The following is a 144,179-nucleotide window of genomic DNA, read 5'->3' on the forward strand; positions in this document are numbered from 1 at the left end:
CATAAAAGGGTTTCCTAAATTTTGCTCAATTCGTATACCACCACATATTTCGTAAATAAATTTATGGTTAATACTTACAATCCATCCTAAGTAGTAAATTACTGTGTAGCTTCTGAAATAACATTTTTCATACTTCAATCTTTAAGTACCATAGTGGTTGTCACCCAAAATAGTCAGTCCTGATTGATTGAGTAAACAAGCAAAATCTGTACAAAATCCTGAGTGCATTAGCAACCACACAGCTTCTATGTCAAACTGTTTCATAAAAAGTCTGGACTCTGAATCTACCACTTAACATCTGGATTTGTATAGAGTTTGGTTCATCAGTTGTTTCTTTCAAAGATTTATTTTATTGAAAACATAATCACGAGCAAAGTTATTTTCATTATGCTACCACTGTGAAAAGCCTTTATTGTGTTTATTGATTATTGTGCCACTTTACTGAGATTGTGTTACTAATTTTATGTCAGGAGGCAGTAGTGCAAAGTCTCTATCTGTATAAAATATGTGAATGTTAAACCATACCTAGCCTTCACATTGTTTACAATACTAACAAATGTGGAAACAGCCACCTAACTGTAATAGCAGCGTTGCACATGTCATCTACCTGGTCATGGAAAACAGTTTCCATCTATTTCACCAAGACATTGAACTATGAGACTCCAAGAACTTAAAAGAATATGCAGATATGGAACCTTCATAAGATGTATTCTGAAATTCTGAAGGTAAGCTAATTATGCATAATCCTATACTTACATTTTGCACTGTTCTTCGCGAGAAAAGAAGTACTGCTAATTTCAGTGTGCATTGATGAGTATAATATGTAGCGTGAAACATTTGTCGTATACCAACATGTTTTACAACTAATATCAGATACAATAATTCTTACATGTCACTATTGTTGTGAGTTGAGTTTCCCCTCAAAATGAAAATGTGCGGAATAAACTAGTTTTTTCATTCTTCAATCACATCAGTAGTCCTGCATATTGCAAATGTAATTGAACTTATATGCTCCATTAATTAATGTCTGTCTGTAGGCCAAAACTTAACTACTTACTGTATTTCATTATTTGATAAGACTATTTTTATAGCTTGTGGATTGAATGTGTGTGTAGTGTCTGATGATACTTTCGCCTTGGAACATCTACTGATGTTCTGATCTATTTCACTTTCAATAAGAGAACTGGTATTACTGTTTATTATTACATCTGTATCATTACAAAAGGATATTGTTGACATCTAATGACAATGCAACTGAAAGATAATTAATACATAGTAGAAACAATGGAGGACCCAAAACAGAACCCTTTGATACACTATGTCCAATAGCTCATAATGTGCGAGGAACATATAACTTTTACACTCTGCATTCTGTCATGCAGATGAGATGAAAACTGTGATTCTGTTTGTCTACCATTTGACAATATGTCAACCCTTTCATGGGCGCTTTTTTTTTTTTTTTTTTAGTAACTCCTCAAAGATAATTTTTTTGCTATCCTATTAGAATTATTTTTTGATAATTTTATTTTTTGATTTAGGACCAAAAACTATGGTAGTACATTATCACCATGGCAACTTTGTGAGGTATTAAATGTATAACGGTAAATGGAGTTTCCACTTCCATGTTGTGAGCTATTATGTGTTGCTATTACACGTAAAAAATAATGAACAGTGTTTTCTGGTTTTCTTTTGTTTTCTTTTAGCCTATTTAAAAATAATTGTTACCAATATTTAAGCTTGCTTACCAAAATGTGAAACCAACCCTTGAAACTTTATCATGCAGTATAGGTATGAGCTAGTATAGGTCACAATAATGTATATTGCAGAAGTGAAGGAATGTGTTCCAACAACAGTAGTGACCCCACCATAAACAAAAACTGGTTGTTGTAGCATTTTTCATACACATGATGCAGTGTACTACCACAAGATGTCATGCATAGACAGAGGTGGTTAGACGTATTCCCAAAAGCTTTGTGATACCCCTAAGTTGGTGGTAAGAATGCTTCTCAAGGGCCACAAATGACAGATTAATTTTGTGGTAAGTATACATCCCAAGTCCATTCCAGAAACTACTTTGGTGGTAATCATACTTCCCTACAACCATTACAACTCTTTCATTTGGTGGGATATATACTTCCCACAGTCCTGAAAGCTATTTTTCACAACGAACAGAGACTACAGCTTGTGCAGCGGACTGCCACTAGATGCCAGAAGTATACGGAAGTGGTAACACATATCACCTTAAACGCTGTAAAGAAATACATTTAGTGGGAAGTACATCCCCGACGTCCTATGACAGGCTTAATTTTTGTATCAGAACTCCATGGTTTACAAATCTGAAGCTTTACTTAGTAATGTCGCAACATATTCCCACCAGTAATAATTTCTTTGAATCTAGTATATCATCTTTCAAGAAAAGCATAGATTGTTCACTTGCTTAGTTAGTACGTATTTATTTACGAAATTTGAAGTTTTTGGTACTGAGAATATTTGCTACACTAATTGTTTGTAAATTTTATTGCACGACGTTTTCTTGGAATGTTTTGAACACTGGCAATAATGGTATTAGTTGGTAATCATCACTGTTGTTGTATCTTCTTTTGGATGAAGTGAATTGACAGGAGCATATTTAAGTCTGTCTAGGATAATACCTTTATGAAAAGATTCATTATGTAATAAATTAATATATAAGTTACTAATATTTAAGTTCAGCTGTACAAAATTTGATTAATTTACTATTGACTTAATCATAAATATCTGAATACTTATTTTTTACAGCATTGATACCATTGATAACTTGGTATAGGTAAGTAGGATGATGTTTCATTTGGTTAACATTGTTTCTGAACACACTTCTTAGAAACCATAGACCATCCATTAAGAAAATGTTTTGACCTAAATTACCTGCTAACGCTGACAAAATGAGAGATTAAAAAGTCTGTTGCTTTGAGGCTGTTTTTAACCCTTAAGAAGTTTCCTCATTTTCCTGGTTCATTTTTCAAGCCTAATTCCTTTATTGCTTTCATATACAGGAGTGGCTAATTGTCTACTTCAATTACATGCCCTCCGACACACTAGTTAGAATTTTACTATACCATTTGTTACGATTCTTTTCTTGATTTCACATGATATTCTGGTTCTGTTTGTAACTCAGGATTTAGGAATGTATAAGCCACTTCTACAGGTTAATTTTGTAGGACTGCAGTTTAAAAATGATTATGACTGTTACAGAGTAGCATCTGATTCCCACAACTTTTGTTACAAATTGAGAGGAGCTGCGTTATATGAAATGACAGAGGACGAAACTATAGCTCCCAAATACGTATACCGTGCTCTAAAATACTGAAATTAAATATGACAAGTGACAGAGGACAAAGGATGCTCTCTAAAAGATTTAAATTTTAATCCCTACTTAGTAATACACCCTGATTATTCTGTTTAATAACAAATCAAGTTGTTTCACAAATAGCTCTAAATGTGAATAGTTCTAAATTACCATGCCATCTGGGTTCATGCACACTGTGACTATTATTTTTAACTTTCCATGAATTATTTCTTCTAAGACATATGTTTAAATACAAATATTAAATCTGTAGATTTTTAAGCTGCTGGTCATCTGAACAATTCAAAAGTTCACTGATTTCATTTTAACACTCTTACAGTTTGCCACAATAAGTTGGCTTTAAACTGCTTTTATCTTCATACATTTCAGGCTCAAAATGTTCAGTTAAATTTACTTCTTTCAAAATAAACTCACATAATGGTAAAACTTTGTCAACTGAATGCATCAAACAGTAACTGACAGACTGGCTGACTGATTGATTCTTTCATTCATATACTGTTCTCTTTCCAGGACATGGAACTCGCCAAGTTAAGCATTGATTCAGTGAGTAACTGTGTAGAGGCACAAAACTAGGCAAGAAAATATCGTTGAATGGTGTGCATTATGCACATTCTGAATGTTATTCGGCAAGCCACTTTTGCTCCAAGCTGCACTCAAATCTTTCAATGACAAAATTTCCCCCAAGTTGAAATAGTCTGATCTCCTTACATAGCTGATTTAGAAATCTCTCCTTTAATGAATTTATTGCCCAGTAACTGGTATATAAAATCTCTAAAAGTTTTGCCACTTTTGGTTCATAGTTTTTGAGATAGTTAATTGTGAGGTTACCTAATAACAAATTTGCAGCCAAAGTAAATGATCTTCATGCCCTTGTATCCCAGAAGGGATGCATGATACATAACTGCATTATTAATCCTCATTTGAGTAGGCATCTTTTCTAAATAAAATATCATATTTCTATGAATGCCTTTTTCCTTAAAGGTCAACAGGTGTCATGTAAAGTGTCTCGTGCAAATCAGTATTTTGAAATGACAGAAAACAAAGGATTTCTTAAAGTAGTAGTCATTCGCAATATAAATAAAACTTTTGTTGGCGGGCGATGGGTTCTGCTACTACCCGTTAGTAAGTAGCTGGTATCCCCAACATCAGTGGGCCATGCCTTGTAGCTAAGGAAGATTGGCCTTGGGTGTAGGATTTTTTCCAGGCTCCCAAGTCTGCAACTGGGTTACTTTGTAAAGGTGTCCTAACCTTCTGTGGGTTTCTTAAAACATATCCCCAAACCGCTGATGAATTTAAGAGAATTTCCAAAATCTCATGTTTGGGCATCTTCATTGCTTTCTCAAAGAGCCACAAGAATAAACGAAATTTACAAGAGCATCTTTCTCGAGAGATATCAGAAACATTCTCAATCTACCTGCTCTTGTCATACATGCATTCAATATTCTTCCCTGATTGCAGTGTTGAAACTGTAAATTTTGTTCTATCATCAGTTGCTCCCGATATTTTGGATTTTGGCAACAAATGACACGAATTCCCATGCCAATGTTTTCACGTGTGTTATTTTCCAAACAGTTGTGATGAACTGCTAATTTTCTCTTGTTCCAGCAACTCTTGTAGTCAAAGGAAACCTTTATTTCTAAGAAGCTCTGGTTGATTAAATTGGGATCTTCTCAACTGATATGAAGTCAATTTTGTTCAAGTTTTGCTTACAGAATGTGGGTAAACCAAAAGGTGTGAGGATCAGTTTGTCCTTTGGGTGCTGTGGATTAGCTCATGTAGTTAATCATATTACATTGCTTACAATTCCATCAAGTGCAGACTTTCTATGACTTGCTCCAAAACAGTTCCACTAAGCATTTACACAAGCATCTTTGAGATTGTACCACTAATTGGTGAAATTCATGTACTTTATTATAGACCTATCACAAAGTGTATGGTTTTCTGCAGATCTGTCACTTTTAGTTTCAGTTAACCCACAAGTTTTGCCAAAAAGAGATGAATAACAACTGTATTATCTTAGGCTGCTAATAATTTTGGAGAAGTATCTGCCTTGTATTAGCTTAATTTTGATACAGTACATGATGAGAGACAAGGTACTTGATTCTTTCCCCAGGAAAACTCTGGACAGTGTTCTTGATGACAAAGGAGTAATCGTCTGCAAATTCAAGCAGTACAATTACTTCAACAGGCTTAAGGTTTTGCTTCACAGTTTTGGGATACCGTGTTTGATTTTTTGAAATAAAACGGTAAATTTTGTAGTCAGAGATTTTTGATGCCATTTTTGTGACAAAATCAGCTACTGGCAGTTGCTTAGCTCCTAGTGATGCACATCCTGTTGGAATCCACTGCTTGTACCCAACAGGTGAAGGCCATAAGTGATAACCATGTCATCATTCAGTGAGGGTTTTGCAGCAGTGGGTTGAGAAGAATGTAAGATTTATTTTGTTGTCAGGCATTGAATTTGGCTTTTTTCAGCCCCTTAAAGACAACGTGGCAGAAATGTTTAGCCCTATGAAAAGTGAAATATAAATGCAGGTCAGAAAAGATCAGTTTTCCAACTGAAAACGATCATGGATGATCTGGACTTGTTTCACTGAATAACAATAAGGTTGTGATGGTTCAACTCGTGCGCCAATGGCCACCACTTTGAATTCCCACTAAGTGGTACCTCTGGTGACCAGAATGACTGAGAAGGTGCTCCAGGATCAGTCATGTCCGTGCTGCTGGCAGAACCTTTTGGAGGGAGGCAACAAAAACGTCTTGTTGTGACAGAGAGAGCTGATGAAGAGTGGCTGCTGTCTTTGTCCTGGCGATCCGTTGGACTGGTCAGGGCACATGGTTGGTCGACCGAATATTCCAGACCGTTGTTGGATCAAGTGAGCATGAAGAATTTTATGAATGGGCCTGCTGGAACTGCTGCATAACACAATCTGCTGAGCTGTGGACTCGGAGCAACATAAAACAGCCATATAAAGAGAAAGGTGATGTCGGTCGAGATGGTCGATTGCAACTGTTACCACACGTGGATTCGTGTGGCCATTACAGCTTGTAAAGCCACGTTTATTGCTCACTTGACTTAATGACTTGGTTGGTTGCAGTGAAGTACATTACTGTTGGGTATTGTGGTTATTGTATTGAGTCCACATGGTTTTGGATGCACATGCTCATCTTGACAAGAAGCACATTTATTACACTATGTTTAATCCTCTTATTCATTTGATTATTATTGAAAAAGGTGTCATTCACATTTTGGAAGGGGGCTGTATTTGGATAATGTTAAGGCATGAGCTATCAAGTTAATGTAGTAATGTGCTTGTCTATAGCGAAAGGATTACCTGTTGTCATCTTAATATTATTTATTCTGAAATACAGGACAGTGAACTCAGTGCGTAAATTCAAATCTTTCTTATTAATTGCTACTGAGATCTGAGTGATTTGGTGTGCCATGTTAGTTAACAGGATTTGTTACCTACATAAAGATTATCTGTGGGTGCTTTACAATGGATTATTCTAAATGCAGGAAGGTGAACCTGTAACACAACAACACAGTGGCTACATAGAAAATTTTTCCTGCTTTATTAACTATGAACATTTAAATGAAGTGTATAAATATGTTGTGTATATTATTGTGATGTATATATGTTTTCAAAAGTGACCAATGAAAGAGAATGTAAAGAATAGTAGTAGATGCACTGGCCAAGTCAGTGAATATCGTTACGTAAAGTGAAGAGCTTATTGACACTGTCGTACTGTCACTGGGCACAGGAGTGTGGCGCAGTCAGGCAATGTCTGTCAGGTGGTAGTGGAAAGTCGGTTAGAAGCAAATGAGTGGGTTGAACACAAAGGAGGGATTCTACTGTGAGAGGAAGCAAGACTTGTTTCACAGCAAGATCCCACATATGGTATCCCCAGGCATAATGTGGATAGGCATAATGTGGATAGGCAGTTGGGCTCAGTGCAAAGCATCGAGGTTAATCAGTGTTTAAGAAGGGCACTGTGGGTTGGTTGGTTGTTTCGGGGGAGGAGACCAAACAGTGAGCTCATCAGTCTCATCAGATTAGGGAAGGATGGGGAAGGACGTTGGCTGTGCCCTTTCAAAGGAACTATCCCAGGATTTGCCTGGAGCAATTTACGGAAATCACAGAAAACTTAAATCAGGATGGCACTGTGGGCCCAAAGTTTACTGTGGTGAAGAGCCTGTGGCCATACTTTGTTGTGGTATAATGGACCTCGCAACACCAACCGCACTGCTATGAAGTAGTAACTGACCAGTTTATCATTTTGAATTGTAAAAGGCCTGCCAGTGTAGGTTGTAAACCATTCAATTACAAATATTTCAGCAACTTATTGTGTTAAGGCGTGTAATCCTCAGTAATAGCTATGTGACAGGATTCTCTCCGTATCCATAACTAACCGAGTGTGTCATTAATGAACTGAAAGTAAGTGAAAAGATGAGTGAAGTTTATTGAACTGATTAATAGTTTAAAATGAAAGTGAAGCAAAAGAGTTAGTTTTTTGGACTAGCTGATTAAGTGGTGATTAATGACAAATAATTTAACAAAGCAGTATATTTAACAATACTTCACATTCTGATAATTTTGTTTCAGAAGTAATTTACGTAATAATAAGTCAAAGTAGTGAACTCTGTTACCATTTAAAAAACCAGTTATTATTGTGGAACAGACAGTTAAAATACTAAAATTATTGTTTTCAAAAACTGTATCTTTTGCAAGACAGCTTAAGAACACAAACAATCCTGTTGGAGGAACATCCGCAGCTGAGTATTATACCAGAGGTTGAAAATACCACTTCAGTTATAAAGTTCTTTTATTATCACACAAGCAGTTTCAGGCTCTTATAAGCCCATCCTCAGGTATCGTACTGGAAATAGCAATAGATGGGAGATAATTTTTATACATAGCAAGCAGCAATATACATAAAAACCAAAAAAATTTCATAAAAAAGTTTTTAAATCATTTCAAAACTGCTGGTCAGGCTAGGTGCTGTGAAACCTATGTCAATGTGAAAGTGACACTAGACAGTACTCCAGATGAATGCCTGGGTAGGGAAATAAACAAACAATACCAGGACACTTACACTTGGTGCTGTGGACTCCGAGTGCCACGGTTGACATGTACTAGGCATGGTGTGTAACTTATAAGTGCAGAACAGGGAGTAGTAGATGTGAAAGAGGAGGCAAATTGGTAAACCAGAGTGGCAAAAGTGCTGCCATATTTTGATGGGGAGAATAACGTGGGGCCATAAACCTGGCCATTCACAATTTGATTTTGTGTTTTACATTTAAAATGAAGAAAAAACAAAAAATTATGTAAAAAATACACAAAATAAGTTAAAAGTGCATTATACGTAGTAAAGGAGCATATAGAATAGATCAGTACAGAACTGTGGTAAAACTGAGTGGAAGTTGCAATATTAAATTTATATACAAACCATAAAGCACAATGAAACTTTCCTTTTACACAAGTGGCAAACAAGTTTTTAATTTAGTGGAGATATATAAGTGGCAACGTGAAACAATGTGCCATAGTCATCAGTTACAAGAACATACACACGTGCCACTCCCTATTTACAAGCTCCCGTTACTGACCAAAAGGAAAGTAGTGAAACCTTACAGTCCTCACTGTCAGAAAGTAATATGCCAATTAATAGCTAGCAGCAATAGCACTAAAAGGACACATTAAAGTGGGGTCAATTTAAAACCTGCTAACCAACAGTCGACAACTAATTGAGGATTACACGAGACTCATTTTACATCATGAAAGACAGGTAAATTTACAATTAGTGAGGGCACAGATGATGACATAGTACTATAATGCATCACAGTCATAATGAAATGAAAATTATGTTAACTTATATTAAGGGAGGACAATTTTACAGCTATGTAAAATGAACTGGGTGGACCTTGCGGACCTCACTATGGGAAACAGGCATATGCTGTACATTTGTTAAGCTATTGAAGGCCACAAAAATTATGGCAAAAAACACTGACCCAATTAAGGAATATACATGTATCGTGTACAGTAATCAGGAACCAGAAAGAGACAGAAATGAGACTGGACACAGCTTCAAAAAAGAAAAGTTATTCAGCAGGACTGGGTGATTAAGTGCAGTTTGCTCATCCATAATGCCAGACAGATCACAGCAAATGCTGCAAATTATTCCTATTTCTTCTAAACTCTTTAAAACCAGGCCCTCACATTGAATGTGTAGAATGCTGCAGTTTGTGTTTATATATGAAATGGAATGGTTATGATCCTTCAAGTGATTAGCGGGAGTGGATTTGGAACTGCTAAGATCCTGAAGCTCTCTGAACCGTATGTTAAAGGAGCAGCCAGTGTGGCCTATGTATGCAGAAGGGCACACTCTACACTGTATGCGATAGATGCCCGATTGTGCATAGTGATTGTATTCTATGGTTTCATGGTGCATAAATAGGTGCCCAACCTAATGTGGGGTGTAGAAGGTGGGTATAACCCCTTCTTTTCTAAGCCATTTGCCAATCCTGTCAGATATACCAGCTACATATGGGATCCTGCAAAACTTTTTTAGAGGTATCATTATTAGTAGATGACAGGGTAATCCCATACAGATAATTGGAAATGGCTTTCGATTCCATTTGCTGATTAAGAAAATCAAAATCATTTGGCTGGTAGCCATTAGCATGTGCTATGAATTTAATGGTGTCCAACTCATGCTGGTAATTTTCTTTTGAGAGAGGAGCTCTGGCCGCTTGGTAAAGCATAGCTTGAAGAGCTGCCATTTTTTGCTGCTATGGATGAACTGAAGAGCAATGAATAACTGAACTAGTTGTAGTTGGTTTTCTAAATATGTTAATGTAAACATTATTGTCTTCTAATGAAATTTCCAGATCTAAAAATGAGAGTGTAAAGCCAGAGTTGTATTCTATCATACACTGAATCTTAGAGTGCATTTTGTTTAAGTCATGTTGAAAAAGTTGCAGCTGGGCATCGGTCCTTAATAAGGTATGATGTCATCAATGTATCTTTTGTAGCGTACTACTCCTTGAAGGTGGTGTGGGTGGGTTGAAAAAAACTGATGTTCAATGTGGTTGATGTAAATATTAGCTATTATACTGGCAATTGGGGATCTCAAGGCTAACCTGTAAGTTTGTCCATATATGGCGTCTTTGAAGAAAAAGTAATTATGGTCCAGGACAATTATGGGCAAATGAAGGTATACTTTAATTTTTTGTGAAACTAGACAAGAGAACATCCCTAATTTGATTCAATAATAGAAATTACCTCTTTAATAGGGATATTCGTGTACATGCTTACGATGTCGAGACTTACTAGATTCATACCACTTATTACAGTTACATGTTTGAGGTGTGTAATTAACTCCTCTCTGTTCTTGATGGTATGATCATCATGGAAAAAGTAATGCTCACTGACGAAACTTTGCAATTCCTTAGCCAGTAAGTAGTCTGGGGCATTACTATCGTCGATAATTGGCCTTAAAGGAGCATGTGGCTAATGAAGTTTCACGACGCCCATGAAAGTGGGTGTTCTCGGATTCATCGGTACTAAAGTGTTTTTAAGAAATGGGGTGAATAACAATGTTTCTTTAAGTGCCTTGTTAATTTCCACGACGAAATTAGCTGTGGGGTTAAATGAGTATGTTTTAAACATGGGGCTGGAGAGGAAGTCCTGTGCTTTCCGTACATAGTCGGCCTCATATAAAACTACTGATGTATGGCCTCTGTCCGCTGACACAATTATGGCTTGGTTCTCCTGAAGCTTCCTGTTAATGTCACGCAAAATGGATTGGTCCCACGCATGGACATACTTCTTGTGGGGATTCCAGCTTTTCTGATTTTTCTGATTTGCTGTGCTAAGTTCTAGCGCAATGGTTTTATTCAGTTTTTGACAGATGGAGTTTTTTGGGGGGTTATCTGATTTAGCCTGCTCCAGCACAACGATAGTGTGGGCCACCAAGGAAGAGGCAGTATTTGGATTAAATAGGGATCCAAGACTATAGGCTAGCCCTTTATTTAGAAAACACATTTACTTGTGATTAAAAACGATTATAGTTTGGTTCTCAACCATGTGGTAAAAACTAAAATTACTTCTAAAGCAGAGTCAATCCTCACACCTAATCTTTCCAGATTCCTGACATGAGAACTAGGAATACAGGGCTATTACAAATGATTGAAGCGATTTCATAAATTCACTGTAGCTCCATTCATTGACATATGGTCATGACACACTACATATACGTAGAAAAACTCATAAAGTTTTGTTCAGCTTAAGCCGCACTTCAGGTTTCTGCCGCCAGAGCGCTCGAGAGCGCAGTGAGACAAAATGGCGACAGGAGCCGAGAAAGCGTATGCCGTGCTCGAAATGCACTCACATCAGTCAGTCATAACAGTGCAACGACACTTCAGGACGATGTTCAACAAAGATCCACCAACTGCTAACTCCATTCGGCGATGGTATGCGCAGTTTAAAGCTTTTGGATGCCTCTGTAAGGGGAAATCAACGGGTCGGCCTGCAGTGAGTGGAGAAACGGTTGAACGCGTGCGGGCAAGTTTCACGCGTAGCCCACGGAAGTCGACAAATAAAGCAAGCAGGGAGCTATTTTCATCTTTCAACAGGATGGTGCTCCACCGCACTTCCATCATGATGTTCCGCATTTCTTAAACAGGAGATTGCAAAACCGATGGATCGGTCGTGGTGGAGATCATGATCAGCAATTCATGTCATGGCCTCCACGCTCTCCCGACTTAACCCCATGCGATTTCTTTCTGTGGGGTTATGTGAAAGATTCAGTGTTTAAACCTCCTCTACCAAGAAACGTGCCAGAACTGCGAGCTCGCATCAACGATGCTTTCGAACTCATTGATGGGGACATGCTGCGCCGAGTGTGGGAGGAACTTGATTATCGGCTTGATGTCTGCCGAATCACTAAAGGGGCACATATCGAACATTTGTGAATGCCTAAAAAAACTTTTTGAGTTTTTGTATGTGTGTGCAAAGCATTGTGAAAATATCTCAAATAATAAAGTTATTGTAGAGCTGTGAAATCGCTTCAATCATTTGTAATAACCCTGTATTATCCTTCAGACAATCAATGAGATATATAATACGTGCATATGCTTCGTCAAAAATAAAATGGGTCAGTTCCTTAAAAAATTTATGGTGTGTTACACAGGCTTTTTTAAGACTTTTTTTAAAAATATAAACGTCTAATTTCTTTAATAATAGCAGTTTTCATGAACTGCTGAATGTAACATGGTGACCTACCAGTAATGCTATTGAACAGTCTTCTCATAATTTATGGATCGCGTTATATGCTACACATGTTTTACTAAAATTAATAGCAGCTGATGTCAGAAAGAGCCTCTTGCATAAATTCGGAAATTGGCAATATGCTGCAATTGCCCTGTGTGGCATTTTACTACAAACAGTTCTATTGGAGGAACATCCACAGCTGAGCATTATACCAGAGGTTGAAAATACTGTTTTAGTTGTATAGTACTTTTATTATCACACGACCGGTTACAGGCTCTTATAAGCCCATCTTCAGGTGTTGTACTGGAAATAGCAAGAGATGGGAGATAATTTTTATACGCAGCAATACAGCTAAAAAGCTAATTCATAAAAAAGTTTTAAAAACATTTCAAAACTGCTGGTCGGGCTAGGTGCTGTGAATCCTATGTCAATGTGAAAGTGACGCCAGACAGTACTCCGGACCATTGCCTGGGTAGGGAAATATACAAATAATACCAGGACACTTACACTTTGTGCGGTAGCCCCCGAGTGCCACGGTGGACATGTACTAGGCATGGTGTGCTACTTATGAGTGCAGAACAGGCAGTAGCAGATGTGAAAGAGGCGGCAAACTGGTAAACCAGAGTGGCAAAACTGCTACCATCTTTTGACGGGAAGAAGAATGCGGGGCCATTAACCCAGCACTTCACAACCTGATTTTGTGTTCTACATTTAAGATGAAGAAAAAACAAAAAACTTTATGTAAAAAATACACACAATAAGTTAAAAGTGCATTACGCGTAGTAAAGGAGCATACAGAACAGGTCAACACAGAACTGTGGTAAAACTGAGTGGAAGTTGCAATATAAAATTTATGTATAAATTGTAAAGTGCAATGAAACTTTCCTTTTACATGAGTGGCAAATAAGTTTTTAACATAGTGGGGATATATAAGTGGCAACGTGAAACAATGCGCCACAGTCACCAGTTAAAAGAACATACACACATGCCACTCCTATTTACAAGTTCTCCTTACTGACCAAAAGGGAAAGTAGCGAAACCTTAGAGTCCACACTGTCAGAAAGTAATATGCCAATTAATAGCTAGCAGCAATAGCCACTTGTTGACAAACTGCCTATTGGCTTCTGTCTGGTTCTTCGGCCGATGTTCATCTAATGATTTTACTGACGTTTCGCCAGCACTAGTGGCTGGCATTGTCGAAGCTTCAACCTCCAATGCCGGTGGTGAACTGGAGTCGAGCTTGTGGCCGCAAACTATGATGATACTTTCATGGTGTGGAGCCATGGCGAAGAACAGCTCAGTGACTTCCTAAGACACTTGAACAGCCTCCATGCCAACATAACATTTTCCATGGGAGTAGAAAAGGACAAGAAACTGCCATTTCTAGATGTGCTGGTCACAAGGGACAGCAAAAACCTGGGACACAGTGTGTATCGAAAACCAAACACACGGACTGATACCTGCACAAACTATCAAAGCACCACCCGAGCCAGAAAAGTGGCATGATTAATACGCTCATAATGAGAGCAGGAAGAATATGTGAGCTGCAGCACCTCAGATGAGAAATGCAACACCTGGAAAATGTTCTGAGGAGCAATGGGTACTCCACAAACTATATTAGAAGTGTAAAAGAGCCAAACACTTGGTGAAGTAAGGAATTAGAAAAAGAAATGTTGGGTACGGCCTTTCTGTCATACATTCCCAGAGTGATGGAAAGAATTGGCTGTATATTGCGCAAACATGGTGTAAAGACGATTTTCAAACTGACAAAGAAGATCAAAGAGTGTCTTAGATTGGTGAAGGAGAAAAGGGACCCACTGGCAATGTTGGGAATATACCATATACCATGCACATGCGGAAAAGTTTATGTCGGAATGACTAGACAACCTATTAGCACCAGGATCAAAAAGTATAAGCAACATTACAGGTTGGGGCAGGTGGAGAAATTGGCCGTAGCACAGCACACACTGAGTGAGACCGACCACGTAATAAAATTCGCTGACACGGAAGTTCTGGCTGTAGAGAAGTACTACCACATGTGCTTGTTCAGAGAAGCTGTAGAAATACAAAAACACACGAACAGTTTCAACAAGAAAGAGGAAAGCCTTAAGGTAAATGGATCCTGGCTTCCTGTACTGCAGTGAATGACCGTCGCAGGTAGCAAGAGGAGAACCACACCGGAAATGACCGCGGAGAAGCCCTCAGACGTTGGTGCGCCAGGTACATATAGTCTGCGGCCACAAGCTCGACTCCAGTTCACCACCGGCATTGGAGGTTGAAGCTTTGACAATGCCAGCCACTCGTGCTGGCGAAATGTTAGTAAAATCATTAGATGAACATCGGCCAAAGCACCCAGGACAGGGGCCAATAGGCAGTTTAACTAAAAGGACACATCAAAAGTGGCATCAATTTAAAACCGGCTAACCAACAGTTGACAAGTAATCAAGGCTAACATGAGATAAGACCTGAGACTCATTTTACATCATGAAAGACAGGTAAATTTTCAAATAGTGAGGGCACAGATAATGACACACTACAATAATGTGCCATAGTCATAGGATAAAATGAAAAACCTGAAAACTTCTATTAAAAGAGGACAATTTTACAGCTATGTAAAATGAACTGGGTGGATCTTGCAGACCCCACTATAGGAAACTGGCATATGCTGTATGGGCATTAAGCCTACTGAAAACCACAAAAATAATGGCAAAAAATACTGACCCTAAAAACACTGTCCTGCACTCATAGGTAGCACACCATGCCTAGTACACATCCACTGCGGTGCTTGGGGGCCACAGCACCAAGTGTAAGTGTCCTGGTGTTATTTGTATATTTCCCTAACCAAGCAGTTGTCCAGAGTACTGCCTGGTATTACTTTCGCATCGACATAGGTTTCACAGCACCTTGCCCGACCAGCGCTTTTGAAATATTTTTAAAACGTTTTTTGAATGTTTTTTGTTTTGTTTTTCATGTGTAGTGCTGCATATAAAAACTATCTCCCATCTCTTGCTATTTCCAGTACGACGCCTGAAGATGGGCTTATAAGAGCCCGAAACCGGTCTTGTGACAATAAAAGAACTTTATAACTGAAGCGGTATTTTCAACCTCTGTTAGCACTATAGTGAGAAACGTAGTTTAGTTGTCACGTAACTGGTAGGGTAAAGAACTAGAAATTAATTTCATGAGATAGCTCCAGGTTTGCTTTCGTCCATCACTGAAATTTTTCTGAGGGATCACTGCGTTTTGATAATGAACACAAGTCAGTACCTTTGCAACTGTCGATGTCTGCCAACATGTTTGAATAGTAATGTGATTTAATTTCAAAGTCAAGAGTTTTAATTGATTTTGCTCACACTAAGAGAGCTGGCAACGATTCACTTACAGTAATTTCCAAATGGAGTTAAAATTATTTCACTTTTTCAGACTAAAATTTCACAGGCTAGTTTCTGTATTATTTTGCACATTTTTATTTTTGCTGATCGTTATTGCACAAAGTAAACTGCACAATAACAACTGCAAGAGGTTGATGATTCCTATCAGGAGAATTTGCGAGACATGTACACTAATGGTGAAAATTATGTACAGAAGACTGAAACAAAAGTGGAACCATAATTAAATCAGGCATGTGGTTTGAATTCGGACAACTGGAGTAAGTTATTTCAAATGATGGGTTCAATGAAAGCTGATATGGGTTCAACGAACAATAGGATGAGTTTGATGAAGTGTGGATTAAGAACTGGTATGGGTTTGTTAAAAGACGAAATATCTTCTTCGATACACAAAGATTTGGGTGATAAAGTAACAGAGGAGGTTCATGAGTTAGGTGACAAGCTTGATGATAAAATGGAGGCTTTAAAGAAATCTCTAAGCACAGAGATAAAAAAGCAAAAGAAGGATTTGTACAATGCAGTGAGTAGCAAACTAACCGAAAATGTCAATTTGATCCGTAGGGATTTAAAGACTAAAGTAAACCAGGAAATTAAAACAGTGATTGATGACCGAACGAATATCTGTAGTGAACTAGACTGATCTGTAAATACTTTGAAGGGACAGATAGGGATGGCTCAAAGTGAAACATAAACGAAATTAAAAGAAACAGTATAGGCGATTACAAATGATGTTCAGGACAAAACTCATTTGCTAGAAGCCGACGTAAGTCACAAACCTCTTGAGTTCAAAAGCAATTATGTATACAGTGCTACACCCAAAACTAATAAAATCAAAGAGCAGGTAAAAAATCTAGAAAGTGTAAAGAATTTGGCTACTACGTTCATGTTACAAGGGGCATATCCCAGTCAAGCTAGTTTTGAAATTGAACAGTTTGGTCCAAAAGGAGGGATCCATCAAGTCATTTTCATCAACACATGCAGAAATATAATCCCTTCAGCACTGCCTGAAGAGCATAGAATCATAATAACGAAGATGAAGTTAGAAGGGGATACACATAGCTGGGTAGTGCAGTCCACTGACGACTGCCCTGGTCTGTTAATAAACAGGATGAGGTTTTGAGGGAACTTATGCAAACTTCTCCATACCGACCAAGTAAAAAGACAAATTAGAAATTGTATTGTTCTTGTTGTGGTCTTCAGCCCTGAGACTGGTTTGATCCAGCTCTCCATGCTACTCTATCCTGTGCAAGCTCCTTCATCTCCCAGTACCTACTGCAACCTACATCTTTCTGAATCTGCTTAGTGTATTCATCTCTTGGTCTCCCTCTACAATTTTTACCCTACACACTGCCCTCCAATACTAAATTGGTGATCCCTTGATGCCTCAGAACATGTCCTACCAACCAATCCCTTCTTCTAGTGAAGTTGTGCCACAACCTCCTCTTCTCCCTAATTCTATTCAATACCTCTTCATTAGTTATGTGATCTACCCATCTAATCTTCAGCATTCTTCTGTAGCACCACATTTCGAAAGCTTATTTTCTCTTCTTGTCCAAACTATTTATCGTCCATGTTTCACTTCCATACATGGCTACACTCCATACGAAATAAAAACTTTGAGGTTCGCCAATGATATTGTAATTCTGTCAGAGACAGAAAAGGACTTGGAAGAGCAGTTGAACGGAATGGACAGAGTCTGGAAAGGAATGGATTTCAGAAACGACTTCCTGACATTTAAATCTATACTTGACGTTAACAAATTTCTCTTCTTCAGAAATGCTTTCCTTGCCATTGACTGTCGACATTTTATATCCTCTCTAGTTTGACCATCATCAGTTATTTTGCTCCCCAAATAACAAAACTCCTTTACTACTTTAAGTGTCTCGTTTCCTAATCTAATTCCCTCAGCATCACCTGACTTAATTCGACTACATTCCTTTATCCTCATTTTAGTTTTGTTGATGTTCATCTTATATCCTTCTTTCAAGACACTGTCCATTCCGTTCAACTGCTCTTCCATGTCCTTTGCTGTCTCTGACAGAATTACAATATCATTGGCGAACCTCAAAGTTCTTATTTTGTCTCCATGGATTTTAATACCTACTCTGAATTTTTCTTTTGTTTCCTTTACTGCTTGCTCAATATACAGATTGAATAACATTGGGGCTAGGCTACAACCCTGTCTCACTCCCTTCCCAACCACTGCTTCCCTTTCATGTCCCTCGACTCTCATAACTGCCATCTGGTTTCTGTACAAATTGTAAATAGCCTTTCGCTTCCTGTATTTTAGTCCTGCCACCTTCAGAATTTGAAATAGAGTATTATAGTCAACATTCTTGAAAGCTTTCTCTAAATCTACAAATGCTAGAAATGTAGGTTTGCCTTTTCTTAATCTAGCTTCTAAGATAAGTCGTAGGGTCAGTATTGCCTCACTTGTTCAAAAATTTCTGCAGAATCCAAACTGATCTTCCCCGAGGTTGGCTTCTACCAGTTTTTCCATACGTCTTTAAAAAATTTGCATTAGTATTTTGCAGCCGTGACTTATTAAACTGATAGTACGATAATTTTCACATCTGTCAGCACCTGCTTTCTTTGGGATTGGAATTATTATATTCTTCTTGAAGTATGAGGGAATTTCGCCTGTCTCATACATTTTGCTCACCAGATGGTAGAGTTTTGTCAGGACTGGCTCTCCCAAGGCCGTCAGTAGTTCTAATGGAATGTTGTCTCCTCCCGGGGCCTTGTTTTGACTTAGGTCTTTCAGTGCCCTGTCAAACTCTTCACGCAGTATCATATCTCCCATTTCATCTTCATCTACATCTTCTACCATTTCCATAATATTATCCTCAAGTACATCATCCTTGTATAGACCCTCTATTTGCTCCTTCCACATTTCTGCTTTCCCTTCTTTGCTTAGAACTGGGTTTCCATATGAGCTCTTGATATTTGTAGAAGTGGTTCTCTTTTCTCGAAAGGTCTCTTTAATTTTCATATAGGTAGTATCTATCTTACCCACAGTGAGATAAGCCTCTACACCCTTACATTTGTCCTCTAGCCATTGCTGCTTAGCCATTTTGTACTTCCTGTCTATCTCATTTTTGAGACGTTTGTATTCCTTTTTGTCTGCTTCATTTATTGCATTTTTATATTTTCTCCTTTCATCAATTAAATTCAATATTTCTTCTGTTACCCAAGGATTTCCTCCTGTATTTCTTTCCCCCATCCTTGTCAATTGTTCCCTTACGTTCTCCCTGAAACACTGTACAAGCTCTGGTTTAGTCAGTTTCTCCAGGTCCCATCTCCTCAAATTCCCACCTTTTTGCAGTTTTGTCAGTTTTAATCTACAGTTCATAACCAATAGATTGTGGTCAGAGTCCACATCTGCCCTCGGAAATGTCTTACAATTTTTATACCTGGTTCCTAAATCTCTGTCTTATCATTATGTAATCTATCTGAAACCTGTCAGTATCTCCAGGATTCTTCCATGTATATATCCTTCTTTTATGATTCTTGAACCAAGTGTTAGCTATGATTAAGTTGCGCTCTGTGCAAAATTCTACCAGGTGGCTTCCTCTTTCATTTCTTACCCCCAATCCACATTCTCTTCCTTTTCCCACTATCGAATTCCAGTCACCAATGACTATTAAATTTTCATCTCCCTTCACTATTTGAATAATTTCTTTTATTTCATCGTACATTTCTTCAATCTCTTCGTCATCTGTGGAGTTAGTTGGCATATAAACTTGTACTACTGTAGTAGGTGTGTGCTTCATGTCTATCTTGGCCACAATAAGACTGTTCATAGTAGCTTACCCACACTCCTACTATTTTATTATTCATTATTAAACCTACTCCTGCATTACCCCTATCTGATTTTGTATTTATAACCCTGTATTCATCTGACCAAAAGTCTTGTTGCTCCTGCCACTGAACTTCACTAATTCCTACTATATCTAACTTTAACCTATCCATTTCCCTTTATAAATTTTCTAACCTACCTACCCGATAAAGGGATCTGACATTCCATGCTCCGATCCGTAGAATGCCAGTTTTCTTTCTCCTGATAACAACATCCTCTTGAGTAGTCCCCGCCCGGAGATCGGAATGGGGAACTGTTTTACCTCTGGAATATTTTACCCAAGAGGATGCCATCATCATTTAACCATACAGTAAAGCTGCATGCTCTCAGGAAAAATTACGGCTGTAGTTTCCACTTGCTTTCAGCCAGTCGCAGTACCAGCACAGCAAAGCCGTTTTGGTTAGTGTTACAAGGCCAGATCAGTCAATCATCCAGACTGTTGCCCCTGCAACTACTGAAAAGGCTGCTGCCCCTCTTCAGGAACCACATGTTTGTCTGGCCTCTCAACAGACACCCCTCCATTTTGATTGCACCTACGGTACAGCAATCTGTATCGCTGATTGCTGAGGCACACAAGCCTCCCCAACGGCAAGGTCCATGGTTCATGAGGGCGGGGGGGTGGGGGGAGAAGAAATTGTACTATGAGGAGCGAAGCTATTTAAAAAAGTGGAATATGTGAAGAGTCAGATGTCAAAAAAAGTATGTTAACAGTGCTTCACGGAAAATTATCGTGGACTGTCCAAGGCTGTCTTATGGGTGAAAAGAATAAAACATCTTTTCTGAAGAAAGTAGGTGGCATTGATGTGTGGTACCACAACAGTAACAAACGGTACCACAGTGGAAACAATAATAACCGGAACAGACACAATTTCAACAATAACCAAAACAATAACTATCCCAATGATTATGACATGAGATGCACTCATGTACGCAGTGGGAGAGGAGGAAGAGCTAACAGTTGTGTAAGAAATAGTCTTAATGGTCGAGTTTGCAGAATTTACTACTCGGAAAATGTGAGTCCACAATAGTAAAGGGGCAAACTGGTGTGGGTGGTTGTACATGGCCCCATCAAAGGAGACAATATAACAGTGGTGGCGGCAACAAAGCAAGTGAACACAACCAGACTCACATAAGAAATCAGGTGTTTAGGAAACAATGCTAGGGCAATGAACCTCCATGTACAGAACAAACCAGAAACGATAGCAAATGAAATTGTTTGTGATGTCGAAGTTACAGCGGGTATGGTGCATACAAGTGGTACAGCGGTGCCAATAAAAGAGCAATGTTCTGTCATGGAAATGTATGTTATTGTAGTTAATCAAGTTGGAACAATAGGCAATGATAAGGAATGGCTCAGGCAATCAGGCAAAATGTATGATGGGGTATGGGAGTGGAAAATAAATAGGAAATTAAGTGTTGGTGGGAAAAGGAGTCAGAGTGTGGAGGATGATATTAATTATGAAGTGGATATGAGTAATGTTGATGAAATTAATGAATATAGTGGAGACAACGGGGGGAGGAGGGGGGGGGCAGCACCTCATGAGGTGCAGATGATTAGATGTTTGGTAGATGCCATTCCCTATTCAGCCAAATTTGGGGTATCTGGTCGAGTAATCAGAGACTGTGATGTGCAGCCTATTAAGTAGCTTGCAACAGCCAAATAAAATTAATGGGTGAAACATATCGTTGCAACGTATACAAAGTCAAAGCAGATGTGATTCATTAAGGCAATGATGATGATGATGATGATGATGATGATGAAAGTGAACCTGTCGATCAATTGAGTGAGGATGAATTAAGGTATGTTTTATGTCATTAGGAAGAAGGGAACAGGAGAAGGTATAAGCAACCCCCGAATAAGTTACGTAAATGGAATGATGCCTTGTGGAGTGATTCGGAAGTGGAATAAGACCAGTTATGGGAAGAAAAGTGTAATGAATCAAAGCGATGTAATCAAATTATGATACCTATTAGCTTATAGAGAATGGAAACTCAGGTATTAATTGATAGTGGAAGTCAGATTAGTGTTGCATCACAGTCATTTTACGAGCGAATTATAACAATAACGGATATGGTCGGAATGCCTGTTATGGGAGACACACTAGTAGTTGCTACTGGTGCCTGTCATAAACAAATTAAGAGGCAAATATTGATGCAGTTTTATGTTAGGGATGTTGTATTTGAACATGATTTTTAGTGGTGTCTCAGTTGAGCACAGAAATAATTATAGGCAGGGTTGGATGATAAGAAATAAAGTAATAATTGATTGTGACAAAAGAATGATGATATGTGCTGAAGAAGGAAACAAATTAAAGGTGGGTCTTGATGACATCAATCAAGGAGTCAGTTATCATGACACCAGACTGAATATAATTACGTTACCTATGAACAAAGGAATGAGTGAAGGGTCTGAGTGTTATCATGTTAGGAACATAAATATATCTCCTTCCGATGATGAGTTTGCGATAATAGTGGAGAATGAGTTGGGCAAAGCTTCTGATCAAAATGAGGAGCTGTATGATATTTTCATTAATAACAAGGAGGTATTTTTAGATAAACCTGGTTGTGTACATGAATTTGAGTATAAAATTGAGACCATACCCCATGAACTATTTTTTGGGCCAGTTTAACAAGTACCAATGGCTAAGAGAGAAGCAGTACAAGCAGAAATAAACCACATGGAGGAGTGGGGCATCATAGAATGTTCTAGAAGTCAATATAATAACCCACTTATTTTGGTGAGCAAAAAAATTAACAGTATTAGGATTGTGATAGATGCACGCAATCTTGACAAGGTTGTGAAGCATGAGATGGATTGTCCTGAGTGTTTAGATGGTGTCTTGCAAAAGTTGCACAATGTGTGGTGTATGAAAAGCCTCGATTTGACTGTTAGCTATTGGCAGATAGTCATCAAAGAAGAATCTCGAAAACTGAAAACATTCCTGTTTGCTGGGAAATACTATCAGTATAAAGTTATCCCTTTTGGATTGAACAAGCCAGTGTCTATTCATCCAAGTGCCTGATAGTGTATTTGGGAAAGAACTTGGTGACGGAATTATGATCTATGTTGATGATTTGTTAATAGCAATGGCATCACAGGAAGGGCAATGTGAACTATTAACAGAAGTTTTTCAAGCACTGAGATATGGGGGAATGACACCTAAGTTACAGGATTTGTCAATTTGTGAAAAAGAAAGTAGAATTTCTAGGCCATATCATAACGACTTCAGGAACAACTAAACACCCGTGAAAATTAGAGGTGATAAGAAACTGTCCACCATCAAGAACCAAGAAACAGTAGCAGGCTTTCGTTGGTCTTTTTAATTTTTATTGTAAATATGCAAAGGGACAAGTTTTAATGACCCAGATTTGTGTGATTTGATAAAGAAAAACAGTGTGTTTATTTGGACAGAGAAATGTCAAATAGCATTCAATAAACTAATGGATGAACTTACAAAGGACATAGTATTACATCACCCAGAATTGACAGTGCAATTTCACATGGGAACCAACTTGTGCTATTATGGTATTGCAGCACACACATTTCAAGAAACAGAACAAGGGGAAAACAAAGAGGGTCGGTCCATTGCTTTTGCTAGCAGAACTCTGACGAAATATGAGAGAAATTACACAGTCTCAGAAAAAGAAGCTACAACCCAGTATGGGGATTAAAAAAATTATAGGTTTCTTATGGGGGCACAAAGTCATAGTGCATACCAACCACAAGGCATTGATGTTTTTGAAGAGTTGTTAGTTATTGCACGACACTGCAAAAAGATTTGATTTTGAGATACGTCATATGAGGAGTGTGTAGCTGACACATTGTCTATACCCAGGCCACTGAAACGTGTCACTTCAAGGTCACTCCACAAGTGCCATAGAGTTGGTAGTATAACTAATGAGCAAGTGAGGAACAGGTGGCAACGTGTATTCTGAACCAATAACAACACAGAACAAAAGCCGGTTCTGGCATCAATGCTACCAAGTTGCCGACATCCATGTAAACATTGTATTTTAGTGCACGAACACCTACTATTGTGTTGTGTTGCCGCCTTGACAACAGGTTTTGTTTGTTAAACAATGTCATGAAAACGATGTCATTCACCAAGCAACAATCCATTGCATCATGGAGAGCCATTAAATAGTAAGGCTTTGGAACTGCTATGGCGGACGTGCGAGTTTCATGAGCAAGAAAAAGAATTTGTTTCTGTTCATGGGCATGCGTCGATTCCTGCCGATAAAGTTTTAGAGCATACCTCAAAAACTCTAGGAGTCAGTGAAAGAACTGTTACAAGGAAAGGGGTGCTACTTCAAGACTTACAAGACAGTGAAGTAAACAGTGTGGTAGAAAGCCCCCGTGGAAGAAACTGTGTTTTTAAGTACTCCGGGCAAGAAAAAAAAGCAGCCTCATCCTGTTACAGATCTTGATTCTTTCCAATCTGATGCAATTCGTCAGCACATATATGGATACTATAAAAGGAAAGAATACCCCACAATAGCGAAGTTGCTAATTTCTTTAAAAGAAAGTGAACTTTTCTCAGGGGGGAAAACGTCACTTAAGATGATGCTAAAAAGTATGGACTTCCATTTTAAAAAGTTAGATGGACAAAAACTGTTACTAGAAGAAGCTCATGTCATTGCAGCTCATACCATTTTCTTACACCAAATTGTAGGAAAGGACATAAACTCAGTCATATGGTTAGACGAAACTTGGGTCAACGCTGGAGAATCAGTTGAGAAATGCTGGACAGATGATACTCCAAATAGCAGCGGTCATTAGCCAACAGGAAGAGGATCCCAATTAATTGTGGCCCGTGCAGGATCTTTGAATGGCTTTGTGCCTGAAGGACTTCTAGTTTCTCGATCAAAACAACCGATGGCCATCATGAGGATATGGACCACCCACGGTTTCTACAGTGGTTTAAAAATTTGTTGCTCCAGTTTAGTGTTCCGACAGTTTTTGTGATGGACAATGCACCATATCATTCTCTGGTTTTAGATAAAACTCCCACCACTAGTGATCATAAAGAAACTATGGTGCAGTGGTTGCAGTCGAGAGACATTGCTGCGGACATGAGCAAGACAAAGCTGCTGTTATACTCACTCGCAAAACAAAATAATCCTGTGACGCCTAAATACATTGTAGATAAAATTGCAAGTGAACAGGGTCACTTGGTAATTAGGCTACCGCCTTATCACTGTCATTTTAATCCAATTGAATTGGTTTGAAGTGAAGTCAAGGTGTACATCAGAAGTAACAACAAGACTTTTACTATAACAGAAGTGGAAAGACTGCTACGTGAAGGTCTTGCTACTGTAGACGCTACGTCATGGAGGAAAAAAGTAGACCATGTTGCTAAACTAATAAGAAAAAATGGCATTATAAATGGAAACGAACAATTAATGATTTCTCTTAATGGTGGTGATGACGAAGGCAACGGTTTTGGCACTGATTCCGATAGAAGTGAAGGAGAACTGGAAGGAATTGCACCATTGACATCATAAATTGGTGAGTGTAAATGTATACAGAATTAATTCTTTTTCTCTGTGCAATCAGGTAGGCTATGCATGTTTTGCTTTATTTCTTTCTATGAGTGTGGATAGCGTGTTATTTGGTATTCTTAGATTGCTTTATTATACGACGTTTTACATGCTGCCATTACTTGAACAATTTAGAACATCTTTTCGTAGATATTGTCATTAACTTTGGATGTTTTTATTTACCGGTTTAATATACTATCAAACACTTAGTCTCTGTCATCATTCTCTCCATTGTTAGAAAAACGTACTTTATTGCATTTACATATAAACGTTGATTGTAGCTTACATTTACAAAATATACTTTGGAGTTGTGGGCGTGTTCAGTGGCAGCTATTGCAACCTCGCAATCGCAGTGTAGCCAACCACACGCGAGCTGTCAAGTGACATGTTTCACCAGCCCAGGCAAAGACAACCTTATGATCCTGGTGGAGTAATGAACAAGGAGGATGCAGAGGGTATGTTTAAAATAATGTACTTCAAGGATATTGATGGGAAAAGGGAAATAGAAAACATGTAAAAACCTGCATCGTTACCAGAACAGTACGAATGCTTGAGGTTTGTTAAGACTGAGTTTGATGCGAAGAATGAGAGGGGTGAGAAATTATGCAAGTATTATAAAATCTATGGTGGTATTCTACAGTCACAAATGAATACAGATAAAGAAGCGTGGAATGTGAAGTGAGGAAACTATGTCTTAGAGTTGACCAATTATTTTCATCTATCTTCTGGTCACTGTGGAGCAAAAAAAAATGTGTGGATAAGACACCTGAATCTGTGAGTTTTGACAATAAGAATAAGAAGGTGGTGGAAAGAATTTGAATATGTGTTAGGTGTCCAAAAGTTGAGGTGACAACCTAAGGATAATTTAGAAATTCTGGCAATGGATTTTTATGGTCCATTACCTTAAACGACTGGTGATTTTGCATACATTCTGGTTTTATTGGATACATTTTCATAGTTTGTAAAGCTATATATTTTGCAGAAGGCCACAGCTAAAACAGTGTTTAGCAAATCTGCGGACAATTACTTCATGAAAGTAGGAAAACAAAGGCAGTATTACCCAACAACGGGCTGCAATTTACATCCCAAGTATGGAATGAAGGCATGAAACAAAGAAGAGATCATTCATACCCCAACTTACCGTCCATTGAGCAACCCTTGAGATTGCTACATGGGTGAATTGGGTAGATATTTCAGAACATATTGCCATAACAACCATAGGGCATGGGACACAAATGCAGCTGATATTGAAAAGATCATGAACTCATTGTCTCACGAGAATACAGGCTTCACACTGAAGGAAATCATGCTTTGTGTTAAGTTAAAAAGCATAGTAGAGGAGATAATCAGTTCCCCACAGTGACAAAATTTACACATGTTGCGGGAAAAATATGAGAAAACTTGCTGAAGCATGAATTAAAAGGTAGGATGCCAATTTAAAACCAGTAATATCCATGGTAGGGGGCAGTGTCTTCATCAAAACATATAAGAAATCCAGTGAAACAGGTAAAGAAATTTCCAAGGTCAAGTTTATTTATAATGGACCATTCAAATTGAAAGTGTTCTCATCCTAATGCTTACTGTCTGATTTACCCTCAACCAGATAAAATATTGGGTGTACAAAATGTAACAGACTTAAAGCAGAGACAAATGACGTTATTCCACCTGCAAATGATTGCAATTAATTGAGGACTAAAAAAAACTACTTTTTTAATTAATGATTACACAATGTGGATGTCATATTGAAATAATGATAATGCTTTTGTTTAATTAAATGAGTGTTTAATTTGTTAAGTAACTTGTAATCAGAATATTAATTTTATTGTGATTAGTTTTAGGAGATGTATAGTGTGTGTAACTGGTGGCTTCAGACGAACTCAGACTTGTCATTTAAGTTGCAGGTACAAATGTTGTAAAATGGATACTAATTAATACACAGGAAACTATATTATTACCTGACAAAAGTAAAAAATATTATGTAAGAGGTGCCTATGAACATGGAATACATGCAGGCACCTACACAAAAATGAAAGCTGATGAGGATGCGCACAAGGCAGTACACCAGTAATCTTATTCTGCTTCCCAGGAGGAGGTGGTTTATACAAGAAATGCTTAATAGCAGGCAGTGCATATGTGAATATAGAGGGGCAAAAAATGTAAACAGAAATTCAAAAGTTTCTTATGTGGACACAGGTAATGTAAATGCTGTCTGAAGAATAATTTTTGGATCATTTTTGAATAATAAATACTTGTGATGTTTAGTTTATGAAAGTTGTAAATTTAATGTGGGCACAGATGTTAAAATTTCTTAATCATTTTTAATTAGTGAGTGCTCATGTTGTTTAATTGATATCAATTGTTAATAGGTTAGTGAACAAATGTTTTCTTTTTTATTGTGTGCTTTACAGCACGTTGCTGGACTAAAAAAAAAAAAAATCCTATATGATTGAATGTTTTTGTGTACATAACTGTTTTGTAAAAAATTATTTTCTGATGTGCAATAATAATATAGTATTAGTGAACAGATTTCAAATGAGTTAGGAATAGCATGTTGTGGACAGTGGCAAATAATTAATTAAATTTTAACTCCATTGTACTAAAAATTGGTTGGTTTAGGAACTGGTTGTTGCATTCTGAATGTTTTGTTGAGTCTATATTTGGCAATACAAATTAATGAAATGTGTGGCATGACTAACACAACAACACAGTGCCTACACATAAATTTTTTCCTGCTTTATTAACAATGAACATTTAAATGAAGTATATAAATATGTTGTGTATATTATTGTGATGTATATATGTTTAATATTTTCCTGTGTGCAAAGTAACCAATGAAAGAAAATGTAAAGAAAAGATTTGTAGTAGGTGCACTGCCCAAGTCAGTGAATATCGTTATGTAAAGTGAAGAACTTATTTACATTGTCGTACTGTCGCTGGGTGCAGGAGTGTGGTTCAGACAGGCAGTGTTTGTCAGGTGGCAGTGGAGAGTCGGTTAGAAGCAAGTGAGTGGGTCGGATGCAAAGGAGGAATTCTGCTGCAAGAGGAAGAAAGACTTGTTTCACAGCAAGATCCCATGCCCAGTCATAATGTAGACAGGCAATTGGGCTCAGTGCAAAGCATCAAGGTTAATCAGTCTTTAAGAAGGGTGCTGTGGGTCCAAAATTTATTGTGGTGAAGAACCTGTGGCTGTACTTTGTTGTGGTATAATGGACCTCGCCCCACCAACTACACTGCTATGAAGTAGGACCTGACCAGTTTATCATTTAGAATTGTAAAAGACTTGCCAGTGTAGGTTGCGAACCATTCAATAACAAATACTTTAGCAACTTATGTGTGTTAAAGTGGGTGATCCTCAGTAACAACTACCTGACAGGATCCTGTGAAGTTAATCAAACTGATTAATATACCAAAAAAGTTGTTTTTTTTTTGGACTTGCTAATTAAGTGCTGATTATTGACAAATAATTTGACAAAGCAGTATAGTTAACAATACTCCATGTTCCGAGAATTTTGTGTGGAAGATAATTTATGTAACAAAAAGTCAACATAGCACACTCTGTTATTTCAAAAACTAGTTATTATTGTAGAACAGTCAAATTAAATACCAAAATTATTCTTTTTGAAAAGTTTACATTTTGGAAAACAGTTTAATAGGAGTTAGCATTACGGTGAGAAATGCAGTTCAGTTGTTACATAACTGGTAGTGTAAAGAACTAGTGATTAATTTCATGAAGTAGTTGAAAGTTTGCTTTTGTCCATAACAAATTTTTCTGAGTGATCATTGAGTTTGGTAATGAGTGCGAGTCAGTGCCTGTCAACATGATACAATAGTAGTGTGATTTAATTTCAAAGTCATGAGTTTTAATAGATTTCACTCACACGAAGTGACCTGGCGACTGTTCATTTACAGTAATTTCCAAACCAAGTCAAAATTAATTCACCATTTCAGACAAAAATTTCGCAAGATAGTATCCATATTATTTTGTACATTTTTTATTTCTGCTGATGGTTATTGTGCCTTGTAAATAGCACAATAACAATCATGTTATTACAGCACCTGACTTCTTCCAGGTAATACTTTCACTTCAGATTCAATGCTTCATCCCAAATTAACATCAGACCATTAGCAACATGGTAGTTCTTTAATTAGTCTACCACCCAGAGAGGAAGGGGGATGTGACAATACTGTTTTATTGATTCTTTTGTAAGTTAACTGTGGGTTCACATCTTGAGTTCCCTGTTTAAATACTTCTGTGTAATAAAATCATGAAACTTTGTTCATTGGGATGTCATTACATAATGTATGCCTGTAAACCCCAGCACTACCACTCCATTGCTACATCACATCTTTGGTTGCAGAGAGTGGTTCTGCTGGATTGTGGGTGGCGTGCATAACTGCATTTTGTAGGGTTAAAAAAACTGTATTGCTCAATTTTGGGCTGATATTTTGCTGGTGGAATTCTCTTGGCTTTTCAGACACTACTGTTGCTATTGTATTTCAGCATGCCTGCAAGGGAGGTGGCCGGTGGCGCCGAAATGTAGAAAGATGAGCTTGCCTACGAGCTGTCTATCAGGGGTGGTGATGCTGTCAGGAGTGCAGGTGAGTTAGTGCAGTGGCTGAGGGAGGTATTCAATTGCCCTGTCACACCATCGAATTTGATGCTGCCTCAGGTGAGTGATGCCGTCACCAGCATTCAGTGTCTGTTACCAGAGCTTACCTTGCTGGTGTCCTTTTTTGAAACTGGGGAGCCTTCATGCTTGCAGATTAGTAGAATTAGAGCATGTGTGGTGCACTTGCTAATAGAGTACAGGATTTGCATGGTGTCACGCCCGCGGACATGCGCTGTGAACAGTTGCAGAAGTCAGTTGAGGAAATAGCTGTGAGAAAACAGGGCTAAGTAGTTGTGATAGTGATGCTGAGACAGTTAGTATATTGTACCCACAGAGCCACAGGGAAGTAACCACATTACCAAGGAATCCTGTGCTCCATTTCCTCAATGCCTTACTAAACTACTCAACCTGCTAGAAGGAACGTTGTAACAAGGGGAAGTATTGTCAGTAGTATGTAGTGAGGATGTTGACCAATGCCTGTACTTTTTGTTAGAATTGCAGGTTGGTTTAAGTGACATGCAACTATATCAGATACTGTGTACTATGGTTAAGGGCTGTTTTGAGCAAACCTTGAAGGATGAGATATGCAGTGCCTTGCCATTCTCAGAGTTTAGAGGAAAAATCTGTATAGACTATTTGTCTCCACATGCCAATCACCAGTTTATACAGAAAAATTATCATGGAGTGCAGGGTCATGAAAAGTTATTGGAAAGGTATGTGAAAAGTGTGGTATCGATAGTTCCAGTGCCATAGCATAGATTGGCACTATGAGAGCAGATGATCTTTGCCGACCACAGCACCATCTAGTTGACACTGTGCAGCTCTACGAGCGCCGCTCTACTTTCACTCAGTTCATGAAGAGCAGACGGCTGAGAACCATCGCTGTAGCTTAGCTTGATATTGAGACTTTCTTATCTGGACTTTGGCTGCACACCCACATGCTCATCACCTAAAGTTACGTAATATGTTTGCATATGTTTATACTATAGTAAAACCACTTTTACTTTACTTGCAGTACCAACGTGCTTTACTTCACCTGCTCCTACTCGCTTCCTTTAATTCGGCCTCTTTGTCAGGAGCAGACCCACGCACCACCTTCCAGGTGGGATACAAAAATATTGGTGATGAGAAGGGACTAAATTTTTTTTTTCCTTTGTCCATTTCCCTGTGTGAATCAGTGTATGAGTGCTTCCACCCTTCACTATAAGACTTTCATTTGTGTAAAGGATGGCTTTGCCACAGGAACAGGCTCTGCTGTCTGATATTGAACAGTTTAGGGCTCAGCAAATGACACAGCTGCTTGCTGCTGCAAATGGACTGGTCACACTACAAACTGCAGCTACTAAGGTTCCTCCATAACCTCTGCCTGTACCAACACTGCCATTTCATGCCTTCAATCCTGATGTTGAATGCTGGCCAGAATACATCGCCCAGCTCAAGGCACACTTCGCAGCATACAACATACCAGATACAGAGCAGCTTGCCTTTTTCATTGCCAACGTGGGTGTTGTGTTATACTGTGTGCTTGTAAAATTGTTTCCCACCACCCGTCCAGAAACTAAAACTTACAACTAAGTGATTGATACATTGAACTCCCACTTCTATGACAGTGTAAATGTGGTAGCTGCACGCTACAAATTCTTTCGTCTCCAGCATGGTCCTACTCAGTCCAATAAATCTTGGTTAGAAGACCTTCAGGGACTAACATCTGATTGTGACTTTAATTGCTCATGTGGACGTTCATATGCCAATATCATGATTAGAGATGCTATTGTGCAGAATGTGGCGGACCACAGCATCCGCGAGCAAATCTTACGATTTAAAAACCCATCTTTTGCAGGAAGTAGTGGACTTGCTCGACAGACAAGATACATTAGGTATGGCATTTGACATGAACCCAGGTGTGTGTACTGTTAGTAAGGCACAATACATGCCCTCTCGCCCTGCCCCAGCATAGCAAGCCACACCACTCGCACACAAGTAAACAAGTTTCAAGCCAGGCACCCACTAAGAAACTGAAATCATGTCTGAACTGTATTCGTATCCACCCATGGGACAGTTGCCCATTCTGTCAAGCACAGTGTTATTTTTGTAATAAGAAAGGACATGTGCAAGCTCTGTGTAGTAAGAGAAACTCAAATTCACAACATGTCTCCCATTCGCGTGACTTGTGTGGGCGTCACCGCAATGGAAACCGCCATGATCATGATTCACATCAGCCTCTGGACATTAATGCCATTTATTCAAAGCCTTCTGTTTCATGTGCTTCTCCAGCTTGTCGTGTGAATAAACAAGTTTTGCCAGACACTTCCTCTTGCATTCAGCGTGATGTGAAGAAATTTTTTGTGACTTCGAACATTTGTGGATGTTCTGTTCACATGCGGCTGGACACTGGTGCGTCAGTTTCTTTACTGAACAGATCAACATATGACTTGCATGGTTCACCCCTGCTTCATCGTTCACATTCTACACTGACTACATTTACTGGACAGGAAATCTACGTGCTTGGTGTGTATAGTTTGCAAGCCACGTATGGTGCAACGACACGTACAGTGTCTTTCCATGTGCTCCACTCTAGTGATGCTACGAACATTTTTGGCATGGATGCATTCGAATTTTTTGGCCTCTCCATGCAGGACAATGTACTTTGCATCAACACTAGTGACCATGCAGACAGTGTTGCTGCACTATGTGATGATTTTGCTGAGCTCTTTTCGGATGGCCTTGGTTGTGCCGCAGATTTTGCAACACATATTGTAGTTAAAGACAATGCCATGCCTATTTTCTGGCGTGCACGCCCGGTACCGCACACGCTGTGCAACACCGTAACTGCTGAAATTAAGCATTTGCAAGACAGTGGTGTCACTGAACCTGCTTTTGCTTCGCAATGGGCTTCGCCTATTGTGTGTGTGAAAAAACCAAACGGTCGTCTCTGTATTTGTGCTGACTTTAAGTCTACAGTAAATCTCCAGACAGTGGTCTCTATGTTTCCCTTACTGTGTCCTGCAGACATTTTTGATAAGCTTGGTGTGGGTAAATTCTTTTCCAAGATTGACTTGCAAGACACATACTTTCAAATTCTACTCGACGAACAGTCACAGCGCTATTTTGTGACCAACACCCACCTTATATTGTTCAAGTTTCGCTGCCTTCTGTTCGGTTGTGCTTCGGCTCCTGCTAGTTTTCAGTCTTACTTGCAGCAGTTGTGTGCCACTGTCCCTGGTTGTTCCAATTATTTGGATGATACTGTCATATCAGGTCAAACCCCTGATGAACATCTGCAGGATTTGTGCACCTTATTTACTGTACTTTTACAGGCAGGACTCAAGTGTAACAGATCAAGTGCAAATTTTTTCAAACTGAGATTCTGTATTTAGGACATATGATTAACGGACAGGGTTTCCACCCCTCACTGTCATATCTCAGTGTGATTAGAGACTTGCCAGTCTGTGTTGGGCAAAATTACATATTATGTTTGGTTTATCACAATTCCAGCTCAGATTGCAGTGCCTTTGAATCGCCTTAGGCATACGAACATTCCTTTTGTTTTGTCTTCGGAATGTGACACTGCTTTCCACAAGCTCAAATCTGCTTTGTTGAATGATCGCTGTTTGATTCCTTTCGATCCCTCCAAACCAGTTGTTTTGGCTGTCGGCATCGGAGCGGTTCTTTCGCACCGTGTTAATTCTGTGGATCGCCCGATCGCTTTTGCATCTAAGTTGCTCAATTCTGCCCAGCAAAACTATTCTCAAATCGAGAAAGAAGCTTTAGCTATTGTATATGGAGTGGCAAAGTTTCATGATTTTTTGTATGGTCGCAAGTTATATTTGGTCATCGACCATAAGCCTTTGACGTTGTTGGTTCACCCGTCAAAGCCAGTTCCAGCCCATACTGCAAAAAAGTTGCAATATTGGTCTTTGTTTCTGTTTAATTACAATTAAAAAATTCTTTTCGGCCTACAGCCCAACCTGGCAATGCCAATGATTTGTCTTGTCTACCTATCAGCCCTGACGACGAGTTTGATTCTTCTGAATTATCTCACATGTTTATTGATTTGCAGGATATGGAATTAGCTGATTTTCCAGTGGATTTTCATTGCATTGCTTCCACGACACCCGCTGACTGACTGATCACTTGGGTGTAGCAAAAGGATGGGAATACAAGATTGAGCTTACTGATAACATACTGGTATGGCACCCACCATATCATCTCTCTCCATCTCATATTAAGCAGCTCAAGCTGTGCGTGGACAAAATGTTGAGGGGGGGGGGGTTTATTAGGATGTCTAGGTCAGCCGATGCATCCTTTGTATTTGTGATACCTAAAGGAGAGGACGAATATACCCAATAGTGGATTATAGAGCCTTGAATAAGAAGGTAATTCTGAAATCAATACCATTACCTGATCTGCATAACTGCTTTAAGAATGCCAAGATATTTACACCAGGTGTACTAACAGGTTGCATTAGCTGAAGAATCAAAACATGTGACAGCTTTCATTACCAACTGAAATCATTATGAGTACAGCAGAGTGCCATTTGGGCTTTCTGAAGGTGTTGCAGTCTTGTCTAGAATTTCAGATGATGATTTTCTTGCGTTAAAATTTAGATATATTTATCATTAGCTTGATGACCTAGTGATCTTAAGTGAGAATTTCGAACAACAACATCTTGAGCACATTAGAGAGGCTTCAGAGTGTCTTAGGAGGGCTAGGTTCACTGTTAATTCAGCCAAAGTGATGTTTGCTCAGCCTGAAATTTCCTTTTTAGGATATCTAGTTTCCAGCCAGGGGGTCAAGGTAGATCAAAACCGTGCAGCGGGCATCCACTCGTTTCTCTCTCCAAAGAATATGATGGAGATGGTGCAATATATTGGGATGCTACATTTTTTAGCAAATTCATACCTAACTTTGCCCACTTAGAGGCTCCCTTAAATTGTCTTTGGAGGAAAGGGAGAAAATTTGAGTGGGGCCCATTCCAAGAAGCCACATTTGAGGCACTGAAAGCCATTTTGGTGAGCAGTCTGGTGTTAGCCATGCCTCACTTCAACAAGGAGTTCATAGTGCACACTGATGCCTTGATGTCAGGTGTCGCAGTCGCAGCTGTCTTTTTGCATGAGGAGGATTGGGGGGGGGGGGGGGGGGGGGGGTGGCACACTATTGAGTATGCTGCACACACTCTCTCCCTGCTAGAGTGAGATGGGGTGATGCGAAAACTATTACCCAGATATGTGGGCCCTATCCAGATCCTTCGCTTTGTAGCACCAGTCACCTTGCTCATTTAAAATCTACAGACCAGGCAAATTTTTAGGGGTCCATGTTTCTCAAACTAAACCTTTCAACCCCCCCCCCCCCCCCCGGAAAAAGCTAGTTTGTTTAATGTCATATTCACTGTGAAGTTGTTTTAATAAACTGTTTCATCTTACATCCTTGTTTTTGAAATGACTTTGAAGTGTCTTGGTAGTACAGTGCTGCAGTGCCGTGAAAATGTGAGTAATGCTAGTGTACAAGCTTCAAGCTTCAGTGATCTGCAACCCCTGGACATGTGGTCTAAGGGGCTGGGGGGTAGTATGTGACAGTTCAATTCTGGCGTCAGACACCACTACTTTGAATTCTGGCCGAGTGTCAGCTCCAGCTGCTGCAATGACTGAGATGGGTCTCTGGGATCGGTCACATCCATGCTGCTGGCAGCATGCAACCAGGACGTTTTGGAGGGGGATGACAAGAACTTCTCGCATTGACAAAGACGGCTGATGAAGAGTGGTTGCAGTCTTCACCCTGGTGATCCATTGGACTGGTCAGGACAAATGGTCAGTCAACTGGAGGTTCCAAGCCACTGCTGGATTGAGTGGGCATGAATAATTTTATGAAGGGACCCACTGGAAATGATGCATACTGCCATTAGCTTAGTTGTGAACTCTGAGTGATATTAAAAAGCCACATAAAAGAAAGGTGACATTGGTTGAGATGCATCTGTTAGCCTATGCGGATTCATGCAGCCATTACATCTTGTAAAGCCACATTTACTACTCTCATGACTGGATGACTTGGTTGTAGTGAAGTATGTTATTCATGTATGTCATGGTTATTGTATTGAGTCCAAGTGGTTTTGGATGCATGTGGTTGTCTTGACAAGAATCATATTAATTACATTATGCTGTTATTCACATGATTGTTGAAAAGGATGTCATTCAAATTTTGGGAGGAGGACTGTACTTGGCTACCAGTTTAATGAGGAATGGAATTGCCTATTGTGTAAGGATTATATGTGGTCATTTTAATATTATTTATTCTGAAATGAAAGACAGTGAACTCAGTGCATAAATTTAAATCTTTCTTGTTAATTGCTAGTGAGATCTGTGTGATTTTTGTCTGCCATTTTAGTTAATGACATTTGTTCCATGAGAAAAGATTATCTGGGGGAACATTAAAATTGTTTATTCTAAATGCAGGAATTGAACCCAGTACATAATTTGAAACTTGTTTTTGTTGATTCCAAGTACGTTTATGTCATGCTGGTTCAGTAGCAGCTGCCTTAATATTAGTTGTTTCTTAAAGGTCAAAGTGGAATGAAAGTTTCAATTCAAATTTTTCCTGCTTACTGATATTACAAGTTGTATTAAAAAAGATGTGTGATAAAACTGCTTTATTGATTCTCTTGTAAGTATAACTGGGGGTTCACCTCTTGAGTTTCCTGTTTAAATATTTGTGTGTGATAAAAGCATGAAGCTTTGTTCATTGGAATGTTATTTTATGTGCCAGTAAACCCCCAGCACCACCACTACAATTTGGAAGCTAAAAATTTGTAATTGTTCTATATATCATTCAGTAAATTTCATACAAATTTGAACAAAATCTGAGATAACTGAGTAGGAAGCCACAGACATAGAATCACCTCTTATAATTAACTGCACACAAATGAAATTCTGTACGAGGAGCTGTTTTCAGCTGTGTCCTGAACCGTTCCTAAGAAATCTTTTGGACTGTATTTTTACCGCTGATCATAAATAAGTGCAATTACAAAGTCATTAAGTTGGATTTAATGTGGTGGTTGATCTTTATTCACAATCATGGATCCATCAAAGTTCTGCTGTTCTTCACCAAGCAACACCAAAGCATCATCTTCATGATCTGATGAACTGTCATGGAGAGACACTATGTCAAGCCCACCTTCATGTGTGCTGTCATCATACACAGCCTCCTCCTTTGCTTTTACTTTCTTTCTGTTTTGTTTTCCTAGGGGTTTCAGTTTCATCATAGCAGGATTTTATTTATTCTTCACCAGTATTATATTTCTTATGTCATCTTACTGTTTCTGGGCACATTCATTTTAAATATTTATTTGTTCTTGAAGTATATAATCTTCAGTCAGACTCTTGCCAGAAGTTACCTTTGTCCTCTTTGGATTAATCTTAGTTTCTTTTCCTGAGTATCCTTCAGGAATTTTTCACAACAATTGTTGAAGAGAAATTGTCTTTTTTATTTTTTTGAATTTGTGGAAGGCAATTCAATTCCATTCTAGTAGGAATACTTTATACATACTTGCATCAACCACCATTTTAAAGAGCATCTTTTTCTCAATAAAATATCAAATTTTCTCAAATATGAAGGTTTACAATTGTCCAGTCAAGTTTTTCATGCAAATGACTACCGTATTTACTCGAATCTAAGCCGCACTTGATTCTAAGCCACACCTGAAAAAAAAAAGAGAGACTCGAAATCAAGGAAAAAAATTTTCCCGAATCTAAACTGCACCTGAAATTTGAGACTCGAAATTCAAGGGGAAAGAAAAGTTTTAGGCCGCACCTCCAAATCGAAACAAAGTTGGTCCATTGTAATATGAGACACAATTTAGGTCGAATGAATTACGATACAGCTACAGTAGTTTGGTTGGAGTCGTAAGCTTAGCAGTTAAGCTTTACCAGGTAGCTATTGCTATGTGTCAGGCGCTCCGTCCGTATTTATACGGGTACCCTTCCTTTTCCACGTGCTTCGTCTGGTTTGAATTGATTGCTTAATTTTCTTTGATCTGATAAGTGCCGTTCTCCTTGTTATAGGTGTTTATGTCCTCTAAGCTGGAGATGCATTACTGTACTGTGTCACGCATTGTTTGTCACATTCTGATAATGAGTGTTTACGGCCAGTCGCCGCTCGCGGCACGGCTTGCTTTTGTGTGTGCTACCGCCGCTTTTTTAATTAAAAAAAAAATAAATAAAATAAAATAAAATAAAAAAAAGGAGAGAGGTATCACCTCATTAGCGAAACAATTGCAAGAGACTGCTATTTGTTGTTACTTACACTGCTGCTTTCTTCGATAATGATCAACAAGAACCAAATAATAGACTGCGTATGATTGAAAATGTTCTGAACGAGAGTTTGACAAAAATTTTTCTCCGTTTGAAAATCTTTGCAGACGCCTCTTTAGTACATTACATTCTGCACAGAAATTAGAGTCATCTTAGATTTAAAAATCTAGTCAATTGCCGTGCTTCATTTCTGACTGTATCACTATTACGCATAAGAATAATACGAATATAAACATGACATGATATGTATATTCTTCCGAGTTTGCTGTTGTCTCACTCTAGAGTCTAGTTTCGTAGTTTATTAGGCAGACAGAATTTAAATGAGATAGCAGCAAACACAAAAGAATACATGGCAAAATGTTTATATTTGTATTATTCTTATGGTGAAGAGAATACTGCATGTGATTCACAAGTCATAAAAGTTCCACTTAGCAACGATCTCTTCTCACAGGTGGGAAAAAATTCAGAACATAGAGTTGGTCATATTGACAAACATCCCTAACAGTCTTGCCAGTCGGATTTTCGTAGTACATTGAAACGATGCAACATTCAAAGATGAACAATATGGAATTTGTATTTACTTCGATGGATAATGCATGAAAATGCAGTGGTCAGAACTCGGGGCGGAGGAAAAAAAGCTCATCTTCCATCTTTTTTTAAAAGAAATTATTTACTGATGCAGAGGTTTTGGCGCCAGTATTTATCTTTGTGCCTGCAAAGCATGCCTGTGTAGCGCTACATATATTCGATGGCAGAAGTTAGTTGTGGTGGCACCTACCAACATTTTTCAGAACTTCCGCTTACTTTGCACTCGATTCAAAGCCACAGGCAGTTTTTTGCATTACAAAAACCAGAAAAAAAAGTGCGACTTAGATTTGAGTAAATACGGTATTGGGTCATTCCTCGGCACAAAGATGAAAAATTGAGTTTCTCACAAATCATATCTTTGCCAATGTTCTACAGTTTATTACTTTGCTATCAGTTTCATCCAGGAACAAGAATTTTTGGGAATATAGCTTGATGAAAATGAGCTACAGACTTCACATGGAACTGTTTGCATGTTGATAAATTTTCCAGGTCCCTTGTTTTTGAGGCAGGAGGAGTTGTAACAGTCATTAACTACAAAGTATTACAACAAGACATGAAGCATTAATTGTTTTCTCTGGTTGATTATTGTATTTTTCAGTGCATTTGTCTCATATAGAACATCAAGACTTTGAATATTTACGAACATTATATTTATGAAACGTTACCCTCATTCTGTAGTTATTAAATTTTTAGGACAATATTACACATGATAAAAGAAATTAACTTCAAAAATTTATAAAATAGTTACGGCTTTTGTGGCCTGTTGTCTTCTGTCTCAGGTTTTTCATGACATTTGTTTGATGATTTTTCTGACATCTTGCTAGCATGAGTGGCTGAAATTGTCAAAGCTTCACCCTTCATTGCTTATGGTGGATTTAATAAAACTTTATTTTGCTAGGTGACATGATACTGCTGGTTTGAACATCTAATATATTTAGTAAGTGAAGATCTATGAGTGAGGTTTTTTTTGGTCATTTGAATGCTTTAAATTATCATTTTCCTGCATACAATTCCAGCAAAAGGCTGAGATGTTGGAGATTTTCTCTTGAACACAAGAAATTGTTGTCGAATCTTCCTGGTTCATGGTTCAGTGATGACTGCACAGTTATCTTCATTTTAAAGCCATTTTGCTCACAAAATTTGAATCTTTAGATAGATTGTGCTCTTCAAACAAGCATTGTCACAATTACAAAAATTTGAGATGGGTTCCTGTAGTTAAACTCTGGCAAATCATGTGAAAAGTAAGGTATAACTGGAAAAAAGTCGTATTTTATTTCTCACATGGAACTCCAAAACCAATTGGTTACTGTTACAGCTTCAGCTCCATCTGATGAAGATGTGGAGACAGGAATGTGGGATAAGCTTAATAGCAGTCTGAGTTATCTTGGAGGTTCCCCTCTTAAAATTCATAAGATCAGTAAACGTGATTTAAAGGGCTACATCAAGATGAAAGTTTATCAGGCACAAAGCTTAATAAGTAGTCGAGTGGCATCTGATGGTGGCTTCCAATCTGGTAAGATATCAGAAACAAAAATGACTGCTGCTAAGCTATTTCAAAAGAACTGTTCATTGCTCTATGAAGTATATATGAACAAAAATTGGTATTTTTAAATTCTGTGAATTCAAGCCAAAATGGTGTGTCACTTTTGGTTCCTCAGGTGTACACTCGGCGTGTGTGTGTGTGTGTGTGTGTGTGTGTGTGTGTGTGTGTGTGTGTGTGTGTGTGTGTGTATGTGTGTGTGTGTGTGTTTTATTATTATTGTTTCTAATGAACAATACAATTACATGTATGTAAAGATAGCGTAAACAATGTCAAGATATAAATAAACACAAAAATTAGCAGTTTAAATTATTATAAAATTATAAATAGGTAATTTCAAATTTATGGTTACAGAACTCCTCCAGGGTAAAATTAAAATAATTCACCATAATGTGAAACTGTTAACATCACTGATAAGAACCATAAAAATTTTAATAGGTGTGACAATCTGCAGCACTGAATGAAAAGCTTGCACGGTGGATCAGTGCAATAGTTGTCCTGGAAGAAATGCACTTGAGTCACACTTTACTGATCTGAGCAATGACACTGGTTGTGAAGGAACGGTGGAGTACAAACAGTGGATTCCAATGGAATGTGCATCACTGGAAACCAAGCAACTGCCACTAGCTGATTTCGTCAAAAATGGCACGAAAAATCTCCAACGTCATCATTTACTTCTTTATTTCAAAAAATCGAACACAATGTCCCAAAACTCTGAAGTAAAACCTTAAGCATGTTGAAGTAATTATACTGCTTGAATTTGCAGACAATTACCCCTTTGTTGTCAAGAACACTGTCCAAAGTTATTCTGGGGAAAGAGTCGCGTTATCTAGTCTCTCATTGTTGTCTGATGTATCAAAATTGTGCAAATACAAGGCACATGATTTTCCAAAATTATTAACAGCCTGAGATAATACAGTTCCTGTTCATGTCTTTTTGGTAAAACTTGTGGGTTAACTGAAACTAGAAGTGACAGATCAGCAGAAAACCATACACTTTGTGATAGGTCTATAGCAAAGTACAAAAATTTCAAGAATTTCATCAATTAGTGGTACACCATCTCAAAGATCCTCGTGTAAATGCTGAGTGGAACTGTTTTGTGACAAGTCATAGACAGTCTGCACTTGATGGAATTGGAAGCAATATAATATGATTAACTACATGAACTAATCAACAGCACCCAAAGGACAAACTGATCCTCACACCTTTTGGTTTGCGCACATTCTGTAAGCAAAACTTCAATAAAATTGAATTCATATTAGTTTAGAAGGTCCAAACTGAATCAACCAGAGCTTATTAAAGGTTTCCTTTGACTACAAGAGTTGCTGGAACAAGACAAAACTACCTATTTATTTCAACTGATTTGAAAATAATTCAGGTGAAACCTTTGGCAAGGGAGTTCTTGTCATTTGTTGCCAAAATTACAAAACATCAGAAGCAAATGAAGGAACAGAATTTATGGTTTCAACACTACAACCTGGGTAGTACGTTCCAGATCAGAACATTATCACAAGTCTACTGGTTCCACCTACAGCAAAACTGCATCAGCAATACAGTTTCCCAGAACCTGTCATTGCTAAAGTCGAGGACAAATTTAAATCACCATAGCACTAATGCTGTTTTTTCCTTTTTTTTTTTTCATGATGTCAGTATGTCAGCTTGGAAGCAATGAAGATGCCCAAACATGAGATTTGGGAAATTCTGTTAAATTCAACAGAAGCTTGGGAATATGTTTAAGAAACCTACAAAAGGCTAACACCTTTACTAAGTCACCCACTTGCAGACTTGGGAGCCTGGAAAAAGTCCTACACCCAAGGCCAGTCTTCCTTGGCTGGCTACAAGGTACGGCCCACTGGTGTTGGGGATGCCAGCGATTTACTAACGGGTACTAGCAGAATCCATCACCCACCAACACAAGTTTTATTTATATTGCAACTGACTACTACTTTAAGAAATCCTTTGTTTTCTGTCATTTCATAATATTGACTTGCATGAGATACTTTCCATGATACCTGTTGACCTTTAAGGAAAAAGACATTCACAGAAATACGATATTTTATTTAGAAAAGGTGCCTACTCAAATGATGATTAATAATGCAGTTATGTATCATGCATCCCTTCTGGGATACAAGGGCTTGAAAATCATTTACTTTGGCAGCAAATTTGTTTTTAGGTAACCTCATAATTATCTATCTCAAAAACTATGAACCAAAAGTGGCAAAACTTTTAGGTTTTATAAACAAGTTCATTAAAGGAGAGATTTCTAAATCAGCTACATAAGGAGATCAGGCTATTTCACATTGGGAGAAATTTTGGCACAGAAAGATTTGAGTGCTCCTTGGAGCAAAAGTGGCTTGCCAAATAACATTCAGAATGTGCAAAATGCTCACCGCTCAATGATATTTTCTTGCCAAGTTTTGTGAATTACCCATTGAATCAAAGCATTACTTGGCAAGTTCCACATCCTGGAAGGAGAACAGTATGTGAAGGAAAGAATCAATCAATCAGCCAGCCAGTCCGTCAGTTACTGTTTGAAGTGGTGAGAGTTGATGAAGTTGAAACATTATATAGGTTCATTTTGAAAAAAGTAAATATAACTGAACATTTTGAGCCTAAAATGTATGAAGATAAAAGCAGCTTAAAGCCAACTTATTGTGGCAAACTGTAAGAGTGTTAAAAAGAAATCAGTGAACTTTTGTATTGTTCAGATGACCTGTAGCCTAAAAAACTACAGATTTAATATTTGTATTTAAACATCATTTTATCACTGAAATAGAGATGTTACTTAGCATCAAAGTTACAGTAGATCTTACATGCAGAAAACAGGAGCTGACACTTATAGGAGCACTTCTGAATTTTGTGATGATCAGCATTTAAAAGCATATGTCATAGAAGAAATAATTCATGGAAAGTTAAAAATAATAGTCACAGTGTGCATGAACCCAGATGGCATGGTAATTTAGAACTATTCAGATTTAGAGCTATTTGTGAAACAACTTGATTTGTTACTAAACAGAATAATCAGGACGTATTACTAAGTAGGGATTAAAATTTAAATCGTTTAGAGAGCATCCTTTGTCCTCTGCCACTTGTCATACATAATTTCAGTATTTTAGAGCACAGTATATGTATTTGGGAGCTATAGTTTAGTCCTCTGTCATTTCACATAACACATCTCCTCTCAATTTGTAACAAAAGTTGTGGGAATCAGATACTAATAACATTTTTATAGATGCACTGAGACTGGCTAAGTCATAACATAAACATAACAGTTAAAGGTCTCTCTGATCATGATGCTGAAATTTAATGTCAGGATGCTAGGGGGAAAAATTGGTTACTAAATGAAAAAGGAATTGAAGAATTCAAAAAATATTTGTGAAATACCAATTGGAATGATGTACACAGCACAATTGGTATTAATGATATGTATAAGCTACTCTGTAACAGTCATAATAATTTTTAAACTGCAGTCCTACAAAATTAACCTGTAGTAGTGGGTTATACACTCCTAAATCCTGAGTTACAAACAGAACCAGAATATCATGTGAAATCAAGAAAAGAATCTATTTAGATTGCAGGAAATGCACAATTGCATTAATTGACGTAACAAATGGTATAGTAAAATTCTAACTAGTGTGTCTGAGGGTATGTAATTGTATGTAATTGAAGTAGACAATTAGCCACTCCTGTATATGAAAGCAATAAAAGAATTATACTTGAAAAATGAACCAGGAAAGTGAGGAAACTTCTTAAAGGTTAAAAATAGCTTCAAAGCAACAGACTTTTTAATCTCTCTTTTTGCCAGCAGTAGCAGGTAATTTATGTCAAAACATTTTCTTAATGGATGGTCTATGGTTTCTAAAAAGTGTTCAGAAACAATGTTAACCAGATTCAACAACATCCTACTTATCTATACCAAGTTATCAATGGTATCAATGCTGTAAAAAATAAGTATTCAGATATTTATGATTAAGTCAATAGTAAATTAATCAAATTTTGTACAGTAACTTATATATTAATTTATTATATAATGAATCTTTTCATGAAAGTATTATCCTAGACAGACTTAAATATGCTCCTGCTAATTCACTTTATCCAAAAGAAGATACAACAACAGTGAGGATTACCAACTAATACCATTATTGCCAGTGTTCAAAACATTCCAAGAAAACGTCGTGCAATAAAATTTACAAACAATTAGTGTAGCAAATATTCTCAGTACCAAAAACTTCAAATTTCGTAAAGAAATACGTACTAACTAAGCAAGTGTACAATCGATGCTTTTCTTGAAAGATGATATACTAGAATCAAAGAAATTATTACTGGTGGGAATATGTTGCGACATTACTAAGTAAAGCTTCTGATTTATAAACCATGAAGTTCTGATACAAAAATTAACCCTGTCATAGGACGTTGGGGATGTACTTCCCACGAAATGTATTTCTTTACAGCGTTTAAGGTAATATGTGTTACCACTTCCGTATACTCCTGGCATCTAGTGGCAGTCCGCTGCACAAGCTGTAGTCTCTGTTCATTGCGAAATATAGCTTTCAGGACTGTAGGAAGTATATATCCCACCAAACAGTAGTGTTGTAATGGTTGTAGGGAAGTATGATTACCACCGTAGTTTCTGGAATGGACTTGGGATGTATACTCACCACAAAATTAATCTGTAACATGTGGCCCTTGAGAAGCATACTTACCACCATATTAGGGGTATCACACAGCTTTTGGGAATACCTTTCACCACCTCTGTCTATGCATGACATCTTGTGGTAAATATTAAGAGTGTTAAAATGAAATCAGTGAATGTTTGAATTGTTTAGATTGTTCAGATGACCTGGAGCCGAAAAATTTACAGATTTAATATTTGTATTTAAACATCATTTTATCACTGAAATAGAGATGCTGAATATAGATGGATGTTACTTAGCATCAAAGTTACAGTAGATCTTACATGCAGAAAACAGGAGCTGACACTTATAGGAGCACTTCTGAATTTTGTGATGATCAGCATTTAAAAGCATGTGTCATAGAAGAAATAATTCATGGAAAGCTAACAACAATAGTCACAGTGTGCATGAACCCAGATGGCATGGTAATTTAGAACTCTTCATGTTTAGAACTATTTGTGAAACAACTTGATTTGTTACTAAACAGAATAATCAGAATGAGGTATTATGAAGTAGGGATTAAAACTTAAATCTTTTAGAAAGCATCCTTTCTCCCCTGTCCTTTATCATATATAATTTCAGTATTATAGAGCACAGTATACCTATTTGGGAGCTGTAGTTTAGTCCTCTGTCATTTCATATAAAGCAGCTCCTCTCAATTTGTAACAAAAGTTGTGGGAATCAGATACTGATAACATTTTTATAGGTGCACTGAGACTGGCTAAGTCATAACATAAATATAATAGTTAAAGGTCTCTCAGATCACGATGTTAGAATGCTGAAATTTAATCTCATGGTGCTGGGAAAAATAAATAAATAAATAAATAAATTGGTTACTAATTGAAAAAGGAATTGAATTATTCAAAAAGGATTTGTGAAATACTGATTGGAATGATGTACACAGCACAATTGGTATTAATGAAATGTATAAGCTGCTCTACAACAGAGTGAATCATTTTTAAACTGTATTCCTACAAAATTAAACTGTAGAAGTGGGTTATCCACTCCTAAATCCTTAGTTACAAACAGAACCAGAATATCATGTGAAATCAAACAATCTATTTAAATTCCAGGAAATGCACAATGGTGTTAACCAAGTAACAGATGGTATAGTAAAATTCTAAACTGAGTTGTCAGAGTGTCTGAGGGCATGTAATTCCAATAAGCCGCCCCCAACCCCCAGTATGTGAAAGTAGTAGAAAATTAGACATAAAAAATGAACCAGAAAAATGAATAAACTTCTTAAAGGCTAAAAATAGCCTCAAAGATACAGGCTTTTTAATATCTCTTTTTGCCAGCAGTAGTAGGTAATTTAGGGGTTTAAAAAGAGTGTTCAGAAACAAGTTTAATCAAATTTAACAACACCCTTCTTATCTATTTCAAGTTATCAATGGTATCAATGCTGTAAAAAAAATAAGTATTCAAATATTTATGATTAAATAAATAGTAAATTAATTTAAATTTTGTAGAGATGAACTTATATATCAGTAACTTACATATTAATTTGTAATATAATGAATCTTTTCATAAGGGTAAGGTTAAATTCACCTCATCAAAAAGGAGATACAACAACAGTAATGCCTTACCAACTAAGATCATTACTGCCAGTGTTTTTGAAACATTACAAGAATATGACGTGCAATAAAATTTAACTAAGATCATTACTTCCAGTGTTTTCGAAACATTACAAGAATATGATGTGCAATAAAATTTACAAACATTTAGTGTAGCAAACATTCTCAGAGCCAAAAACTTCAGATTTTAAAAAGAAATACGTACTAACTAACGAAGTGAACAATCTCAGGGTGAATACGTGGACAAGGAAAAAAAATTCCCGGATTTTTCCCGGTTGAAAATACACTTTTTCCGTGTTAAATGACAGTATACTTTTCCTCGGCACTGTAAAACTTAACAATCCTTAGAATGTTTATGGTTTTCTAAACAGACGTAGAATTTACCGGCACTTTAGAAAACAAAACCCAGGGGAGAAAAAACACGTTTTGGAAAGATCTTTGATGTGCAGCAACATGTACGCTGCATTTCTTCGTTTTACGGAGGTATAAATTCGAATTCCACCAAACACTGCCTGTTACTTTCCGAAGCAATGAAATCGAGATTGCGACGCGCTTTTGTAAGGCAGTCATAGCTCATGTCACGTGATCTCGACAGCTGATGACAGTACAACACACGTAGTGTAGACAACCAATAGCAAGATCACTCTCAAGTAGCGCGAACACACAAAAAGAAAAGTTAATGGTTTAAATTAGTACACATAGTTTTGATAAAACAAAAACAAAGCTTTCACAAATAATATTGGTCTCTAAGATTAATAAGCTGCAAGAGAAGCTAAGCTTCCACATATAATGCTGCTCATTTTGCGCGTGTTACACTTTAAGATACACGACACAAATGTGCCAGTAAACTTTTTAGTAACGACATAAATGTCTGATCTTCTGGGCTCTAAATTATTCAAATGGCTCTGAGCACTATGGGACTCAACTGCTGTGGTCATCAGTCCCCTAGAACCTAGAACTACTTAAACCTAACTAACCTAAGGACATCACACACATCCATGCCCGAGGCAGGATTCGAACCTGCGACCGTAGCAGTCGCGTGGTTCCGGACTGCGCACCTAGAACCGCTAGACCACCACGGCCGGCTCTAAATTATTCTAGATGGTCGTCCTCAAGGAGTTTATTTTTACATGAGAGTCAAACGCTCTGTGGTTTAAGAAATTCATCGTACATTCTCGCACATAGTTCATCTTGCGTAAAAGGAAATTTACTTTGAAAGTAACACTTTTCAAACCATCATTTGCAATATTTTCCCATGACCTGTTAGAAACTGGTTCGCTTCAGCAGTTGCCAGAGAGCACCAGATAACAGGTGTCACCGCGCCAGCGCAGCTACGATGACACAGGAAGCCCATATGTTCGTACGTGCGATCTTGCATTATGTCATAAAAGAAACAAGACATCAAAGGATACTTCAGGAGCATCGTAATTTCGTGAACCATACTAAAATGCGTAATTTGGCTTAAAGTGCACAATCGTATGTCCAGATTCGGATGTAAATTTTCTAGAGTACCAGTACTGTATTATCTCATGTTTGGTTCTTTATTATGGCATAATGTCATACGAGCTAGAAGATGGAAAACGTGGACTTGAAATGCAGCGAATAGTTGAAACTAGCCAACAGCATGAGATTAAACACTTCGTTTAAAATAAATTGACTTCCTGAGCGCAAAATATTAATAAAAGCCCAATCTCTTTAGCAAACCGAGAAAAATAACTTCATTGTTCTGCAAGGTGATTAATGCTTGATTGTCAGAAAGGTGGAAATAAAACCTGGAACTAACAACATATTTTAGCCTTCCGTAATTATGCAAACGTATTTTAATTAATTTGGTAGCTCCCGGCCACAGAAATCCGTTTTGTTTTCATTTAATGCGAGAGCAATAAACGAAGAGGAAACAGCAAAATCACTAAACGTAAACACAGGTCACGTGGAGACTACCCACCTCCCCACTACAACTCAGACTGCTCTGTGCATCAGCCCTGGATCTACGATATTTCTGAACCGGAGCAATTTAGATAGTTCCAGAATGAGATTTTCACTCTGCAGCGGAGTGTGCGCTAATATGAAACTTCCTGGCAGATTAAAACTGTGTGCCCTACCGAGACTCGAACTCGGGACCTTTGCCTTTCACGGGCAAGTGCTCTACCAACTGAGCTACCGAAGCACGACTCACGCCCGGTACTCACAGCTTTACTTCTGCCAGTACCTCGTCTCCTACCTTCCAAACTTTACAGAAGCTCTCCTGCGAACCTTGAAGAACTAGCACTCCTGAAAGAAAGGATATTGCGGAGGCATGGCTTAGCCACAGCCTGGGGGATGTTTCCAGAATGAGATTTTCACTCTGCAGCGGAGTGTGCGTTGATATGAAACTTCCTGGCAGATTAAAACTGTGTGCCCGACCGAGACTCGAACTCGGGACCTTTGCCTTTCGCGGGCAAGTGCTCTACCATCTGAGCTACCGAAGCACGACTCACGTCCGGTCCTCACAGCTTTACTTCTGCCAGTATCTCGTCTCCTACGTTCCAAACTTTACCATTATGTCATTTCGGCCTATATTCGTTTTCTTGGTTGTTTCAACAAATGTCTGTGAAACTTCCTGGCAGAAGTAAAGCTGATTTTTTTTAGAAAAAGTAATTGTGGGGAAAAGAAAGATATGTCGATATATATTTTTTGATCAGTTTTCTACAAAACTGCCATTCCATTCAATGCATGTGGTAAGCTGTGACACAAGCTTCTTTATGCCCTCCTTGAAGAGCTGTTATGGCAGGTTCTTCCACACTTCATAACCTTTGTTTACCTGTGCTCAGTGGTTGAAAAGTTGAATTACACTTGTGTACATTCAGGGAGGCGAAAAGACATTAATCTGCAGGCACCTAGTCAGGGGAATGTGGAGGGCCTGGGGGTGGGTGTTCAAAATATCTCAACAAGATGTTTCCGAGAGTTCCTTGTTGACTAGGGTAGTGTGAGGACAGGTATTTTAATGCAAAAAGAACAATCCTCTCATCAGCATTCCTGTCCTTTTATTGTGAATGATTCACACAATATCACTGTGCATTGATGGTCTACCCTTGTGGCAGATATTCAACCAAAATGATGCCTTTTTGCTCACAAAACAATGAGGAATTCATGTGCCACTGTGATAACTGTCTTTATGTCTCAGGCGTGTAATGAGTAACCCATGTTTTATCTCCAACCACAATAGAGCTCAGAAAATCATCATGTTCCAATTCAAATCATTCAAGAAACTCACAGGCACTAGTGACCTGATTTTTCTTGTGCTCCTCAGTCAGTTGGTTTGGTTGGTTGGTTGGGGTTGAAGGGACCAAACAGCAAGGTCATCAATCCCTTGTTTCAAATGTGGTCCATTCCGATAGTGTGACGTCTCAGAAAAGTCAGAATGATAAAAGGGAAAAGGCTAAAAAATGTAAAAGGGCAGTCACGTTGTCAATGATAAAAACAAAATGAGGTAAGTCAGCAAGAGAGCAAACCCAACGCTATGCTAGAGGCTGGAAATATCCCACGTCTGAAGCAGCAGAGGCAATACCACCTGAGACTTAAAAGGTGCAACCGCTAGAATTTAAAAGTGTGTATGGGAAAAGGAGACTAAGCAATCCTAAAAAAATGATAAAAACAGAGTAAAAGGGGAAGAAAAGAGGATCTCGGCCAGGGAGGGGCGTCGGTCATCTCCAAACACGGCTTACAGTGGGAGATACCCCAACACTCACTGCCCTGCCCCAACACCAGATAGAGATTAAAAACCTTAAAACTGAGAAGAAAAACCACTTTCCTGGAGGAAACCAAGAACCAGATGGACCATCCGGGAATCATCAGCCAACATCAAAGGTAAAGTGGGGGGGAGTCTGTACTTAGCACGCAGAGCCAAAAGAAGGGGGCATTCAACCAAAGTGTGGACTACTGACTGGAAGGCTCCACAACCACAAAGTGGGGGTGGCTCATCACGCAAAAGAAAACCATGGGTTAACCTGGTATGGCCAATGCGGAGACGACACTGTGTGGTCGAGCCCTTTCGGGAGAGGCGAAAGTAAGAACGCCACAGGCCTGGTGTCACCTTCATCACACTTAGCCTCCAAGAGTTGGCCCATGATTGTGCGAAGTGGGATTTGATGTGAAGCCGTAAATCCACTGCAGGAGGGATTACAGAAAACGGGAGGTAAGTGACTCCTCCCCCAGCCAAACAATCAGCGAGCTCATTACCCAGGACACCCACACGGCCAAAGGAAGTCAACGGAACAAGCAGCACGGCGAATATCAGCAAGATAGTCATGGATGGCAGAGACCAAGGGATGGCGCGAAAAACACTGGTCAATAGCCAGAAGGCCACGCATTGAGTCCGTACATAACAAAACGTGGTTGTGTTAGGACTGTTTAATAAAGGTAAGGGCCTGGGAAATTGCCATCAATTCCACAGTGAACACGCCACATGTAGGTGGCAGCAGATGATTTTCCGTCCCAACAGAGTACGTGAAGGCATATTCCACATGATCAGCAAATTTAGAGTCATCAGTGTAAAAAACAACAGCATCCCCAAACTCGTGTAAAATTCGGCGGAAAAAGGAATGGAACACCATCGGGGGGATGGAATCTTTCGGTCCTCGGCGGAGATCCATCCGAATTCGAGGCCGAGGAGCTAACCAAGGGGGGGTTGGGGGGGGGGGGGGGGGTGGGGGGTGGATGGGAGGGAGCGACGAACACAGGACAAAGAGGGGAGCTGAAAATCATGGCAAAGAGACGCAAGGCGGAGCCCAACTGGTAAACCCGCCCGAGGGCGGAAATCAGTTGGGCGACTTCCATGTCTTGGAACATGATAGAATAGGATGGATGAGTGGGAGAGAAATGGACAGCGAGTGCGTAAGACACCAGAAGCTGGGACCGGTGAACAGAGAGGGAGAGGGGTGGGGGGGGGGGGGGGAGGGGGTCCCAGCTTCAACCAGGAGACAGATACCACGATGGTGGACTGGATCCAGCACATGCAGTGTGGAAGGAGCAGCCGAACCATAATAGTCCAAGCGAGACAGAACTAAACCACGATAAAGACGGAGAAGGAGGGAGTGGTCTGCACCCCAAGAAGAGTTGGCAAGGAAGCAAAGGACATTGAGTTTATGGAAACATCCTACCTTCAGAAGTCTGATATGGGGCAGCCAAGTGAGCTTGTTGTCGAAAAGAAGACCCAGGAAACGAAACTGTGGGACCACAGGCAATCGTTGTGCATCGAGATAGAGCTCTGGATCAGGGTGGATCGTAGTACGGCAACAGAAGTGAACCACCCGTGATTTTAAAGGAGAGAATTGAAACCCATGTGAGAGGGTCCATGCAGAGGCATGCCATATAGCCCCCTGGAGCTGCTGCTCTGCAGAGGCCATCAAAGAGGAACTAACCCAAATGCAGAAATCATCGACACACAGGGCAGGGGCCACAAGTCCATCGATAGCAACGAGGAAAAGAAGTACACTCAAGACAGAACCCTGTGGGATGCCCGTCTCCTGGGTCCATGGAGAACTAAAAACAGTACCAACCCGAACCCTGAATGACCGACGGAACAGGAACTGGCAGATAAAAATCGGGAGAGGGCCCCGAAGACCCCACTGATGAAGTGTAAGTAAGATGTGATGGCGCCAGGCTGCATCATAGGCCTTGTGAAGGTCAAAAAATACTGCAACCAAATGGCAGTGCTGGGAAAAAGCCTGCCGAACTGCAGATTCCAAGCAAAGTAAATGATAGATCTGAGACCGTCCCTCTCGGAAGCCACACTGGTAAGGAGACAACAGATCCTGAGGACCCAATTGAGCCAAGGGGCTACCATCCATTCGAGTAACTTGCAGACAACATTGGTCAGACTAATTGGCTGATAGCTGTCAACAAATAGGGGGTTCTTACCAGGCTTAAGGACAGGAACCACGATGCTATCCCTCCACTGAGAAGGGAAGTCACCCCGGAGCCAGATACAGTTAAACACACGGAGAAGATATTGCTATTGTCGAGCACTGAGATGTTGAAGCAGTTGGTTATGAATGGAGTCTGGGCCAGGGGCCGTATCATGAGAAGAAGAAAGTGCGGAAAGAAATTCCCATTCAGTAAAAGGTTCGTTGTAAGATTCTGACTGACAAGGGGTAAAACATAAGGTGGAAGCTTTGGCCCGCTGTTTCCGGTGAAGGAAAGCAGCCAGATAGTAGGCTGATGCTGATGCCATGGCAAAATGGGTCGCAAGATGTTCCGCAAGAATCAACGGGTCTGTACAAAGGCCATCTGGTAAGGCCTGGGAGGGTGGACTGCCGATGGCAACCTTGGAGAGAGCGAAGTGTAGCCCACACCCATGAAATAGGGACAGTAGAACCGAGGGAAGAAACAAATTGTTCCCAACATATCCATTTGCTCTGTTTGATTAAATAACGGGCTTTAGTGCGAAGGTGTTTAAAGATAATAAGGCTGGAAATGGATGGGTGCCTCTTAATGTGTTGCAAAGCTCGATGGCGATCACGGATGGCAATGGCAAAGGCCGTACTCCACCACGGGACTTGCCAGCGACGAAATGGTCCAGATGAGTGCAGTACAGCAAGGCTAGCAGTGCGAACAATCGCGTCAGACACGTCACGTAGGATGTCACCAATACAACCCGACAAAGAGGGAGAAAACACGACCTGTGCAGTGTATAGAGGCCAATCGGTGCATTGGAAAGACCAACAAGGTAACCTATCCATCGGGGAGTGGGAAGGGAGAGAGAGAATCAACAGGAAATGGTCACTATCACAAAGGTTGTCGTGTGGCAACCAGTGTAATGAAGGGAGGAGAGAGGGAGAAGAAAGAGAAAGATCAATAGCAGAAACGGTACCATGACCGGCACTGAAATGAGTAGGGGAGCCATCATTAAGAAGGCACAAGTCGTGGTCTGTAATAAACTGGTCTACGAGAAGACCTCGTCTAGATGGAAATGCACTGCCCCACACGGGATGATGAGCATTAAAATCGCCAAGAAGGAGGAAGGGAGGAGGAAGTTGCCAAAGAAGGGCAGTTAAGGCAGCAGGTGTGAGAGTTCTGTCAGGAGGGAGATAAAGATTGCAAACCGTGACCTCAGAGTCCAGGTGGACCCTAACAGCAACCGCTTCCAATGTAGTTTGAAGAGGAATCCACGTGCTAGCAATGTCTGTACGGACCAATGTACAAACGCCACCAGAAGCCTGCAGGGGTCCGACCTGATTTCGACAGAAAACACGAACCCACAGAGGGTCGGTGAGTGATCATCAGTAAAATGACATTCCTGCAGAACTACACAAGCTGCAGAGTAAGACGAAATAAGGGATTTCAATTCCGGAAGGTGATGGTAGTATCCACTACAATTCCATTGGATAACCACAGAACGATGATTTAAATGGGGGTTGAACAGGCTAAAGCTAGTCATATTGCTGGGTCACAACCTGTCACCGACAAGGAGGGGGCGACATCCATGAACGACAGCTCAGAATCTGGTTGTGAAGCCGGGGATGGGACCTGTGGTGACACCAGAGGCTCTTTGTCCCGGGAATTAGGTTTCTTCTTCTTTTCTGTTTGAGATCGAGGAGGGCTGTGTGGCATAAAGGAGCCAGCTGCAGTAAGATCGGGAACAGAAAGAGATCGGGCGATCTGGGCGCCGACAGACTGCGGTTCTCGCAGTTGTCGTGTGGCAGCAGACCTTTGGCCTGGAAGGTGCCGGGAAAGATCATCCCGGGAGGGGCACCCTTGACTGGCAGACGCTGAAGGAGTGGGACACTTTTCCGGCTGGGGAGGGGGAGCAACGCCCAGAGGAGGTGTGGGAGCCGCAGGGGAGGGGGGGGAGGAGAGGGATCCGGGACTGGGGTAAGGAAGGGGGAGGAAGGGGTGAAGATGAAACTAAAGCATAACTAGACGTCATGGACACAGGGTGAAGATATGTATACTTCTTACGACCCTCTGTGTAAGTTAAACAATCAAGGGACTTCTACTCCTGTATCTTCTTTTCCTTCTTATATACTGGGCAATCTGGTGAACGTGGAGAATGATTGCCATGACAATTAACACACACAAGAGGGGGAACACAGGTACTCCCCTCATGGAGTGGATGTCCACAATCACCACAGAGAGGGGCTTGCGAACAGCCGGAAGACGTGTCCAAAACGCAAGCACTTAAAACACCTCATAGGAGGTGGGATGAACGGCTTCACATCACATCGATGAACCATAATCTTTGCTTTCTCAGGGTATCCCCTTCAAAGGCCAGGATAAAGGCACCGGCATCAATGTGATTGTCCTTAGGACCCTTCTGAACACGCCAAACAAAGTGAACACCCCGCCGTCCGAGATTGTCCCGAAGTTCCTCATCAGTTTGAAGGATGAGGTCCCTGTGAAAAATCACACCTTGAACCATATTTGGAGACTGGTGGGGGGAAATGGACACAGGAATTTTGCCAAGATGGGTACAGGCACGAAGGGCTGCAGACTGGGCAACTGAAGCAGTTTTGATCAGCAACAAACCCGACTGCATCTTGCTCAGGGAGTCAACTTCGCCAAACTTGTCTTCAATGTGTTCCACAAAGAATAAAGGTTTGGTATTGGTGAAAGTATCCCCATCAGTCCTGGTGCAAACCAGATAGCAGGGGAAAGGCTTTGCCCCTAGCCAACAGGCCTGACCCTCTTCCCAGGGTGTAGCCATGGAAGGGAAGACCAAAGGGGCAGGAGAAGCAGTAATAGAAGAACCAGTTCTATGCAGGGAGACGGCCGCAGAAGAACGGCCAGAGTTCTGGACCCGTATGCATTTCATTTGCATAGTGTCTGCCCTGATACCACCCACTCCAATCAGGGGCTCTCCTCATGGGCGCCACCCAGCCACAGAAAGGGCCGTCTGGCACAGCAGCCATTGCCGGGAGTTCCGATGCTGCATGATGACGAGCAACCACTCCAAAGCTTGCATGAGGAGGTCACAGCTCAGGTATCAGAAGTGTGATCCCTGTGTGTTCAGGGGACTCAACCAAAAGGGTACATAGCAACCCCACCACACGTGCTGGCTACCGTGCTGGCTATGCACCCTAGCATCAGACAACGACGTGAAAGAAAAGGTGGAATTAACTAGGAGGGCACACATCGGAGACACTAGGTAAGGTGCTGTTCCCCAAGTGGCTCACACTACAGAAGAGAAATTTAGTCATGGAGGTCAAACCCCAGCGGGGGACCAGGGAGTGCCAAAAAGAGGTGGTGATTACGCAACAAAGCTAAATTGCAAAACCAACATAACCAGGAGGATAGTGGGGGCCAACATAAGCAAGGACACCAAGAGAGGGAGAGGAGAGGGCGAGGGGGAAGGAGCAAGGAGAGGAAAGGAGGGGAAGGGGAAGGAAATGCAGCCCTGGTAAGAAGGCAGGCTGCAATAGCTCGGGGCCCCGTGGTCGCCACGCATGTATCCCCAAAAAGAGTTGTGGACCCCTGGGGGGCAGCTGGTTTGGAAGCCATCTTGTGCACAGTTCCAGTGTCCCATCATTTCTGTGGTGTTTTGTATAAGACAGTTCTAGAGAGCTGTGGCAACATCACAGAAATTTCATCCAATGTCAAATAGCAGTCTTCACAAACTGTTTTCTCAATTTTTTGCACCAATTTATCAGTCAAAACAAAAGGTATTCCACTCCTCTGTTCATCATGATCATTTGTTCTGCCTCCACTAAACTCTCTGCACCATTTAAACACACTCATTCTGTTCATAAAAACTTTGCCGTAAACTGTTTTAATTCATGAAATAATTTCTGTACATGTTATTCCTTCAATGAGTAGAAAGCATGTGGCTGACACTTGGTAAGATTTCTTACTAACATCTTTCATGCAGATCAGTTCATGTACTACCACATTCCTGCAATGCTCACTCTGGTCAGGGGCTCCCCCACCCTTTACCACTCAGTGTTACCAACACTTAAAAAAAAAGGACCATTATGGGCACAGTGCACTTAGTTTCTGAACAGACCCCATCTGCCGTTCTTGCTGGTTGCAGGGTGTATTATTTTAATTTTATGACTGAACTGTATGAGCATCTTTTCCACCTTACACTCATGGTACACCTTGTACACACTCCACATACTTTCGTAGGCACATCTGGTCACAGACTCCAGTTGAGGCAGTTAGTCCATTTAAGCCACTCCTGAAAATGTTCACGGCTATAATCATGCTCAGCAACCAATTGCATGGAAAGAATATACAAAATATCCTACATTAGCAAAGCAAATTATGCAGTGGTGTATGGTTCACATGATGTCAAAACATTAATATTTCATTCAAATTTAGTTTAAAGTGCCATAAATTACGCTTATTGTACCAAATGGTGCCACAACTAACAGAGATTTTTTTATAATAAAATCATTTTTACCTTAACACAGTTAGACCTTCATTATTTGTTCCTGTCTGTGTTTTCACTAAATACTTCACCTACCAGAACTTCTCATCTGTAGCAGTGCATTAAAAAAAACAAACTAATACCAAGACAGGTTCCCTAGCCATAAGCTTCTTCACACCACACCTCTGATGTTCCTTAGTATTATTTCAATGTAAATTAAATAATCACAAATTATTTAGGAATAAAGGAGGCAACTCACTGATTGCCAGAAGCGCTGCATCATAAAATGTACAGAAATAAAAGGTGCAGAGATCAGTTAGCTTTCGGAATGCACTTCCTTTTTCAAGCTCGTTGGAAAAACATGGGCACACACATGCACGTGCATGCTCTCCCTTCATTGTGCTCAGTCAATTGCCAGCTCTTTCCTGGCCCACGGTGTGTGTACTGGGGTGAGTTGGGGGTGCAGCATATGGTGGTGTGAGGGTTGGAGAGTGGTGGGAGGCAGGAATGGGGGTTAGGGGAAAGACACACACACACACACACACACACACACACACACACACAAATAAAACAACCTGAGTGTGTGTGAGGGGGGAGGGGGGGGGGTGGCACTGAGTTACCTTAGGTTTAGGTCAGGAAGGAAAATGGAGTGAAACATGTGCTGTAAGGATAGGTGCCATCTGTGCAGTAAGGAAAAGTTGCTAGTGGTGGGGAGGATCCATATGGCATGGGTTGTGAAGCAGCCAATGAAATCTAGCATGTTTGGCCACTGGCTGGCCCACCCAGTGGCACAACATGCAACAGAGATATAAATTGTCTGACACACTGCAAAGCTAAATCCGTAAACAAACTGTAAAAATTTCTCCTTGACAACCCATTCTACCCTGTAGGAGAATTTCATTTATTGTAATGTCCAAACCGTGGTGGATAGGAATAGCTAACCCACATCTGTACATCTGAAATAGAGGGAGCCACCAATAAATAATCATCATTTATTTACACAATAAATTGTGATGTGAATATGAAGCAACTTGATCTAAATAATTATGATTTATTGTGTAAATGATCCTTGGACCATGTAACTATCTAACTACCTACTGTCATCAACATTGTTCATTTTATCCCAACACTGTTTACTTCAGCCTGGAGGGCACAGCAATAATCATCTTCAGAAGCAACAGGACAGCTTACACCACTGACACTAGCAACAAATCAACTAAACCACCTGAAGCAGTAAAAACCACCTGCCAGTCAAGCAAAAGAGTAGTATCACCACCAGGCTACTACAAGGATTTTTTTTACTGAAGACAAGCAGCAACCAAACATTGAGGTGAGCAGTGTTACAGTTCCAAAGAACAATAAATTACTAGTACTTTTTTACCAGAATGTTCACAGTATAATTGGTAAATCAGCTGAATTTTAAGTATTTCTGCTTGATCAGCTAAAGGACATTTCAGTTATATGTGTGAGTGTACATGGTTAAAGGAAAACCAAGCTTGTATTGCTAGAATGACAGGGTTTGAAATTGTTAGCAGCTTTTGTAGAGAGATTTTTATAGCTGGAGGAACATGCATATATGTTAACCATAGGACTGAATGCAACAAAATTAAATTCAGTAACATAAATAAACATTGAAAAAGTGTTTGAATATTGTTTCTTCAGACTCAAGGAAACCATAATAATCATTGTATGCATATGCTGTTCCCATCAGTCAACTAAATGGTAGCAATGTAGAAAGATTCTTTAGTGAATTAAGTAATTTTAAAGAAAACATTACTGTAGCTGGAGATTTCAAAGTAAACTTTATAACCTGTCAAAATCTATCTAAAGTGTATAAATTGTTATATTCACATAATTTATCAGCATCTGTCACTGACTACTCTAGACTTGGAAAGACCTCTAAAACTACAACTGATCAAATATTTTTTGATTCACACACACTTGATCAGAATGTCAAAGTGATTGATTCTGAATTCTCAGATCATGAAGCAATAAAATGTAGTGTAAATAATGTACTCAGCACATTTGCTATGAAAAGTGAGAACTACTACTACACAAGATGAACAAATGAGGACCATATTAAGATTTTTAATTCTTTGTTAAAAAATTCAAAGTAAGTATTGGATAAGTATGCAATGGAGGTACGAAGTTGTTACAAACATAACTAAGAAATTGCATTCCCTTTTAAGAAATTTAAAGTAAAAAAACCAGAACTAACAATTGGATAACATAGGCAATAAGAAAATCTTCAAAGTAACTCACAAAGTTAATTAAATCAGTTAGGCAAAATCCAGTTCTGAAACAGTACATTAACTGTTACAGAAAAATGTATGAGAAACTAATTACAGCAGCAAAACATTAAGCAATGATTCACATATCAACACAAACCAGGATAACAAAAAAATATCAGTTTGGATTGTGATAAATAAAAACTTGGGTGGAAGCAAAGCAAAAGGCATGAACACTGTTATAACAGCAAGGGCAAAACTATAAATGATCCTTTACATATTGCTACTATATTCATTAGTCACTCTACAAGTACAGTAAGAAACCTTATAAAAACAAAGTGAAATAAAGGCTAATCACATCATCTCTGTAAATCCCAAAACTATGTTTCTGTACCCTGTAACAGTACAAGCAGTTGAGAATGCAATCAGGAGATTGAAAAAATAAATTGTCCTGTGATACAGATGGCATTCCAGGTAAAGTAATTAAACACAGCAAATATGTAGTTCCTCTGCTTGCTGATTTAATTAATGCTTCTTTCAGCTCTGGTACTTTCCATAGAGAACTTAAGCTACCAATAATAAAAAAATATATAAAAACAGTGATCCTTATGATGTAAAAAAAGTACAGATCATTATGAAAGTTGAGTTGCTTCTCAAATATTTTTGAAAGAATAATCTAGGACAAACTCACTGCTTTTTTTTAACGAAAGTGGAACACTTTCCAATAAAAAAAAATATTTTAGAAAAAAATAGATTGACTAATATTTTCCTAAAACTGTTTCTAAATTCCACTGATAATAAAAAAGTAAACTGTGGATTGTTTTTTGGTTTATGTAATGCATTTGATGTTACTGATCATAAAATATTGCTTGATAAACTATAGTGCTACAGAGTATGTGGCACAGCTCATGTGTGGTTTAAATCATACTTATCTGGTAATTCCAGAAAGTAGGAATAGTTCATGAAGGTAAATCCTAATCTTCTGGATATGAGAAAGTTACTTGTGAGGTACGCCAATGGTCAGTGTTGGGATCACTGTTGTCCTTCATATTCATAAATGAATTACCAAGTTATTTAACACAAGCTGATGCTATACTGTTTGCTGATGATTCTAATCTCTTTCTTAAAGCTCAGAATGTGACTGATTTACACAAAAAATAGAAATAACAACTGAACAAACAGTTAAACAGTTTAAAGATAACAATCTATTTTTTAATGAAAACAAAATGTTACAGCTAAATTTCAGGAATATGTTAAATAAAGTAAACCATAATATAATGGTGAAGTTAGGTGAACAGAAAATACTACGAACTTCAAACACAAAATTTTTAGGAATTTTGTTACATGAACATCTCCAATGGGGCTAACATATAGAATGGCTCAGTAGAAATTTAAGTAAATACCTGTTACATATCTAAAATGCTCAAAATTCCCTTCGGTGAAGAAACAGTGATGAGTACCTATCATGCATTCATTCAAAGTCTACTGCGATATTGTGTCTTATTTTGGGGTATTTTAACTCTAGTGGAACACCCTTTTACTATTCAAAAAGGATCAATAAGAATTATAAAAGGGATTGCACCTAGGGAGACGTGTAGGGAGATTTTCAAAGAACTGTAAGTTATGACTCTTCAATTGGTATATATCTACAAAAGTATATGCCATTTGAGATCCCATTCCCAGTTCTTTTCTTTGAACAGGGATCACTATGACTATGAAACTAGAGAAGAACTGGCTTTCACAGAGAAGTACATAAGAAAACATAATATCATAAAAGTGAAATATGAGGGTGGTTTAAAAAGTTCTCGGAATCATCAGGAGAGGCCAGCGCTAGTGCAATGAGTCGTTCATGTGATATTCATTGGACTGTTTCCTGTAAACAATTGCCAAGTCAGTGCTCTTGGGAGAGGGCTGTGGCAGTGATTTGGTGCTGCTGCTGTTGTTTTTGCATAGTGATTTGTGAAGATGGAAAAAATTGAGATTCGAGCAGTGATTAAGTACTTCGTAAAGAAAGGTATCGAAGCAAAGGACATTCATGTTGGTTTCCAGAATACACTGGGGAACTCTGCTCCTTCATATTCAGTTGTTGCCAAGTGGACAAATGAATTTAAATTTCGCTGCGAGAGCATAGACGATGATCCACAAAGTGGTCGGCCAAGATGTCACTACTCCAGAGATCGATGCAAAAGTCTAAAAAATGGTCATGGAGGATCACCAACTGAAAGTGCGTGAAATTGCTGACACTTTTCAGATGTCATCTGAAAGGGTATATCAGATATTAACAGAAGAATTTGAAATGAAAAAAATTATCTGCAAGATGAGTGCTACGGCTCCTGACACTGGATCAAAAACACATGAGAATGGACATATTGGAACAATGTTTGACCTGTTTTAGGAGAAACGAACAAGATTTTCACACCAGTATGTGACCACAGATGAAACTTGGATGCACTACTATACCCCAGAGAAAAAAAAAAAAAAAAAAAAAAAAAAAAAAAAAAAAAAAAAAAAAAAAAAAAAAAAAAAAAAACAGTCAAAGCAATGGAAACATGCCGATTCTCCGGAAAAAAAAACAACAACAACAACAAAAGAAATGGCAATTCCGTCAGTGTGAAAGGTCATGGAGTCAGTGTTCTGGGATGCGAAGGGGATTCTGTTTGTAGATTATCTCCCCACTGGGCAAACAATTACTGGAGAATACTATACTAACCTCGTGGACAAATTGCAATAAAAGATATGCAAAAAAAGGTCAGGTTTAGCAAGGAAGAAAGTCACCTCTCATTAAGACAATGTGTGGCCACACACTTGCCATTGCCATGGCAAAACTTCATGAACTAAGGTATGAATCATTGCCACACCTGCCTTATTCACCTGATATGGCTCTGTCAGACTTCCATCTCTTCCCAAAAACTGAAAATTTCTCTTGGTGGATGAAAATTCAGTTCAAATGAAGAATTGATAGCCGGAGTTGACAGCTATTTTGCAGGCCTGGAGGAAACTCATTTTTGAGATGGGATCAAGGCACTGGAACAATGTTGGAACAAGTGCATTACTTTACAATAAACTACATTGAAAAATAAAAAAAGTTTCAGTCGTGTAAGTACTAATTTTCTATTCTGAGAACTTTTCAAACCGCCCTTGTGTATCATCACAAAATTCTTTTTCGTGCCCTTCCCTTAAGAACTTAAAAGGTATCAAAGCTGCACATTTTTAAAATTGAGCTTAAGAGGAGGTTTATAAGTGAAAGTTTTTACAGTGTTGACGAGTAAGTGAATTTTATGAATTTGAGGACATCCATAACTTAATTTAAATGTAGCCATGTGTTACTGCATATACTGGAAATAATGTGTGCCAGGCACTTAAGTGTGATTTGCAGAGTATCCATGTAGATTAGTTGTAGGTGTACCCATAGCTATGTATTTGGTTATCTGCATGATTTGTATCTGTATCTGAATGATTTGTTTCTGTTCATGTATTTAATTACCTGTATGATTTGTATACAGACACTTTTATTTAAGTCTTTTTTTTTTACAAAATATATGACAACTCCTCTGCCACTGAAAATGATAAAATAGATGATCAATTAAAAAAAATGGCACATAGCTATGAACACATTATGTTAACAAACTGATTCATTTCAATTTTGAACTGAGCAAAGTGATGGCAGGCTCATTCCTACCACTTCTACAGTACTGACTGATTAGTCTCAAATTTATACACTAAGCTGAAAGAGGTTTGCAACTAATTACATCAATTTGTCAACATTGTTAAATCCAAACATAACTAAGACATTTGACAAAAGTGTAGCTGGCATGGTATTTAATCATCATATACTTCCATCCTCTGGTTTACTGCAAGTACTTGTTGATACACAAAAAAAGGAGAAAAAAGCCTAAAATTTCATTGAAATAGTAAACTTTTACATAAATGAGAATTGAGCAAGAAAGATGATGATTACATTTCTTTATACTCTATGGTCAAGGAGAGATATGTGAAATGAAGTGTTGTATTGCCCAGCTGGAGAGGCATTAGTTGCCGCATAATTTTTTTTATTTAATAAAATTGCAGCCAAATAGCCATATACAGTTACTTTGCTTAACATTTTACATTTTTGCATATTCATTTATCGATTTCACTCTTTTACTGCACAGTTCTATGTGATATCGTTCACAGGCTTCGTTACACAATTCACATACACATGTTGCGGTTGGGTCATGATAATTTTTGTTTTTGCAGATTAGATGATGAAAGCCGTGAATAGAAAGTCTAGTTACGACATGTCGCTGTTCAAATTTTGGTGCTCTCCATGAGTGGTTCGTCATCGCTTCTGTGCCATAAAACTCCGGCCATATTTTTTCTTGTTTGTCCTCCATGATCTTCAGTTGCTTTCTGGAAGCCCTGATGTGTGGCATCATATATCTAAGTCTGATGTCTTCAATTAGGAATGTCTCTCTTGCTAGCAGGTACACTAGTCTAGATCTTGTTGTCTTTGAGAGACCTAGTGCTCTTTTTAGATAGGTCGATTTTACCTTTTCTAGTGTTTCTAGATTTTTTTCTGTCAGGTGGTCCCATATAACCTCCATCCCATAGGCCAGGATTGGCAAGATTTTTGTGCTGAATAATTTCATGGCTGTTTCTAGACTGAGTAAGCGGATGTTTTTGATGTCCTGTATTGCTATTATTGCTTGGGCTGCACGTTCTGTTGTATGTTTTGTGAAGCATTTGGCTGTTGGTTGCAATGTCACTCCTAGGTATTTGAAGTCTGATGAGATTTTTATTTTTTGTCCTCTGATACTGATTTCCGCATTCTTAGGTGTTTTGCCTCTTTTTCTGAAAACTACCATTTCTGTCTTTATTATGTTTATGTGTAGTTTGTGCTCACTGCACCATCTGTCTATTTTCTCAATGATTCTCTGCAGCTTCTGTATATCTGTTGAACCTACGGCTATGTCGTCAGCGTATGCATATGCATATACATACACATCTTCTTCATTTTCTCCAATTCGGAGTAGTTCTTCAGTGGCAAGAATGTACAGCAAAGGGCTCATTGGGTCGCCCTGTAAGACTCCGTTTGATTATAGAATGGGGTTTGAAAAAGAGAGGTTGTCTGATATTGTAATTAAATTGTATTCAAGGATTGACTTGATTATTCTTGCCCATATGCTATCTTCTCCCACTGTGTTTTCCAGTTTTCGGACTATGAGCTCTCTTTCCAATAGGTCAAAGGCTTTGGTAAAGTCTATGAACACTGTGTAGAACATTTATTTCTTTTGTAGCTCATCATCAATGTTGTTTAGAAGAAGCCTGACTGCCGTAAGTGTTGATCTTCCAGATCTGAAACCCATTTGTCGTTCTGGGAGATGACTGTCCACAGAGGCTTGGATTTGTTGTGTTATTATCTTTGAAAACATCTTGAATTGACTATTTTCCAGGGCTATGCCTCTGTACTTGTTTGGGTCCATTGGGTCTCCTCTACCTTTGTAGAGAACTTTTATTGTCAAGTGTCTCCATTGTGTCGGAATTCTTCCAAGTTCCAGGCATTTGTTAAACAGTTTGGTCCATATGTGTTGGAGGGCCTCTTTTGCATCTTTTATATGTTCATTATATATATTATCAGGTCCTGCTGCTTTCTTGTTCTTCAGTGCTTTTATTACTTCTTTCACGTCATCTTCATTTAGGGGTTCCCATGTATTGTCTTTTTCCTTAGTTTGATGTTGTTTCACTTTCTTTGGGGGTGTTTTGAGTCCTCGTTTGTTCAGTATCTTACTGAAGTGGTCTTCCCATTCCTTCAGGTCTATATTTGGTGTATGAGCCATTTTTCTTGGTCTTGCTGCTATGTATGGGTCTTTCTCTGCTTCATCCGCTTCTCTTTCTATGTATTCTTTTTTCTTCTCTTCTATTAGTTTTTTGTAGATTCTCCTCTTCTGCGTACAGTTTGTATGTTTCCTCGTCATGCTGGTTTCTTAGTCTGTGGAGGGTTCATAGAACAGTGTTCCTTTTGCTGTAGCATTCAGCATCGAACCATCTTTTGGCCGTCCTTGTTTTGGGGATTGTTTGTATCACTGAATTTTTTAGGAGGTCTTCTATTTGGTCTGTTGCTTTTTCAAGGTCTCCTTCCTCTATGAAAGTTTCTATTTGTGTTAATTGTTCTTGCTAGTTTGTTCATTTTTCTATATCAATTTTTCTTTGTGTGATTTGGTGGCTCTTTCTCGCTGGCGGTGACGTGACGATATTTATTTTTATCTTCATTGGAATGTGCTTTCGTATAGGAGTAATGGAGTCATGCCATATTGGTTGAATACTTCCTTCTATGTCTCCTCTCGTTAATGCGATATCAATGGTGCTCTTCCCATTGTGGCATATGTATGGAGGTATCTGTCTATCGTTAAGTAGGGTGAAACCATCTTCTTCTAGGGTTTCAACGACTAGTTTTGTTTTATAGTTTTCTGTGTCTATTCTGCAGTTGAGATCGCCTGCAATAATGGTGGGTTTGCTGTCGCATTGTTTGATGAGTGTGACTATTTCGTCAATTATTTATACAGCATGTGCGTGCAGTTTAAAATAGGCTGCAATTATATTTATGTTTGCCGCTTCTATTAGCATACTATTTTCTTGTTTTATGATTCAGTTGCCGCATAATGTATTCTCTAAAAAACAATGAACCCCCTACCAACTCATGGGTTTACATTTACACTGAACCCCTGCCTTTTCAACAAGTTTTGTATAATTGGGTAGAACTCATTTACTTTACAAAACATTTTCCATTCCACTGCAAATTATAACAAAATCTCTGAACATCTGGCATCAACAAACACAAATGCACTGAAGACTACTTCTGCAGTGTTCTTCTTCATATTTCCCTTCAAAATTTGTAAGACTATTCCTGTTCACTTCACTGTCAACTTCTCATAATGTATACATAGCAACTGCTGGTAACATCACAACAAGGTTCTTTACTTTGGCAACATCCACAATAACACTTTACCTTTAAATTGTCCTGTTGCCAGTTGCCACTGCCACCTGTAACTGTAATCTGCTTACTGCTGTTCCTTGTAAGGTTTTTACCATCTGGATCTCTATTCATCTGGTTCCCATTGGCTGCTACTCTGTCCATAATAGCATCAGTCTTCCCATCTCGGATTTTCTGAACTCCTCCCTGTACTACTGGGTTATGTGGATCGAGGGCTGTGTGAACAATATGTAGAATGAAAACCTAAAATATTCTGTAATCAAAAATATACCGTGGCTGTTATATTCCATCTGACACCATCATGATATAACCTATAGCAACCCAATGCCACTCAAATTTACTCTTCCCAATACAATAATAAATTTATAAGAATTTCCACAACATTATTATTACTATTTTTATTATATAATATTGCATACAATAGGATATGCATCAACTCACACTAGCCATCTTAAATTTTGATGAGCTGGAGAACCAAATTATTGAAGCCACTAACTAAAGGAGTTCAACTAAATATGTCTTGGCAACCTGATAAATATAAAACAACTCACAATATTGAAGACAGTAAAAATTAAAAGATATTTATTGATAAACAATCATAATTCTGCCATTGTTCTTCCTGGACATGACTGTGGTCCAAATATTAGATCAGTGAATACACTAAACAGTAAGGTTAAAATATAAGCCAATAACTTATTAGACTTGGTGACTTGGGTGTTAATGCCAACTACACATGTTTACACGATAAAAAAATCGAAGTCTAAGTGCATAAGTAACTACCACTGTCGAAGGGGAGCTCTGTATACATAGCATGTTTAACTAAATGGTAGAATCTGCCAAGAAAGTTCAAATGCTATTACTGGAGTCAGAAACTGGGAAAGCACTTGTGTACAGTTCAGTTAAATTAAGCACTGCAAGTTGGAGAGGAAATATACCGATAAATTTAATGTTTCTTGTACTGCCATGACTCCATAAGGAAACAACATACCCCCTGAAAGTTGAGCTGTGCCAATGTAATACACCATGGTATCATAGTTACTTCCAGTTCAAAAACACACTACCCAGCAATGCAAAGTCTAATACCAAGTGCAGAAACCATTGACAGGGCACAGCACACTTTCTGTAGCTGCACCTGCTAACCCAACCAAAACATTACAAGTGCTTCAAAAACTGTGCTACTCCCTGGCTCACAACACACTGCCCATTTCCCTCCGCACTCTAGACCTGCCTTTGCACAGCCACCTGCAGGTGACACCACCACCATGGGCCAAAGACACTCACCATAATTCGAATGTGCTGCTAATTTGCACATTATAATACGGCAGTGTCCATTTATTAGTTGTTATGGCAACATTGCAATTAACCTCTTGTCATTAGTGTTACTTGCACTGGTCTATTCACTGTCTAAACACAGTTTTGTTTCACTTGTGCCACATGATATGTTTATATTGTTCACTGCAACTATTACCCACAGTCCATATTTTCCATTTTTTACTTATTGTTGTCCTCAAATGTGTAATTTTGTTTTGACTGTGTAATGGTGGAACAGTCCCTCACATGGAAAAGAGTCAGTTGTAAGTTGGCTGACCTGATTTTTGCAATCTCTTCTCTGTTGCCCCTCTGCTTGCACAGCAGCCTGTAGTCATGAAACTGAATGTTGAATAATTTATACAACACCATGAGTTTGGCTTCACTTCTCCACAGATTTTAAATCATCAATGATGTCCCATTGCTGGGATGATGACAAGTTTCTCAACTTCATGGGATTAAAGCACTTAGATCAGAACACCACTAACAAACAAGCTACAGTCCAGTGACAGAATTTATCAGATGACACATACTGTTACTGAAGCACAGCATTTTTCATAAAGACTGCCTGAGAATCAATAGTACCTCTAACATGTCACTAAAACAAAATGATTAAGTGTGACACTGAATGCAGTTCACTGCACAACAATATTTCTCTTAGTCTGGTTCTTAAGTCACAACACACAGTAGTTGGTCATACTAATGACCATGATAATCAGGCCCTGCTACATCACAATTCAGTCAAAATATTCATAGGTTTGAATTTTTAAAAAATCACTCAAATTCTTATCCTCTGCTACTGCTGGGTTTTTGTGGAAGCTGATGCCCATATTTTCATGGAAAGGTTGCACATAACTGTTACATGTGTGATTACTGGGAGCAGAGCCAACATAGATGTTGCTCGTTTGCGCACTTGACCTGAGCTTGAAAGACATCAGCGCATTTAAATACGAGCACTGGCTCTTTCGAGTTAGGCATACACCTTGCCATTGAGCTTTTGGACCACAGACTGATGATTGTGGATGGTGGCCAACTATTTAAAAACTGTCATATGAACAAATTGTTAACTTGGTAATTACACAATCATTTGAGAATAGCTGTGTTAATTTCATTACCCAGGATGGACTGTAAGTATTGACGGTAATTTTGTTTAGTACATATGTAGTGGTTTAAGAAATTTGGAAAGTTTATGAAATCATGTTATGCATCAGTGTTGGGATACCCTATTTACAGCTACAAGCATCAAATCAAAAATTACAATATGGTACATTACGCAAAAGTCTTAGTTAATGGCTAAATACATTAATGATATATGGCACCTTATGTACAAAAATTAGGTCAATAAAGTATAACAGAGAAGGTAGCAATCTAGGAAGCTCAGTGGCAAGATCTGCGACGGAAAATTTAAGTACTTCTAACTTTATGGTTTGATGCAGCTCTCCATGCTACTCTATCCTGTGCAAGCTTCTTCATCTCCCAGTACCTACTGCAACCTACATCCTACTGAATCTGCTTGGTGTATTCATCTCTTGGTCTCCCTCTACGATTTTTACCCTCACGCTGCCCTCCAATGCTAAATTGGTGATCCCCTGATGCCTCAGAACATGTCCTACCAACCGATCCCTTCTTCTAGTCAAGTTGTGCCACAAACTTCTCTTCTCCCCAATCCCACTCAACACCTCCTCATTAGTTATGTGATCTACCCATCTAATCTTCAGCATTCTCCTGTAGCACCACATTTCGAAGCTTCTATTCTCTTCTTGTCCAAACTAGTTATCGTCCATGTTTCACTTCCATACATGGCTACACTCCATACAAATACTTTCAGAAACGACTTCCTGACACTTAAATCTATCCTCGATGTTAACAAATTTCTCTTCTTCAGAAACGCTTTCCTTCCCATTGCTAGTCTATATTTTACATCTTCTCTACTTCGACCATCATCAGTTATTTTGCTCCCCAAATAGCAAAACTCCTTTACTACTTTAAGTGTCTCAATTCCTAATCTAATTCCCTCAGCATCACCAGACTTAATTCGACTACATTCCATTATCCTTGTTTTGCTTTTGTTGATGTTCATCTTATACCCTCCTTTCAAGACACTATCCATTCCATTCAACTGCTCTTCCAAGTCCTTTGCTGTCTCTGACAGAATTACAATGTCATTGGCGAACCTCAACATTTTTATTTCTTCTCCATGGATTTTAATACCTACTCCGAATTTTTCTTTTGTTTACTTCACTGCTTGCTCAATATACAGATTGAATAACATCGGGGAGAGCCTACAACCCTGTCTCACTCCCTTCCCAACCACTGCTTCACTTTCGTACCCCTCAACTCTTGTAACTGCCATTTGGTTTCTATACAAATTGTAAATAGCCTTTCGCTCCCTGTATTTTACCCCTGCCACCTTCAGAATTTGAAAGAGTGTATTCCAGTGTATGCCATTTGTTCCCTTATGCTCTCCCTGAAACTCTGTACAACCTCTGGTTTAGTCAGTTTATCCAGATCCCATCTCCTTAACTTCCCACCTTTTGCAGTTTCTTCAGTTTTAATCTACACTTTACTGTTAATGATATCAAAAATTATCTAGTTTCACAAGAATTTGGAGTACATTATTGAAAAGTCAGAATACCAATCTTTTTAATGAGTGGTCTCACTAATCCCGTAAATACATATTAGTTCACATGAAATTTGCTACGTTGTACTGTAGTAAAAAGTTTAATTACATTTTCTAATTAGTAAGTCTTCCATGAAAACTACTTACATTGGAAGAATCACCATATTAAAAATTATAATCTGAAGAATAAATACAAGTTGAATCCAACAGACATAATATTTCTAATTATTTATGCATACGCTACAAAAATTTTTAAGTAAATGTATCCATATATGAAGATAGTAACTGTTCCTAAAAGAACAGATGCCACTGATGACCGTGCAGCTTCTCTAGAATAAATGATGATTAATTACCACAGATATCCTGATTGAGGTAAATCAACAACACCTGAGAGTTTAGATTAATTATCATTTATTCTAGAGAAGCTGCATGGTCATCAATGGTATCTGTTCTTTTGGGAACAGTTAATATCTTCATACATAGTTAAAGGCTACCTGGCTATTGACCTTCGTCGGTGCGACTGTGCACAGGTTGCCCAAACTCTTATGGGAATCGTCTCCTTAGTGGGCGCAAGTAATGAGTGGATGGGCAAATATCTATTAGGAACATTACGAATGTAGATTGTGGACAGTTGGGAATGTGGGTCTCACAGGAAGATGCAGGGATAAGTCCGTGCAGTCACACTATTCATCTGTGTCCTAGGTGGCTCAGATGGACAGTGTGTCTAACATGTGAGCAGGAGATCCCGGCTTCAAGTCCAAGTCAGGGCACACATTTTCAGCCGTCCTCATCGAGGTAAATCAACAACACCTGTTGGCAGTTGAGGGTTATGATTAATCATCATTTAAATGTATCCAGTTAGAATAATGATCATTTCAAAAATGGGTTATTTTCAGGAGTTGAAATCATACCAGATGGAATAATTCTAACTTACTATGTCTCAAATTGCTTGTAAACTATAATATATACAGGAAATGTCACAAATCAGTAGACAGAATACCTCTAAAAGTTTTGAGTCATAGTAAACAATGTGATGTAGTTGCAGAGCACACTACTAGGGGCAAACATGTCATGAAATGGCTTATAATGGAGCTACACATGAGTTCTGTGTCCCTGAATTTGTAAATGTGAGCCAACAGAGGCAGTTCAGCAGTTTCCTATCAAATATGAGGTAAAATCTCCAACAGACAAAACAATCCACAGGTGGGGTAATGTACTCCACAAGAATGGCTGCTCATACAGTGCATAAGAAATAGGCTGGCTAGGGCCATCTTCAGAGAAGGTTGAAGTGTGTCGGTCTCATTCTTCAGAAGCCCAAAGGAATCATCAACATGTGTGACCAGAGAACTGCAGACAACACAGTGAGCTGCCTTGAACATTCAACACAAACATCTGCATATAAAATTATACCTGTTGCAGTTGTTATGTGCAACAACTACTCAGGACACTAAGATTTGATACAATTTTTGCAATGACTTATAGCTGTTACTGGAGGAACATGGTTTCTCATGAAGTTGATTTTCAGTGCTGAAGCTACATTACATGTCTCTGTAAGGTAAACTGCCATAACATGCATGTTTATGCACAAAACATCTACACAAGACTATGGAACACATTCATGATTCAACTAAAGTTAACAGATTTTGTGCCATGTTCTTTTGAAAAGGTTATGGATCATTTTTCTTTGATGAGAAAACTGCAACACATTTTGTGTACCTAAACATATTGCAGCAGTTGCTTATGTCACTATTATAGCAAAACAGTGGAGATATTGATTTTCACCACACTTTCTTCCATATGTTCAAGGTCACCTCAATGCCAAACAGCCTCAGCATTGGGTGGGACATGATTCTCCTCTTCTTCAATGGTCCCCATGAACACCTGCCTTAATACCATGTGATCTCTTCTTATGGGGTTATGACAAAGACAATGTGTTCCTGCCTCCACTGCCATTTAATTTGTGAAGAGTTGCTTGGAGCGATAAGTAATATGGTTGCTGATACTGTCATGTGCAACAGTCCCCTACCTGCATATCCTGTCAACTCCTTAGTGTCTTTTAGTTAAATGCCTCAGTCAAATAGCTGAACTGTTTTATATAATCACATGAATGATGTAAACAACACTGTTGTTACAATTAATTTGTTCCCATATTTATATGTATTGTCAACAATGTGAGGATCAGGTCCACTTTGATATTCACACATCTTATACAGGCACTCAGAGATCTCCATGCTTCTATCTCCTGACATAAATAGTTGCATCACTCATGAAATCATTATAGCGTATCACACTTCTCAGAAACCATAACAATCACTTATCACTGTTGGTATAGAATATTATAGACATATAAAACAGTAGCAGTGAGTTCACACAATAATGTAAGAAACAAATTGGCAATACAGGGTTATTACAAATGATTGAAGCGATTTCACAGCTCTACAATAACTTTATTATTTGAGATATTTTCACAATGCTTTGCACACACATACAAAAACTCAAAAAGTTTTTTTAGGCATTCACAAATGTTTGATATGTGCCCCTTTAGTGATTCGGCAGACATCAAGCCGATAATCAAGCTCCTCCCACACTCGGCGCAGCATGTCCCGATCAATGAGTTTGAAAGCATCGTTGATGTGAGCCCGCAGTTCTGGCACATTTCTTGGTAGAGGAGGTTTAAACACTGAATCTTTCACATAACCCCACAGAAAGAAATCGCATGGGGTTAAGTCGGGAGAGCGTGGAGGTCATGACATGAATTGCTGATCGTGATCTCCACCACAACCGATTCATCGGTTTTCCAATCTCCTGTTTAAGAAATGCCGAACATCATGATGGAAGTGCGATGGAGCACAATCCTGTTGAAAGATGAAGTCGGCGCTGTCGGTCTCCAGTTGTGGCATGAGCCAATTTTCTAGCATGTCCAGATACACGTGTCCTGTAACGTTTTTTTCGCAGAAGAAAAAGGGGCCGTAAACTTTAAACTGTGAGATTGCACAAAACACGTTAACTTTTGGTGAATTGCGAATTTGCTGTACGAATGCGTGAGGATTCTCTACAGCCCAGATTCGCACATTGTGTCTGTTCACTTCACCATTAAGAAAAAATGTTGCTTCATCACTGAAAACAAGTTTCGCACTGAACGCATCCTCTTCCATGAGCTGTTGTAACCATGTCGAAAATTCAAAGCGTTTGACTTTGTCATTGGGTGTCAGGGCTTGTAGCAATTGTAAACGGTAAGGCTTCTGCTTTAGCCTTTTCTGTAAGATTTTCCAAACCGTCGGCTGTGGTATGTTTAGCTCCCTGCTTGCTTTATTCGTCGACTTCCGCGGGCTACGCGTGAAACTTGCCCGCACGCGTTCAACCGTTTCTTCGCTCACTGCAGGCCGACCTGTTGATTTCCCCTTACAGAGGCATCCAGAAGCTTTAAACTGCGGATACCATCGCCGAATAGAGTTAGCAGTTGGTGGATCTTTGTTGAACTTCATCCTGAAGTGTCGTTGCACTGTTATGACTGACTGATATGAGTGCATTTCAAGCACGACATACGCTTTCTCAGCTCCTGTCGCCATTTTGTCTCACTGCGTTCTCGAGCGCTCTGGCGGCAGAAACCTGAAGTGCAGCTTCAGCCGAACAAAACTTTATGAGTTTTTCTACGTGTCTGTAGTGTGTCGTGACCATATGTCAATGAATGGAGCTACAGTGAATTTATGAAATCGCTTCAATCATTTGTAATAGCCCTGTACATCATAACATGCATAGTGTGCATGTAGAAAGTTAATAACATCATTAAAATATGCAGTGAGTAACCTTCCTGGAATTTTGGACTTAGACATTTCAAATTTGCTTTCCAAATACAAACTTTACTCACAAGAGTTATGTGGAGATGTCGAATGTTTGTTAGCTAGATACAGCCTTAAAACATGCTAGTTAAACATAGGTGTTATCACAAATATATCAGAGTTGCCTGTGGGCTTTTGGGCAGTGGGCTGAGGATTTTGGTGGTTGACTAAAGGTGGGTTAATAAACATAGTGTTGTTTCAGAAACTACATAATGTTTTTGTAAAATGACCAGATTGGATTTATTTTATTTGAATGGACTATGAACTGTGAATTTTTTGGTGGGTAGTAAATTAAAAAAGTACAGAAACCATATTATGCAGCTGCATTGGAAATAACCTATTTAGGGGTACAGGAGCCATTTTCAGATTTATAATCAGCCATACAAATTTGTAATTAATAAAGTAATCAATTACAGCAGTATGTCATCTTGTTCATTGAAATTAGGGTAAGTTTTAAAGTTTGGAATCTGACAAGCACAGAGGGAAAATCTGTAATAGAAACTACAATGGTACAGAACTTTTGTATTCATTATTCTGTAAGTCAGTAAGTTTCAGGTAATTTGAACCGTGTTACTGAGAAGTTGGAATTTCAGCTTTTTTAATGGCACTTTAACCGAATATGCTGATCATCTCACTAGAAACTGCGCATGATGAATTGCTGTATTAACTTCAATGAATTGTATATCTCCTAACTAACAATGCCATTGGAAAAACTGGTAGAAGCCAACCTTGGGGAACATCAGTGTGGATTCCAGATAAATGTAGGAATAACTGACCCAACAACTTAAGGAAAGGCAAGCCTACATTCACAGCATTTGTAGACTTACAGAAAGTCTTTGACAATGTTGACTGCAATACTCTATTTGAAATTGTGTAAATAGCAGGGGTAAAATACAGTGAGCAAAAGGCTATTTACAACTTGTACAGAAACCAGATGGCAATCGTAAGAAATGAGGTGCATGAAATGGAAGCAGTGGTTGGGAAGGGCGTGAGACAGGGTTGTTGCCCATTATCAATGTTATTCTGTCTGTACATTGAGCAAGTGGTAAAAGAAACCAAAGAAAAATTTGGAGAAGAAATTAAAGTTCAGGGAGAAGAAATTAAAGTTCAGGGAGAAGAAATTAAAGTTCAGGGAGAAGAAATTAAAGTTCAGGGAGAAGAAATTAAAGTTCAGGGAGAAGAAATAGAGACTTTGGGATTGCTGATGAGAGAATTATGTCAGAGACAACAAAAGACTTGCAAGAGCAGTTCAACAGGACGGACTGTGTTTTGAAAGGTGGATATAATATGAATATCAACAAATCAAAACAAAGATAATGAATTTAGTCAAAATAAATCAGGTGATGCTGAATGAATTAGATTGTGAAATATAACACTTAAAGTAGTAGTTGAGTCTTTTTAATCTGGACAGCAAAAAAACTGACAAGGGCCAAAGTAGAGAGAATATGAAATGTAGACTGGCAGTGACAAGAAGAACATTTCTGAAGAAGAGAAACTTTTTAAAATCAATTAAAGATTTTTGTTAGGAAGTCTTTTCTGGAGGTATTTGTCTGGATTGTACGAATGTATGGCACTGAAACGTGTATGATACAGGGATTATACAAGTATAGAGTGTTTGAAATGTGCTGCTAAATAAGAATGCTGAAGATTAGATGGGTAGGTCACATAACTGATGAGGAGGTACTCAATAGAACCAGGATGAACATAAATTTGTGATACAACCTTAATGGAAGAAGGTATCAGTTGATAGAACACATTCTCAGACTTCAATGGATCAGCAGTTTAGTATTTAAGGGAAGGGTAAAAATCATAGACAGAAACCAAGAGACGAATACAGTAAGTAGATTCAGAATGATGTAGGTTGCAGCAGAGATGAAGAGGCTCAGACAGGCTAGAGTACCATGGAGAAATGCATCAAATTAGTCTTTGGACTGAAGACCACAATAACAACAAATTTCATTCCATGTTACCGCATATAAACTGTTCTTAAATATGTTTGTCTTGGAATCATTAACTGATTTCCACTGAGGAATATCTGTACTGTAAGGCACTGTCTCATTTATCCTAATTAAGTGTGCATCATGATCAGAGAGACCATATGTTACTAGGTATACAGTTATTTTCTTGTTTCAGGCTTTGTCAAAGAAAACAATATCAATTTTGTCTTTATCCACCTGTGTTGGAAAATTAATTATTGAGATGAAAGTGTATGATCAAAATAAGGTTTCCAGATCATTTCTGCTCTCAGAATCCTCTATAAAATTATACTGAAATTACCACAGATTATTAACTGCTTGTTGCTCCCCACAGATAGCATATTAGTGAATCCATACTCCTCATAAACAGTTAAAGTTTCCCATTGAGTATCTATACACATTTACAATTAAAAGTGAATTATTTTTCATTATTTTTTGACAAGCACATAGTTATATGTGCTGACCATTAGAAAATCTACTTTTATCAGTGTTTTTGAATGTGTGTCCTGCCTTACATATGTAACAATTCTTCCTTTTCCATGTTAGTTCTACACGAGTAAGATGCTAGAATGTAATCTTTTATATTAAATTTTTCTAAACCTGTGGTTATGTGGTGTGCAAACAGGCACAGGATGCCTATCTTTTTAGAGATCTCTAAATTTTCCGAACATACAATCAGTTCTTCTGTCTTATTACTCAGTGCTTTAATATTATTATGAAGTAAGCTGACCTTACTTTTCTGTGCCTTCTTAAGCACTTTGTGGGACTCTTCTTTTGTTTTAACTTCTTTCATAACAGGATGCCTGATTCCCGACTCTAACCCAGAAAAAAGTACCCCTCTGTCACCATTAAACATAGGGGTCTGGCTTTGTGTGATGGTGACTCCCTGTACATTTCCTACAAGACGTTTAGCCAGTCTATCTATCCTCCTCTTATACAAATGGAGGCCATTTCTATTATATCCCAATTGTAGCAACAGGCAGCAGCCCGCTCAACCCTGTCTGCACATGGCTGCCAGCAGTGTTAACCTAGTGCTGGTCATGGTGCTGTAGAACCTACACAAATATCACACTTGCGTGTGAAGGCACTACTCCTATTCCATCCAGGTCACCCCTAATATTGTTTTTAGCCAAGCTGCTTCCTGCTCTGCCTACTATGATTACTTGATCCTCTTTATCAAAGTCCTCCCACAAATTCCTATGTCCTTTGTCACCTGGCTAAGAATAGCACTTGGTTTCACAACATTTGTGACCTGATACCCAGTTCCTACATTGTCCTCTAGCATCTGGCTTATACCCCTGCCATAGCCTGCATCTAGTAGCAAGCTCTTTTCTTTTTAATCTCTTGTATTACTGACAAGCATTTAGTTTCTTTGTTAGATGTCTGCTGCATCCTACTGTGACCTACAGTTGGAGTTTGCTGAAGATACATGCACAGAAAGAAGAACCCGTGCTGAATCCTCAATGAGAGAGCGAAAGTCTATGATTTTTATTTAAATCAGAATCCTGATTTCTAAGTTGAAATATATAATGTATCCACTAACATGTAATGGTACACTGGAGAAGACAGACAGCCACGAGCAATGTATTGCAAGGGCATGGTACTTTCTACAGACCAGTAACCATTTGAGACCATTCCAATCAGCGTAAAAAGTGCAAATAATGACTAACACACTAGAAAATTAGTTAAAAAATTAAATCATACATGTTATGAGATTAATAATGAAGTCCTCTATGAGCTGATAACTTTGTTTAAAAATATATAACTGCACAAATAATGTCTACATTAGCAACAGCAAAATAGGAATAGAAAACTTTAAAACTCCATTGTGAATTGCACTGTGCTAATTTAATTGTTCTTAATGTATCTAAACAATATGATCTTCCTGGATGGTCCTGCATCAATAAAGAAATTACAAAATGTAATAGATACTTCAAAATAATGCGTAGAATATACAAACACTTAATACTTACAGATGTATATAGCTTGAACAGGGAATGTCATGCATGGTATAGTAGCCATCAGAATTGTAGTGATAAGAAACAAATAGCTTTAAAAACATTCAGTTACATGAAGAGAGAGTGTAGAGGAACAACATACAAAATGAATGATACCACTGACATATTATAAATTTGACAGCCAGGTAACCTGATGCAAGAGCCAACTCATTATTTTAACAATATAATGAAAAGATAGATTGCTACTTATGGTAAAGATGACATGTTAAGTAGCAAACAGGCACAATTAAAAAACACTTACACATTATTTTTTGGGCACACCCTTCATCAGGAGAAGAAAGAGAAACACACAAACATTCATTCACATGAGCAAAAACACCTCATACACGCATGACCGCCATCTCTGGCAGCTCAGACCAGAATTGTGCCAGCCTGCAACTTAACGCATCATTTGTTATCTTTACAGTAAGTAGCACCTATTTTTTCCTTTTGTTGTAAGTCCAACCTGGAGTTTCAAATGTGCGTGAATTCCTAAGGGACCAAACTGCTGAGATCATCGGTCCCTAGACTTACACACTACTTAAACTAACTTATGCTAAGAACAACACACACACCCAATCCCGAGGGAGGACTCGAACCTCTGGCGGGAGGGGTTGTGTAATCTGTGACATGGTGCCTCAAACCGCTTGGCTAAGCTGGAGCTTCCATTGTTCAACTCAGTATTTAGTTAGTCCACATCTAATACAATGCAGTGTGCAGAAGAAAACCACATAGGCCTACAGCAATTACAATACTTCACAGGTGCAGATACAAGAAGGGGGAGGGGTGATGAGCATGGTGCCTTCCCTCCTCCAAAAAAAAAAAGTTAGTAAAAGTACTGTCAAACTTTCTCAAAATGAAACTGGATGAGACTAAAATAACTTTCAAAACTGGACAAGTTTCCAGATTATACAAAACACACTAGGCTATATAAAATTTGTTAAGCACCATGCACAAAAGTACAGATTTGTAATCATGCACATTTTTTCTCACCTTTACTCCTGTGTGGTAGATGATCGCTTACTGTATGTTGTACAATAGAACACTTGGGTATTGCACTAATTGATATGTAGTATGGCATGTACGTGTTTTTACTGTTTCTTTAAATTCATTGAATTGTTGTAACACACAATATTCCTGTGTTTGTCTTAAATTTCATGTAACAAGAGGGAAACCTGTATGAATTCATTTTTCAAAATTATTTTTTTCTAAGCAACTTTGTGCATGACACAAAAATTATTTTTTAACACAATGTACTCACATAAAGTGCTCCACATTATCTGAAACTGGCAGAAAATAACACAGGTAGTGCATTTCTTTGGAATACTTTACTGATTGAATCGGCCAACTCATAAAAATGCCTGGGTGAGACACTTTTTAGGGATATGAAATGGAATGATCACACAGGCTCAGTCATGGGTAAAAGAGGTGGTAGACTTCAGTTTACTGGTAGACTACAGGGGAAGTGCAATCAGTCTACAAACGTGATTGCTTACACATCACTCATGTGACTGGTTCTAGAATATTGCTCAAGTGTGTAGGACCCATACCAAATAGGACTAACAAGGGATATTGAATGTATACACAGAAGGGCAGCACAAATGGTCACAAGTTTATCTGAGCCATTGGAGAGTGTCACAGAGATACTGGAGGAACTAAACTGGAAGAGTCTTTAAGACAGACGTAAACTATCCTGACAAAGTCTATTAACAAATTTTCAAGAAATGGCTTTAAATTATGATTCTAGGAATATACTATGATCCTCTACATTTTGTTCACAAAGAGATCATTATGATATGATTAGAATAATTACTGCACACACATGGCATTCACACAATAATTCTTCCCATGCTCCATATGTGAATGGAATGTGAAGAAACCCTAGTAGCTGGTACAATGGGACATATCCTTTGCCATGCACCTCACAGTAGTTTAGAGAGTATAGATGTAGCTGTAGGACAGCACTGTCAGGGCTGCGCAGTATTTGTGTCAAAAATAATGTCCTTCCATAGACATGAATAACTAAGGTACTCTGTGAAACAGTAGTAGTGTATAAACTTTTTTTCCGCATTATGCAATGAGTTACTAGCAATGTCTTACATTTTGCATTCTATTCCTGTGTTAGACAAGTTCCACTTTATACAAAAAAATCAGCTCTCATATTCATACAGTTTGACCAGATTTCCGAATCACACAAATTCCGATTTGATCAAGTTTTACCATATTTCAATTTTTACATACTTAAGTTTTCTTATTTTCTCAGCTACCTTTTGGAAAATAAAGTAGCATAAAAACTACCGGATTATAAGGCTAATACCAAGGCAGCAAACTTCAGAGTGTCCACAACAAAACTGTCTCAAAACCTGGCAGAAAACCTGAAGAAATTCTGGTCATATGTAAAACTACACTAGCGGCAAGACACAGACAATGTCTTCTCTGTGCAAGAGCAATTGAAATACCATCGATGACAGTGCTGCTAAAGCAGAGTTATGAAACACAGGCTTCCGAAATTCCTTCATCAAAGAAGACAAAGTAAATATTTCAGAATTTGAATCAAGAGCAGCTACCTACAAGAATAACTTGGAAGTAGATATCATTGGAGTAGTGCAGGAACTTAAAATCACTTAATCAAAGCAAGTCTTCCAGTCTATACTGTACACCAATTACATTCCTTTCAGACTATGCTGATGCAATTGCCCCACACTTAACAATTGTATACAACTACTTGCTCGATGAAAGATCTGTACCCAAAGACTGGAAAGTTTGACAGGTCACACCAGTATTCGAGAAAGGCAATAGGAGCAAGACACTAAATTACAGACCCATGTCATTAATGTTGATAAGCAGCAGGATTCTGGGAACATATATTGTATTCAGACATTATGAATTAGCTCAAAGAGAATCATTTACTGACACACAGTCAATGTGGATTTAGAAATATGATTCTTGTGAAACACAATTAGTTCTTTACTCACACAAAGTGTTGAGTGCTATTGACAAGGGATTCCAAATTGATTCTGTATTTCTAGATTTCCGGAAGGCTTTCGACACCAAACATCATGAATGGCTTGTAATCAAATTGCACACTTATGAAATATCGTCTCATTTATGTGACTGGATTCATGATTTCCTGTCAGAGAGATCACGGTTCTAGTAGTTGACAGAAAGTCATTGAGTAAAAGAAAAGTGATCTCTGGCATTCCCCAAGATAGTTATAGCCCCTCTGTTGTTCCTTATCTGTATAAACGATTTAGGAAACAATCTGAGCAGCCATCTAATGTTGTTTGCAGATGATGCTGTCATTTATTGTCTAATAACGTCATCAGAAGATTGAAACCAATTGCAAAATGATTTAGACCAGATATCTGTATGGTGTGAAAATTGGCAGTTGATCATAAATAATTAAAAGTGTGAGCTCATACACATGAGTGCTGAAAGGAAACCATTACACTTCAGTTACACAACAAATCAATCAAAACTAAAGACCATAAATTCATCAAAGTACCTTTTAGTTACAATTACGAACAACTTAAATTGGAAAGAACACACAGAAAATGTTGACAGGAAGTGTAACCAGAGACTGTGATTTATTGGCAGAACACTTACAAGATGCAAAAAATCTACTAAAGAGACTGCCTAACCTATGCTTGTCCATCCTCTTTTGGAGTAATGTTGTATGGTGTGAGATCCTTACCAGATAGGATTAATGGAGTGTATCCAGAAAGTTTAAAGAAGAGTATCATGTTTTGTATTATTGAGAATTAGTGGAGAGAGTGTCAAGGACATGATACTTTATTTGGGGTGGACATCATTAAAACAAAGGTGTTTCTTGTTACAGTGGGATCTTCTCCTGAAATTTCAATCACCAATTTCAATCATTCTCCTCTGAATGTAAAAATATTTTGTTGATGCTGACCTACATAGGCAGAACCAATCATCAGAATAAAATACGGGAAATCAGAGCTTGCACGAAAAGATATAGGTGTTCATATTTTTTGCACACTGTTCAAGAGTGGAATAACAGAAAATTATTGTAAAGATGGTTGGGTGAATCTTCTGCCAGGCACTTAAGTGTAATTTGCAGAGTATAGATGTAGATGTACATGTCAATGTAGAAATGTTTAACATGCCAAAAAAACCTATGGCACAATGGAAGATGATTGAAACAGAAGTAAAGTGTCAAACGAAAGCCAGTGGTATTCCAATCCTTCCAAATATATTAAACACACAATTTGTCAATGCTTCCTCAGTAATCAATTTAGATGAAGATGTGAGCAAAGGTGAAGCACTACCACTAATTCTCAACAGTTCCAATTGAAATTTTTGCTCAACCAATGTAACTATTTATCAAGTTAATGGATCAACAGCCAAATTCAGCAGCTCAGCTGCTCAAGATTACTATGATACCTTTGTAATTAAACAAATAAGAAAAGAAATATTAATAGCACTAATGAACCCAATAAAAAAGAAGTTAGATTATGGTGTCTACTCAGAATGCTTGAAAATCTCTGCAGTCAAACATGTTTGTACAAAAGGAACCACAACAGTACCAAATAATTACAGGGCCATCTCATTTATCCTAAAAATATCTAAGATTGAGTAAGCTACTGTATGTAACAACAGCGTAGTCAGCATTTTGCTCACTACTCATTCCTGGACAGTTTGGCTACAGGTGTGGCCCCTCTACTTTCAAAGTAATTGAAAACTTAATATCAAAACTTAATATCTAATTTGAGAATAATTTAACTAGATGGATAAACATCTACTCACCATGTGGCGGCAGAACACACACATAAAAGAAGGTTGTAATTAGACAAATTTTCAGAGCCATTGGATCCTTTTTCAGGCAGAATAGTTGAAGAGGAAGGAAGAGGGGTGAAGGAACAGGACTGAAGAGGTCTAGACTTATTGCAAGGGATGAGAAGAAACTCTGAGCATAGCACACACACATTCACACAAGCATGCACACATGACTGGCAGTCTGTCCAGCAGTCAGAGAGAATGGTCACTTGTTCATGAGGTGTGACTGCTTGTATGAATGCATGTGCATTTTCCTTTCTTTTCTGGAGGAGGATTTGGCCAAAAGTTCAGTGTGTAAGAGTCTTTCCAATGTATCTGTCTACAACTCAGTATGTCATCTTTATTGTGACTAGAAATCTGTCCTTTTTATAACTGCATATATTCCAACCTGGTCTTTTCATTGTTTAATCTGAGAATAAAGAAAGATAGTTCTGCAATAATGCTGGTCTTGAGTAAAGCCTTTTATACAGTTTCTCATATGATACTTACTAACAAAGTGCACTATTGCAGAATAAGAGAGAGTGCTCTTGGCTTACTGTCATCCCACCTAAGTGATAGGAAACAGCTAGTGCAGACAAAAAAAAAAAAGATCAGAATGTCTACCAGTCACAAAAGAAGCATCTAATTCATCCAATCATTCACACATTATGTTCAGTAAATCCCATTATGAATGAGAGCGTACAGGTATGTGGAATGAGTCAACTTATCCATTACCCAGCAGAAGCTGTCACTGCTGTTAAATGTGCTAATAACAAAGTTACTAACAACAAATTACGACTACCATTAGCCAAAACTGTTAATTATGGTGATTACTTCTACATTACTTTATGTATATAAGGTGAGAAACACCGACTGATGACCATAGATGTTGAGTCCCATAGTGCTCAGAGCCATTTTTTTTTAGAAACACCTACTTTGGAGACATTCTCCTGTCTTCTACACTTCTCAGCTGCAGTTTTCATCCAGTACTTCACACAAATCATTTGACACACAGACTACTATCACCTGTCTATAAACTCAAAAAGTCACAATATATCTAATACAAATATTAGGGTAAGGTGGAATTTACATTCCTGAGTTCAGGTATTCTGATAAATTGTAGAAGTGGTGGCTAAAGAGGTTTTTTATTTTATTTTATTTTCTTTTTTTTTGGGGGGGGGGGGTGATTTTTCAATTTGTTGTTTGATGCCCAATGTTTACACTATAAATCTCCTTTCTGAGCCCTAGAGTTGGGTATGTACTTTATATGGAAATTATTTATACTTATAGCGTTGAGGTCATGAATTGCCGAGTTCATCATAAATAAACCCATTTTTGTTATTAATCTCAAATACCATTGGCATGAAAGTGTAAGAATCACTAGGGCCATGAAAAGGCTCCTGCAAGATGTGTGGTTACCAAATTTATGTAATATTCTTATTGAATGCTTCTGCCAATAAATATTTTTTCACATAAACTGCAATTCTCCAGAGGATTATGTCATAGGACAGAATGAATATCTTCAATGTTAATCATTTATGTAGACTAAAAATATGCTTGCGGCAGGCATCAAACCTTGTGGTACACAATGTATCTCTTGGCAAGAACAAGTGGAGATCCTGCATTGGTTGCACACTACCAAAACTACTCAAAATTACTAACAAAAGTTACTGAAAAATCAAGGAACATGCACATTATGTCATAAATCAGTAATTCTGAAAACAGACTTAAGATTATAAGTAGTGAAATGAGAGACAGGACAACTGGCCAAAGATCAGGATAACATCACTATTGCATTAAATGGAAGAGTTGTAAATGATGAGTCACAGCAAATTATGTTTAATAATCTTTTTTAAATTAGTAGAAAATATGGGGGCAAATAGTTTATGAGAAAAATCACAGTCAGTCATTTGAATATCATCAGCTTTTCCCTCTGAAATTAAGAAAATAATGTATTCTTTCGACAAAATCTCGTCTATGTTTGATGGTGTTCCTAACAAAGTACTAAAGATTTGCTCCCACATAATAATCCCCAACTTATCTGAAATTTGTAATGAATAACTAAGTAAAGGCACTTTTCCAGAAGGATCCCTCTCTAAGAAAGTGATACGAGAGAATTCACTAAAAAAGTTTCATCAGTGTACACAGATTGTTAGTGTGAGCTAAACTGATACCGGATAAAGATAACAGTCATCACTGGTTCAACACAAAATCCAATTTACCGGTAAATGGTATTTCAGTAGAGCCATACTGGCACAGAATTTTGACTGTTACAAGCTTAATTTCTGGAAACTGATGTAGATGATGGTCTCAGTACAACACTGAATCTACAGCCTACAAAAACACCTTTAACAAACTTACTCAATATCGGAGACACATAAGATAAATCTGTATAGATGGTTCAATATACAAAGAAGGAATGTGGTCTGCTTTTATAGACAGTAAAACATTGTGGGCTGTGCTATATGAATTACCTCAGGAGGCACTGATAATGACAGCACAATTATTTTCCTGTAACTAATGCTATTATCATCAATGTTAAACCCTAATATTATTTCCTTTTTGATAATTAGTTGAATTACTGGTAGCACACAGCAGATCACGTAAGCTGAAACTTGGGATCACCAAAAGTATTGGCTGTGGGGCAAGTAGATTACATATCCCCTCTACATTCTGGATTCCTTCCTCCACCATCAAATCTTGCTCCGTTCCTCAGTCAACAGAAAATTAAAGCTTTTCATCCAATAGCATATTTGCTTCTGCAGCCACTCTTCCAGCTTTGAGATCCTACAATGCATCAGCATAGCACCAGCTGAATGTGAGTGAGCTGTGTAGGTGGCAGGTTTGTGCACTGTTGTCACACAAACCATGTTAGCAATAGAAATCACTTCAGTAACACTCATTTCTTCATGACTGGACAAAAATGACACTGCGACATCAGTATGCATTTACTGTCACGGGATAGCATCAATTCTTCTTCTTATAGGCAGAAGCTACGAACATGAGGGATGTGAGGAATCACACGTCTCACTCAGTTAATTCTTAAGCCATCTTTCTTTATTGACTTCATGCAATGCATGAAGACAGTGGTGTGGAGGAGTGTACTGGTAAGGAGAGAAAATGGAAGCAACCATGATGCCTCCAATGGAATAAGGATATGCCTGTGATAGGATTTGGGTGATATGTGCTCAGTTGACATATCAGTCAGGTCTTGCACCTGGATCTTTTCAGGGTTATGACCCACTGTGGCAAAGGGTTGAGAGTGGATGTTGCATAGGGTAGTCTAGCATATTGCATAGACTAGGTGGGGAGTGGAATGTGGAATGTCACTTAAGAGTGGTGGAAGTAACTGTAAACAGAATGTTCTTTTCTAAGTGCCAAACTCTGGGAAAGGATATGGTTCAGCTTTTCCAGTCTGGGACATTATTCAGTGATGATGAAATGCTCCTTTGCAGAATGTTTTGTGTGTGTGTGTGTGTGGGGGGGGGGGGGGGGGGGGGGGGGAGGCATTGGAGGATTAGAGGTGTATGAGGATATGGTGTGTAAAATTTGTCTAAGAACTAGGTTTGGGAGATAGTTCTTGTCTGTGAAAGTCTTAATGCCATCTTCAGTGTAATGGGCCAGGGAATTTTCATATCAGCAAAGATGCATTGTCAACACATGACCAGAATACATAGCAGTGATTCTTTGGTGTGGACAGGATGCAAGTTGTTACAATGCAGACACTGTTTAAGTTCACTGAGCTTGATATGGACAAAGGTAAAAGTGGGGCCATCAGAGAGGTTAGTTAGTTTCAAAGTCCATGGGTCATTTTGCACAATAAATAAAAATGATGTGGAATGTGTTATTTTACATTACACTGCAAAGTATTTTGTACGTATGGTTATATGCTGAACATTTCTAAGTGCTCTTTTTGGCAGTGCACTGAAAAGTGGTATGCTGGACTGGGAAGGACCAGGTGAAGTGAATGGAAGTGATGGTATTGACTATGTGTGGTGTCACCGCCACACACCACACTTGCTAGGTGGTAGCCTTTAAATCGGCCACGGTCCGTTAATATACGTCGGACCCGCGTATCGCCACTATCAGTGATTGCAGACCGAGTGCCGCCACACGGCAGGTCTAGAGAGACTTCCTAGCACTCGCCCCAGTTGTACAACCGACTTTGCTAGCGATGGTTCACTGACAAAATACGCTCTCATTTGCCGAGACGATAGTTAGCATAGCCTTCAGCTACGTCATTTGCTACGACCTAGCAAGGTGCCATTACCAGTTACTATTGATACTGTGAATAATGTACCGTCAAGAGTGACGTTCAATATTAATGGATTAAAGTTAAGTATTCCACCAGTTACGTCCTTTTTTTTTTAAATTCTAATTTCCTTGTCCTGTTCCAGACCTCATACCAGCCTGCATGAGCTAAAACGCATTCCGTTCGGCTTCCACTAGTAACACGGTGTTGGCTCTCCTGCCAACCACAACATTGGCGACGAGGCAAAACTGCGTTCTTAACTTTACTGCCCTGATTTACTTGTGTAATGGCTTCGCCACCATCTCCAGATGTACTGTCAGAATTTTACCGCTTACAGAATCAGCAGACGCAGGCATTACTGGATGCCCTTGGACAGCTAGTCCAGGGTCAACGTGCAATGCAAAACGACGTGGCGGCCGCTGCTCCACTGCTAACGCAGCCACAACACGCAGTTGCACCAACTTTTCGACCTTTTGATGCTGCACTGGAAAGCTGGACGGAGTGGTCACGCCAATTTGGACTCCATCTCACCGCCTACAGAATTCAAGGTAACCAGCGGCAGCCATTTTTGTTGTCTTCGGTCGGCGTACAAACGTACCGTGTGATAGTCAAATTATTTCCCCGACGCGACGTAGCAACTCTGTCCTACGATGAAATTTTGTCTGCATTAGATGCATATTTCAAAGAATCAGTCAATGTACTTGCCAAACGGTATACCTTCTTTCGTACAAAACGTACGGCAAGTCACACTAATCGGGAGTGGGTTGCAACCTTGCAAGGCCTTACTAGGGATTGTGCTTTTGAGTGTCAATGTGGACTCCCTTATTAAGATACTATGGTATGTGACGCAAATGCACAGAACGTTTCTGATGTTTGTATAAGGGAACAGATTTTGAAACTAGTCAATCCCGCCCTTCAACAAGTGATGGACATATTGGATCGGCAGGACACACTTGACTTTGCTCAGGAATCATTTGCAACTTCGCCACCCGTGTGACAGGTTAACCGGCCCGCCGGGCGAGCTGCACGGAACAGTAAACAGCCCTCGTGCCTGGCCGCACCGCTGCCACCAAACTCTCAGCCACGTGTACCGCGCTGGCAAGCAAATGCAGTGCTAAAATCATGCCCGCGGTGTGCTACTAGACATTCGCGTGATAATTGCCCGTCACACCAAGCTATTTGCTTTTACTGTAATAAAAAAGGACATGTTCAAAGTGTTTGCCAGATAAAGCTCAAATCGGAAACTCAAAATCATTCCAGGCCCTTTGCTTCGCGCCGGAATCGGAATCGAACCAAGGATACTCAGGCTCACGAAACTTCGCCCATGGAAATTCATATAGTCCATTACACTCCGCCTAGTGCCACTTTCTCTAACAGTGACTGTGTTCGTCCCACAAATAGTGTGCGTCAACATCGCCGGAACTCCCGTCAAGTCGCAAGTGATTTTGTACCAGTGTCAGTTCACGTTGCATGAGACAGTCACTCTTGTCGTCAGCAGGGCAATAAACTTTTTGTGGACTTGGACATTAACGGCAAAGTGATACCATTTCAGCTCGATACCGGGGCTGCAGTTTCACTGATCAATCAAGACACTTACAAACTGCTGGGCACACCTCCATTGCGTGCCGCAACTGTTAAGTTAACTAGGTATTCAGGTCAAGAGATCCTTGTGTTAAGACAGTGCAGCCTTCTTGCAACATACAAAGGACAAACAAAACTTGTGTCATTTTACATCCTTCATTCTTCTTTTTCAGTGAACTTGTTTGGTTTCGATTTATTTCAGTTGTTTAACTTGTCTATAGTAAATCAGGTCCTATCAATGAACCAGACTGTGCCTTCTGACAGTGTTTCTCATCTATGGGAAGAATTTGCAGACATTTTTGCACCGGGCCTCGGTTGCGCTAAGAACTATAAAGCATATTTGGAACTGAAAGTAAAAGTGCAAGCTAAATGTTTCAGAGCGCGCAATGTTCCCGACGCATTGCGTGATGAGGTCACAAAAACATTACACGATTTGGAATCACAAGGTGTAATTGAACTTGTGCAGGCTTCTCTCTGGGCATCACCCTTAGTAATTTTGCCAAAACCTTTGGGAAAATTGAGACTTTGTGTGGACTTCAAGGCAACAGTGAATCCACAACTAGTGATTGCAACTTTTCCTTTACTGCGCCCGGAAGATCTTTTTGACAAACTGTGCCCGGGTAAATATTTTTCGAAGTTGGACCTAGCAGATGCGTACTTGCAAATACCGGTAGACGAAGAATCCTAGCACGTTTTGGTGGTTAACACGCATCTTGGTTTGTATCGATTCAAACGACTGCCATTCGGGTGTGCATCTGCCCCTGCATTGTTTCAGCAATATCTACAAACTGTTTGTGCGCCGGTCCCTACTGCAGCAAACTATGTGGACAATATTGTGATCTCCAGATAGACGGCAGAAGATCATTTAGCCAATCTCAGAACATTATGTCAGGTCTTACGACAAAATGGTCTTCTCTTGCGGAAGGACAAATGTGTGTTTTTTGCTTGTGACTTGCCCTACCTGGGACACGTACTCAATGCCCAAGGCATACATCCCAGTCCCGAGCATCTATGTGCCATACAAGACTTGCCTTCACCGCAGAATTTGAAGCAGCTACAGAGTGTGCTGGGAAAAATCTACTATTGTCACTGATATGTTCCCACATGCCTCTTCCATTTCAGCTCCGCTTCATCGCTTACGCCATAAAGGTGTTCCGTTCGTCTGGACAATGGAATGCGAACACGCCTTTCGCTAGTTGAAATCAGCGTTGCTTTCCAATACTTGCCTTACACCATTCGATCCCCAGAAGCCCCTTTTGTTGATGGTGGATGCATCAGATTTCGGGATCGGTCCTGTGCTTGCGCACAAAGATGGTTCGCACGATAGCCCTATTGCCTTTACATCCAAATTGCTCTCGTCTACGCAAAGAAAATATTCACAGATCGAGGAAGAAGCATTGGCTCTCGTATTTGGTGTTACAAAGTTTCATGATTTCTTGTATGGTCGTCACTTTACCATCATCACAGACCACAAACCTTCGACATCGCTTTTTCATCCGACCAAGCCTGTACCTCCACGTACAGCGCAGAAATTCATTCGCTGGTCTATTTTCCTCTCGCAGTACTGCTACGATATCTTGTATCGGTCAACTGCTAAGCACGGAAACGCCGATGCGTTGTCCCGTTTGCCTGTTGCTGAGGATAGAGCAGTCGATTGCTCCGAACTTGCTTGCATGTTCATTGATTCGGAAACCGATGACGTGGTCGAATCGTTTCCAATTGATTTTTGTTGTGCAGCTACAGCCACAGCTGCCGACCCTGTCCTTGCTACCACTCTGCGTTTTGTTGCTACGCAATGGCCCTTATCAAATTCACGGATCGGGGATCTATTGGTTTGCCGATTTTTTGCTCACCAGGAGAGACTTTTTGTACGACGTGGTGTTTTGCTGTTGCGTTCTGATAATGATCAGTCCAGGGTCGTGGTCCCCCATTCGTTACAGTCCTCTGTCTTACAGCTTCTCCACCAAGGACATTGGGGTATAGTGAGAACGAAACAACCTGCTCGTCAGCACTGTACTTGGTTCGGAATTGATGCTGCGATTACGAACATGTGCTCTTCTTGCATGGTGTGTGCCGAACAACCATCAGCACCACCGTGGACCTTCTTTGCATGGCCAAAAGCCTCTTCCCCTTGGCAACGCTTACACATCGATTTTGCTGGTCCATTCTGGAATGCTCGATGGTTGGTTGTGGTAGAGTCATTCAGTAATTTTTCTTTTGTTGTCCGGATGTCTTCCACGACGTCATCTGCCACCGTCCAAGTGTTATCTGCTATCTTTTGCATTGAAGGTCTTCCACAGACTATTGTTTCCAACAATGGCCCACAATTCATGTCCACAGAATTTCAGTCACTCTGCAACGCCAATGTTATTCAACATCTGACGTCCGCACCGTTTTCGCCACAGTCCAACGGTGCCGCTGAACGATTGGTCAGGACTTTCAAGTCACAGATGTTGAAGTTGAAAGAGTTGCATTCTCGGGAGGACGCATTATTGCTCTTTTTGTCCTCGTATCGCTCTCAGCCCCGAGATGGTCGCTCACCGGCTGAGTTGCTCCACGGTCGCCCTCATCGAACCTTGATGTCTTTGCTACATCCGCTGCATCAGGTTCCTGTGCGTCGGCATCTCAATCAGCTGCGCCTCTGTCGTCGCACGGGATCTGCCGCTCCCCATCTGCTTTCAGTGACGGTGCCGTCCGGTCAGCACCCTGGGGACCTGTCTACTGGCTCACATCGGCCCCAGGTGTTACCGACGCTGCCTTCCATTTTGCCCCATGGCGACGCACTGCTGCCGTCTGTTCTCCCACCGGCGACGCCCGCAGTGGACGTGTTGCTGCAACCGCCAGCCGCACCCCCGGGTCACGCGCTGTCAATTGCTTCCTGTGACCAGTTGTCCTCCGACATGGAACTCTTGCCCGCTCCGGACCATATGTCGTCTTCGCCCGTCGGGTGCCCCGGCCCGATGGAGATCGACCCTTTGGCCCTTCCTGTCTCTCTGCGGGCGCATACACCGCATGTTGGCGTGCACCCTGGAGCAGGTTTTCAGGCGTTTCCTAGCTCCCCACGGTCCGAATGGCAGGGTGCAGGTGGCACAGCCTGGCCTGTTGTTAGCCTCTCCACCTCGTCGCATACGTCAACATGGGGTCCTCCCTACGGCGGGCAGAAACTTTATGCCACAACCGTACGCCAATTTGTGGGGGAGGAATGTGGTGTCACTGCCAGACACCACACTTGCTAGGTGGTAGCTTTTAAATTGGCCGCGGTCCGTTAGTATACGTCGGACCCGCGTGTCGCCACTATCAGTGATTGCAGACCGAGCACCGCCACACGACAGGTCTAGAGAGACTTCCTAGCACTCGCCCCAGTTGTACAACCGACTTTGCTAGCGATGGTTCACTGACAAAATACGCTCTCATTTGCCGAGACGATAGTTAGCATAGCCTTCAGCTACGTCATTTGCTACGACCTAGCAAGGCGCCATTACCAGTTACTATTGATACTGTGAACCATGTACCGTCAAGAGCGACTTTCACCATTAATGGATTGAAGTTAAGTATTCCACCAGCTACATCCGTTTTTTCTAAATTCTAATTTCCTTGTCCTGTTCCAGACCTCACGCCAGCCTGCGTGAGCTAAAACGCGTGCCTTTCGGCTTCCTCTAGTAACACGGTGTTGGCTCTCCTGCCAACCACAACACTATGAAGAAATGATAATAGGATGTCTTGTCTCTGTGTCCTGATCATGAAGATATCATCAGTGGACCTGAAATAGACAGGGGGTCTGGGATAGATAGCCCACAAACATGACAACATATGAGGGTGCCATGTGAATGTTCACGGCCCAGAGTCATATCAATGAGATCATATGTCCCTGGCAGAACTGCCAAAGTTGCACCTTTACCCTACGACCCCCCCCCCCCCCCCAACCCCCTAAATGTAGCAAATTTTATAATTTTTTAAATAGGTCTCATCAAACTAAGCATAATTGTAAAATATTACTTAAATGAAATGTACTGGACACAACAAATGGATTTAAATGATGGCTCTAGAAATATACTACAATCCCCTATGTATTGGTCACAAAAAGAGCACGAGGGTAAGTTTAGAATAATTACTGTATGCACAGAGGCATTCACACAACTATTCTTCCCATGCTCCACACATGAATGAAATTTAGAAGAAACCCTAATAACTGATACAATGGGACATATTCTCTGCTGTGCACATCACGGTCGTTTGCTGAGTATAGATGTAGATGTAGAACAGCACTGTCAGGTCTGTGAAATATTTGTATTAAAAATAATATCCTTCCATAGATATGAATAACTAAGGTACTCTGTAAAACAGTAGTACTATATAACCTTTTCTCTGCATTATACAATGATTTTCTGAGTTTATAGGGTTGTCAGGAGCTGTCACTGAGCGTAAGTTAATTCTGCAGTCTGATGAGCCTGTTGAAGTATATGAAGGGAACTCAGGGGTAGTCAGTATTGCTATATATTGTAACTTTACAAAAAATTCAAAGTCTACCGAAATGCATTACAAGCTTGTGAATGAATGTTATATGAACGGAATCATAGACATTTGTGTAGTAGAGTCAGAAGGCAGTTAGTAGATTCTTTAGCAAATCTTTGAGAAAGAATAAATCTGTAAAATTTTAGAAATGTTGAATGTAACTTGACAGCTACATAAATGTAAGGAGGCTGGAATGTGATACATTTACATCAACACTATCACCAGAGCTCTCAAAAGTTAGTGTATATTTATGTATAGCAGTCAATCAGTTCTGTGCTATGTATATGTCCACTGTGTAATGAGAGAGGTACATTGTATTTTACTTTTCATTAATAAATTTTCTTAACGATCATGAAAGAAGATAACTGCCCATTGCAATTCTGCAATGATTTTGGAAGAGAATCATGTGTCAAGATCTATAGTGCATGATAGTAATGGTTTGTATCTCTCCTGAGTTCAATACCTTGTTCATCATTGTGGGGATACTGACTCAGTTTTTCAGGTGGGCTGAGAGGAGGACATGAAGATATGCATGGTGAATAGTGAGATGGTTATGGGCCTGGAATCAGTTTTGCAAATGGACTGGAGTTAGTATGAAAGAACAATTTAAATGTTCCCTTCTACACTCCAAAGGAGCATACGTGTCTATAGACACACACCAATTGGTAAAGACAAAAATAAATGAGGCATGCTGAAAGACACACATGACTTGGTTTGGAGACATTATTCCTAAAAGCTGACAAATATGATAAAATTCAATGAGTTAATAGCTCTTAATCAAGCTGGAGTCCTCGTTTGTGGTAGAATCTTTGAACAGGTCAGACTATGAAGAGTTTACAGCACTTTGTTTAGTGTCATCTGGCAGCATAAGAAAACTTGCTTCAGTGGCATACTTAGCGGTAAAAGTGCTGCTAAAATGGCTAGGACTGTATCGTAGTAATCCTGCCTGGTACTCCTGCAACACAACTACACTTCACCACACCAAGTACATCACACTGCACTGCACTGCACACAGCATTCCAGGTGCTGATACTGCGGGGATGAACCAGGCATCTGGAATCAGGCTTTACACAGGTGCAGTCAAAGGAAGCACCTCGAGGGACTGTGGATCAACAAGGCGGCCTGGAAGAAATGGTAGAACTCCTCTCGTTAACTGGACCACAAAAAACACTGACACTGGATGCGAGTACAAAATCCTGCTGTCTGACCAAACGCCAGTGAAGTGAGGCAAATGAGGAAGGCCACGTGGTGTTGCATGGGACGAACTGCTGAGAACACAGCCAGGAAGTGTTGCCTCATAGAAGCAGAAGAAGAGACTGCTCGAGCAATGTTTTGGCACATGTGCCATCTGGAAAGTGTGGCAGTTTAAGCTCTATCTCTGGCAAAAGTGACCAGCATGCGTGCTGGGGAGATGCAGTGGTAACTTGCCCAGCAGGCACTTTTCTGATCACTGGCTTTTAGTCAGCACAGCCCGCTGTCTGCTGCACCCAGGAGGTAAATGGAAGGGTTGTTGCTGCTGTGTTCGTGCTCATGCTTGCACTGTGGTTCACCAATGGTGTGAATGCTACTGGCAATCATGACGGCACTCTCTCAGAAGTGGCAGGCAACTGTGGGGCAGGCAACATCTGCATTGGCTGGAGGCTGTGAAGAGGGCAGTGCAGTGGTGACATCATGGACCCAGGCACTGGGGCATGTATCAATCATGTAGTTGGTTGGCGGTAGGCTAGAGGTGGTACCCGAGTGTGGCGTTGGCCGGTAGTGTCAGAGAAGGTGTTCGGGGTTGTGCCAACCACTGGCAAATCGGGAACAGAGTAGGGAATGGCGTTGGTCTGCATTGTATTGGAGGCAGCATTGATGGTAGGGGCAGCAACTCCACCTTGATGGTGCTGTGCTTGTTGTCTGGAAGGGGCTCTAGGTTATAGTACGGCTTGAACCTGTCTGTAGAGATGGTTGTTGCAGCCACATTCCAATGAATGGGTAACATCTTGCCCTACATTGCAACAACAAGTACATGCCCAAATACTGAAGGCAGAGTGGCAGCCTGTATGTGTCCACCCAAATCCTGATGTGTGTGCATGCTGTGAGGTCACAGTGAATGAAGGTATGGTGCTCACCATGACGTTGTGGAGTGTTAGTTGCAGCTGGGCCAGAAGCCTTGGAGCTGCTCCACCCAAACCTGGGATGGTGCTGTCGGAAGAAAGTAGGGCTGCTTCCAAAAAATCACCTGGAATGGTGATGGGCTGTCCGTATATCAGCTTGGAGGCAGAAGTTCCAAGGTCAGTTTTGTGTGCAACCGCAAGCCTAGAAGTACCAAGGGTAGAGCAGCAGACCATTTGGATGAATAACGTGTAAGGACAGCTTTTAGTGTGAATTGAAACTGCTCCACCATGACATTAGCTACAGGATAGTAGCTGGTGGTATGGTGGAAACTGGAGCCACAGATGGCTGTCGGAGATCGGAAGAGGACAGGGGTGAACTGGGGTACATGATCTGTAGTGCTGTCACGAAGGCATCCAAAGAGGGACACCCAGATCCTAATGACGGTTGCAGCCACAGTTTCAGCTGAAATGCTGGGTGACGGGTGGCCTCCAGCCAGCACGTAAATCAGTCAATAACTGTCAGTAGACATTGACATTCAATGGATGAGAGTAGTGGGCCGACTATGTCAAGGTGTATGTGTGTGAAACAGTGTTGCATGGGGCAAAAGGTGACAGAAGGGGAATGAATGTCCCATACAATCTTTGGATCTTTGGATGATCATGCCCAGTTGTTGCAGTCACGTTGAATGCCTAGCCACAAAAGTGTTGCTTTATGAGGTTGGCAGAAGGGCAGATGCCTGGTTGTGTGAGGCTGCGGACACAGTCAAATGCCAGTTTTCAGAAGGCGGAAGGGAGAAAGGAGCAGCAGCGATCATTGGAAATGTCGCATTGTGAAGGATCCACAAGGACATTCAGCACTGGGTACGGATATTAGCTGGGACTGAGGGCAGAGTCAGAATTCCGAAGAGCATTGACAAGGTTTAAGGGTTGGGTGATGGTGTAGGATCGACTAAGGCAATCTTCATCAATGTTATCAATGCCAGCAGAATGCCAGACACCAGTAGTGAATTGTGCGATGTACTCCTTTAGCCCAAACTGTCAGGGTGAGATCTGGTCCTAATATTTCCTGCAAAAACCAGAGGCCGCTAAAGATCATAAAGATGTGTCCCTCGACTGAAGATAGGAAATGGTGGAAAGCTTTGTGGGCTGTGAGCAGCTTGTGGTCATATGCACTCCAGAGGCATTATGCATCAGAGAGCTTGGCTGAAAAGGAGGTGAACAGTTGCCAGACATTGTCCACACATTGTTGTAGGATTGCCCCAATAGCTTTCTGGCTCACATCCACCTCTATTGCAAGGGCTCTCGATCATGGCTTGGGTCCAAATGATCAGTTTGTTGCCTTTGTTTTTATTGCCACTGAGTGCTGTAGTAAGGACCTCTTGGGTGGAAGCAGTGTCCTTAATAAGTCGACAGAAAAAGTTGACTATGCTGACGAAACACTGAAGGCCTTTGAAGGTGGTAGGGTGAGAAAGTCCTCTACTGCCTGTAGTGTCTTGGGGAGCGGCCAGGAGCTGGTGGCCAAGGAATTTGATCTTGCTCACCCCGAAAATGCATTTTGCCACCCTGGGGATCTCACTAGCTTTCTGGAAGTGGGAAAAAATTTTGAATAGGTGGTGATGGTGTTCAGTAGGGCCCCTGGAGTAGATGAGAATATCATCTAGGTAAGTGAAACATCCCAGTGCACCCCGAGGATGTTGCCCAAAAATCACTGCCATGTTAATGCAGCATTGTGGAGGGCGAATATTACGACTGCAGTCTTGAACAGGCCAAAAGGTTTGGTTATGGGTGTTTTCTCAGTGTCCTCTGGGGCAACTGGAATCTATGTGTAGGCTTCAGCGCAATCTGTCTTACTGAAGATAGTAGCTTCCAAGATGGCATCATTGTAGGTGCAAAGGAGGGGGAAAGGCTAGTGGTCAGGGATGGTGTGGGCATTGAGTTTTGGTGTGGGCACCAGAAACCATCCTTCTTGGAGGCAAGGTGAGGAGTTGAGGCCCAGGAGTTTTTGTAAGGATGAAATACGGCAGCGAGCAGCTCATTGAACTCTGTTTGTGCAATTTTGCGCTTATGAGAAGGGAGGGGGGTGGGCACTGGAGAAAACTGGAGGGCCAACATCATGCTGAATATTCTGGGAGCCAGCATCATGCTGGATGTTCTGGGGGCACTTGGTGGTTGGATGAGGAGGGAGAATTCTGCAAGGAGCTGAGCATACACGCATGAAATCACCAGCTGTTTCATGGCGAAACGTGGCAGGATAGGAGCTGCAACAGATGGAACACCTGGAGATACCGTCAACTAAATGACGCTTCATTACATCAGCCAATAGAAACTACAAGTTGGCACCCAGAATGGGATTAGTACTATCCGCGACCATGAAGGGCCTGGGAGTTTGTGCTGAAGACCTAACTCAGGTGAGCAGGTATGCACCCTGTAAGTAGGGATGGCTGAATTGTTGGCTGTAGTGATATGGAGGGGAGGGGGGGGGGGGAGCGAGATTTAGGAATAATTAGCAGGGAATAGGTACAAATCAGAGCCAGTATTGATGAGGTAGTGGAAAGGGAACTAGCATCATTCAAATCCATTAAGAATAGGTGCTTTGAAGTGGTACAGGAACCGAGCACATCTACTGCCAGCGTTTGGGGACCATGGACATGGAGGTCTTCAGTTGGTGGCATTCTCACCAAATATCTGATAGTCCAGCAAGCTACGCCTAGTTCATGGTGGTCGTCAGAGGGTGGTTAGAACTGTGCCAGCAGGGGCTGCTGTCTTAGCCTGGGATGGCATTGTGCGGGTGGGATGGTCCGTGCTTGGTGGTGGGTGCATGCCAGCAATGCTGGGGTACGTGCTGCCACCTCTGAGTTCAGAACTCATGTATGTTTGAATCTGGCAGAGGTTGGGACCCTGCTTGCTGGGCGGAGGGTCATTAGCAGCAGGTGGTGCATGTGAGGTTGCGTACATGGGGATTTGGAGTGACCCAGGAAGGGTGGGTAAATAGCTGGATGGAGCCGCAGGCTGATAGCCAGCAGTCTGTACTGCAGCTGTGGTGGGGAAGAACTTCAGGGTTTTGAATCAGTTTGAAGGCCATGACCGTTGTGTTGCCTAATGATAGATGGGGATGTGAGGCCAGGGCAGCCTGTATGGGGGCAGGAAGGCACAAGACCAAGTAATTTAGGAGGCGGCCTTCAGTGAGGTTGTGAGGTTTGGCGAGTGCTCAGATATGCTCCAGCAACAGGAATGGGTGAATGTCACCACACAGCTTGGATGGTAACAAATTACACAGCTGCTGCGGCTCCGAAGGCACGAAGCTGGATAGTTTTTTTAGTGTGGTGAAGGTGCCAGAGGGGGCACGTGTGAAATAAAATCATGGACATGGGCGGCAGCAGTTTGGTCAAGGTGACTGACAATCACCTCGAATTTCATTTCATTGCACTGGTCTTGATAGAGCACCCTGTGAAAACTGCATCAGTGGAAGCAAATATTGGACATGGGTCTCTTGGGTTGAAGGGGGCATGTGAGTGGCTGCATGACTGTTGGTAGTGTCAGCAGAGTGGCTTGAACTGGATGTGCTGCCCCATTGGTCAGCTGAGTCAAGCAGTTCTGTAGTGCTGACAGTTGTGTGTGAAGTTCTGGCACCTCTGAATTGCTTGCAGGTGTTGGGACAGGAGGAGTAGTGGGAGGTTGCTGGCTGGAAGCTAGTTCAGTGTGACCACCACAGGAATGGGAACATGTGGCAGCGACACTGTGACATAACAGTACAGGCAGTGTGTCACAGAATGCAGGTTGTTGCTGGCAAGTAATACTGCAAATAGGAAGTTAAGTGGGACACAAATGGAGTCAACAAGCGATACAGTCCCTCCCATGTGTTGCTGTGGAAAGGAGGCTTCAGTACACTACACAATAAAACTGTGACTTGTCTGGATGTGTGGCTGTCAACTGCAGCTGGGGCGTGAGGGGTGTTCTTTTTTTTTTGTTATGGTTTTAGGGCACAAAATTGCTACAGTCATTAGCACCCAGTCTGTGACTTAGGAAAAGGCAGAAATGGGAACGAAACTCAAAAAATTGGAGAAACTAAAAATAGAAGGAAAGCTTAAAAAACCACTATAGAGTGGGGGGGGGGGGGGGGGGGGGTTGGTTGTCCCCAAAAAGAGCTTCAAATGACTGACGTCATCTCACTGGCGTTAATAAACTTGAGGACACGATCAGCTGAGCGCGTGTCATCTGCTAAAATGGAAGATATATCAGGCGACAGCTGTAGACGGACGTGTAACGGAGTAAAATAGGGGCACCCAAGTAAACGGTGTCTTACCGTCCACAGCTGAGAGCAGTGGAGACAGAGTGGGGGAGGATCACCACTTAAAAGATGTCGATGGCTAAAAAGACAGTGCCCTATCCGGAGTCTAGTTAAAATTACCTCCTCCCGACGACGTGTTTGGGAGGAAGAGGTCCAAGCACAGGCAAGAGCTTTCACTTTCCGCAATATATTATTGGGAAGTATCGACCAATGTGCATGGCACAAAAGAGAAACATGATGACATAAAACACTCCGTAGATCGGCGAAGGGAATCGTGCGAATAGCTGGCTGAAGAAGAGAAACTGCAGCCTTGGCTGCTATATCGGCCGCCTCATTTCCACAGATACCAACGTGTCCTGGGATCTAGAGGAACGCCACAGAGACGCCCCCCAAGTGGAGCAAGTGGAGGAAGTCCTGAATCCGGTGGACCAGAGGGTGGACAGGGTACAGAGCTTGTAGACTGAGGAGAGAGCTGAGAGAATCTGAACAGATAACATACTGTATTCGCTGATGGCAATGGATGTATTGGACAGCCTGGAGAACAGCGTAAAGCTCCGCAGTACAAACCGAACACTGATCGGGAAGCCGAAATCGATTTGGGGTGTCGCCAACAATATAGGCACTCCCTACACCTAATGATGTTTTCGAGCCATCAGTGTAAATAAATGTGGCTTCCGTCATTTGTGCACATAGAGCAGCAAATGCCCAATGATAAACAAGTGAAGGGGTACCATCCTTGGGAAATTGACAAAGGTCACGGAGCAGGCAGGTCCGGGGACGGCGCCAAGGCGGTGCTGTATCCCAAGTTGTCAAGAAGGTTTTAGGAAAGCGGAAGGAAAGAGAATGGAGCAGTTGACGGAAGCAGACTCCCAGTGGCAGTAGGGAGGAAGGGCGGCCTGCATAGCCTAAATCCAAGGAGGCGTCAAAAATGTCATGGGCCGGATTAGCAGGCATGGAAGACAGATGGCTAGCATAATGACTCAGAAGGACTGTTCGCCGATTGGACAGCGGAGGTTCAGCAGTCTCAGCATAAAGGCTTTCCACAGGGCTGGTGTAAAAAGCTCCAGACACTAAACGTAATCCACGGTGATGGATAGGGTCGAGACGCCGAAGAATAGACAGCTGAGCAGAGGAGTAAACTATGCTTCCATAGTCCAATTTCTAGTGCAATAAGGCGCGATAGAGGGGGAGGAGGACCACTCGATCCGCTCCCCAGGAGGTACCACTGAGGACACGGAGGGTGTTAAGGGATCGCAGACAGCGAGCCGAAAGATAGGAAACGTGGGAGAACCAGCACAGTTTTCTGTCAAACATAAGACCCAAGAATTTAGCAACGTCCGAAAACGGAAGGTTGACAGGTCCTAGATGTAAGGAAGGTGGAACAAACTCCGTACGACACCAAAAATTAACACAAAAAGTCTTACTGGGAGAAAAGCAGAAGCCTGTTGCAATGCTCCAAGAGTGGAGGCGATCGAGACATCCTTGAAGACGTCGTTCAAGAAGGCTGGTCCGTTGAGAGCTGTAGTAGATCGCAAAATCATCCACAAAGAGGGAGCCCGAGACATCAGGAAGGAGACAGTCCATAATTGGATTTATGGCAATGGAAAACAGTACAACACTTAGCACGGAGCCCTGGGGTACCCCGTTTTCTTGGGAGAAAGTACGGGAGAGAGTAGTGTTCACCCGCACTTTAAATGTGTGCTCTGCCATAAATTCGCGAAAAAAAGGGGCAGCCAACTTCGAAAGCCCCAAGAGAACAGTGTGCGGAGGATGCCTGTCCTCCAACAGCTATCGTATGCTCTCTCCAGATCAAAAAATATTGCTACTGTTTGGCGTTTCCGGAGAAAATTGTTCATGATGTAAGTGGAGAGAGCAACAAGATGGTCAACTGCAGAACGATGCTTTCGGAAACCGCATTGGGCAGGTGTTAAAAGACTGCGAGACTTGGGACTCCAGCCACCAAGCTAAATGGCAATTCACCATACGCTCCAAAACCTTGCATACACTACTCTTGAGAGAAATGGGGCGATAGTTAGAGGGGAGATGTTTGTCCTTTCTGGGTTTTGGAACAGGAACGACAATAGCTTCCCGCCATCGTCTGGGAAAAGAACTGTCGGTCCAAATTCGATTACAAAGGCGAAGGAGGTAACGCAGACTATGGGTTGATAAATGCAGCAACATTTGGATGTGGATACCATCCGGTCCTGGGGCGGAGGAGCGAGAAGAAGAGGGTGCATGTTGGAGTTCCCGCATGGAGAAAACAGTATTACAGCTTTCGCGATTTTGAGAGGAGAAAGCAGGAGGTTGCACTTCCGCTGCACGTTTCTTCGGGAGAAACACAGGTGGGTAATTTGAAGAGCTCGAAATCTCAGCAAAGTGTTGACCCAGTGAGTTAGAAATTGTGACGGGGTCCACTAACGTATCATGCGCGACAGTGAACCCAGAGACCAGGGAGAAACTAGGCGCGCCAGATAACTGTCAAATCCGACTCCAAACTTCCGAGGAGGGAGTGAAGGTGTTAAATGAGCTAGTAAAGAAGTCCCAGCTTGCATTCTTGCTATCGCCGATGACGCGACGGCATCGCACACGGAACTGCTTATAGCGGATACAGTTGGCCAAAGTAGGATAGTGGCGGAAAACGCGAAGAGCATGTCGCCGCTCACGTATTGAGTCACGGCACGCCTCATTCCACCAAGGAACTGTGTGAAAGGGGGGGGGGGGGGGGGGCAATTCGGAGGTGCGTGGTATTGAACGTTCCGCAGCTGTAAGAATAACATCTGTAATATGTGTGACCTCATCGTCGACGCTAGAAAAGTGATGGTCATCGAATGTCGCTAGAGACAAAAAAAGTGTCCAATCGGCTTGGGTAAACTTCCAGCGTCGCAGGTGCATATATGGCGGTTGAGGCTGCAGTCTAAGGACACATGGAAAGTGGTCACTCTAGTGTGTATCATCAAGGGCGAACCATTCGAAGTGCCGAGCTAGCGGAAAAGTACCGACCGAAAGGTCCAAATGAGAGAAATTTGTCGTGGAGGCAGACAAAAATGTAGGGTCCCCAATGTTGAGGCAAACAAGATCCGCTTGGTGGAAGACGTCTATCAATAGTGAGCCACGCAGACAAGGATGTGGAGATCCCCAAAGCGGGTGGTGGGCATTGAAGTCCCCAACCAGCAAATAGGGGGTTGGAAGCTGACCAAGAAGATGAAGGAGAACAGCTCGTGCCATTGGTGTGGACAATGGAATGTATACAGTACAAAGAGAGAAGGTGTATCCAGCTAGGGAAAGACGGACAGCGATAGCTTGGAAGAAAGTGTTTAATGGGATTGGGTGACAATGGACAGTATCATGGAGAAGAATCATGAGTCCTCCATGTGCTGGAGTGCCTTCAACAGAGGGGGAATCAAATCGGACGGACTGAAAATGGGGGAGAACAAAGCAGTCGTGGGGACGCAGCTTTGTTTCCTGAAGACTGACGATGACCGGCGAGTAGGATCGTAAGAGGATCGACAATTCATCCCGATTGGCTTGAATGCCATGGATATTCCAGTGGATAATGGACATAGGGTGAACAGAAAATGGAGGAATGTGACCTAGGTTGCCGTCAACTCAACGACCGCCCAGAGCTTGCGACCAACAGCATGGAACAGCCTTCAGCCGAAGGCAGAAGATCCTGATCCGTAGGTTGTTCAGGAGCAGCTCCTGCCACCAGCGATCGGCCGGTTGATTTAGCAGAACCCGATGAAGTGTGAGCCATAGAATGAGGAGGCGAAAGTGGGGAGGTTGAACGGGCGATCTTTGTGCTGGCCGATCTGACGACCGTGGCACTAAAGGTGAGATCACAAGTCTGTGTAGCCGCCTCCTTTGTTGGCCGAGGGGAGGCAAGGACAGTGCTGTACTTTCCTGTCAGAGGCGCAGTGGGCTTTCAACTGGCGAATAATTTTCGAGCAGCAAAGGTCAACACCTTTTCCTTCACTCTGATTTCCTGGATGAGCTTTTCGTCTTTAAAAACGGGGCAATCTTGAGAGGAAGCAGCGTGGTCACCCATACAGTTGATGGAACGAGGGGATGGAGGCAGACAAGCACCCTCATGGGCATCCTTGCCACACATAACACATTTGGCTGGATTGGAACAGGACTGGCTGGTGTGATTGAACCGCTGACACCGATAGCCACGCGTAGGGTTTGGGATGTAAGGGTGAATGGAAATAATCTCATAGCTTGCTTTGATTTTCGATGGAAGTTGAACTTTGTCAAATGTCAAGAAGACAGTACGGGTTGGAATGATGTTCGTATCAACCCCTTTCATGTGTGCTGATACCTTCCGAAAGTGCTGATTGGTCCCTCCATCCGTTTCTAGGGAGGTGTGACCTGAGGTGTGAACAATCACCTAAGGCAGGAGTGCCCTCAGAGAGGGCTCCCACAAGGAAGAAGCGCGCCATCGGAGATGCCGGTAATCATGGGGGATACTTTCGCAATGGTTTCCTCGTCTTCTACTATGTCTGCTCACAAGCGTAAGTTCAATGAGTCTCAGCCACAGACAGTCCTTCCGTCATTGCCACAGTTCCTTGTTGTTTATTGGTCTGACAAAGGTCACGACTTCTCCACGGTCAACCCTTTCATTATTCAGAAAGGTGTCGACGCAATTGCAGGTCCTGTAAAGTCTTGTTCCAGATTACGAAATGGCACCTTGTTGTTAGAAACAGTCAGTGCCCTCCAGGCACAAAAATTGCTGCATACTTCACTGCTACACACCTTCCCTGTCCAGGTGGAAACGCACCGCACTTTAAATTCCTCACGTGGGGTCGTTTATACACGCTCCCTCGACGGATTGTCCGACGAGGAAATTCAACACTACCTGTCTGACCAGGTGTATATCTTTGGCTTCCCTCTGTCAGAGGGAAGACAAAGATATTCTATATCTTTGGCTTCCCTCCGACAACCATGCCTCCATCCTTGCTACCCTCCCTATTTTCCTTTCCCTGTTGCTTCATAACCTGGGTTGTGAGTAACTGAATCTCCTTTCCCTTCTTCCCTTTCTTTCCCCTCTCTCCTCCCCAATGAAGGAACATTTGTTCCGAAAGCTAGGAATGTAAATTTTCGGTTCTGTTTTATGTGTATCTATCAGCTGTACTGAGCTGAGGCAAGTACTGGCCAGCCCCTCTATCTCTTTGTTAGTATTTGTTTCACATTTCATATGAGATTTTCCATTAATCATTTTAATTGTTTTATATTGTCAAGTTTGCAAGAAAAACATTTTGTGTAAAAAAAAGCTTCAAATAGACCAACATGTCAAGACGAGTCTTCATATTGCAGAAATGCGGAAGAAAGGACCCGGACAACAACTTCTGACAGCAGCAAGTTGCAGTAGCAGGGATTTGTCCAAAGGTACCTAAAAAAGTCGGTTTAACATGGATCTATGTGAAGCATTCACTGCAAGCAATATGCCTCTTTGCAAACTTACAAAACCTATCGTCAAAGGCCTCCTGCGCAGATATTGCTTAGATCAAAATATACCAGATGAATCTACATTTCATAAAAATTACAAACTGACAATTTACATAAACATTCTGGAAGAGAACTGCAATGAACTCAAGGACACCATTATCTGGATTTCAGCTGATGAAACTACAGACACCTGTGGCCATTAAACTGAAATTTAATTATTGGTGTTTTAAAAGAAGAGCCATATTATTTCTATTTAGCAGCCTACAAAGAAGTTGAGAAAGTAAATCATTCTATGATCGCCATATTTGTGAAATGAGGGTGTTAGAAAAATATTTCCAGAATCTTCTGCAGATGAAAGGGTGATTGTGTTTTTGTCTCAGATGCTACTCCTTATACGATCAAAGCAGGAAAAGCCCTCGAAGTATCTTATCCCAATTTCATTGATTTGATGTGCTTTGCTCATGGAATACATTGCCTTGCAGAAGAGTTACATTCCATGTTTGTGAATGTAAATAAACTGATTTCATCCACAAAGAAAGTGTTTCTAAAGGCTCCTGCTCACATCAAGACCTACAAACAAAAATATCAAATGTGCCTTTACCTCCTGAACCAGTGATAACTTGTTGGGGTACGTGGGTAGAAGTTGTGTTGTTTTCTAATGAACATTTCGAGGCCATTGGAGAGGTAGTACATGACTTCAATAGTGCAGAGGCTTTGGTAGTCTGCCAGTGTAAGGAATCTTTTAATGATTCTGGTATTAAAAAAGACATTGCGTGATTAGCACTCATTTTTTCCATATACATGCAAGTATTAAAAAGCTTGAAACTCAAGGTGTGGTGTTGAATGAATCTACTCAGTTAATGAATAAAATTATTCTAGTGAACTCCTCACTGCCAGAGGTATCCCCTAGAAAACTGAAGGAAAAGTTTGGAAACATTTTAAACAATAACCCAGGCTTTGAACCCTTTTACCAAACTGATAGTTTTATTAATGGGATGGGTGAACTTTTACCAGAAACAATAAGTGCCAACATGGCACCCAAATTCAACCCTTCCCCATTGCCTCAGTTGAAGAAGAATGACCCTTTTTTGTTTATAAAAATTTTACGAGTGATCGAAGACACAATCTTACTACCTAACATTTGGAGCACTTGGTCGTTTATGTTTAATATAGTAGAAAAATGTAAAATAAATTGTAAATGATGCTTTGGTCCATGATTTTATGTTGTTTTTTAAGTAAAATATTACAGAGGTTTTGAGAGTGCCCCCCTGCATACGATATATCTCGAAGTTGTCTTGTACATTTTGAGTATTTAGTTGTGACTCACTCGCATCACATTTGCTTGTTACCAACAACAATAGCAAAGAAGGAACAATTCTTGAAACACAGTATACGTGCCCATTCCACAAATTTTTATAAAATAATCCCAGAAAGGCCGCTTCCTAACCTCTACCAGAAAGTATTCAGAAAATGATTTCAGCAGTCTAAATGTACCAATTTTTCACATTGCCGGTGCTCTTCCTCATAACTGATATGCACAGGTTTGACTTTGAGGTGCAGTAACTACTATGTTTTTTTTATTATCTGATGTTGCATATTTCGACACGTTTCATGCATTTTTAAGCATTTTTCATGGATATTTTCATGCATATTTGAAGGTTTTTATGATGCATATAATCCGGTCTCTACTGATCACTGATCGTTGGTCAGTTCAGCCCGCATCTGCTGCTACACATGGAGGTGAATGGAAGGAGTTGCCACAAGTATAAGGGGCATAGCAGCAAGTTCATAGTTTTAGAGACATCGACAGGTGTACTTGATGTGTGCAGTGATGAACAGTAAAACTGCATTAATGTCAAATAACACTGTACAAAAGGGACCAACCAAATGTGGCAGTGCACTTGTTAAAGAGGCTCGTATTCAGGTGACTGGAATTTTCTCTGTCTGGCCATCCTTATTTAGGTTTTCTGCAATTTTCCTCAATCATTTCTGGAAAATACTGGGATGGTTCTTTCACCAAGGCCATGGCCGGTTTTCTGCAATTTTCCTCAATCATTTCTGGAAAATGCTGGGATGGTTCTTTCACCAGGGCCACAGCCAGCCACCAGTCCTACCTACAAAAAGCATACATGCCTATTACGTCAATGTGTTCTTTTTTCCATTTCCAGGAGTGTAGTTTGATACGTATGCATGATACCTTCATGCAGTCAACCAGTCGGGCAATATGCAGGGGCCCAAACACCTGCCACTTAATATTCCGGCCCAGATATTGATACCAAAGCAAACTTAATATCTACTGTCGCAGGCGATATGTGGGTTAAGCTCACACCAATGGTGGGCATTGTGCATATTGAAGACACCCTCACAAGTGAATGCTGGTTCATCCGACCATATTATGGTGTTCATGAAGTCATCGTTGGATTCCTGTTGTCGTTCGAACCATTCACAGAATTGCAAGTACTGATGGCGATCTGCGGGATTCATATGTTGCGTGAAAGCATAATGATAGTGGTGCAGTTCATGCTTATGCAGCACGTTAATGATCCTGCAATGTAATATGCAGTTGCCTTGCTACGGTATGTGTACTTCACTGAGGTTCATGCTGTATGACCTCCAGTAAAGCTTTCTCAGTAGCTGGAGTATGGCGAGTTTGTGGATGACATCTGTCATGTGATAGTGGAAGGAGAGAACCTGACTCCCGAAGGCGCAGTGCCAGACAAAGAAACATATTTTTATCTGGATGGTGCTATGAGGATATCTAGCAGCATATTCAAGAGCAGTGGCAACACCAACCCAGTTATAAGATGCACCAAAGACAGAAGCATATCCACACAGTCATCGTTTGTGTATGACACACATCTAAATGGTTCAAATGGCTCTGAGCACTATGGGACTCAACTGCTGTGGTCATAAGTCCCCTAGAACTTAGAACTACTTAAACCTAGCTAACCTAAGGACAGCACACAACACCCAGCCATCACGAGGCAGAGACAATCCCTGACCCCGCCGGGAATCGAACCCGGGAACCCGGGCGTGGGAAGCGAGAACGCTACCGCACGACCACGAGATGCGGGCTGACACACATCTGCCACATAGGTTTAGAGGTTAACAATCAGAAGATTCGATGTATGTATGCATGTACATTGGAGTCTGTCATGGGCGTGTCACTCTTCTCACAACTACTCCCTGTCTGGTGGACAGCGCATACAGGATAAACCTGCTGTCAGTCCTGCGCACTCTTCTGCCTAACATGCAATACCCCTATGACAGATATTGTTCTGCATGATTCATTCCGACCCCGCTAATTGTGAAATGTTTAGGTTCAAATTACACTGTTTCCCTAACCGTAATAGACATGATGTTTCCACAATCCTATTGATAGGATAATAATAACAATAATAATAATAATAATAATAATAATACTAATAATAATGCAATAGATACGTACTAAACCACATGGGGTTACCAGACCCACTGTTGAAAGGCATAATTAGTGGGACGATGGTGATAACACATACAAATAGTAACCGATTTTGGACACCAATCACAAAGCACGTTGCTAGTCCTAATGGTAACATAAGGCCCTAATGAAATGTAATTGACCTGAACGAGGCAAGAGTAATAGTTGGTACTAATCCATGGGACCACTGGAGGAGGGTATAAAGAAAACTGGTTTCGCATCTAGTGGATGAAGTGGTGCGAATAAATTCACGTCCACAATGTTGAAAGGGCTTTGTTCAAAGCTGAGTAGTTAACCATTTTTACGACTGTAGTATGGAAGTGCAAATGTTTTCCAGAGGACCCACTGCAATCACTATTGATGATTAAGATGCCAGATACTATACCACCTGGAATACATTTACCAAATAAAAAACATGCCTCAACGCAGGATCGAGGCATCGACATCCTACATGCTAACCCAAAACTCTATTCACTGCACCAACTGTACAGCATGACTAATGTGTGCTGACAGAGGTAGTTACCATACATGTGGTTACATTGTCACTCTTTAACATCCTTTTTCTGCCGGATGTACTCGTCAGACAAAATTTTGTGAGATACGTTTTTTTATCACTGGCAAGTGAGGTGTCACACTGCGAAGTCCAAGTGAGCAAATTTTGCTTCACCCTGTATAGTTATGTTTTGTAATAGATTTGTGCTTTAGAATTTGTTACACATATGCCATTAGACTAAGTGAATAGATTCTTATGCAATTTTGAAATGGGACAATGTTCATAATTTGTACTGTAAAAATTAGGATTATCATCTTAGTCTATCTGTGTGTATTACCATGTTAGTTCATTTTTTCATTTCATTTAACTCAATTTATTAATATTTCATATGTGAACACTTCTTAACCTCATTTGACGTAAATCCTACATAATTGCTTTTGGAATATAAATAGGCAGTGCAAATGCTGTGCGATGTGAAGAAGGTATCAAACAGCATATGTAGTACACAAAACAATGTCTCAGAATTTGATGTGTACGCTAGACAGGAAGTTACCTATTTGATGGAGTGTGTGATGAGAACTCTGAGGAGGAAACTGAAAGATGTGGACAGATTCACTCCCCACACTGCTGCATTGCTGTACCCTGCTGGACCAGTCAACTTACAAGAGATCATAGGTGCTGGGCATTGTACTCAAGCATCTGTCAACTACATCAGTGTTGTGACATATTTGTAAATTGTTAGCCAAGACTGCCAAAGACAGTGTTATTCTACATAAATGCATGTTTTTTCAAGTAGGGGGTTTGACTTCCAAATACAATATATAACTTTAAATCTATATGTATTTTTTAGTCTGTCAATTGTAAATCAATCTTCTCTGTCTCTTTGTATGTCGGTTATTTTATAGGGACAATTAGCAAATAGTTTGGAAGACATTTACTAGTATAGAAAATATAACAAGCTGTATACATGTCTGCTTTCATAAACTGATTTTGTTTCTCAAGCTACTGGATTATGTCATCATTCAAAGCTAATTGTGACTGTTTACCTGTATTTATCCTGAATACTGCAATATTGTATTTCATTGGAACTCATGCTTAATTCTGTTTTGGGTACCCCTAGTCATCATAACTGTATGTGTGTACTCAAGCAGACCATACAATCATTGATTGAAGCTAAATGCTTCTTACAATTACTCTTTGCATATAATTGAACTTATTGATATGATGAGCTTTATTCATTTTGTTGTGTTGAAACATTTTTTGCTGGTTTGTACCCAGTGTGGTTTGGATTCATGGGTCAGTCAATATGTCGTAAACTTAGGCCCTAATATTTTTAATTACTTTGTCCTTTCATGAGTCAACATATCCTTAAATACTCCCGGTTATGTGACTGATTGATTTTGCACTATATTGCTATTCATGGTTGAGTATATTCTTCTAGTCTGTACCCATCTTGGTGAGTTTTTTTGAGTCGGCGTATACTTAGGCTCCGAATTTTTTTTCTGCTCTTTTGAAGATTCTGAAGGTGCGATTTTATGGATCTAAACTTACAATCTGTAATTCTACTAACCTGCATTGTCTCTGTATTTATTTCTATAGTTTAGTGTTGCAATGTTGTAGTTTCGACTTTGTGTCAATTGTCTTGTGACTGTGTGTTCCAGATTTGAGAATCTGAATGCCATGTCCTGACATATGTAAAGATTATGACTTGTATAATAGATATTTTTCTTGTTTTCTGTAATATATATCAGATCCTCCTATACATCTGTATTCTATCTTTTGGCATCATTTTGTACACCATTTGGCAAATCTTATAGTCTGTCGCAAAATATTGTAAGAACATTGTTTCCAAATTTTGTCAGGAGGATATTGTAAAGGGACACCCTCCTCTAACATTATCTTTATTCAACAGAAGTAATCAATATGAAAAATATTTTCAGTCTTGTATAGGTTAATAGTATCTCAGCTATTTTCCTAAATGAATTTAATATGATTTTGTACACTATGTAATATATTTCAGGCTAAAATGTACAAAAATAAATTAATGTACTTTTTGTTGTTACAACTGATACATACTAGCTCTATATTTACAGTTAAAATTACTCTTCTTCTAGAAACATTTCAAATTACGAAATATCTGGCACACTTAAAATTCCTATTATTAATTACGCAATCTGACACTAGTTATTAAATGTATTGCTGAATTCATTTATAAAATAATAACATAAATTTGTGGATATTCATTTGTCAAGAAAATTTGTAAACTCTTTGGAATATTGCTAGTACTGCAGAATGGGGTTAGTAGTTTGTTTCGTTTTGTTTTGTTTTGCCTTAGGGCGCAAAAAACAAATGGGGTCATAGGTGCCCAAGTCAAAACTATAGAAGACGAACACAGAGAGGAGTTAACCGACTACACTTCAGTCCCAATAGACAGAATAGAAGACAGCTAAAAACTGGCACATGGAAAAAGAGCAGAGAAAATATCATACAGAAATGAAGGTCCAAAACTAAAAATTAAATGGCCTTCACCTTCGCCATATTGCTTCGGTGGATAAGAAGTAAAATGTGGTCAACAGCCCACTAAATGGCTGATAAATCAGACGGCAAACCCACACTGGAACATAAATTGTTAAAATTTCAGCAGGAAGCGCCAGACAGTTAAAATTTGGGTGCAATGTGTACAAAGTGGTGGGGTAATGCCACTTAGCGAATGACCATGGCTAAAAAGCCAGTGACCAATACACAGCCGAGTTAAAATAATTTCCTGGTGGGAGAGCCGAGAGGTGGTCATCCAAGGCACTGGGAGAGGCTTAATAAGCCGAAGCTTATTCCCGTGAAGGGAGGACCATTGGTGATGCCAAAGGGACACCACCCCTCCTGACAGAAGGCAATGCAGAGATCATGGCTGGGGACATAGGCACTCGCAGGCTGAGGTACGAGGACTGCAGCCTTGGCAGCAGCCTCGTTTCCTGGCAGACCAGCATGACCAAGGACCCCAGAAACATGACAGTGGCTCCACAAAGAGTGAGCAAGTGATAGTTTTCCTAGACCTGTTGCACTAAGGGATGAGCAGCATGCAGCACAACAGACTTTGGAGAGCACTGAGTGAGTCTGAGCAGAGGACACAATTGGAAAAGCTGTGTCGCTGGATGTACTCTTTGGCCTGACACAAGGCAAAGAGCTTGGCTGTAAACACTGATGAGTGTGCCGGAAACCAATATCAAAAGACATACGTGCCAATGATGAAAGCACACCCAACCCCACGATCAGTCCGAGAGCCATCAGTGTAGACAAAGGTACTATCGCAAAGTTCCATGTCAAGGTCATGAAACTGGAGGTGACACACCGAGGCTGCTGTAGTATCCTTATGAAGTGAATGAAATCCAAGATTAACATGGTTCACTTCACGAAGCCAAGGTGGTGTGGGGTTCACACCCACTGGGAGCGCTGCAGGTAGTGTGAAGTTAAGCCGCTCTAGCAAGAGGCAAAAGCGGACTCCAGGAGGTAACAGACGAGGGACAAGCCCCATACTGATGATCAATGGAATTATCAAAGGAGAAGGCATAGGATGGGTGGCCATGCATGGCAGACAAACGGCATGCATAACTCATGACGGTAGGACAGTGGTAGTTCAGCAGCGTCAGCATACAAACTCTCAACTGGGCTGGTGTAAAAGGTGCCTATGGCTGAATGGATGCCATGATGGTCGATGGTGTTGAGACTGTATAAGAGGCATGGGCATGCAGATGCACGAACAAAGCACCCTTAGTAGAATTTCGAACAGACAAGGAACCAGAATAAATGGAGGAGGGTGGATCGATCAGCACCCCAGGAAGTACCATTGAGGACACGTAGAAAATTGAGGGACTGCATACAGCAGGCTGCCAGGTAAGACACATGGGAAGACCAAGACTGCTTCCTATCAAGCCCAATAATTTCATTGTTTCAACAAACGGAAGGGCAACAGGCTCAAGTTGTAGAGATGGTAGGAGAAACCATTTGCACTGCCAGAAATTAATACAGACGGTTTTGTCAGGGGAAAAGCCAAAGCCATTGTTGATGCTCCATGAGTAAAGACGATCAAGACAGCACTGAAGATGCTACTCCATGAGACAGGTATGTGGAGAACTGCAATAGATGGAAAAATCGTCTACAAAAAGAGAGCCGGAGATGCCCGGCAGGAGACAGGCCATTATAGGGTTAATGGCGATAGCAAAGATGGTGACACTCAGGACGGAACCCTGAGGCACACCATTTTCCTGGATAAAGGTGTCTGACAAGGCAGAACCCACACACACCTTGAAAACTCAGTCTTGTAAATATGCCCGAATAAAACAGGGCTGGTGCCCACGGAAGGCCCACATGTAAAGAGTATGGAGGATACAAGTTCTCCAGCAGGTGACGTAGGCCTTCTCCTAATTGAAAATCACGGCCACAGTCTGGGATTTCTGCAGAAAACCGTTCATGACATGGGTGGACGAAGTAATGAGATGGTCAACTGCAAAACATTGTGCTCAAAATCTGCATTGTACATCCGTTAGTAAATGCTGAGACTTAAGCCACCACACCAGCCAGGCATGAATCATACATTCCACTACCTTGCAAATGCAGTTGGCAAGAGAGATGGGGCAGTAGCTAGAAGAAAGGTTTTTGTCCTTACCGGGCTTAGGTATGGGTATGATGGTGGTTTCATGCCAGCATCCAGGAAATATGCCCCCTGCCCAGATGCAGTTGTACGAGTTAAGCATAAAGTGCTTGCCCACAAGAGAAAAGTGCTGCAACATTTGAATGTGGATGGTGTCTGGCCCTGGGATGGAGGATCAGGATGAACTGAGAGCATGATTTAGCTCCCTCATAGTAAAGGCGGCATTGTAGCATTCATTATTTGGAGAAGAGAAGGGTATTACCTGAGCCTCCTCTGCTCACTTCCGATGGAGGAAGAAAGGGTGATAGTGGGAAGAGCTTGAAACTTCGGCAAAATGGCAGCCCAAGGTGTTGGACATGGCAATATGGTCCATGATGACATTGTCAGCGACTTCCAGGCCGGAAATTGGGGATTGTATCTTGGTTCCAGAGAGCTGTCAGAGGTTGGCACACATGACAGAGGAAGGTGTGGAACTGTTAAAAGAACTAGTTAATGAAATCCAGCTAGCTCTTCTGCTATCATGAAGAATGTGAAGACACTTTGCATGCATCTGTTTATAATGAATGCAGTTGGCCAACATAGGGTGGTGGTTAGAAATGCAGAGAGCATGTCTACGTGCGCAAATTTCATCGCGGCATACCTCAAGTCCACCAAGGGACCGGGACACGATGTGGTGGAGAGGAAGTGCGGGGGATGGAGTGTTCTGCAGCAGTAAGGATAATAATGTTTGTGAGATATTAAACCTGGCCATCACTACTGGGAAATCTCGTTCTTTGAAGGTCAGCAGGGAGGAGTAAAGCAGCCAGTCAGCCCTAGGAAGCTGCCATTTAGGCATGCGGGTGAGGTGTGGGTCAGCAAACGGATAGCACAAGGGAAATGGTCGCTCGAGAAGGTGTCAGAAAGAAAGGACCACTCATGACGGTGGGTAAGCTAGACAGTAGAGAAGGAAGGGTCCAAATGAGAATAGGTGTGCGAGGATTCAGAAAGAAAGTAGGTGCTCCAGTGTTAAGGCAGAAGAGGTTAAGTCGGTTAAGAATGTCAGCCAAGAGGGCACCTACCTGACATGTCATGGGAGAACCCCAAAGGGTATGATGTGCATTAAAGTCACCAAGTAGCAAAAATGGGGGAGGTAGTTGCCCAATAAGTTGAAGGAAGTCTGCTCTGGTGACAGCACACGATGGAGGGACATATACAGGGTGGTCCATTGATCGTGACCGGGCCAAATATCTCATGAAATAAGCATCAAACGAAAAAACTACGAACAACGAAACTTGTCTAGCTTGAAGAGGGAAACCAGACGGCACTATGGCTGGCCAAATAGGAACCCCCATTTTTTATTACACATTTGTGTAGTATGTAAAGAAATATGGATGTTTTAGTTGGACCACTTTTTTCGTTTTGTGATCGATGGCACTGTAATAGTCACAGACATATGGCTCACAATTTTAGACAAACAGTTGGTAACAGGTAGGTTTTTTAAATTAAAATACAGAACGTAGATACGTCTGAACATTTTATTTCGGTTGTTCCAATGTGATACATGTACCTTTCTGAACTTATCATTTCTGAGAACGCATGCTGTTACAGCGTGATTACCTGTAAATACCACATTAATGCAATAAATGCTCAAAATGATGTCTGTCAACCTCAATGCATTTGGCAACATTTGTAATGACATTCCTCTCAACCGCGAGTAGTTCACCTTCCGTAATGTTCGCACATGCATTGACAATGTGCTGACGCATGTTGTCAGGCATTGTCAGTGGATCACGATAGCAAATATCCTTCAACTTTCACCACAGAAAGAAATCCGGGGACGTCAGATCCGGTGAACATGCGGGCCATGGTATGGTGCTTTGATGACCAATCCACCTGTCATGACATATGCTATTCAATACCGCTTCAACCGCACGTGAGCTATGTGGCGGACATACATCATGTTGGAAGTACATCACCATTCTGTCATACAGTGAAACATCATGTAGTAACATTGGTAGAACATTACATAGGAAATCAGCATACACTGCACCATTTAGATTGCCATCGATAAAATGGGGGCCAATTATCGTTCCTCCCACAATGCCGCATGATACATTAACCCACCAAGGTTGCTGATGTTCCACTTGTCGCAGCCATCGTGGATTACCCGTTGCCCAATAGTGCATATTATGCCGGTTTACCTTACAGCTGTTGGTGAATGATGCTTTGTTGCTAAATAGAACGTGTGCAAAAAATCTGTTGTCCCGTAATTTCTCTTGTGCTCAGTGGCAGAACTGTACACAATGTTCAAAGTCATCGCCATGCAATTCTTGGTGCACAGAAATATGGTACAGGTGTAATCGATGTTGATGTAGCATTCTCAGCACCGACATTTTTGAGATTCCCGATTCTCGCGCAATTTGTCTGCTACTGATGTGTGAATTAGCCGCGACAGCAGCTAAACCACCTACTTTGCCATCATCATTTGTTGCAGGTCGTGGTTGACATTTCACATGTGGCTGAACACTTCCTGAGTCCTTAAATAGCGTAACCATCCGACGAACGGTCCAGACACTTGGATGATGTCATCCAGTATACCGAGCAGCATACTAACACACACCCGTTGGGCATTTTGATCACAATAGCCATAAACCAACATTATATCGACATCTTCTGCAATTGGTGAATGGTCCATTTTAACACGGGTAATGTATCACGAAGCAAATACCGTCAGCACTGGTGGAATGTTACGTGATACCATGTACTTATATGTTTGTGACTTTTACAACGCCATTTATCACAAAGCGAAAAAAGTAGTCCAACTAAAACATTCATATTTCTTTACGTACTACACGAATATGTAATAAAAATGGGGGTTCCTATTTAAAACACAGTTGATATCCATTTGACCTATGGCAGCACCATCTAGCTGGCCAACCATAGCGCCATCTGGTTTCCCCCTTCACGCTAGACGAGTTTCATTCTTTGTAGTTTTTTCGTTTGATGCTTATTTCATGAGATATTTGGCCAGGTCACTATCAATGGACAACCCTGTATAATGCAGAGGGAAAAAGTCATGTGGGGAAGGAAAAGGCAAACTGCCACAGCTTGAAGATTGGCAGTCAGCGAGATGGGTTCACTATGAATGCCATCCCATATGAGCAGCATGACACCCCCCCATGAGAGGGAATGTTGACCTCGGTGGGGAAAGTCAACACGAATCAGTAAGAAATGTGAAAGCTCAAAGCGGTTATGAGTGCGCAACTTCATTTCCTGAAGGCAGAATGCAAGGGGATGCTGCACCGCTAAAAGCAGCCATAAATCCTCTTTGTGGGACTGAAGGTTGCCAACGTTCCATTGGAGGAGAGACATGAGGTGGAAGAGACTTAGGGGTGTGACCTCGGCGGCTGCCAAGTGACAGCTGGGGAAGAGGCGCTACTACAGGACACAGAAGCAGGAGGATCCTGCTCCATGGGCTCCACAGAAGCATCAGCTTGCTTGTGCAGTCAGTGTGTGGAGTCAAACACTGAAAAACGGTTGTTGGTGCGCACTGGTGACACGGAGGCTGGCTGGGCTAAGGTATGTGCTGATACCATTGAAGAGGATCTTCGAATGGGTGAAGGAGAAGACCGTTTACCTTTGGAGGACTTCTTCGAGCCTTTCCCGTTAGGTGAAGACTCGGGTGTTGTTTGGTTGGAGGGATGGAGGAAATCTTCATGCGAGTACTCCTTCTGTCCTTTCCGGACTACTAGCTGTGTAGCTGGTGGTTTGGCCCCTGGAGGCGAGAGTTTGAAGGCTTGTTGCACAGCTGGATGGGGGGATGGGGGGATGGGGGATGGCGATGCTACATTGACACTGGGCGACTTCATGACCTCAGAACTGAATTGGAAGTCACGTGTCTCCATGGCTGTGTCCTCCATGGAGTGAGGGATAACAAGAACAGAACCATAGCTACCAGACAGGAGAGCACAGGGTTTGCAATTAGCCAGTAACTTGCGAGCAACTGGATAAGGTACCTTTTCCTTGACCTGGATCTCTTGAACAGCTCACTCATCAAGATACACAGGACACTACCAAAAAGCAGCGGTATGGACACCATTGCAATTTATGCAGTGAGGAGAAGGAGGTGGACAATTGCCCTCGTGCACATCCCTACCACAAGTGACACATTTGGCTGGGTGTCGACAAGACGTTCTAGTGTGGTTAAAATGATGACACTGGTAGCATCGCATCGGGTTCGGAATGTATGGCCCGACATCGATAATTTCATAGCCTGCTTTGAGCATGAACTGAAGCACCTCTCTATCAAAGGTGAGAGAGTGCAGATGGGCACTAAGGAGGAATCTATCTTTTTCATTACACGATGAATGGCAATGACACCCTGATCTGAGAGGTAAGATTGTATTTCGGCCTTGCTTAGACTGCTGAGCAGACTGGTGTAAATTACACCAAGGGAAGAATTCAAATTTCTGTGGGCCTTGACATGAACAGGGTAACTGTGGAGAAGCAAGGCAGCAAGCAGTTGTTGTGCTTGAGAATCAGAAGTGGTCTCCAAAAGCAAAATGCCATTCTGTACATGATAGCATGATTTCCTCGGCCAGCAATTGCATCTACACCTTTCTGAGACAAGTCCATTGACCATCTTCAATATGTGAGACCACGAGGAACTGTGGTGCAGTGGGAAGGATCTTTGAATCGTTAGCCTTGTTGCGTTTATGTTTTGCAGAAGTTGAGTGGGAAGATGATTGACCCATCGCGAGGAAATCCCCCCATGATTGCCAGCATCTCCGATGGCGTGCTCCTTCCAACTGGGGGCCCCCTTCACAATGCAGTGCACCCGCCTTGCCTTAGTGGATTGTTCAAACCTCAGGTCACACCTCCCGAACACCTGACGAAGGGAAGGTCACAGCTCAGGCAATCACCCCTCCCTGAGCCTGGCATGTAGCAGAGGGTACGTGCAAACCCTACCTGTTGACCCAGAGCTGGGAATTACACGTTACCCAGTCACATGTTACGCATCAGACATATGGGCCAGCCTTCAGGAGTGCACAGGGAGGAAGAAGAAAAGAGAGTACCCTCTAACGCCAAGGTAGAGGAACGAGAGGAGAAGGGAAACAAAGAAAGGAAAAGGGAGCACAGAACAAAGGTGAGACTGTTTGCACAACAGTGACAGAATGCAGAACATTCCCAAGAATACCCCAGACAAGTTTCCCAAGGGATGAGAAAAAGAACAGCAAGAGGACAGACATGCAGCACAGAAGGGGAAAAATGCTGCAAAGGCCGGGGTCCCATGGCAGCCAAGCACAAACCCACCAAAGAGTGGCGAGCCCCCTGGGGGGAGTGGGGAAGGGGTTGTAGTGGGCATGCCTCAGATGTAATGGGATGTGTTTTTAATTTTGGCAATAACAATGTAATTTTTGATTTAAAAGTGGAGATTGTAAAGACAGTGTGATTTAGAAAAATGTGATATAATAAAAATTACAGAAACAGAAATTATGGAGCAGGTTTATTTCAGAATTATCATGTCATTTAGAAACTACAATGTCAAAAATTTTAGCCACAAGCATCAAGCCGTAGACGTGAAGAACTGGAGCCAACTATGAGAAAATGAAGATGAGCAAAATGTTTGTTTGTAAATCTTACTTCTCTTGAAGAATATTAAAAGAGTCAATTATTTTGATGAGTGACAAAGAACAAATGATGTGAGGGAGGGCAAGATTACATGTCTCTGACAGAATTTCATCATCGGCAAATCTCAAAATTTTTATTTCTTCTCCCAGAACTTTAATTCCTACTCCAAATTTTTCTATTGTCTTCTTTACTACTTGCTTCATGTAAAGATTGAGTAACATTGGAGACGGGCTACAAAGCTGTCTCACTCCCTTCTCAATCACTGCTTGCCTTTCATGCTCCTTGACTCTTAAGTGCTGTCTGGTTTCTGTACAAGTTGATAACGAATTTTTCGCTCACTGTATTTTACTCCTACTAACATAAGAATTTCAAAGAGGGTACTGAATTCAATATTGCCAAAGGCTTTCTCTCAGTCTACAAAGGCTATAAATTTGGTACATCTCTCCTTAATCTATCTTCTAAGGTAACTCATAAAGTCAGTATTGCCTCGCATGTTCCTCTATTTCTGTGGCATCCAAACTGATCTTCCCCGAGATCATCTTCTACCAGTTGTTCCATTCTACTGTAAAGAATTCAAGTTAGTATTTTGTAATCATGACTTATTAAACCGGTAATATTCATTCCTGTCTGTACCTGGTTTCTTTGGGATTGGAATTATGATATTCTTCTTGAAGTCTGATGGTGTTTTGCCTGACTCAACATCTAGCTCACCAGATGGAAGAGTTTTGTCATGGCTGACTCTCCCAAGGCTATCAGTAGTTCTAATGGAATCTCATCTGTTCCTGGGGCATTGCTTCAACTTAGGACGTTCAGTGATTTGACTAATTCTTCTCATAGTATCATATTTTCCACCTCATCTTCATCTACATCATCTTCTATTTCTATACTATTTCTTGCAAGTACATCTCTCTTGTATAGACTGTCTATATACTGTCTTCACATCTCAGCTTTCCCTTCTTTGCTTAGGAATGGTTTTCCATCTGAGCTCTTGATATTCACACAAATAGTTCTCTTTTCTCCGAATGCCTCTTTAATTTCCCTGTAGGTGGTATCTATGTTTCCCCGAATGATATATGCTTCTAAATTCTTACATTTGTCCTTTAGCCATTCTTGCTTAGTGATTTTTGACTTTCTATCAATCTCATTTTTTAGATGTTTGCATTGCCTTTCACTTGTTTCATTAACTGCATTTTTATACCTTCTCCTTTCATCAATCAAATTCAATATCTCTTGCATTATCCAAGGATTTCTACTAGGTCTAATCTTTTTGCCAATTTGATCCTCTGCTTCCTTCACTATTTCATCTCTCAGAATTACTACTACTGTATTCTTTCACCTGCTCTTGTCAATCGTTTCCTTACGCTCCCTCTGAAACTCTCGACAACCTCTTGTTCGTTCAGTTCGTCCAGGTCCCATCTCCTTAATTTCCTACCTTTTGGCAATTTCTATAGTTTTAATCTACCATTCATAACCCATAATTTGTGGTCAGAGTCCACATCTGTCCCTGGAAATGCCACATCTCTTCAACATGTAGTCTTCTTTCACGATTCTTAAACCAGGTGTTAGGGGTGATTATATTATGCTCTGTGCAAAGTTCTACCAGGTGACTTCCTCTTTCATTCATTTCCCACACTCCACATTCACCTATTATTTTTCCTTCTCTTCCTTTTCCTATTATTGAATTCCAGTCCCCTGTGACTATTAAATTTTTGTTTCCCTTAACTATTTGATTTTTTTTTTATCTCATCATACATTTCTTCAATCTCTTTGTCTATGGAGCTAGTTGACACATAAACTTCTACTACTGTGGTGGATGTGGGCTTTGTGTCTATCCTGGTTACAATAATGCTTCTACTATGTTGCTTATTGTAGCTTATCTGCATTCCTATTTCCTTATTTATTATTAAACCTACACCAGCATTGCTCCTATTTGGTTTTTTATTTATAACTCTGAATTCACCTAACCGGAAGCTCTGTTCCTCCTGCCACAGAACTTCACTAATTCCTGCTATATCCAATATTAACCTACATCTCCCTTTTTAAATTTTCTAACCCACCATAAAATACCACCCTTAAATGTGTGAAAGGAGGGAAGCATTTTAATTACCACTGCCGCTCAGTGAGGAAAAATTATACAGTTTCTCTAGTTCTGTCTACAGTTGGACAATTTAACAGTGAATTCTCAACCATACCATCAGAGCAACTTCATAGTTTGGGCCTCCACCATTCACAAGTACGAAGATGAGTGAAAAACAGAAAATTTCGATCACAGTTAATGAAATTTCACATAACAACTTTGCTGCTCTATATGATGAGATACTCAACTTTGATATCATCGGGGGGGTTGTTGCTTCAGAAAGTCCCAGAATTCGGTGTTGCTGTATATCAATTTGCTTGTCTTATATTGTGACTGATTATCATGTGCAGTGGTGGAATATACATTGATAGTGAATATAGTTCTGCATACTGCATCCTACTGAAACAAAAATGTTGACTTTTACATGCCAGCAGAAAGTTAAAATGATTCTGAAATATCTGTAAATGTCTTTATGATGTTGCTGCCAATGTGTCAATAACAAGTAATTTTCATATCTGTGTTGCTTGAGGCTTTTCTGACAGACAAATTAAAAGAATTTACTAAATAGATGAAATTTTAGATATCAAGTAGTATCTGGAAAAAAATGTGTAAAGAAAACTCATTTTAAAGTGACACGTTCCACATCATTATGAAAGGTCATATTCATGATCTCTGGAACACATATTAATGTATGTACAACTAGTTGTAGACACAGTCCTGAAGTGAGATGTAAGATGTTAGCCATCATATACAACCACTTGCTCTACGAAAGATCTATACCAAAAGAAGATGACGTAAGATAGCTTAATGCCTGATGATCACAGACGACACAAGAAAGCTTAATGCTTTTTATCACAGAAGACCTTGATGTTTTCTCTATAAGCATAACAGCTGAACTTTTTAAAGACCAAAACTACTGCTAGAGTTTCCAGATGGTATCACAGTAGGCTCACTCACATTCTGACAATGTGTGGTCAGCAAAACTTGTCGCACTAGCCTTTTACTTGCCATCCTCTTCATTAACTTCAAATAAAAACCCTCCCAAACCAGAGGATGAGAGTTCAGTAATGACATAAAAATCTTTTGCCGTATCTGGATGATGCAAAATATCAATGTTAACTACTGATTTGACACAAATCATCCAAAAAATGAACATAACCCAAAAAAAAAAAAAAAAAAAATGCCTTAAGCTGTTTTTCAGTGCTTCGATAAAGAAAACTCTTTATGCCACTGCCTTTTTCTGGGTCTACTGTTATCTTGTAGGAGAAATTATGTGACACAGAACTCCAAATTTGTCCTTTACAAATTTTGACTTCTGAAAAATTGTGTAATGTTCTTTCCAACATATCTACATTTTATTTCCAAATACTGGTGGCTATTAACAGGTCATCAATGTATAAAGTAACTTTAGCTAGTAGTTCAGGCTCTAAGACAATATCCAAGGCAATAATGAATACACCTGAACTCATATTTAACCCAAATAGTAATACATAAAATTAACTGCTTCCCCCAAAGATGGAAGCAGTATATTTTCTAGATTCCTGGAATAGGCTTACCTGCTAGAATGTACATCTCAAATTGACACTGAGAAGGTACTTAACTCCATGAAATTTCTACAAATGTTCATCTAAATTCTCAGGACTGGTTGTTACAAGAATAATAATCTTGTTGACGGCTCTTACATCTAAAACTACGCAAACATTTCCACCAGACTTTGCCACAGCTAGAAAAGGCTGCAATGCACAGATTATGAGTGTCTCACAAACAATGTTAATGCCCTGAGCAAACAAACCAGTGTGCTACTCTCTTGTTGGAATGCTAGAGGACACTTTTGTAGAAGGTCAATAAGTCACTTCTCCGTGAACTCCTCACTAACGAGTGGCACTTTACAGCCATGGTCTAATATTTGTTGATTCCATTAGAAGTTCAGAGGCAAACAGCAATGGCAACTGAACATAGGTGCTCCTGATTGCCAGTTGCCATCGCTGCTCCTTTTCATATCAGATCAGATGACAGGACAGAAGTTTATGATGTATACAGGATCTGATTTATGTATTTACCCATGGACCACGTCGCATAAGTGCTGGCAGTCAATTTCGTTTTAGCTCTCTGCAATGAACAACTCAACCATAACAACCTACAGCACGCAACATGCAGAATTGGATTTGGGGTTACACTGCACTTTGGAACTTCACTGTAGTGGGCATGACTGAACTCATCATCTGAGCTAACTTCCTAGTACATTACCACCTGCTGCCAATCAACAACAACGCACATCTCGTTGATAGCATCAGCAGCTTAGCTACTGCCAGATTTTGATGCAGAACCGCCAAGGCAGAATTCAATAATGTGCTGAAGGAAGGCATCATCCACTCTTCTAGTAATTCACAGTTGTCACCTCTAAACTTCCCAAAAACTGTGGCACATAGCGCCCATGCAGAGATTAAAAACACCCTTAATGCTAGAACAGTGTCAGATCATTATCCTGACCACAGCTGAGATATTATAATTATGCTTTATATTGCATAGTATATATAGTGTGCTAAACTGTAATAAGGCCTACACACAAATTCCCGTGGCACCTCAGAATATATCAAAGCTATAACTGCACCATTTGGCCCCTCTGAGAGTCTTTTCATGACATTTGGCTTACATAATGCTGTGCAAACTTAGCAGAGATTTATAGACTCCAAACTGTAAGGTCTGTAGTTTTGCTTCATGTACCTTGATGGCAACCTTGCCTTATCAGCCATGGCAGAGCAAAAACACTTGGCTGAAATCTTTAAGTGCCTGGACCAATATGAGGTTGTATCAGATACTGCCAACTATGTTTCTGGCCAACCTGAGATTAATTTGTTAGGCCATCTGATCTCAGTAGCAGGGTCATTACCACTTCCTGGAAAGGTAGAGGCAATACTGACGATTTGACTGTCAGAAACCAAGAAAGAACTATGCCACTTTCTAGGAATATTAAATTCTTATCAGTATCCTCTACCCTATTCAGCTAAGCTTCAAGAACCATCAACCGTAGCACTGTCTGGTCTGAAAATCAAAGGAAAAAGCCAATCCAATGGATGAACACAGCTCCACATCTGAAACAGTTAAACAAAAAACTTGAAGGAAGACAACTTCTCAGTCTAGATCGCATTTGCAAAAAGATTATTTATGATGGTCAGTTTTGGTAAAATAGAGTTACCATCATCTGATCTGGGAATAGCACACAAAGTGTAAAGCATATAGAATTATGAAAAATAGCATACATCATCATAAATACAATACATAGCAAGAATTGTTATTGTACATACCTCAGTAAAGGTGCATTGACATGCCAAACTTAATTATTTACTATATGTTTTGCCAAGTGCATCCATACCACATTACATTCACAGAGACTGGTGCAAGAGCACCACTATGTGGCAAAAGTTACTGGAGAATATGTTGTCGTTTAGTGCTACCAAAGGTACTTGTGTAATCATGTCATTATCAATTGCATATATAAATATGTAATTTTAATGAAAGTGTGGTAACTAGTACAGAATTAAATTTCTTGTGGCAGGGAAAAGCTTAAATATTTTTGAGAAACAGAAAGAGCATATATAACATTATAGGGGTAAAACAATGAGCTGAGAAAGACAACATGTCATTTAGACTGCGACCTAAGTCATATTTCAAAATTCTATCTGTGTATAACATCAGATACAAGTCAAAATAATTGCACAGCAACATTTATTGACAACATGTTTGCACAGCAAAAACCTAGTAGATGACACATATCCTCTGCATCTTTTCATCTCCCAGGGTACACATTTCTTAGGGCAGACAGATCAAAAAAGCGAGGTGGCGGGGTCGGCGCGTATATACGAACAGATCTCAAAGCGAAAGTCTTATGTACGTCAAATCCTGCTGAAGAAAAAGAGGCTGAATTCATGTTCATTGAAATAAACATACAAAGTCGGAAATTCTTGACTGGCGTCGTGTACAAGCCGCCAAAAATAAGCTCAATGAGTTCCTTCCAGTCGGAATTACATTCACTTCAGTGTCAACACGAACATGTCATCGTAATGGGTGACTTGAACATAGACCTGCTAAGAGACACTCCCTCCGCAATAAACCTAAGAAGACTGTTTAGTTGCAATAGCATGAACATTCTTCCATTACAACCTACACACCATACGGCGCACAGTCATACTCTTATAGACGTAATCGCAATGAAACAGACTGACAAAGTAAGAGATGTTGGTCAAACATCGGCCCCTGGCCTCTCAGCACATGATGTAATATTCCTGCCCTACTCTGTGCAGCCCCCAAGGATCAAATCGCGTTACATAACTTGTAGGAACATGAAACGTATTGACCTTGATGCTCTAACAGCCGACTGCTCAGAAATCTCATGGCATCAAATAATCAGAAAACCCACAATCGACGGCAAAATTAATGAACTTGGTGATAAGCTCACTGCCCTCTATGACAAACATGCACCTGTGCACACAATCCGTGTAAGAAAATCTCCTGCTCCATGGCTGACAGCTGAATTACGTCAAATGATGACTAATAGGGATGCTGCCCACAGGCGTTTCAAGGCAGATCCGAAACCCGAGCGTTTCGAAGAATATAGAAAGCTACGGAACAGAGTGAAACAATGCATTCGCAATGCTAAAATCAGGCACGCTCGCTCCCTTGTATGCAGCGATCTGACGCCCACGACTCTATGGAAGAATCTCCGTAGCTTGGGGGTCGGAAAGGCAAAATCAGAAACTACTTTTCATGTGTCTGCTAACGAATTAAATGAATTCTTCTCTGCACCTCTGAATACCAGCACAGCTGATAATTACCTTCCACAAGAATCCCCAAACAGGATAACTAACAACGATACCTTCCATCTAAAACATGTAACAACAAATACGGCAAGAAAAGCAATAATGAGAATCTCTTCTGATGCAATAGGCAACGACAGTATCGGTATAACCATGATTAAGAATGTTGCCGATATCTTAGTACCTGTCTTAACTGACATATTTAATTTTTCCCTCGTGAACGGAATATATCCCACTGCATGGAAAAGAAGCCTAATTCGACCCATCCCTAAGATCGAAAACCCGCAACTGCCTAGTGATTACCGACCAATTAGCATACTGCCTGCTGTTTCCAAAGCGCTTGAGTATATTGTTCATGACCAAATCACTGAACACTTGCATGAATTCAGCCTATATGACAAATTTCAATCCGGTTTCCGTAAACATCACAGCACAAACACTGCTCTAATTAAAGTAACTGATGACCTGAAATATGCCATCGACAATCGAAAGGCAACAATATTGACGCTACTGGGCTTCAGCAAAGCTTTTGACACTGTTAACTTTGACATATTGCTCAGAAAAATGCAACAGCTTAATTTCTCTGATAGTGCAATGAGATGGTTTGAAAGCTACTTAAAAGACAGACAGCAATGTGTTGTCTGCGTAAATGAAAAATCTTCCTGGAAACATGTTTCCTCGGGAGTGCCACAAGGATCAGTCTTAGGACCACTTTTGTTTTCTTTATATGTCAACGATATTTCGTCGGTTCTGTCCTCCTGTAAATATCATTTCTATGCCGACGACCTCCAGCTCTACCTAAGCGTCAGACCTGAAGATGTAAACACTGCAATCGCTCAGATGAATGATGATCTGTCTTCAGTAGTGAGATGGGCGAAAAACCTGGGGCTTAAACTAAATGCAAAAAAGACGCAAGTAATCTTAATAGCCCATCAGAAATTAATAAGTTCAGATTTCCGCGAACGGCTACCTCCTATTCTGCTCGACGGTACTCCAATACCATACCAGAAAACAGTGAAGAACTTGGGTGTAACTTTGGATGAGCATCTCAACTGGGCGGAGAATACAGTCGCAGTGTGCCGAAAGACGTCTGCTTGTCTCTATGCTCTCAAAAAGTTTCGGAACATATTTCCACAGGACTTGAAACGCCAGCTCGTGCAAGCACTCGTTCTACCAAACCTCCACTATTGTGATGTGATTCAACAAGGCATGAGTAGTGAAAACAAAAGACGGCTAGAGCTAACCATGAATGCCTGTGTGCGTTACACCTGCAACATTCGCCGATATGATCATGTTAGTGCTTCATACTCCGAGCTAGGGTGGCTGCGGCCGGACAAATTGCGTGACTACCACGCTCTATGTCTACTCCACCGACTCCTCATCGCGCAAGCACCCCAGTACCTTGCTTCAGAGATTAAAAACCTGTCATGTCATCATAATCGAAACACGAGGTCACTCTTATTTGGTATCCTAACTGTGCCCACTCACAAAACAAAAACTTTTGCAAACTCCTTCTCAGTTGCCGCTGTCCGCCTCTGGAACAAACTGCCCCTTACCTTGCGCAAAATTCGATCTCCTGCTGCTTTTAAGAAGAAGTTGAAGCATTTCCTACTATCATCCTCACAAAGTTTCTCCACAAAATTAATGTACAAGGACAATCCCCTCATCTGTCAAATAGCAAAGCTAGCGTCTCCTATCTTGCTCCTGAGATGCCTTCCTCTTCATCGTTCTCTATTAGCCACGCAATCTTCTTTTCCTTTATATTTCCTTAATTATGTTTCATCATGTCTCTATTCTTCTCCTCCCTTCACCATGAGTCTCCCTCAAACTCCCTGCTGCCGGCACTCCTATCTAAAATCTGTCTCTTCAATAAAGTCTAATTATAACAGTACTTGTGACCTAAGAATATAAACTCTATATGTATGTATTTTTCCAGGTGTACCTTTCAAATTGTTTATTTCACTTTTTGTACTATATTTAGTTTAACATGCCTACTAAAACATATGAATGTAAAATAAGTAGAATGCCTGGTTAGATGTAAGAGAGGGCCTGATGGCCCTAATCTTGCCAGGTTAAATAAATCAATAAATAAATAAATAAATAAATAAAGATTGTGCAGTATGGCACCCTATATGTAGCTCATTATGTAGTGACGAGGAGGAAATCCTTCATTAAATAAATTCAACATCGTTGACTTTGGTACACACTTGTAGCAGTGAATGCATTACAGGCAGGCATCTGTGCAAAAAGCCTATTAGATATACACCATGATATACCGCCCAAGGTCTAAGTACGATTTTGGTCTTTCAAAAATGTTACAAAGGGAGTACATTAAAATCTCAAAACCAAGGTAATAATATGGCAGTAATGACAAAGAAAATTCACTGATACAGTGAACTATTTAGATAAAATATGAATATAGTCATAAATATGACACATAATTATGCAATATAATGCCTTTGGATATGAGCACGGACAAAACATATGTGTAGACACCTAAAGCTCACAGGATAATGATTAGTCCAGGCATAATCTAGCTAAGACAGGTGAAAAAAGGTGATATTCAGCCTAAGATAACATGAAATGTCAAGTATACAACTTGATCCATAGCTCATTGTCTACAGATGGTGTTACTCGATGTTACCATTAGGTCTCAGCAAAATGATTAGTCCATGCATAGTCTAGCTTAAAACAGGTGAAACAAGGTGACATTCAGATCTAAACTAGCAAGGAATGTCATGTATTCAATGTGATTCATAACTCATGGTCTACATGTGGGGACAATTGAAAACAAAAAAATGGGTAAAATGGCTAAATAGGCTACAGCATTTAACTACATATTTTTAAAGATATAATCTTTGAATGCTAATGAAAGGAGCTCAAGTCAAAGAAATTGCAGTCACAGTAAATCTTGAAATATTTTAAAGAAGTTGTTATCTGTAAAGACTAACTGCTCATTAAGAACATTATTGTTGTATCACTTTTTATGACTATATATTTGCAAATTTTCCGGAATGTCAAACTACTTCTCTTTAGGCGCATTGCGAAGAATTTTCATATTGTGGTTGATGCTGCTAACATTGTGCTTTGATACTCGTAGATGATAGCTGAATGCTGTGTTATCATGCTTCCCAGTATGGTCTCTCTACATACCAAAAAAAGATTTGAACTATATAGAATCCTTCACACTGATCATTTTCTAGCTGATACACACCAGACTCTTTATATTTGTCACTATTTTCTCTGATATTAAGCCTTAATTTAAATATTAAAATAGTGACGGTTTGAAAAGCTATTCAAATAATAAATTTATGGAACTGCTGTTTGATTTTGTCAGACATTGTTCCTTATTTATCCTATTTTTGAGAACACTTCTGCTATTGCTGTGTTTCAATATGTTCTTCAATTTTTTTATATAACTTAACAACTAATTGGCTATTTTATATACTGTTTAAGGCAATCTGCTTCATAGTATGTAAACAATGACTACACAATCCGGTTCTATTGGTAATTTGAGGATTCAATGGACCATGGAGTTAAAAAAAAATGCATATTTATATCACAGTGGGTGACAGGATCTGCCTTTCTAATGTAATCTGTATACGTTGGTTTATGGAAAATGCTGAACTTATGCTTGCCATTTACTTCTTTAATTGTGCGGTCTAGGTAATTAATGCTTTCTTCTCTTCCTGTTTCTGATTCTTATGCATCCTGTTTAAATCTATTAGGTGATCTAGCACCATACCAAAGACAATGATGCTGAATTTACTTAATAAAGGATTGCCTCTTTGTCACCTACATAATGAGCTACATATGGGGCTCCATGCTGTGCAGTCTCATTGTCGACTACATTTCTGCTGTGCAAGAATATTGTTCATAAATGTTGCTGTGCGTGAATCTGATATTGCACGCAGACAGGATTTTGAAATACGACTTAAGTTGCAGTCTTAACTACATGTCTTTTCCAACTTGCTGTTTTCTTGCTATATGGTTACACATGCTCTTTCTGTTTCTAATAAACACCTTAGCCTTTACCTTCTACACATTTTTTAAAAATTGTATACCAGTTACCACATCTTTATTAAAATTATATGTTTGTATTTGCAATTGACGAAAACAGGAATACAGGAATGAACTCCAGTGGCACTAAATGTCAACATTTTCTCTAGTAACTTTGATCACATGTAAATTCAGCAGTGATGTACTCTGTGACTTGTAATATGGGGCTGATACATTTCACAAAACATGTTGTAAATACTGGTTTTAACTTTGACATGCCACTGTATCTTACATCAGTTATCCATCTAATTAACCGAAGGAGTACATTTATAGCTCTAGTTGGGCACTTTATTAACATTTACAGAAATATGTGTGATAATAATTCACTCTATGTATTGTATTTAGGACACTATACATTAATTTTCATAATTTCATATGCTTTCTACTCTATGTACAATATTTACTGATCAGAGGTTGATAACCCTGTTTTACCAAAACCAGTCAACATAAATAAACGTTTTACAAATGTGAACTTGGCTGAGAATAGTCTTCCTCCATGTTGGATATTTGCAGATAGTCCCTTATCATTCAGTATGAGCAAGTCAGCTAAACAAAGTATGACAAATGCGGCACTCCATGCACACCCTGCATTATAAGTACCTCTCATGCTGGTGGTTGATGGAGGCCAAACAGCAATTCTCTTTGCTGATGACAGCAATTATATAGTCACCGAGAAAACAAGAGACCTCCTTGCAGAGAAAGCAAATTAAACACTCAAGGAAGTTTACAATTGGTCAATAAGCAATAAAGTAACACTGAACATAAAGAAAACTAATGCCATGAATTTCAGTTTGAAGAGGGAAAATGACAATGTTAAATTAAATGTAGATGGCACCTCTATAGACTGTGTAACAAATGCTAAATTTATATTGATTGATTTCTATATTGATTCTCAGTTGACGTGATGTGAACACATGAAGGTACTCACAAACAGAAAGTCATCAGCATGTTATGCCCTTAGAATCCCATCAACGGTGTGTAATATGCAGTGTCTTTCAGTTACATACTATTCATATGTACAGTCAATTCTTACCTATGGGATTTTTTTGGGGGGGGGGGGGGGGAGGGGGGGGGGGGGAACAAATGCACAAAATATGAACACAATTTTCAAACTCCAGTAAAGAGAAATAAGAATCTTAAGCAAAAATTGTAGTCGAGCTCATTGTAAAGATCTGTTCAAAACTCTGTGGATTTTAACTGCTCCACGTGAATACATTTAGCAGTCAATCATACACACCAAAAATAACATTGGTAATTACCGCACAAACAGTTCTGTCCACGACCATGCAACAAGAGCTAGACTCAACTTCCATTTACCAAGATGAAATAAACATAAAACTCAAAACAGCATTTTCTACCAAGGAATAACTGTAAAATAAATTACCAAAAGAGATTAAAGAAATTGCAAAAATACTCTTATTTAAAAAGGTAGCTAAAAAGTACCCGTTATGCAATACATTTTATACATTGAAGGATTACCTAAATAAAACAGAGTAGGGGTTTGATAAAAAAATGTAATACAAATAAATAATAATAATAAGGGATGCTGACTCAAGTTCTGGGTAGGAAATAGGAAGTTGTGGTACAGAAAATGGCCCAGAGATCACCAGGTGTGTGTGTGTGTGTGTGTGTGTGTGTGTGTGTGTGTGTGTGTGTGTGTGTGTGTGTGTGTGTGTGTGTGTGTGTGTGTGTAGCGAGTGAAGTGTTATGAAACAATGTGTGTATAGTGTGTGCAGTGACTCATAGTGAGATATGAGTGAACAGTGTGGCATTACATTATTTAATAAGTTATTTGTAAAAAAAGTATTGTATACAAGGAGTAAATCTAATGATTGTCTCTAACTAGAAGCTTGTAAATGTATGTATACACAAATTAGCTTATTTTAAATTGGTCCAAACTTGTAAGTACTTTGACATGTTCTATATCCTTGTAAAAAGAGATCTACAGATGAATAAAGCTGCTGCTGCTAATACTGACAACAAAGTTAAGATATGATGTACATAACAAGTTAAGAAAAAAGGTCATGTCATAGTGTCACCATTGTAATGTATAACCCAAAGCTAACAGAATGAATGAAAAAAAAAATTCTGAGTATTAATAATTAAAGATGAGTGATATACCACATTGATGACAGCAGGAGTATGACAAGAACACTATGGAGCTGTAAACTTTTTAGACTAATGGTTAAAATGAACTCCCTGCTGTGTCAAACAAAAACTATTACCTGAAATTTCATGTTCTGGTGAAAGTCAGGCACCGAAGTCACTGTCGGAGAGCAGAGAAGCTAGATGATGCAGGACCATGAAAACATTAAATTGCAAAACAAGAAATGATTTGCCTGACAATAGCAATGATAACTAGACCTAGTAAAAAGAAAATTAGACTGCAGGTTTGACTTGTGAAGGAAATAAACACACATTCAATAGCGCGCTGATGGCATGTGATTATCATGTCGCCAAATCATCAACTTCCAAAGGCTTACTCAGATGGAACATATAAAACAAACTTCAAATAATATTAGTGGAAGGAATTGAACACTTTTTCAATAAAAGAAAACATGGTAAAGTTTGCTTTATGCTTATTATTAAAATCAAATTACGGTTAATAAGATGTGCAGGATAAATCAGGCTGGTGACCTGGAGACAAAAAAGAGAGCAAGAAGTAGTCTTAACTCATTTAGTTGTTTTTACAAAACATAAGACGAACAAAAATCAAACATAGATGTGCTTAATTTAAAAGACAAAGTTCTGTTATAAACTCAAATAATCTGACTCCTGTCTTTACGAATACGGTGATTCATTACTTCTGTTCAGAATACACTAGCTCCAAACTTAGCATTCAAATATAAGTGCTGGCTTGATGTAAGATCCATGCCTAAACACTGGAAAGTTTCACAGGTCACACCAATACCCAAGAAAGGAAATAGTAGTAATCTGCTGAATTATTGACCCATATCATTAACTTCATTTTGCAGTGGAACTGTGGAACATGTAATGTCTTCAAATATTATGAATTATCTCAACGAAAACCATCTACTGACAAATAGTCTGCACAGATTCAAAAAATATCACTCCTATGAAGTGCAACTAGCTCTTTATTTACTCTACGTAGTGAATGCTATTGACAGGGATCTGAAATTGGTCCCATATTTCTAGATTTCCAGAGGGCTTATGACACTGTTCCTTACAAGGGAATTCTAATCACACTGCATGCCTACCAAATATCACCTCTGTACTGCAACTGGATACATGACTTCCTGTCAGAAAGGTCCCAGTTCATAGTAACTGACAAAGTCATTGAGTAAAACAGAAGTGATATCTTGTGTTTCCCAAGGAAGTGCTACAGGCCCTTTGCTGTTCCTAACTTACATAAGTTATTTAGGAGACAATATGAGTGGCCCTCTTATATTGTCTGCAGATGATGCTGTCATTTACGATCTTGTAAAGTCATCAGTCCATAGGAGCAAAACCAATTGCAGAATGATTTAGACAAAATTTCTGTATGGTCGGAAACATGGCAATTTACTTTAAACGATGAAAAGTGTGAAGTCATCCATGTGAGTACAAAAAGGAATCCTAAATGATAAACTAGACAAATCTAAAGGCTGTGAATTCAAGTAAATACTTAGAGATTACAATTATAGACAACTTAAATTGGAAAAATCACATAAATAATATTGTGGGGAAAACTAATCACAGACCTTTTTTTATTGGCAAGGAGATACTGCAGGTCAACTGAAGACAACTTGACTGTCATCTTCTGGAGTACAGCTGCACAGTGGGGGATTCACATAAGATAGAATTGATGGAGTGCATTAAAAAAGTTCAAAGAAGGGCAACTAATTTTTTATTGTCACAAAATATGGGACAGAGCATCATGGATATGATATACCAACTGGGGTGGAAATGATTAAAACAAAGGTTTTTTTTTTTTTTTTTTTTTGTTGTGGCAGAAACTTTTCATGAAATTTCAGTTGCAAGCTTTCTCCTCTGACTGTGAAAACAATTTTTTAAGGCGACATACAGAAAAATTTAAGTGTCTGTTTTTCCTGCACACTGAGAGTGGCAAGGTAGAGAAATAGCCATGCCATGAACTTAGTTGTGAATTGGAGAATAGTCACAGGAAAGTTATTTTTAGGGAAGAAGCAGTGGAGTATGTAATATCCCACTTTCTGTTCTTCATTGCAGTATAAACATTGTTTCACTTACGCACTTGAAAAAACACACTTTTTTAGCAGTAGACACTGCTTCTATAGTACATATCTATTCTTGACAGAAAGGTAGACATTACTAAATATTTAAAACAAAATGCTGTAGGTGTGTAAGAATGTTATAGTACTCACCTGTCTATTGATTCCACACTTAAGACTCAATTCTTCATTGTCTGGTTGTGACAAATGGGCACAGGATCAGATAAGTCATGGTAAAGAAGCTTTCCTTCAATTACAAAATGTACTGATAATTTGCCTTATCTGATTCTTATGACCATTCCAGCATTTCACACAAAAAGTTCTTAACATTTTATTATGCATGTATATAATATGTATGCTAGTTATAAATGTTTGCTCCGTACATACTGCACCTTTCAAAAACTATTACAGGAAACATAAAGTGATCCGCACTGTAAAGTATGAATGTATGATAACACACACATGCAAATCAAGGTCTAATAAAAAAAGATGAAACTCTGTGGTTTGGGATTTTACAACAAGATTTGACAGATGACTGTTTTCTCCTTCAGCCCTCTTTTGTTCTGCAATGTCCCTCCACTTACACAAACAGCTGGCATTGTTTCCTGCTACTCACTAATCTACTACAATCATCTTGAAACCTTCTGATCATGAGATGAGATATTCTCTTTGCCCCCAGTGTCACCATTTCCACAATATTGTTGTCAGTTAGTTTATCATCTTCTTCATTTGCTATCCATTGTAAAACATCATCTGCATCGACATCCTCACAGCCTAGTGCATTGTTGAGCAATGAAACAGTGTTATCATTTCCATCTTTGGTTTCACACACGGATTCAAAGCTAAAATGTCTACCTTCATGGTCCAAAAAAATTTTCCAAGCCCTTACAAGTGATATGCTCAATGTTGTCCCACACTTCAACCAACCACCTCATGATGTCTAGCAAGTCAGTCCTCTTCAAAATAGTTATGCAGTCTTCATTATTATCAATTACTAATGACAACAAACTGAGAAGGTGGATGCAACACTTCTTTGGAATTTCAAGGATGCCCTGGTCCATTGACTGACAAAGAACAGTCACATTTCACAGTAAAACTAATGTGTTGACGTCTCCATCTGTGAGTTTCTTACTGGCAGGATGTGAGGGTGTGTAATCAGATGCAGCAGAACTTTCCTCAGTAAACTGTTGTCTTTCAAATATTTCTCTACAGCTGGTCTGAATTCCTTTTGAAACCAGGTTTTAAGAATTTGTGATTTCAACGACACTTTCTTTTGAAGAAAGTAATGTAGGGCAGTGATTCCCGGGTTTTCAGGTTTTTAAAAGCTCTCGATTTCTGTCATTTCCCTACTAATGAAAGCCAAAGTTTGTGGTTGCCAACTGCATTACTGCAAGCCAATATGGTCACTTGTTCCTTACTTTTCTTGTATCCAGCTGCAGCAGCTTCCTTTTCTGGAGCAAGCATTTTTAGGCAGCATCTGGTGATTTAAATCACTCTCATCAGAGTTGTACAACAGTTCGCTATAAATTCCCTCCTCATCAATTAACTTTGAAAGATAATCTTTAAACAATGTCACAGCCTTCTTGTCAATGAATAAAGCCTCTCCACTAATGGTGGTAATCAGGGGAATAGCGAATCATTTGTTTCACTGCTACAATCATCCAACACTGCTAGTAAATTCTGAATCTTGTATTTGCCATTGAGATTGCAATGTTTTTTCCTGCAATGTCAGCCTAGTAACTTTCAAACCTTTTTCTCTTAAATGTCCATGCCACAAAAATCAACCTTTCTCAACCTGTTCAGTTTTAAGTATTGTGTTCCTTACTTTTATTCCACTTGCTTTAGCTTTGAGAGCACACCACTTCTCAATTCCTCATCGACTTTTCGTCTGGTCTCTGACACTGCTTCCTCCTACCCCTAACTCCAAAGTAATAGTTTTGACTGCTACTTCAGAATCCAGTCACATTACAGCATGTAGTTTCTAATTCATAGACACTACAAGCATTTTTGTTTATCATCCACATCTGATTTTTAACTAAAATACAGATGACTGTACAATGCAACAATTTAATAATGCACATGCACGTCTGTTATGCAGCTGAAGAAACAAAGAACACAGGGTTCAGGGTTGGCAACAGATTTATCTCTACATGTGTTCATTGTTGTTTGTGAGCACTAGATGTCACCTCTATGAAAAAATATTTTGCTAACGTTTAATGAACACACACAATTTTGATCTGTTACGATGTCTTATGATAAAACAGTGCTCCTGTGTGAGAAACAATTAATAATTTTGAAAGGTATAAAAGTTCATAGATTTCTTAACATTAACTTCAACCAAATGTTCTCATCTTTGAACCTAGCAAAACATTATCTTTGTGTAGTTCTGCCAGGCAGTTCTCTGCACGCCTCACTTGTGTGAAGAGGTAAATAAATGAACTCCTGATTATAAGGTGTTGTTTGGTGTATCTCACCCAAGCATCCACCTCACTGGTGACCCCGAGTTGTAACGTATTCAGTTTTCACCGTTTTACTCTGTCCGCGGCCTCAGCGTCGGTTATTTTCGCGTGTATTACATCAACACAACATTCGAACAATGGCTTCGGCCCAACTCATAACGCACAACGCCGGATTTTGTGATCTACATGCATCGTGTTGTGGGCGATGTACACCTGCCAGGACTGCAACACAACGCCTCTCACTCCTCGATTATGCTGATTTCACCGGAAGTTTTCGTGCCTGCAACAATAAGTGAGGTTAGGAGTGTGCATGACTTCAGCTATCAGACGCCTTTGTTCCCGCCACATGTGCCCTTCCTCATCGACGGTGCAGTTACCTCTTACGGATCTCCGTGCAGAGTGGGATCAATGCCGATTTCTGCAAATGCTTCGTTGGATAACCTGCCACCACCAGGACAATGGTTTCCCACACCGCAATCCGTGCAGTACCATGCGGATTCCTGCCACATAGCCAGAACTGCTTTGTTCACAGGTCAACCTCCTCAGCATCTGACCACGCCTGCACCTGCCTCGGTTCAGTATCAGCGCATGCCTTCCTGCTTCAATACCTCAGCCTGCAATAGGAACAATTGCTTGTTATCTGTGTTGACCTCCATCTCTGTCCTACTGCTACGCCTGTGTTTTGTGCCACGACATTCACCTTTTCCGTACACCGTGACTATGAACAGTGAACATTCACACATTTCGCCCAACGTTCGACATCATTTTCCTCACTGTGCTTTAGGACAGCCTGCACCTCCGCAGCCTCCCTGCAACACAAGTGGCTCCGACTCTCATCGCACGTCAAGTTTTCCACAGACTGACACACATTTTCAAACTTTGAACTTTTTCTCACCTGTCGCCCCCGTGCCGGCTCCAGTCAAACTTCCACAACCGCAATTGACACATTACGGTGTCTCACCCACGTCGGCCTTCCACGTCACGACGGATTGCGCCCAACCACAACAAGTCACCTTCATGCTGCCACCTGACTAGCTGTCATCACCACATACCCTGGAGACACACTCTCCTGGAATACTGCAGTAACAACAGCTCGTTTCAGGCAGTGCCCCAACGAATTCAACTTACCCTGTTTTTCCGAACGTTCTTCAATGTTTACCGACACTGCCACTGTTCAATCCCAACAGGGCAACAATCTGGTTCAAATTGTGGACGAAGTATTCAACCATTTCAAACTCGATGAATCAACCAGATTTCTGTGCCGTATCACCCACCTGCATGATCAGTAGGACTTGATTGCTGACCTAGTCGACGCCCCGGACTCAGCTACCTGGTACAGTCTAGCCAAAAAGTCAGTTCTACATCGGCTTGCATGCTCAACTGAGACAGCAATACGGCAAGTGCTCCATGTCGAGCAACTAGGCAACGACAACCCTTCACAACTTTGGAGATGGCTACGGGCCCTGGTCATTGACGATCTACTCTCTGACACAGCTCTCCTCACCATCTGGACAGATAAACTACCTCCCCACATCCGCTTTGCTCTGGCCCGAACCTGTTGAGCAATGAATGACAACTTCTGACAAACTACATGAAGCATCACTGCTCTATTTCGCCAGGCACTGCCTACCTGGCAAGTCTCAGGTTCAGGCTCCCTGTCCCGCGGCCGGACGCGGTCAGGGCCGCACTGCACCGACCGTTCCGCTCACTCCGGGACGCAATATACAAACAGCTGGGATGTCACCGGCTCCACCCCCGGTCACGCCCCCTCCTGCAACCGAACCGGCTGCAGCCTCCGAACCTCTGCCACCGCCTCTGGCAATGAACTATCTGCAGGAAATGCAGCCGCACTACCCATACTGTTACTTCAACACACGGTTTGGTGAGGCGGCACGGAACTGCAGACCACCCTGCTGCTTCCCAAACACAGATCGCAGATAGGTCTGGGTGCTGCCTCCTGCGCACAACATGACAGGCAACTCCCAGTGCTCCATTCTGTCCGGGAACAATCGGATAATTATGGACGACTTCATATTAAAGACATTTCACATATTAAAGACATGTCACCGGCTCCACCCCCGGTCACGCCCCCTCCTGCAACCGAACCGGCTGCAGCCTCCGAACCTCTGCCACCGCCTCTGGCAATGAACTATCTGCAGGAAATGCAGCCGCACTACCCATACTGTTACTTCAACACACGGTTTGGTGAGGCGGCACGGAACTGCAGACCACCCTGCTGCTTCCCAAACACAGATCGCAGGTAGGTCTGGGTGCTGCCTCCTGCGCACAACATGACAGGCAACTCCCAGTGCTCCATTCTGTCCGGGAACAATCGGATAATTATGGACGACTTCATATTAAAGACATTTCATCGGGATACTTGTTCCTAGTGGACACAGGCGCCGATGTTTTGCTGCTGCCTACGTCCTTAGTGTCGTCGAACATCCGCCCTCATCATACTTAACTGCAAGCTGTGAATTCTACTAAACTACAATGCTCGGGTTCAAACTCCCACGTCATCTCACTCTCCGCAAGCTGCAAACTCGAGTGGACATTTTTAGTGTGCAGTATTGAGGAACCTTTACTAGGTATTGACTTCTTGCAACACCACAAACTTTCACCAGACTTAGTGCAAAACACCACGTTTCATCACCTGTCCAAAACTCAATTTCCCTGTGCTCCGTCGAGCAAACCCCCCCTTGACACGCCGGTCTGGGCTCTTCTCATCTGTACATGCTCGGCTCTGTCGATGACGTTACAAGAAACAATGCACAAGTGCCTTGCCGAGCTTGGAAACATCGCTCGTCTACACAAGGAAAACTTCGAGCTCTGCCTCCGGCTCCACGAAACTCAGCTCCAGCTATCTGACGCAGCAAAGGAATTACAGACACTGCAGCAACGACAACGTAAGGTCAGTAAGTGTGACGAATCTGCTTGTTGTCCCAGCAATCGAGCCTCCGTTTGCTTACCTCCCACTACCCCTCACAACTGTGCTATCAAGTCTACCATAACGTGTACTGACAGTTCCACAGGACCACACCCCCCCTAACACGGCAGCATTTGACACTCGGCCGGACACGAGTGCGCATAAGCGACGAGCGTCATGTGTTCCCGTACTGACAGCTCTTACCCCTCCCCTCGCAGGCAGGACCCCAAACTACGCAACTTCGGCTCCTGCACGCTGCCGTGTGACCGCCACTGACAACACAAACAGTGCACTCGCACCTAGCACTTCACCCACGACCGTGCTGCCACAGGCCGCGCCCTCGGACAATGGACTCACTAACACTTCACGAGCTCTACCGAGCTCACCCGACCATGATGCCACTGCTTCAGGCCGGCGGCCATCTTGTCACGTTGACTCCTGGGATGTTTCACCACCTCAGCTCTCGTCAGATCCGCAGAGTGGCTCCGAACACCACGACCTCACCTCGCCTGACCTGCCCGCCTCAAATTGTAAACAAACCACCTCCCGTGCCACTGGCAACATTTCTGTCATCACCAACGGCACTGTTCACAAGCTTCACCTCACGCCAGGCCCCCCAATCACCAGTAAACAGCATCGACTTTGTCCCGAGCCCCTCTCCGACCTTAAAAAGCAGATTTCTGAACTTCTAAGCTCCGGCATCATCGAACCCTCTGCCAGCAGCTGGTCTATGCCCATTCATATGACACCCAAGAAAGACGGGTCCTGTCGCATGTGTGGAGACTACTGTCGACTAAACACACAAACAATTATGGACGCCTACCCCATTCCCAACATTGCCGACTTTACTAGTTCCCTCACAGGTGCAACCACGTTCTCTGTCATTGATTGCAAATGGGCCTACCACCAGATCCCCATGGCTCCTGAAGACATTCAGAAGACAACAATCACCACTCCAATTGGGTTATTTCAGTTTTGATTCATGCCCTTTGGGCTAAAAAACACAACCCAGACCTGGCAAAGCTTCATCAACGAAGTGCTATTCGGCCTAAAATTCTGCTTTGCATACCTTGATAACATTCTTGTGTTCAGCTCCTCCGTCGAGGACAACACTGGACACGTGCAAACTGTTATGGACACTCTCGTGGCAGCAGGCATCGAGACCAACCAGGACAAATTGCAGCTACATCAACCTGATGTCACTTTTCTTGGTTTTCGGGTCTCTGCTGACGGCATTTCAATGCCCCCCTGAGAAAGTAGAAACAATACTAAACCTACCCAGACTTTCGTCATTCAAAGAGCTCTGGCGCTTTCTGGGGACGGTTAATTATTATTGCTGTCATCTACCTCAGGCTGCGGAGATTCAGGCTCCACTGACGGACGCCTTGGCAGGCACCAAGACTTCTTGATCTCGGCCATTCCGTGGACCCCTGCTATGACTGACTCTTTCACTGCACTCAAAAATCTTCTTGCCGAGGCCTGCACCATTGTGCATCCTCATCCCAATGTGCAGCTTTTCATCACCACAGACACGAGCAATATGGCCATTGGCACTGTCCTTAGCCAGACAGTCGACAGCCAAACTTTGCCTCTGCAGTTCTTCTCGCGCAAGCTCACCAATGCACAACAGAAATATTCCGCATTTGACAGGGAGTTGCTCGCGGTCTACGAAGCGATCAAGCTTTTTAAGACAGACGTTGAGGGACGCCCTTTCTATGTTTTAACAGACCACAAACCTCTGGCTGCGGCCATTTCAAACCTGCCAGCTGACCCGCCTCCTCGCCGTTTCAGATACATGGATATGTATCAGGTATCTCAGTTCACCACCAATGTCAGACATATAAAGGGTGCTGACACCATAGTTGCTGATTTCCTTTCATGAGTCGACACTGTTCATTTGCTGTTAGACCTCTCTGACCTGCCTAACATCCAACCCGCTGACGAGGACACACAAAACCTGATTCCAGACTCTACCTCTTCACTACACTTCGTCCGCACCACCTTCCCTGGCATTTCTAGGAAGATCTGGTGCGACGACAGTACGGGCACGTTATGCCCCCTCATCTCAACCACACTTCGTCGAGCTGTCTTCAATGCGCTGTGTGGAGAAATGTCAACAAGGACTGCCAGCAATGGGCATGCTCCAGCGTCGCGTGCCAATGCTGCAAAGTACACAAGCACACTTCACCCCCCCCCCCCTATGCACCTTTTTGATCCCTCCTGGGCGTTTCCAGCATATTCACATTGACATTGTCAGCCCTATCCCCCCCTCTAACAGCTTTCGTTATGTTATCTCGTCTACCGACCGAACAACTTGCTGGGTTGAGGCTGTCACTCTCCTCAATATCATGGCAGAAACTGTTGCTCAAGCTTTCATCGAGTCATGGGTATAGCGTTTTGGATGTCCAGCTAACATTAAGACTGACCAGGGCATATAATTTGAGTCAGCCTTCTTCAACGAGATTTGTAAAATTTGCGGCATCCAGCACATCCATACCACAACATATCACCCAAAAAGTAACAGGCTAGTTGAGTGCTGGCACTGCACTTTCAAGGCGGCTCTTCGATGCCACGACTCTCTTTGGATGGAGGCCCTTCCCCTTGTGCTACTCGGCATTTGTGCGATCTATAAGGGAGACCTCAAAGGCACAATAGCCAAGTTCGTATACGGCCACAACATTGTTCTCCCTGGCGAACTTGTGAGCCCTTCCGCTTCTCTCCCTCAGTCTGACTTACCTTCCTTCGTGGACTAAGTCAGACGCCACTTCATCAACCTCCACATCCCTCCGCCCGCCAGCCATTCCGGCCCTAAGGTTCACGTCCCGAAATCTCTGAACAATTGCGAGTACGTCATGCTCTGAGATGACACTGTCCGTGCTCCCCTCCAACCCCCATATACCGGCATGTACCGAGTTCTCTGGCGCTCAGCCAATACCTATGACATCCAGATAAAAGATTCAGCTGTTACAGTCTCTCTCAACAGACTTAAGCCTGCTCATGTCGAGCCCGCTTCTACCCCCCCTTCAGGCCACGACCATGCCACACTGTTGTGGCTCACGATGCTCTGACCACACCCTCCACGTCGGACTTACTCACTCAGTCGAGTGACTTCCAGCTCCAATCGTTGAGCTCTTCTCCGACCTCACCCTCTACTCCGGTCTCTCTCACTCCGTCAAGTGATCACATGCTCCCCACGTTGAGCTTACCTACGATCACACCCTCACCGACGGACCCTTCTCTGGTCCCTTCGACCTCTCCCCCGTTGCCTGCCTTGCCCTGTCGAGGTTTCTCACGCCCCCCCCCATCTTGAACATGCCCTTGCTTGAGGTGTTTGTGTATGTCCCCCCGGACATAATCCACGACATCTCTATAACACTATGCGATGACACACTGTTCGTCGTATGTTTCCCTTCATCCGGTGCTCATGACACAACCTCCGCCATACCCTGCCACCTGATGAAATGTATTCCCCTCTCGCCCTCGCCCGACGTTGTCCTGGACATTCTTCGTGTGTTCGCCACGCCCACCGGAGACATCATCATCGTCGCTCCATTCCTCCCGCAGACCGCCGGCCTACCTGTCACTGCACGACCAGAAAGCCCAGTACGATGCCCGGCGCACTTCAACGACTTCCCGGTTCGGTGGCCAGACCTTCCTTCACATCATCTACCAACACAGCTCCCCGATGACGCTGTCGAGCTGACCGTGGTTTGGCTCCCGCGGACCACCCCTGCCAACGCCATAGGCACTCCCCCTCCCCCTCCAGGCCTCTCAGGAGTACTCCGAGCATCATCTTTGAACCTAGGAAAACATTATCTTTGTGTAGTTCGGCCAGGCAGTTCTCTGTAAGCCTTACTTGTGTGAAGAGGTAAATAAGTAAACTCCTGATTATAAGGTGGTGTTTGGTGTCTCACCCGAGCATTCACCTTATATATATAAAGACACACACATGTAAATGCATTTACACATATGTGTGTGTGTGTGCGTGCATGCAAGTGTATACCTGTCCTTTTTTCCCCCTAAGGTAAGTCTTTCCACTCCAGGGATTGGAATGACTCCTTACCCTCTCCCTTAAAACCCACATTCTTTCATCTTTCCCTCTCCTTCCCTCTTTCCTGATGATGCAACCTTGGGTTGCAAAAGCTAGAAATTTGTGTGTTTTTTATTGTCTACTATCAACATACCAACACTTTTGTTTGGTAAGTTGCAACATCTTTGTTTTTAGATATATTTTTCCCACGTGGAATGTTTCCCTCTTCATAAAAGCTGAATCAAACAAGATAAATAAGACTTGCAAGAATCATTGATGAATTTAAATTAAAGTGAATATGGAACAATTTTTGAACTTATTTTCCTTTAAAGAGGATTTTTTTTATAAATTTTGTAAGCTTTTGTCATTTATAATTAACGGATCTGGGTGCATTTTTCTTACATTAGAAGATAAATTTTGTCATGCCTCGCACATTTTTTGTATCTTAGTTATTTGTCTCTTGAACACCTATATGGAAGTAACAA

Source organism: Schistocerca serialis, chromosome 4, assembly GCF_023864345.2.
Source record: "Schistocerca serialis cubense isolate TAMUIC-IGC-003099 chromosome 4, iqSchSeri2.2, whole genome shotgun sequence".
Classification (NCBI taxonomy): domain Eukaryota; kingdom Metazoa; phylum Arthropoda; class Insecta; order Orthoptera; family Acrididae; genus Schistocerca; species Schistocerca serialis.